At 34.5% G+C, this 112,270-nt stretch overlaps 11 protein-coding genes across 11 annotated transcripts; 9 read left to right on the top strand and 2 right to left on the bottom strand.

The window, feature by feature from the left end:
* Nucleotides 1-8,045: 8,045 nt before the first annotated feature.
* On the top strand, nucleotides 8,046-8,984 carry LOC105861330 (olfactory receptor 5J3). Its single transcript, XM_012746723.3, has one exon. It carries the CDS (start codon nucleotides 8,046-8,048, stop codon nucleotides 8,982-8,984), a length of 939 nt encoding a protein of 312 aa, XP_012602177.3.
* An 11,519-nt stretch (nucleotides 8,985-20,503) lies between these two features.
* On the top strand, nucleotides 20,504-21,439 carry LOC105861332 (olfactory receptor 5J2-like). Its single transcript, XM_012746725.2, has one exon. The coding sequence runs from the start codon at nucleotides 20,504-20,506 to the stop codon at nucleotides 21,437-21,439; it is 936 nt and encodes a 311-aa protein (XP_012602179.1).
* Nucleotides 21,440-29,085: 7,646 nt separating this feature from the next.
* LOC105861262 (olfactory receptor 8J3-like) lies at nucleotides 29,086-30,033 on the bottom strand. The gene has a single exon (XM_012746654.1). The coding sequence runs from the start codon at nucleotides 30,031-30,033 to the stop codon at nucleotides 29,086-29,088; it is 948 nt and encodes a 315-aa protein (XP_012602108.1).
* Nucleotides 30,034-39,977: 9,944 nt separating this feature from the next.
* LOC105861260 (olfactory receptor 8J3-like) lies at nucleotides 39,978-40,925 on the bottom strand. The gene has a single exon (XM_012746651.1). The coding sequence runs from the start codon at nucleotides 40,923-40,925 to the stop codon at nucleotides 39,978-39,980; it is 948 nt and encodes a 315-aa protein (XP_012602105.1).
* A 13,318-nt stretch (nucleotides 40,926-54,243) lies between these two features.
* Nucleotides 54,244-55,203, top strand: LOC105861302 (olfactory receptor 8K1). Its single transcript, XM_012746691.3, has one exon. It carries the CDS (start codon nucleotides 54,244-54,246, stop codon nucleotides 55,201-55,203), a length of 960 nt encoding a protein of 319 aa, XP_012602145.1.
* Nucleotides 55,204-70,538: 15,335 nt separating this feature from the next.
* LOC105861259 (olfactory receptor 8J3-like) lies at nucleotides 70,539-71,486 on the top strand. The gene has a single exon (XM_012746650.2). The coding sequence runs from the start codon at nucleotides 70,539-70,541 to the stop codon at nucleotides 71,484-71,486; it is 948 nt and encodes a 315-aa protein (XP_012602104.1).
* A 10,100-nt stretch (nucleotides 71,487-81,586) lies between these two features.
* Nucleotides 81,587-82,546, top strand: LOC105861313 (olfactory receptor 8U8-like). Its single transcript, XM_012746704.1, has one exon. It carries the CDS (start codon nucleotides 81,587-81,589, stop codon nucleotides 82,544-82,546), a length of 960 nt encoding a protein of 319 aa, XP_012602158.1.
* A 4,932-nt stretch (nucleotides 82,547-87,478) lies between these two features.
* Nucleotides 87,479-88,438, top strand: LOC105861293 (olfactory receptor 8U9). Its single transcript, XM_012746681.2, has one exon. The coding sequence runs from the start codon at nucleotides 87,479-87,481 to the stop codon at nucleotides 88,436-88,438; it is 960 nt and encodes a 319-aa protein (XP_012602135.1).
* A 4,627-nt stretch (nucleotides 88,439-93,065) lies between these two features.
* LOC105861321 (olfactory receptor 5AL1-like) lies at nucleotides 93,066-94,016 on the top strand. The gene has a single exon (XM_012746713.1). The coding sequence runs from the start codon at nucleotides 93,066-93,068 to the stop codon at nucleotides 94,014-94,016; it is 951 nt and encodes a 316-aa protein (XP_012602167.1).
* Nucleotides 94,017-102,380: 8,364 nt separating this feature from the next.
* On the top strand, nucleotides 102,381-103,358 carry LOC105861258 (olfactory receptor 5AL1-like). Its single transcript, XM_012746649.2, has one exon. It carries the CDS (start codon nucleotides 102,417-102,419, stop codon nucleotides 103,356-103,358), a length of 942 nt encoding a protein of 313 aa, XP_012602103.1. The 5' UTR covers nucleotides 102,381-102,416.
* Nucleotides 103,359-110,126: 6,768 nt separating this feature from the next.
* On the top strand, nucleotides 110,127-111,101 carry LOC105861322 (olfactory receptor 5AL1). The gene has a single exon (XM_012746714.3). The coding sequence runs from the start codon at nucleotides 110,160-110,162 to the stop codon at nucleotides 111,099-111,101; it is 942 nt and encodes a 313-aa protein (XP_012602168.1). The 5' UTR covers nucleotides 110,127-110,159.
* The last annotated feature ends 1,169 nt before the right edge of the window (nucleotides 111,102-112,270 follow it).

Raw genomic sequence — 112,270 nt, 5'->3', positions numbered from 1 at the left:
GATTTCAATCCTTAGGGATATTGAGTATTTAATTCCATATACTTTATCTCTTCTAATATGATACTCCAGAGATAATAAGTTCTACAATTCATTTAAAACTATTTATCTGGGTATTTGTTACATTTTATATCACTAAATGTCAGTTTATTTCTGGAATTGTACTATAGAGTATTTATAGAATATAAGACAGTGATTTTCAAATATTTTAGTGATTAGTACCTCACCATTCATTTAAACATTTGCATGAGAAGTTAATAAAACAAAGTGTAACTTTTCTGATTAAAGGTAGTAAAGCTGATTTAGCCAAGTCCATTGGATTCTCTTTGTATTACATTTACTGTCTCATCAAAGAATATCTGGAACTCTGTAAGCATGATTGCCAATCAGTGGAGAAATTGAAGTTCAAGCTCTTCAGACAGATGAAATTTTGGACAGAATTATTATAATGTAATGGAATATCAACTTTATCCTGCACAGCTTATCAGGTAGAAACTTCCAGGAAATCTCTACAAGGTCCAGAACCACCCTTTAGAGTAGGTGCAGCCCATGGCCACCTTGTGGCAGCTGATGCCAATTCTAGGAATCGGTGCATTATTGGCAGACATTGTGTTTTGATTCAGAGAATGAGGACTGTGGTAGGGGCAATACTGGAGATTAGTGAGCCTCTTCCATCCTGTCTTCCTAGACCAAGCTGTCTGCTCTTTGTTCTGTTGATTCTCACTCCACTTTCAGGTCCCTTCCTCAACCACAAATAAGAACTATGAACCTATCCCCTTTGAAAACTTTACTTCAAGTTTTAAGTGTTGCAGGGTCTGTTCTCATAGGGTTTTATGCTAGAACGTGAGATGCACTAGATTGAGAAAGAAATTCAGAATTCCAGTGTCAATCACACCACTTCGAAGTCGTCAAGGCTTTGCTAAAATTATTTTAATGTTTATTGGGTCTATTTCCATTTTCATCATCAATTATTATCTCCCTCTGAAGATGTCTGGATTATTTTACTATACCTATTCTTCTTGTATGGAAAACCACTGATTTTAAATATTTAGAAATGGTGAAATTGGTTAGGGAATATCTGATGCTCAAGCTTTTTTCTGTTACTACATAACACTTAAAAGTCATTTTATTATTTGCTAGTCTACTCAATCAGTGTGTAATGCCTGTTCTTCAAAACAAAGACACAGTAGTGAACATCTCAATAAGAAAAACAAATAAGCACCTAAAAATATGCAAGATTTTGCATGCAATATAGCCACATAAAAATTATTGAAGTGTATTATGTGGGAGATACTTAAAAATATTATTTTTCAAATATTGCGTTGAATATATCCATCCTAAAATAATGTGTTATTTATTAAAGATTTGATAGGGCTTATATTCAAATGTATTAATTGTTGATGTAAAAATTAATTATAATTAGGAATCCTGTATTTTATCTTGAAACCCTAACTTTAATAGAGTCTAATATATGAGATTGGTGATTAATTTTGAAGTACTTCTAATTTCTTCTTCATTTGCAACGTCCAAACACCACCATCAATTCTAACAAATCTAATATGTCTAGGGGATCTGTTCATTTGACAGGACTCTATGCTCTAGAAATACCATACTACTCTAGGCAACCACAATTAACAAAAGAGAAAATGTATTTTTTGTGGTGTATTTGAAAGATTTAGCTGTACTTTACCATAAGAGTGTCTATAGTCAGAAAGCAGAAGTAATGAGAAATTACCACCCTCCAAGTTATCATTAAAATCAATGATAGTTATTATCTACTCACCTTTAATGAAAAATCAAATTTTCTTATCCCAAATCCCTCTTATATTTTCTTTGGGTAGAAAGAATTTATATTATTCTTCTCTCTTTGTGGTGCTTTCTGAGGAAGTAGCATGTAATTCATACAGATTATTATGCCCAAATAATATGAGGGACTTAAGAAAATTGCCTGGAAGAAGTGCCTGCTAATTACCAGGACAGCCTGCATATTCTCCTAGGAGAAAAATGTAAGGGAAAATTTAAGGAAAGAAACAAAACAACATAAGTGATCTGTACAGTTCCATGGAGACCTATAAGAACTTATGGTATTTACTCACTCACTCACTTACAAAGCCAACAATTAAAGTAACATGGGGAAATGATTTGATATCAGCTTTATCCCAGTAAAACTGGAATACTTCCAATGCCATTATTAGATTATAAGTGACATTATCATTATTACATAGAAATTTTATTTGAATTTATTATTCAAATACAAATGTGTAGTAGGAACTGGATTAAAAACATTAATTCTTACATGTGAGATAGATATTACTATTCCCATATTCAGAATACACCAAGCTCCTATAAACTATATAACGTACCCAAAGTCATATAATTGATAACTGGAATGTTTAAAATTAGAGTCTCATCTCAACATATATGCTTTGTCCTTTCATATGGAAAATCCAGACAATTATTATAATATGCTAATGAAATGACTACCCAATTATAGTATACTCTTGGATAATGTTCTGTGCAGCATTATTGAAAACAAAATCTACTATAATATAACACACAGTGTCTCATAACAATCTTTCCATCTCCTTTTTCTTTATGACTTCAATATTTAACAAGAATTGATAAAAAAAAATACAGTGAAACATCGATTTAAATTGCAGAAGTTGATAAGTCAAAAATTATGTTTCATTTCTACCTATTGTCTAATACCTAAATCAAGATCTGTCATTTCCATCATTAGGAAGTATCCCTCCTATCTTAATGTCCAAACAACACCTTCTCACCCCTAGGCAACTGAGCTCTGTCTCTAGACATTTTTTTTCTGTTCTTGAATTTCATATAACAGAGATTCACACATCAATATCTTACTCTCGCTTCTTTTACTTAGCATATTGCTTTTGAGATGCATCCACATTGTGTATGCTTTGCTGCATGATAATCCATTGCATGTATACACACGATTCTTTAACCGTTCTTCTGTTTGATGTATATTTGAATTTGGGGTGATTATTAAAAGTTCGATATAAACATTCATATACAAGTATATTTGTTGAAATATGCATTAATATTTTTCTTAGGTGGGTTCTCTGTACCTGGAGCTTGGATCTAAGGGCAAAATGACTGGATCTTAGAAAATACAAATATTTAATTTCGAAGACACTGTCAGCTTTTCAAATTTATTGTAGCATTTTTAATTATCTAAAGCTATACACAAAGTTCTAATTTTCTTCTCACTCTTGCCAATATTGGATGCAGAAAGGTTTTTTTTTCTGTTTATTTTCAAAATAAAATTGAGAACTGGCACTAAATGACATCTCACTGTAACTTTAACTTTTGTTGACCTGATGAGCAATGATAATGAACAGTTTTCCATGCATTTGTTGGTCATTTGTTTATCTTCTTTTATGTGTTATAAATAAAACTACTTTTTCAGATTTTCTTCTATAAGCTTTTCTGTTTTGACGTTTATATTGATTCTTTGTCCCAATATCCTGCATAATACAAAGGGGTACTGTTTTACCACTAGGGGTGACAGAAAGCTATCTCCCACCCAAGACTTCTCATATAGCAAATAGACTAGATACAGGGGATAGAGTGAGTAGGAGAAGCCAGAAAGCTAATGAAGAGGTAATCCAAGGTTCAGGTACACAGAAACCTCCTAACACTGAGAAGGGATCAAAAGAACCAAAAAACAATCTTTGTTCCCAATTCAAACTTTACTCTTAATTTTATTGTACATTTGTGTATCGAGAAGTTATGGATTCTATTTTGGACATTATGATACTATATTATGAAAATGTCTGAAGTTTGTTATATTCTTCTAACAGTGTTATTTTATTTGTTTTTGTTTTTACATTAGGAGGAAATTAACATATTTTGACTCAGAAGCAAACTCTGTCTTATGGGTGGTAATAGAAATATTAGTTCATATTATTACCTTTCCTAGGATATTGGATCTGCCCCACCTATGTGGTTCATGATAGTGAATTGGACAGAGTTTCACATAAGATAAGGATTTCCCTTACTCTGGATATGTATTTTCTGGGATTTATCCAAATGTCTCTGTGACTATGGACTGGGGTTGTCGTGAACTCTGCTTCTTATGTTTCATTTCAGAAAAACTGTGTGGGCTTTTGAATAGATTTTTATGTAATGGTCTAGACTGGGGTGTTCTCTCAAAACAAGAGTTACAAAAATGGGAAAATCAATCATCCATTAAGTGTCAAGTGTCTTTTGGAGTTTGCATTATTTTGGTATCTCTCAAATCCAGTTTTTTTTCTAAGATATTAGTTGTTAACTGTGGGGTGATTTATCTTATCATAATCTAATTCATAATTACCAGAAACAGGTCATGAAGTCATATATTTATATTCAATTTTAAATTATATGTTTGCATGATATAGAATTATACTTTGGGATATTTCCAATGTTTTAAAATAGGTATTTCAGTTATGGGGGTCAGCAACAGCCCACAGAAATGCATAAGTCCAATTTTCCATATCAAAAAACAAAATTTTTGAATGCCTTATTTTCCTCATTATGATTATTATGATTATTACTTTTTCCATGTGATTTATGCTACAAAGTTTAATGTATGTTTCTTATTTTTAGACCATATATCTAAATATTCCATTACATGTTTTGGGGGGAGTATGCTAATTCTGCAATGTATCTAACGGTGAATACCCTGTCATTTTTGAAAGTTCCTTTATGTCTAGTGTACAGCATAATTCCTAGTGTAGATCATTCATCAGTAATATTAGTTTGATGGATGTAAACATTGAATGTAAGCCAAATTCCCATCAGGATTCCTCTAAACTCATTCTGCATGTTAAAGTGAAGATGGAGACAGACAATCCAAACAAAAGAAACTTGCTTAAGTTCTCAGTCTGTATGTTTGCATGTGGATGTGTGTATGTTGTTTTTAAAGTCTCCTTTACTTATAGTAGCATTTGTCAGGTTCTTTATCTTACATATCTGTATAAGAACATAGTTTGTAACTAATGTATTAACATCTAATCATTTGTGATTTAGGTAATTCATAATCCTATTGATCCAATTATTTTCAACTATTGCTTTCATTATATTTTACTAAATTCAAGAATCCTCATACTTTGCTTGACACTTTTTAAAACTGTTTATAGCATCTTAGTTGACTAAGCACTTTAGGGAGCTATATGAGTCATGGGAAATTTCAAAGTCCCTTAAGAAAAAGTGTGCATCCTATGGTTTCATTTGCTATTCTGTAATGCCTAAGCTATGATAGGGCTCATTACTGGTTGATGTAATATGTGTGTGTGTGTGTGTGTGTGTGTGTGTACATATACACCGTGTATATATACACATCTCCATTCTCCCCCAAATTTATCCTCTAAGAGGAAAAAAATAAGTATGTTAAAGTTTTATTTATTTGTTGTATATTAATGGCTAGCATTTACCTTCAAGTATTTTACCTGGAGTTATCTTCAGCTATATTCTATGAAAATATTTACTAATTCTGCATATCATATAATCATTAACTGAAATTGTTTTTGAGTAAAGAATGAGAAACCATGGAAAAGGGTATGATGTTTCTTAACCAGAAATTTTAAAATACTTTCTCTTAGTAAGTTAAATTTATTCTGTAAAAATGTGTTCCTCTTCATTTCAATTTTCTCATGTTTACTAGATTAGCTAAAAAATTTAAGTTCTAAATATGATATAATTATTTGCATGTCATCACTATTGGAGATCAATTAATCCAACTCCACAATCTATCATTCAATTCTGTTTACAAAATCACCTTATATTTTCAAGAGATGGACATCTCCTAAACTAGTGTATGAGTGAATTTTTAAATTTTAATTGGAAACATCATTTTCTTAACTATACTAAGAATTAAAACTATTTGTAATAGATAATCCTTCCTTGAGAAAATGTTAATTGATACTCCACAAAGATGAGGCAGAGGGTTAGAAGAAAGCTCTAACTAATATATGTTTCTACTGTGATGGAAAGATTCTATAATTTGTGCTGTTCAAGACAGTGGCCACTAGTCACATATACCTATTAAGTACTTGAATTGGAAATAGTTAAAAAATTGAAATGTTCATTTTAGTTAATTTCATTTTCTGTTTAAATATTCATATGAAGTGTGAATAGCTTCTGTACTAGACATTTAAGATGTGGTTGAATAATATATGGTTTTGATTGTCAATTTTAACATTATTTGTTGAAATTTTTTTTAAAAGCAGTCCTGCAATTTAGAAAATAATTTGGTAATTTCAAAGCAGTATATGAGAAATCATAAAAAGTTTCAGACTAATAACTAATGATAAAAATTATAAACTATCCATTTGCATTTTCATTTAATTATAATTTCAAATAAAATCAAAGAAATATAATTGGTTGACTAGTAGACTTTTTGCATATTTATCTACAGTTCCCCCAAAAATCTCATGTAGAAATTGTTCATCAATGTATCGGTTATCTACCTACTTAGCTATAAATCTATTTTATTATCTACCTATAATATGAGTCCATAAAGCAATTTTGCACCTAGAGCAACCCTTAGCATTTTGCATACAGTATTTCCTACTATTTTGCAATCCTGTGATATAGATGTAATTATGCCAAAACTGAGAGAAAATAAATGCATTTCCCAAATTAGCACACTCAGTAAGTGACAGCAATACAGCTTCATCCTCGGTCAGGTTAATGCCAACCATTTATCCCTTGCAGCAATGGAAATATATTAATGGAAATATATAATATATATATTTAATAATAAAATATATATTTAATATATGTTAAATATATCAAATAAAATGAATGACTAGAACTGACATAAATGATCCATATTTTATTATTTTTATCTCTATTTTTAAGAATATACATTTGTTTTCTTAGCTATATATAGAACATGGTGGATTGTTAAAAAAGAGAGAGCTCTATTGTATTATGAGCATATTGGTTTTTATAAAAATATAATACATTTGAACTAAAAGTGTAAGAAACCTAACTTTGTAATAAACATTGAAATTAGAAAATGATAATGGTCATATATATTCATAACCAAATGAATATATATATTTATAACTAACATATATATTTATAACATATATATTTATATATAACATATAACATATATATTTATAACTAAATGAATGACATAAAAATGTATTTAAGACCATAAGGTGATTGTAGTTATCCACATTTAAAACTTATCTTTCATATGTGTATGGAAACGTTATATATACATATGCATCTTTATTGAAAATAATAAAATATATCCTATATATAGTCTATGCAAGCATTTATATAACAAAAATAAGCACCAAAAATAAATATACAATTTATTTATTCAAAGCATCGTAGAACCTATGAAAATTTCTAAAACTTAGAAGTTTTTGCAAGTTTTGTCATTTAGGCAAGACATAGATATTTGTGCTCTGAGTCTCAGAGCTGAGTGATTCCTCTGTCTCTTTCCATGATGCTTGTGAGGAGACTTCAGAAAAGGCCTGAGATTTATGCCCTTTAAAGAGTATCACACGATTATCCTTGAAGCCCAGGCCCCTGCCTCATAATCTTTGTCAATTTCCTGGTTATATCATAATTCATCCGTGCATTAACTATATAGTTAATAGTACAGCTGACTTTAGAACTTTTTGTTATTCGATCCTTTTATAATATAAAGATTCAGAGAAAACTTAATGTCAATTTTGCAACCTTCTTTCAATCGCTGTCAGTGTCCCTCAGGTGAGTATCTTCTTTCTACAGAAGTAGACATTTTAGAGAAAGACTGAAATTTTTGACCACCAAAATGTTTTCCATATATTTCCTCAAGCAGTTGAATCATAACTAACATGGAAAAGAAATTAAGAGACAATATAGTGAAGCTCCTAAAATTTTAAGTTCAGAGATGTATGGACAGAAAAATAATGTTTACTTATCAAAGAACACATGTCTATTAAAGCTTCTATTTGATAGTAATGTATACCAGATTATTATGTATGCATTCTAATTCTCTTATGTTTCTTACCTCAGACTTCAAGAAAAGGAATTTGCCAATGGCTGAAGATAATTTTACGGTTGTCACTGAGTTTATTCTTTTGGGATTGACAGATCGCGCTGAACTGAAAGTTTTGCTTTTTGTGTTATTCCTGGTTATATATGCCACTACCTTGGTGGGGAATCTTGGCATGATCTTCTTAATCCAAATCACCCCAAAGCTCCACACGCCTATGTACTTTTTCCTCAGTTGCCTTTCATTTGTGGATGCCTGCTATTCATCAGTTATTGCACCGAAAATGCTCACCAGCTTCTTAGTTGTGAGAGAAACCATATCCTTCTCTGCCTGCATAGTACAGCATTTGTTTTTCGGGGTGTTCATTACCACAGAAGGCTTCTTGCTGTCGGTGATGGCATATGACCGTTACGTGGCCATCGCTAACCCTTTGCTTTACTCTACAGCTATGTCTAAGAGAAAGTGCATAGGGCTGGTCACTGGGTCTTGCATAGGTGGAATGATTAACTCATTGACACACACAATAAGCTTAGGGAGACTGTCCTTCTGTGGGCCCAATGTTGTGAGCCACTTCTTCTGTGATGTCCCCCCTCTGCTAAAGCTGTCCTGTTCTGATACCTCCATGAATGAGTTGTTGCTTTTAACTTTCTCTGGAGTCATTGCCATGGCCACCTTCTTGATTGTGATCATTTCGTACATGTTCATTGCTGTTGCTATTCTGAGAATCCGCTCAGCATCAGGCAGAAGGAAAGCCTTCTCCACCTGTGCCTCTCACCTGACTGCTGTGATCATCTTCTATGGTACCTTAAGTTTTAATTATATTCAGCCCAGCTCTCAATACTCTGTGGAGCAGGAGAAGGTGGTTTCTGTGTTCTACACACTAGTTATTCCCATGTTAAACCCACTGATTTACAGTCTGAGAAACAATGAGGTAAAAGATGCTGTGAAAAGAGTCATAGAAAAAAAACATTTCTCATGTTAATTTAAAGTCACCATTACTCCTATAACACTCTTCCAGGCAGCCTTCCCTTACTAACATTCATATAAATTCAATGCATTCTAGAGTTTAGATGTTTTCATAAATCATTATATTCTAAATATTTACTGTTCACATGAGAAAATTGATTAGAAAGTTGAAGTGACTTCATGTATAACTTCATTTTAGAAATGGTGACTTAAAATTCAGCCCTCCTGTGATATTGGGACATTAATATTTAATTCAACCAATCAATCTAAGAATGGCATGTACCTTTTATTTTTTGAGACAGGGTCTCACTAAGTTGCCCAGGCTGGTCTTGAACTCCTAGGTGCAAGGGATCCTTCTGCATCAGCCTCCTGAGTAGCTGGGACTACAGGTGTGCACCACCACACCCAGCTGGCACGGATCTTTTTAGTATTTGTATAACCGCATATATATGAGTTTGTATGTACTTTTAGACATTTAAAGAATTAAGTCTTTTTCTAAGAATTTTGAAAATTTAGTTACTCAGAAGACTGAGATAATTGTATACCTGATAATTGCTTTTATTATTATTATTATTATTTCAGGGTATTATGAGGGTACAAGCATTTCGGTTACATGTTACATCTTTGCCTCTTCCTAGCGAGGGTTAGACGCATGCTCTTCCCCTCTACAATGCTCACTGCATTGTTTAGTTGTGAGTTTACTCCCTAACCCACTAATCCCTGAAGAATATTACTATCATATGAGCACTCTTGTTATACACCCATGACCTAACAACAAAAGAGGAGTTATATATAACCCTATTACAATTCTAGGTTTGTGTTAATGTACTTTCTCCAAAATATCCACTTAAAAAGATAGATACATGTATGCAATGACTGCATTTTGGAGTAGGTAAAATTGAGCATCCTTGCTGTCCATTTATCCTTTCAAGAATATCCTTTGCATTCTTTCAAAATTAAAAAAAATAGCAGTCTTCAATTCATAAGATGAATGTTTATGTCTGCCTTTGGGTTCAGGTCTGTAATAATGGATTACGTGGTTGTATAACATCACAATTTCACATCACTTTTGGAATGCTAATTCGTTACCAAAAAGTCCCATGAATAACATTACAATAAATTTGCAAATTCAAATGAATTATATACTGTTTTCTGTATTTTGGAGCCTTTACTAACTACTGATATCATAGAAAATCTCGGGTGTTTAAAATTAACGTGAAGTTTTTTCAAATAGCTAAACAACTTTACATTTGCTAGTTTATACTTGGCAAAGCAAACATAATCAATGTGTTAGCAAGAATGGCGCCACTTTAAAAAGCAAAAGTAATTTATATATTTCCTGTGAAAGAAACAGGTAAAATAAACTATTGTAAAAATAGTTACTATTGCATATATGTTTTACAATACTTGGGGTGTGGAAGTAAGCACATTTAAAGTAAATACTATGTTCATTTATGTGTGATATAAGTTAATTGCATAAAATGTACTTCCCAATAGAATAACAACCATTATCATTGTAATGTTAATAATAGCTTATAGCAATAATCTGTTCAATGTAACTAAAATTCTTTTATTTCTATCACATTCTTTTTATACATATGTATTTCTACATATATTCACATACAGATTAATTAACTAAAAACTTATGATCAATGAAAGAAGTCAACTTGTTCCAGCTCTCTTTAGGTAACCTTGATTATATTTCTGGTTATGACACTGTTTTCTACATAGATAATGATTTAGTGAGAAAACAACACTTGTAAGTTTGGCTATATTTAAACAATGATTGAACATGATTGAGCACTTTTATACACACATAAATACATTTGCAAATAATTATATTTAACAAACTCACATCACAGTTAATAAGTACATACTTTATCTTTTCCTTAGAAATGGAAAGCATTGAAAATATAAGTTTAGAAGATGAGACTTCAGGAAAATGTGTAAGAATTCTACTTGGCAAGTATAATTTGCCTTATTCTGAGACTTGTTGAAGTTTCATTAAATGAATCGCAAATGAATCACAATCTAAAGGGAAAATTAACAATGGGAATCATAGTGACACTCAAAGGAACCATACGTATAGGTAAATTATTATTATCAATATGGTATCTATGTGCTGTTCCTTTCATTTATTTATAGAATTTAAAATATATTCTTGATAGAAAAGTCCATTGTTGTAAGTGTTATAAATTCTTGATGTGGGATTTTTATTGGTTGTATATATTGGAAACATATTCTTCTACATAATGATTTGTTTTGTCTTTTAACCATTTATTTATCCCTTGATAAAAACATTTTGTCATTTCAGCATATTTAAATTCTTTCTTTTTTTTCTTTTTGTTATTTCTAACTTGAGTCTAATATAAGATATATTATCACCTACAAAGATCATGTACTCCCCCCTACTTGTCTATACAAACACTCAAATATATAAGTGCTATTTATTATTGTAAAAAGATCAGCTGCTTTTTTTTTTTTTTTTTTTTTTTTTTTAGATGTATTCTCACTCTGTTGTCTGGCTTAGAGTGCCTTGGTGGCAGCCTAGCTCAGAGCAACCTCAAACTCCTGGGCTCAGGTGATCCTCCTGCCTCAGCCTCCCGAGTAGCTGGGACTACAGACATGTGCTACCATGCCTGGCTAATTTTTTCTATATATTTTTAGTTGGACAATTAATTTCTTTCTATCTTTGGTAGAGACAGGGTCTCGCTCTTGCTCATGAGGGTTTCGAACTCCTGACCTTGAGCCATCCGCCCACCTCAGCCTCCCAGAGTGCTAGGATTACAGGCGTGAGACACCACGCCCAGCCCCTGTTTTTCATCAATTCCTCATAAATCAAGAATTCTCAGAAAGCAAAGGTTTAGATTCAATGCCATCTCTGCTATCCCATTGATTTATTTTTGACTCCTGTGTCAATATTTCGTGAGATCAAGTACTCTACTTCATATACCTTGGAATGTAGAGAAGCCAGTACATTGCCTTTGTTCTTTTTTGTTTTCTCAGAAAGATTTAGCTATTCTTGATCCCTTATATTTTCATCTAATTTTCCTAATCAGTGCTGTGCATCTTACTGGAAGGTTTCCCTTTGTAATATACTGATGTGGCTGAAGCACACGTCTCTCTCTAACACTATGTAGAGTACCACACATTTAAGCCTTTTCGAACTTCAAATTTGTCATACAGGCATTGGTCACTAAAGCTTTGCAGATTTTTTCTCCCCGTTGGGGATTCCCTATATGGGCAAGCTTAATCCAAGGGCCTTTTCCAGAATAAGGAAACACTCGATGGGAAAAACAATTGAATGTTCTCTATTGTTTTGAAATTAGTATGTTCATTTGGAATTTAGTTCATGTAAAAATAATTGTTTTACACCTCGCCCTTGATTTACTATAGGATTTTTAAAAATTATGTAGCTTTTTGTAGGACCATTGCTTCACAGCAACTTACATTTACCGAAATGGATATGGAATACTGATTTAAAATTCTTTATAGCTTCCAATTCTCTCCTAAAATTCTCTGTCTTATTTCTACATTTTAACAAATTATTTATATTTTAAAGTCCATGCATAAATGTTTCACAACATAATTTTTAGGGCATTTTTTAATCTTTGGATTTTCAGTTATATCCTGTCTTCTCATATATCTAGTTATTTATTATTGTGTACCAGGCATATCTAAGAAAATGTAGCAGTTATAGCTTTATATTAATTGCTATCTTCTTCAGGAAGTGTTTACTATTACTTTTAGTGGACTATCACTCTTTGTATATTTTGATGCTATCATTTATTGATTTTATTATTTGAATAAAAATTCTTCTGTGTTTTTTAATGCTTTATTTTAATTAAAAATAGTTCTTAATTATAATAAAATGAAATCAATCAATATTTTCATCAATCAGTTTAGTTGTTCTGATTAAGGATGCTATGCAACAAACTAACCCAATGTTTATTTGGGTTGAAAAGCATACACTTAACTTTGCTCACAGCTTCTGTGTGTCAGGAATTTAGGGAGGGCTCAGATAAACCATTCTCTCTTGGCATTACTTACTTGAGGTCAGCAATACTGTTTCAACAATCACTTAATCAAAGCAGTGATCTCTTGTTTACAACTAAGATTTCTAAATAGCTTAATCCTTGCTACAGGGTAGGGCCTGGATAATTTCAAAGGTTCTCATTTTGAATGTCCAATTAAAAATATAATTAGTGTGCTTGGTCAAAATTCTTTTTTGGAATGGTAGAGGCAGACTCTGATGGCAATCCCACTTACACACTGAGGTAATAGTAATACAACCACAGTCTATTTTCTCCAGATGCAAATGGAAAATGCAAATTTTCCAATTTGCAGTTTAAGCACGACATTAGTATCCTTTGCTATAACATCTCCATATCCTACCAGTGTCATCATTGGGCATTTTAGAATGCACTGTTGCCTATGGGGTTCACTTTAAAATCAGCACCGTTTTCTAATAATTTCAAATATTTTTATAGTAACCATGGAACATTCCAACAAAACACTGCATAAAGCTGTGGATTCTCCTAAAGGATGGGAGAGCACATCCAGGCCATTTAGTCAATATCTACATACAGAGTTAATTTGGAGGTCATTACGAGAAATATGGGTCATGTTTGGAGTTGGGGCCAATTATTTTTACCCCCTAAATATCAAAAATGCTCTTCTAAATCTCTAGTAGCAATCCCTCAAATTATTCTTTTTAATTGCATTTTTAACATTCTTCTCAAATTCCATTCTCCCTTTTATTTTTTCTCCTTAGTTTCACTTTCCTTTTGAGTGATATGAATCTTTTTTGCCACATTCAGCCTCTTCCATTGTATCCCAAACTAGTAGATCAGTTACTGCCTCTTGAATATTTTTCAACCCCCTTCAAAAGTAAAGTTACATAAGCTGTCAAAATTTGCAACCTATGTCAATGACCTTAAATTGGATATGTCTGTCTGATATCAACCAACATTCTAGAGTTACATGCAACCGTATCATGCCTATGCTTCAGAAGTATTCCGTTTCTTAGTCAAGAAGAGGGTAGGTCAATTTTATTTCCTCCAGGTAAATTTGTTGAAATCTTTCCTTTATCCATTACAACAAAGTTAGTCGTCACCCCTTTCAGAATGGTCAACTCGTAGAAGTTTGCCACTAGTTGGAGATCGGTATCAGCCCAAGCAATCTCTTTCACCCAGTTATATATAGAATTAGGAGTGTTCCATCCCGATGTATTCAGAGAATGATGCTGGCCTAGGGTCATTGGACTTCTGCTGATACTTCTCTGTGAAGTGTGTCATTCATTACCTATATATCCTTAAGATCCAAGGTTTACTGGCTGTGACCCAGGCTATCTTTGTAGGCTTCCAGGTAACCAATCAATGGTGAGTGCCTTGCCTATAAATATAATAGCATCCACAGAGAAGATCGTGGAAGTATGGTGAAGTATTTTTTTTATCTTCCTCTCTTTTAATTTCTTTCTTTCTTTTTAGGTTTCATATTCAAAATGATGCTATTAACAGCAAGGGGTGATATTATTTCTAACTTTCCCCGTGCCTGGCATTTTTTATCTATCAACCTAGTCAGTTTCCCTGGGTTTAGGTTTAGGGTTTCTTAGTTTTAACACTTGGTTAGTAATGTAGTATAGTAAGTATGGTAAGAACAAATTTTCATATTCCAGCTACTTAGACAACATCAGCCCATAAATGCCAAGATTATTGATGAAAGACAAAACATATTTTGAGAAAAATTAATGGTTATCTTTCTGCTGATAAAACATCAATAGTATATTTACAGGGAAATCTGGTAGAATTAATATTTTTTCATTTAAAATTTCTTTAATTTATTTTGCTATATTTTGTGATTTTCAGTTTATGGGACATTCAATTTTTCTCAGATTTATCATTAGGCATTTCATACTGATATTGTTGTAAATTGTATTTTTTTTTATTTTAAAATTTGTGGTTTTCCACTGCTAATGTAGAAAATACAATTCCTTCCTGCAGGGTGGTGTCATAGCCCAAATGCCAGATGGAGGCTCTCAGACCAGAAGCATCTGTGTGTACCTCCTGGCCCCTGAGCTGAGTGTGTGGCTGGAATCAATATTTTTAATGCATCCATGAGAAAGGAGGAAAAATTACATATCCACTAATATATTTACATAAAATTTTAACAATTTACAATTGTAATATTTGCTAAATTATTTAAAACTGCAATTATTATATCTTGACTGACTTTATCCCTTCTCAATTTTTCTTAGAATCTCTCCGCCTTATATTAACATATGTATTCTACTTTACTTTATTTAATATTACTGAATAGGTATTTTCCATTTCTTATCTTTCAAATTTTTGTAATTAAATTTTAATTTTTATATTTATTCAGATTTATTTTATAATATATATGTGATGATTCACATATCTAAAATTATCATTAACTTAAATCTATATTTCTTTTTTCTTCAGACACAAGTATTGCTTTCATATATACTTATATATATGAGTATATTTTTTGTAAAAATTCTGGGAATGCTGGCTTTTCCTGATAACCAGCTTAATTGGAGATAATCTGTTTTAGAGAATACGTAAGTTTGCTTCTGTTGAGTACCAGGTGCACTAAGCTGTGTTTATACTAGCATCCCCAATTTAGTTCCGTGAGATATATCATCCATTCCAATACTGATCCTGCTTTTACTGCCATGGATTAAGAATCACACCTGATTATTTCAGCTCAAAATGTTTTATGCCTGCTTTTTTCTGTTTGTTTTATTGGCTTTCAATGTTCTCCCCTCTTCATTCAACTATGCAATATTTTGAAATCTATAGATTCCCCCTGGTTAAATTTTCTCACAGGTATTCATTCATTCATTACTTAGAATGTTGCCGATTCATCAGCCTGTCACCCTGTTCTTCTTGGAAAAGTTGCTATTCCTTTTGTTTCTTATCCTGGAATTTTGACAACCTCTATTTCTTTCTGAACATTTTAAATATAATTATTGCGTTCTGGACTCTCAGTTTTGGAGATGTGCTTTCTCATGTGTGTCACAATTAGATGGTGAGTGTACAGTCAACAGGAACCACTCTGTGATGATCCTGGAAGACTGTCTGGAGAAGAAATGTGTGCCTAGATTTCAATCTGCGTCTCGTTAGCACTCTCAGTGCTAACAACTCAGACATTTCATGTTCATTTCCTAGCTCGAAGTTGCCTCCGTTGCACAGGCAGCAAAATCTGATTATCAACCAGGCAGGGTTACTGATTCTCACATGAGAATTTTTTTCCTTTCAAAATGCCAGATCATGATGGACACGTTTATTCATATGTTTTGCTGATAACCAGGTTTACTTAATGTTTACAATGAAAATTCAGGTGTTTCAAAAGTATTGGATTTGTATTTGGGCTTTAATGGGATTTCATGTTGTTCATGGGTCCATGGGCTTAGCATTGCTTTTGAACAAATAGAATCTCACATATAAAATTATAACATTTTGAAAATACTCCAAAGCCTGTCATAGTGTCACTGTTCATTTTTACTTCTAGTTTTCTGCTTTTTCTTCCTTTGTGCTCATTAAAAATTTTAATTATCTTGATGAGTCAATCTATGAATGTTTTAGTATATTTTTATATTCAGTTTTCAAATGTTCAAATTATTTAAAAATATATATACGTATATGTTATATGTGTATATGTGTGTGTTGGGCACATGTATATGTGTACATAGATTTGTGTGTATATGTGTGTGTGTGTTTGTGTGTATATATACATATATTTAGAGACAGCATCTCACTCTGTCACCCAGGCTGGGGTGCTAGAGTGCAGTGGTGCAATCAGCTCACTGTCTTCTAGAACTCCTGGGCTCAAACAATCCTCCCACCTCAGCCTGGAACTACAGGCATGTGCTGCCACACAAGGCTAATTTTTAAAAATTATTTGTAGTGGCAAGGTCTTGCTATGTTGCCCAGGCTGGTCTCAAACTCCTAGCCTCCTGTGATCCTCATGCCTCAGCCTCCCAAAGTGCTGAGATTATAGGTGTGAGCTACCATGCAAGCCTAAGATATTTTTTGAGGGGAGGGAAGTTAAATCTAGTCTTTCCCTTGCTGGAACTGAAAGTGCAAACATATTTGTTTCCTCATTTGTTTGTTTTTGATAATCCATATTCTTCTAGCACTTTGTCACCCAAGATGTATTTGTTAAATAAATGAGAATACTGAAGCTAAATATAATATCTGATAAGAGTAACACATGGCCATTCTATTCTATTTGCTATGTAGGATGTAGATTTAGAGTTTGACAGAGGTTTGTGGACATGGGAAGTGAAATGCTACTTCCTACTAAGTTGTCAGAAAAGCTGGCAGTTATCAAGCTGGATTCATTTTTGCCTTACACAGGGTAGGTGCAGGACACAGTATATCTTAATAAAATGTTATCCAATTTATGCTGATTACTTATAATCAATATTTCTACTATTTTTTTTTCACCTAGGGTTTATGTTTCCTTCCACTCTTTATAACTTTTTTTACATTGCCCACCTTGGGGAAAGCTAGTTCCATTGAGATACCTAAAGAAAGTCTCTTGAGAAACCATACTGCAAACAAATGCATGGTTTTGTCATGACTGTTGTTGTGTTAGTTTCTTCAGAGTTTGAACTACAGGGATTTGATCACCCAAAAAATACATAAATGCTTACATACACACTTGCTCATTCTTATAAATTGGTCCTCTTGAGGAAAGATTTAAAGATGTAAAACCATTGTTTCTTTGTTTCTGTTATGTTTGTTTTGTATCAAAGCCTAAATTTTATATGAATTATTTTTACCCAGAATTATTTTGAGTTATCCACCATTATAATATCAATTATTCTGCATTTCAGAAATATATATTAACTGATTGCATTTCTAAGTAAAGAGTAAGAAGTAAAGGAAAATAACATGATAATTCTAAAGAAACTCATGTCTTAAACATCTTTTCATCTTTGGTAAGTTAAATTCATTATTTTGAATATCTTTCTGTTTCTTGAACTTTTTTCATATTTAGCATTTGTTCCATAGATAACTGAAAATTTCTAATATGATAGAAGCCTATCAGTATTTGATTCTTAAAGTTCATGTAGTTAAATCTGTATCTTATTATATAATTTCATTTATAATATTTCCATGAAATTGTACTGGCAAAGTTATGTGTTTGAATAGTTAATTTAATTCCTACTTCATTTAAATATGATATTTCCTAAATCTGACCATTGGGAAAATTGTCCAGTTAATGCTCTATGAGTAGCAGAAAACAATAGATAAAAGAAAAAATCTATAAAAGTGCAGTTTTGAAATAATCAGATTTATTATTTGTTGACAGTACTCTTCCATATTGTCAAATCTGTTGATAATCTCTATGAACAACATGTGGATGATCATGAAAATATAGAAATTTAGTTTGTTTATCTTCCATTTAATAAGGCAGCTTAGTGAATAATAGCTTGAGATGTGTATTTCATTACTGAAGTAAGTAAAATGGTGCTTAAACATTGCAGGTATGTTGTAAGAAACAATTTGATTAAAATGTTTTCAAAGTTCTATACTCATTACCATGAATTGAAACATATCACACACACAGTGTATATCACTATTCTAGCTATCTAGTTATATACCTCACATAGCTATGTAACCATGTAATTTTTTTAATCACTTAATTTGTACTCAGAGAAACACTAAATACTTTATTGTAATTGCCTCCTTCAATGCTCTCGGTAGCATTTGAAAAAAAATTATATATTTGATAAAAAAATAACTTATCCAGTGAAATAAAGCTGGTTGTGATCTGCAATAATATTTGAAGTGGCTCTAATGGATTCCCATATCTTCCTGATTGTGATAACTGAAATGGTTTAATTAAAGTAAGGGGTGTAAATTATATGCAGGCCAAATTGATCATTATTTATTTCTCATCATTTCAAAAATAACTCATTTAATAGAGAATAAGGGAGAGAGACAGTTGATTCAGAAACAAATGTGAACAGCTTTGAATATAGGTACATGTCCAACCATCTAATTGAAATTTCATTTTTAAAAACTCTTAAATTGTGTAACCTACCTATTGTAAGATGAAGACTATGAAAAAGTACCATGTTTCCCTGAAAATAAGACAGAATCTTATATTTATTTTTCCTCAAGAAGACACCCTAGGGCTTATTTTCATGGGATGTGTTATTCTTTTTAAGTATGGTACAACAATCTACATTTATTCAAATATAGTTATGCTGTCTTCTTCTGGAACATCATCATAACTCTCCAAACCCCAAATTCCATCCTGAATTTCTTGCAACTCTATTTCCTTTAGAACCATTAGCCCCAATCTCTCATGTCAGGCAAAAGAGCTCTCATGGGCCAGATGAGAAGGGCTGCTCCTCTTCTTTACCGCTCTGTGATAAAATGCATGGGTTGTGCAGATACACTGTGTAGCCATGCCCATCACTAGGTCTTATTTTCGGGGTAAGGCTTATATTGTCCAAATGCTTAGAAATTCTGCTAGGGCTTATTTTATGGGTAGGTCTTATTTTCGGGGAAACACAGTATCACAAAATATTTGGTGAACATATTTATTTATATTCTGAATTATTGTTTGTTTAGTTGTCTAACATTAAGTCTTAGAAAAAACAGGAAGCCTCCAAATTGCTCAGATATACAAGGTATGGGAGTCTTTCATCCCAGTCTTAGATTAAGGGATCTTCTAGGGTTACTCTCCTGCCATGGTTGCAGGAAAAATTACACAGAAGAACACTGACTACCTGCCTACTCACCATGTATCTTGCAAGAGAAAGGCTGTCATTTCATGAGTTTCACAGTTAGGTGTTGCCACATGATGCCTCCCATAGTCATCAGCGCCAGAGTCTTTGGCATTTTCAAATGTCATCATTGTAGGTACCTGAGACATCTTACTTCATGAATGTGGCCACTTTGCTGGCTAAAATAATGAAACTGCACATTAATTCCCTATATAACTGCAAAATAAAGCTAATATCAGAAACCCTTCTTATTCAATGATTTGAAATTCAAAAACAAACCAAAAAACAAACAAACAAACAAAAAAACACCAGAGACAGTTTCACTGAATCACTGAATGGTAATTTAATTATCCAGCAATATGTATTTTTCATGCTATTAGTTTATATTGTAATTGTTTTCTCGGTGCTAATTTCACTTTGTTATTGAGGTAGACATTTTAGAGATATGCTGCAACTGTTAGAGAAAATGTCTTTCACGTGTTAGTTTCTATGAAATATAATCATATGAAACAACATCATTGGAAAAAATATCAGAGATCATCTAGTTTACTTGCTAAATTTATTGTTAAAAACACTTAGAATTCAAGAAAGGATATTATTTGCCCCAAGAGCAACATCAGTAGTTGTCTATATTTTATCATAATGTGTATATATATATATAACATTTATATTTTTAAACATTTTACATATATGTGTATGATTTTCCTTATAAATTATAATTCTTTATCTTTTTTTTCTCAACAGATTTTTTTAAAAGAAACAAACAAATGGCTGAAAATCTTACAGTTGTTACAGAGTTTATTCTTTTGGGATTGACAGATCGTGCTGAACTGAAAGTTGTGTTTTTTGTATTATTCCTGGTGATTTATGCCATTACCTTGGTGGGGAATCTGGGCATGATCTGTTTAATCCATATCACCCCAAAACTCCACACCCCCATGTACTTTTTCCTGGGCTGTCTTTCACTTGTAGATGCCTGCTATTCATCTGCAATTGCACCCAAAATGCTGGTGAACCTCCTGGCTGTGGTGGGAACTATTTCTTTCTCTGGTTGCATGGTACAGCATTTGTGTTTCGGAGTGTTCGTCACCACAGAAGGCTTCTTGCTGTCTGTGATGGCATATGACCGTTATGTGGCCATTGTGAATCCCTTGCTTTACACTGTAGCTATGTCTAAGAGAAAGTGTGTAGGGCTTGTCACTGGGTCATGGACTTGTGGAATAATTAACTCATTAATACACACCATAAGCTTGGGGAGACTGTCCTTCTGTGGGGTGAATATTGTCAGACACTTCTTCTGTGATATTCCCTCACTGCTAAAGTTGTCCTGTTCTGACACCTCCATGAATGAGCTGTTGCTTCTAACCTTCTCTGGAGTCATTGCCATGGCCACCTTCTTGATTGTGATCATTTCCTACGTCTTCATTGTTTTTGCTATCCTAAGGATTGGCTCGGCAGCAGGTAGACAGAAAGCCTTCTCCACCTGTGCCTCTCACCTGACTGCTGTGACCATTTTCTATGGTACCTTAAGCTTTAGTTATATTCAGCCAAGTTCCCAGTACTCTGTGGAACAGGAGAAGGTGGTTTCCGTGTTCTATACACTAGTGATTCCCATGTTAAACCCATTGATTTACAGTCTGAGAAATAAGGATGTCAAGGATGCCATGAAAAGGGCCATGGAAATGAAAAGTTTTCTGTGTTAATTTCAAGTCACTGTTAATCCTACCACATTCTATAAGTCACTCTGAGAATTCTATGAATGTTAAAAATTCTAAGGATTGTACAGATACTCTCATTCTATACACTTTTGTTTCATATGAAGAGGTAGCCAGAAAGGGAAAACAGTTTAATTCATCTATCTGTATCACAAAACAAGAGACTATCACTTAGCTATGCTGATGTTCTAGGTTTTTAAAATATTAATATATAATAGAGTACTATGTTTATCTCTTTCTCTTATTATAGAAATAAAAGTATAATAATTCTTGCATTTAAAGATATAAAAATAGAGTATTTTCTAGGAAAAAATAAGAATTAGTCCTTGGATTTCTAAGAAAATTGATATGATTATATAACTTAAACCTACTTTCATTGATTTATATTTTAAATATTCTAAACAGTGGTAGGCAGCCCCCTCAAAAAAACAAATAAAATGAAGAGCTTTTTTCCTGTTGTTGCTCTTCCCAAAACATAAATTTTAGTCAGTTTATCTCCTTCTCTATGCCTTAAACTCTGGAGAGGGAAGGTGGCTGCACCTATAATTACTTCTGAAATGATAACAGAAGGCTCATGAAATTTCAACTTCAGATTCTTAAATTTTCATTGCATGCATAGAATGACACAAAGAGTAATTTTGGAGGATTTAAAATTCAATACCCATTCCATCTCTCCTTTTAAGCATCCTCTTTCTATTCATGAAAGATTTAAAACAAAAATTCACCAAGAAGCTATTGAAAATTTTGAAAATGTATCCTTTACAGAAATTCCACTTAATGTACTTAAAATCAGGGTGTATAAATTAATACCTCCCCCTTGATTCACTTCTGGTTTTTATTCATTCTATGCTTTCTAACATTCTACAATGTCAATCTATAATGTCAATCTATTAACCAAAAAAAAAAAAAAAAAGTTTAAAGGAGTATATTTCCATTAACAGTACCTTAATTTGAATTAAATATATTTTCTCTATTTTTGAGCTTTATGTGCTAATAAATAGAGCTGTGTGAGGTTAATAAAATTGTTTAAGATTGGATGTGCAAGTCAACGTGATTGTTTTAAAGAATGGAGGAGCTTCAGGCTTGGGCCAGGTGTGGTGTTTGTGAGAGAGACTTGTGCTGTCAAAGTAGGGTTCCTGAGATGCCTGTGATAAAAGAGAAATCAGAAAATTGTGGTGCATGGGACTGTCAATTACATTTAGTTACACGGTTTTTAAACAGCACTTTGACTAGTATTCTGATTTTGTGGAGATAACTCAAGATTTTGTTGAGTAACTTGGAAGGAGGATGTCTGGAAAAATGTTAAAAAAGAACATCTGAGCAAAGCTCTGTGCTACCATTTCATCCTACCAGAGTAGCTTTACTTGCTGCTGTTGTTGTTGTTAAGAATTCGTTTGTGTACAAAAGAATACTACAAAAGAAAATATTAAAACCATATATCTAGCACACCTCACTGTTTTACCAATGAAAACACTCAGACCTAAAGAAGGAAATAGTGGATCTCCTAAAGTCATTCAGCTAGTGATTCTGTCAGGAGTAAGATGTATGCCTCACCATACCCGTATCTATTCATTTGTCTTCCTTCTGCCAGGAGAAAGAGGACCCAGGATTTTGGTATTAGAAATAAACCAGGCCCGACTATATATCCTAAAGGATTCTTCAGGCTTTTATTTTTAAAACTTTTATTTCAAACTTCTGAGCCTGTTTTGTGAGAGGCAAAGGTGCTGGAGGTACTCAGGTAAGACTCAGCAGGCTGAGAAAGTTTGATGACTGTCAAACAACTTTAATGTTTCAGAATACATTAATCCCTAAAAGACATTTTTTGAAAAATTATACAAAAATATAGCATAGAGAAATTATAATACTGTCTTAAGTTGGTTTCCACAAGAAGGAGTCAATGATTTCTGTAAAAGTGGTTTATTAGGAATTATTCCCAAGAACAGTCATCAGGGAAGTGGACCCAGAAAAGTAAGTTGGCCAAAACATGATGTAGTATCAAAATCCCACAGTGGAAAGTTGGTTACATTCCAGGGGAAGGTTCTGAAGACAAGGTAGGCCAAACCTCTGAATTATTATAATGAGCAGGCAAAGGAGCTTGTGCATTTATATCCCTTATACAAACAGCAGTTATTGGTTAAGGGCTATCTTCCATTGGGGAGTAAATTCCTAGTTAACTTCTGGTTCATTTGGAATTTAGGCAGAACAGCTTCAGGAAGCTGGAAGCAGTTTCCAACAAAGAAATGCAGATACTAGCTCCTGAGAGGGAAAGCACACCAGGAGTTGCTGTACAAGTATGGAGAAGGGATCATATGGGACTGTGGCTATAAAAATATGGTCCTGTGCAGGCACCACCGAAATAACTTAAGAATTTGTTAAAAATGCAAATTATTTGTTGCCACACTATACCTCACACATCAGAATCTTGGACATTTCACCCATCAATATGTGTTTCAAGAAGCCCCGCAAGTGACACTGATGCATACTCTAGTTGAAGAATAAACCAAAGATGGTTGGCTCATGGAAGGAGTGCTGATTATATCTCTTCCAACTGCCACCTTACGAAAGAGCTAATTTTAAAACAAACATAATTGTGCTATTTAAACTCTAAATTTCAAATGCCTTAAACTAAGTACATGTTTTTCAATGGAAGGTCCGTGTGTGTGCTGATGACTTTGGTGGATTAGGTACATAAATTTGAGAGGAGGATACTGAGTGAGTTCATCTGTCATGCATAAATTTAAGAAAAAAAATTAGCTGCTTGGTTCAATCTGGAAAAAGAGTGATAGAAAAGGATGCAGTGCAGAGGTGGAAGATTTACATTTGTTATACAATAATTTCAGTAAGTTTCTAAGTTAATTCTACTGAATAAAACATGCTTTGTTTGTGATAAATAGATTTCCTAAATAGAAATTAGGTTGACATGGGATTAAAAGAGACAGTACTCAGAGAAACTGGAGCTAGAATAAAACTGGAAATAAATACAAAAGTCTAGGAGACTGCTGGCATCATGGGGAGGGTTTTGAATTTTTATGTGACATTTATTTTATAGTGGAGTGCATAAGTTTTACCATTATAATGTCTACTGCTGGATCAATGAAAATTGTAGAGCCCAAAAGGCTTTTTCTAGGAGAGTTGCATGAGGACAGATACAAATTAAAAATAAGAGGACCAAGTCTTCCTTTTGAAAATAAAGGAATACATTTTTCACCTTCTCAAGTCTGCACCCACACCCGCTCTAAGACCACTTACTTTAGAAAACTTGTAATTGTAAATTCCTTTAGTTCTTTCTCTATTTCTTTTAAATGCACATAAATCTTTTTAAATGCCAAACAGAATAATGTCTTGACAGCTTAAGACGCAGGGATGCCTTTCTCAAATAATTAGGAAGCATCTCTTTAAAATGTAGTTATCAAGGGAGATAGTGCCTGTACTCCCAGTTTATGTGGGAATAGGTGCCTGATTTAGGCAGCATGCTTTGCTCCATGTTGCAAAACTACATCAGCCATGAAGATAGGTGTTTATTTTTCATGTTGATAAAGCCAATTATCTAACACAGATGGTTACAGAGTTAGTTACTAAATGAATTTAGGGTGAACTATGTGCAAAAAGGGGTGTTTTCAAGTCTTCTTATTTGAGGATTGTTGTTTATTTTGGGATCATATATGTACAAGTTGTATCTGCTCCACTATATTGAAAGCATGGAATTATGTCTGAAATATTTTTAGCAGATTGCTGCGATGCACACCACATTTTGGTTTATTGCTTAGTCAATAATAAGACGATTTTCCTTCCCTTCTATCTTTGTGGGGAAATTTCCTGAACTGAGAAGAGATTTTGTTTTTAATTATGTTTCCCCAACAGTTATCACTAAATTAATGGTAAAATATTATCATTTTGGGATTCTTTTATTTGTTGCTGTATTTCAAAATTAAGAAATAAATTATTAAAAATGAAGCTTACTGACAGAGGATTCCCAGCTAATCAAAAGTGAAGAGTTTGACAAATTGTACCTCAACTTGTGTGTGTGTGTGTGTGCACGTGTGTGTGTGTGTATATATATATATATATATATATCTCCAAACTGCTAAAAACAATAAATCAATAATTGTGAGTCTCTTGAAATATACTAAAAACAAACAAAAAATAAGAGTAAATTTATTTAAAACTGGTAAATTTCAGGTAAGAACAGGGATTCTGTGGCATTCTTGCCAGGGACTGTCCTTAACATACACTCAAGATGGGCCAGGGCGGGCCTGGCTTGAAAACAAGCAACTTCATTACCAAAGCACGAGGGGTGTTGATTCCATTTGAAGTAAAAAGCAGAAATCCATGCCCAGTGAAGAAAGTGGCACTCCTATGCTGAAATCATGGTTCCTGTTAGAACAAGTGTCAGCCTAAAGGACAGCCCAGAAATTTAATAGATAGATCCTGGATAAGAGATGGCCATAGTGGTATTTGATACAAATCCCAACATAGCACACATCAGTAGCTGTCTTATAACATATAGGTATATAAATAGAGACTTGAGGGTACTCAGCTGAAAGAAAATGCTGGGACATAATTAAACACTAATAAAATTTTGGGTGTGAACCCCAAAACAGACAGAGATCATCAGCAGCAGAGGGTGGAAGCCATAAGGGCTCACAGAGTTTTAGGACAATTTCTCATCAATCATTGACTGAGCACTCATCTGGCAGACAAAGAGGCAACCCTTAGGAAGTCATGCTAAAAGATACAAATAAAAAAGAAATACTGAACAGTACGGTGAAAAGATGCTCTTTCCTAATTCTAAATTCTCATTTTCTTTAAGAAATAATCATTTTCACACAGCTACCTTTTTCTATTTATAATAGTAATAGTGGCATCTAAACATTCAAAGATACCATGGTAAATTCACACTGTGCCATGCAATTACTGTAGGCATTGTCTTTTTATTTAACATGTGAGATGTTTGTTTGAAGGGTGAGTAATAAATAAAAGTAATATATGAAACCCAAGTGTCCTGAACCACAGGAGAGAATCATTATAAATATACAGGATAGGGGAATATTTACTCAACACTTTTATGAAGAAATAAATGGAAGATTAAGAAGTATCACATTTATCAATTTTGCTATAATTTTCTGTGTTATTGAGGCATATCCAGAAAATCTGCTCAGACCACTATCATGGACCTTTATTTTCTTCTGCTATTTTCATAGTTTGGGGTCTTAATTTAAAGTCTTCAATCTATTTTGATTTGATTTTTTTTTTTTTGTATATGGTGAGAGATAAGGGTTTAAATTCATTTTTCTGCATGTGGATATTCAGTTTCTCCACACTATTAATTGAAGAGAATGTCCTATTTTGATTGTGTGTTCCTGGCAATTTGTGGAAAATCAGTTAGTTATAAATGGGTGGATTCAATTTTGGGATCTCTATTCTATTACATTGGTCTATGTGTCTGTTTTTACAACAATACCATGCTGTTTTGGTTACTGGGCTTTAACTACGATTTGAAGTCACATCATGAGATATCTACAGCTTTGTTCTTTTTGATCAAGATTACTTTGGCTATGCAGGGTCTGTAGTGGTCCTGAGGATAAATTTTACAATCTTTAAAAAAATTTCTGTGAGCAAAAAATTCTACTACTTTAACAGGGATTACATTGTATCTATAGATCTATTTAAATAGTATAGATATTTTACCAATATTGATTCCTTCAATCTATGCACATAGGATATATAGCCATATATATTGTCTTTTTCAAATTCTTTATTAAAATTTAAAAGTTATCAGCATGGAAATTCTTGAATTCATGGATAAATTTAATTATATTAATTTTTATAGCTATAAAAAATGGGATTGTTTTCTTGACTCTTCTCACTGTTAGTATATAGAATCACTACTGATTTTGTCAGTGAGGTATGCCCAGAACTCAAGTCAATGTAGTTACCCAGTGGTCATATGGGACAGAGATCGAGTCCATTTTGCAGAGGTTACAGGTTCATAACTGGCACCAGTACAGGTCAGGTGGCTGCATCTCTAAGAAGCTCAGACATCAGTCAAGAGTTACATGGATATGCCTCATTCAGAGGCAATGAGGGTCTACCAGGTGCTAAATTTCATTGAGGGAAACACTGTCTTGTGGACCAAAACAACATCCTATGTTCATTTTCCTCTCTTTTTCCCAAGTGAATGGTATATCTTTCCATAATGCGCTTCCTGGGGTCGGGGAGAAGTGATGTGGGTGATTTCAAATTGTCCTAATTTCTTCAGTGTCTCTTTTCTTCTGTTACAATCATGCAACATATAATTATGCTACAATCATGCACTGTGAATACTCACTTCATTTCCCTAGCTCTTGTGAAGCTATTTTTATGCACAAATATTGTTTAAATTGCTGTTTCTTTGGGGAACAATCAAAAGAGAGTCCTATTCCAAGATCTTTTTCCATCCTCCTACATTTCTTTTCATGTATCATAATTATTATGACTGAAGATTTCCTCCTATACTAGAAGAAACTTTTCTACACTGAAACACACTTATAAGTAGGGTGAACATACACGAGAATGTTAATATATCTTTTCCAGTCTAGTTTGATTTTTTGTCAAGATTCTTTCCTAAAGTTCAATGTCAGAATCCCCCATGAAGCTTAATGCCCCCTATTACTCAGAGTTTTATAATAGACTTAGTTGTACACACACTGATTGAGAAACATCAGAAAACTCAATTAAATTTTATAAAACAAACAAAATTGCTTCTCTAATGATGTAAGCAACCTTCATGAACTTGGATTGTTAAATATTTAATAATACCACAATAAAAATGATTTATTTTATACATTAAAGAAAAATACTTACAGTCACAAGAAAATAAAATACCTTTACAAAATCCACTAGGTTTATAACTCAATTCCAGCATGACAGTTCTTCAAATATGGTGCTCTGTTTCTCTCATTCTAAAATTAAATAAATTATATTAAGTGGAATAAAATTACTTAAATCTTATTCTAGTTAGTATTGAGAGTATAAGTTAATTGATGGTATACATTTTATCATCAAAATATTAATAAACAAGGAGTTTCATTTTTAATATAATGTTCATTTCAATTTTAGTGACTAAGCTGTAAAAAGGAATTATAATCATGTATAAAAACATATTTTCAAGATGCATTGATCCACTATACCCAACCATACCAAGGAAGAAACAAAAAAGGATATCAAAGTGTATAAAATATCATCTATACTTCTCTTGTCACATTGCTTCATTCAAACATATTTAACTTTTTGAAACCGATTTTTTGACTTATGTAGATATTTTTTTCTTTTCCAACTTGTTTACCTCCTTACTCCCTGTCAAAGTTGGTGATAATTTTTTATCCCCCACATTAACCTTACAACTCAAAGAACTTCAGTTTATTTTTCAATTCGAAAAATTAAAAGACTTTTCAAATCCCCAAATCCTACCTCTTTTTAATTTTCAGGATTTGTTGCAAACCTGTTAGTCAGCCATTCTGTTATAAAAAGCAGTTTATCCTTTCTTTCCTTTTTTGACCTTTGTACCCCCATAATATGATAAAATAAAAGGAAAAAACAAAAACAAAAAGCAGTTTATCCTAATGAATTCTTTGTTTACCTATTACATTATAAAATTACATTGGTTTGCAGGAAGAATCTGGATTTGCCATGAATTTCTTTAAGGCATCCTTCACATCCTTATTACGCAGGCTGTAGATCATGGGATTCAGCATAGGGATCACCAGTGTGTAAAACACAGAAGCCATTTTATCAGTATCTAAAGAGTGGTTAGTTCGAGGCTGTAAATACATGAATAACAGTGTCCCATAGAACACTGTGACAGCCATCATATGTGAACCACAGGTGGAAAAGGCTTTTTTCCTTCCTTCTGATGAATGGATCCTTAGAATGGACAAAACTATGTTGAAATAAGATACTAGGACTGTAATCATGGAAGAAAACAAATTTGTAGCTCCAGATATAAAGACTAATGTTTCTGGAAGGTAAGTATCAGAGCAGGACAATGCTAACAGAGGCACATTATCACAGTAGAAATGATTGATTACATTGGAAGAACAATAAGACACGGAGAATACACAAGATGAAACCACAACAGCTGTAGAAAAGCCATAGAGGTATGTGAGGGACACCAGCAGAAGGCAGATCTTGCGAGATACCACCACCATGTAGAGCAGGGGATTGCAGATGGCCACATAGCGGTCATAGGCCATCACAGCCAGCATGATCACCTCTGATACAATGAAAAGCAGGAACCCTCCCAGTTGGGTGGCACATTCATAATATGAGATAGTTTTTTTCTTTACTAAAAAATTGACCAACATTTTAGGGGCAATGACGGTAGAGTTGCCAAGGTTGATGATAGCTAAATGTCTGAGGAAAAAATACATGGGGGTTTGAAGTCGAGGGTCAACACTGGTGAGGGTGATGATGCCCAGGTTTCCTGACACAGTCAGCCCATAGATCAGCAGGAAGACCAGGAAGAGGGGAATCTGGAGCTCTGGACGGTCTGAGACACCTGTGAGAATAAATTCTGTGACCTGGGTAACATTTCTAGGAGCCATGTAGGAGTTCGGGAATTTACCTATTTGGGCAAAAAAAAGAAGTGTTTACAAACTTTAAAGAATTATTTTCTAGGACTTCCATTAGATGGCAAGAGCATTTCCCAAGATATATTTCTTTAAATTATGTATTAATCTAGCACAGTTATTAAACTCAAGTTTCTAGGTCTAATAAGTTTAATTTGTAAACATTTAGGAGTGAGAAAATGCAAACTTGGAAAATTAAGTGTGATAGCTCAGGTAGATGTTCCAGAATCATGCAACATTTTCATGATTTAGCTTTTGCAATCTTATTGAATTACGAATATGTTATTAGCTTGTAAATATTTGAAGCCATGGTTTAGAGTTTATGTCTTTTGCATTGAGTGTGAGAAAAGCTTGAATCATTTTATGTCTGCAAGTAATCTAGTGGCTCCTGTGATTTCTTAATCCGAGACTTCCAGTTTTTCTTAAGACTAGAATTTTGGGTACTACCCTGCCACATTTTTAAAATTCTATCCTTCTATAACATGTATTAGATATACATCAAATTCATTCAGTTTAAAATCCATGTCTGCTAACTACTTTTTGTCATTTTTATTTTATCAACTCAGATAAAAAATATATGAAGATATATCCTCAGGATTATTTTTCAGGTTACTGATTCTGTTTTTAATTTTCAATAAATAATATAATTTAAAATGTTATCATTTTTGCAATTCCTTGACATTATGCTTTACTGGATTCTACTTCCTATGCCTTCCTGCTTTGTGGTATTTAGCTTCTCAACCCACAAAATTGTACAATTGTTCATAGTTTTTCATTGTGTTTTATTTTAATTATATTTTAGTTATACAATTTTATGTTATTTTATAACTTTCAAAATCTATCTTCTCTCAATTTTAGTTGACCTTTATATTGATCTTTTTCACATTTTTATATTTTCATTATTGTAATACAAATAAACATTCTTATCATTTAGAATTTCTGTGATAATTACAGTGCACATATTTTGCATGAAATTAAATAACATTTTAATATGGCTGAATATTTTCTTATATATTTGTACTTAAAGGATGGTTACTATCCCCAAGTAAGCCAATTAAAGTTTCTTTGCCCTAATAATTGATAATTCCAGTGCTGGGTATCTGGCCAAAAAATCATGTCCCTTATCTAAAAATTCAGAGTTAAATTCTGAGGAGTGAAGAGTATCATTATAAATTTCCCATCAATTTCCAAAGGTATAAACATTTTCACTTATTCTATATACGATAATATAGAAAGAAGTTTACAAAAATATACTTCTGTGAGAAAAAGTGAAGTGACAGTGTAAACAGAATCACATAAACAAGACAAAATAATTCCTAAAATTGTTAGTATCTTATATAAGTTTCTTTCTGACACTACGCATCATTATCTTTCTTGGTTTCTTTAAATAATCTTCTGGTGTATTTATTTACCACATAGTTAATTAATTTCTATGTTGTGCTAAGCAATATTCAGGCCTCAGATAAATTACTTATCTCTCAGGTCTTGAACCTGAGAGATATCTTTCCTCAAATAAAACCCCTGTTTTTGATATCTCATGGAAATAGTTTTTTCTGATATTTTCTTAATTAAAATGTTGGCAGATTATTTACTATTAGATAGCTTAAACATGTTCCATTATTACATATTATGCCTACATGCACATACACATGTGTATATATGTCTCATGCACACATCTGTATATGCATATGTGCATATCTTCCAATGATAGGGAAGAATCAAAAATCTGGTCAAGAAACATGTAAACATGATAATTTCAAATAACAATAAGTATGATAAGCAAACTAACCAGGAAGACACAGTAGGATAACCTGGGAGAATAAGTTCACATGGGATGTTAAGGGTTGGACTTTCTGAGAAGTTGACATTTGAATTCAAACCTGAAGTTTTCAGAAGGAACAAGCTATTTAACGAATGACAGGAAGAACATTACAGATTCCAGGCAAGGGTGAATATGTTGAAAATGCTACTCTGGAAAGAAAAATACGCCGTGCCTTTTTCTTACCTGTCTTCTTTGAGTTTGCAGGCTTTTATAGTCTGTCGGCAACCTTCAGTCTCCTTATTCTCCCTTGGCAGACGTATCAACTATCAGCCCGTGTTAATGTTTCCAAATTGTATCAGCTACTCTGATTCTGCTGAAACCTAGTATGATACTAGCTTTATCTTTTATTTGAAAATGCAGCCTTAAAACCTTAAAAGCAATCATTTTAAATCATTAACATCATATTCATACTCTAATATTCTCTTTCAAAGTTCCATATTGGGTTATTTGCTAATTTCTATGAATAATTTCTTATCCTATACATCTTTCTCTTCTACTTCTATCTTGGGTCAAGTCTTCATTAACTCTGCCATTGACTCTTGTATCCTTCCTGGTCACTGCATGATGGTTCTCTCAGATAATCAGGTGGAAATGCCAGTTATTAAGGCTTTTTGAGTTATTAAGAGGTACAATCTGAGCAATTATTAGAATAATGAAAATAAGCTTTTGTCTCATTTTTAATATGTTTCACAATCAGTCCATATTACTTTTACAAACATGCTACCCTACCAGGTATGCTTTGAAAGTATGTTTTTATCTCTGACCCTCTGTGTCCTTAAGCATATTGATTCTTCTGAAATTACTCCATTTTTTGTGAAAGATTTCTGAAAGAAATTTGTCCACCATTTGTAGCAGTCACATACAATCACAAAATGGAAATGAATGTAATGTGAAGTGGAACAAACAAACTTGAGTTTTGTATTATTGAAGAATGTTGTTTCTCATCATTCTCTAGTCATTTTCAATATTTTTAACAATACTGTTGATTAACTTGATAGAAAGATGGTTGAATTAGCTTTAAATTATAAATAGCACATTGCTTTGCCACCAATGGGTAACAATATTAGTCTTTAAAAAGTGTACTTCAGAAACAGTTTCCATGTAATTTGCATTCTCTTTTATTATAAAGTTTATACTACAAGAAAAAGAAAGAAAACTAATTTTTGAACATTCTCCATTAGGTCAGTTGAAAGAAGGGAAACTCAGAAAATGAATACTTTCTTTCTGGATTCATTTTTTTTCTTGATAACATAGTAGGTAGAAGTTGTGTCCTATCATACCAGAGCTATAAGGTTCTGAGTTTCTTGTAATTTTACTCCTGCATATGCAAGAATCTTTCCTCAAATAAAACCCCTGTTTTTGATATCTCATGGAAATAGTTTTTTCTGATATTTTCTTAATTAAAATGTTGGCAGATTATTTACCATTAGATAGCTTAAACATATTCCATTATTACATATTATGCCTACATGCACATACACATGTGTATATATGTCTCATGCACACATCTGTATATGCATATGTACATATGTGTGTACATATTTGCTGGTAGTTTATCAGATTTAATGAATAATTAATTTCATCATTATGCAGCATTATTTAGACTTTTGTTAGTTGTTTATCCAATTATCTTTCACAAAATATCCAAGGAAATAGACAATTTTCATTTTAGATAATATTGCAAAATTAAAACTATGCTATATGAAGTCTCAGTGATGAATAAAAAAATGTAAACACATGAGACATAATGATGCCAATTCTAATTTGGAAATATAAAGAGCTGGGTATTATTTGATATCCTATATTCCTAGAAAGAGTTATGAATCTTTAAAACAAAGCTTAGTTTAAGCATTGTATTATTAGTTATACATAATTTCTAAAATGAAAATGAAGTGGCTCATTTTAATATATGGTTCTATCCAAAGTAGAAAAAAAGACATTGTATAATAAACATACCTGCACTCCAGTGTTTGTAGCAGCACAATTCACAATTGCAAATATGTAGAAACAATCCAAGTGCCCATCACTACATGAGTGGATTAATAAAATGTGGTATATATACATACCATGGAGTTCTACTCAGCCACAGAAAACAATGATGATCTAGCACCTCTTGTATTATCTTGGATAGAGCTGGAACCCATTCTAATAAGGAAATATCACAAGAATGGAAAAACAAGCACTACATGTACTCACCATCAAGTTGGTACTGATTAATCAACACTTACGTGCATGTATGGGAGTAATATTTATCAGGTATTGGGCAGGTGGGATGGCGGAGGAGGGATGGCTATATTCGCACCTAATGGGTGTGGTGTGCCCTCTCTCAGAGATGGGCACGCTTGTAGCTCTGACTCAGGTGGGGCAAAGGAAATACCTGTAACCTAAACGTTTGTACCCCTGTATTATTTTGAAATAAAAAAAATTGTACAAAAATAAACATTTTCTACCCACCTCTATTGGAGAATCTGCTTCAAGTTCTTAGAGAGAGTATCTACATGGAGGTGGTACTAGGAGTCAATGAGGCTCTATAAATCTTTGAAACGCTACTCTGAGCATAGGTAATCTAGGGTACCCACACTGCCTTTTACATCCTTGGGAAAGCTGTCACCTGGGATTGGTTCCCTAACAAGGTCTCCCTCTAGGAATTCAATTCAGTGAGAAACCCTGTGAGTCAGTCCTCTTTGTGGGACTCTGAGCCTATATTATTGAAGTGATTCAATTCCAGGACACCTGAGGGAAACAGTGGTCAAAGTGTTTCTGTCAAAGTAACTTATTTCCCTTCAGAGATTCATTGTACCACAAATGGAATATGTGAGATCTAGGAACTGATGATGGTCTAGCAGCCAAATTAAGACACATTTTATGTGTAAATAATATTCTTACTGTGCCACTATCTTTCTTGGCTTCCCCACTACCAGTTTACCTCAAAGTATAAAACTGCCTAAGTCATTACTTAAGGAAATTTGGTGACATGGATGTTAAAAGAAGGATGTGTTCTCCAAGGAACAATTCTCTTGTACTAAAAGTATTTTCTTACTCTTGTCTTTATGCTTGCATTTCAGGAGGGAAAACATAGAAGACAACCACCGGAGAAGAGTCAGAGTGTTTAGCTTATTATTTAATGTGTCTATAACTTTCCTGATGGATAAATGCAATTTTTTTAAACACTGGAGATGTTAGGTATATATTTTTATGCATGTGATGATGAATACAATTATTTAGAAAGGAATACGCCTTGGCTAAATTCTCTTCTTTATGGATTATGTCCTCTTTGCGGATCACATGCTCTACCTGGTGATGGTATCTCCAAGATCTGCCTACTGCAGGGTCCTTTGCATACCTGTATGGCTTTTCTACAGCTGTTCTGGTTTCACCTTGTGTATTATCTGTGTCTTATTGCTCTTCCAATGTAATCAATCATTTTTACTGTGATAATGTGCCTCTTTTAGCATTGCCCTGCTCTGATACTTACCTTCCAGAAACATTAGTCTTTATATCTGGAGCTACGAATTTGCTTTCTTCCATGATTACAGTTCTAGTATCTTATTTCAACATAATTTTGTCCATTCTAAGGATCCTTTCATCAGAAGGAAGGAAAAAAGCCTTTTCTACCTGTGGTTCACATATGATGGCTGTCACAGTGTTCTATGGGACACTGTTATTCATGTATTTACAGCCTAAAACCAAACACTCCTTAGATACTGATGAAATGGCTTCTATGTTTTACACACTGGTGATCCCTACGCTGAATCCCATGATCTACAGCCTGCGGAATAAGGATGTGAAGGATGCCTTAAAGAAAATCATGGCAAATCCTGGTTCTTCCTGTAAGCTAATGTAATTTTAGATGTTATAGAAAACAAAGAATTAGTTAAGATAAACCGCTTTTATATAACAGAAAAGAAAGGTCAGGGGGATGACTTACAAGCTTTACAAGAAATCCTAAAAGTTAAGAAAGCTAGAATTTTGAGATTTTAGGATTTCTTTTTAAATTTTGGAATTGAAAAATAAACTTAAGCTCTTTGAGTTATGAAGTTAGTATAGGGGAAAGAAGTTATCACTAACTTCCCCAGGAGTAAATAGGTAAATAGTTTGAAAAAAATACTTCCAGAAGTTAAGAAAAATGATTTTAAAAATGATTTAAAAAAAAAACGATTTTAAAAAGTTAAAAAAAGTTTGAATGAATAAAAAAAGTAACAGGAGAAATATAGTTGATATTTTTTATTCTTTGATATCCTTTTTTGTTTATTCCTGGATATTGTTAGGTATAGTGGATCAATACATCTGGAAAAAATATCATTATATATGGTTATAGTCTCTTTTTACAACCACAGTCACTAAAATTAAAATGATAATAATATTAAAAATAAAACTCCCTATTTCTCAACATTGTTTTAATGATAAAATGTGTACTACCAGTTAATTTATACTCTGAATGCTCTGAATGCTAGAAGAAGATTTAAATTATTTTTCCTCTTATTATAATTTATTCAATTTATTAATCAGAGACACAGAGTACCATTTTGGACATACATTGACACTGGATTTGATTTATTAAACTAGTGGATTTTGTAAATTTTTTATTTCTCCTTATGCTAAGTATTATTCTTCTTTAGTGTATAAAATAAATGATCTGTACTGTGATATTATTAGATATTTGGATAACAATTGGATAACAATTATATATTGGATAACAATACACATTCATGAAAGTTGCTTATATCATTAGAGAAAAATATAGTTTGTTTTATAAAATTTAATTGAGTTTTCTAATAGCTCTCAATCAGTGAATGTGCAACTAAATCTGTTGTACAACTCTATTAGGAGACACTAAGCTTCATGAGGGATTCTGACATTGAACCATAGGAATGAATCTTAACAAATAAACAACTATACTAGAAAAGATATATTAACATTCTCTGTGTATGTTTACCTTATTTATAAGTGTGTTTCAGTGTAGAAAAGTTTCTTTAAGTATAGGAAAAAATCTTGTCATAATAATTATGAAATATGAAAAGAAATATGGAAGGATGGACAAAGATTTTGGAATAGGACTCTCCTTTAATTGTTCCCCACAGAATCAGCAATTTAAATCAATATTCATACACAAAATTACCTTCACAAGAGCTAAGGAAATAAAGTCAGAATAAATAGCACCTGTTATAGCATAATAAGAAGAGAAGACACATTTGATAATAGCCATGCTGAATAAGTGAGGGGATACATCCTCATGGCTTTCATTTGCATTTCTCTGATGATTAGCAATGCAAATTTTTTAATATACATGGTGGCCATTTGTATGTGTTCTTTGGATAAATATCTATTAAGGTCCCCTGCCCATTTTTAAATTGAGCTATTTCTTTTTTTTTAATATTGAATTTTATTGAGTTCCTTATTTATTAACCAATTAACCCCTAATTGCACATATAGTTTGCAAACATGTTCTCCCATTTTGCAGGTTCTCTTTTCACTTTGATGATTGGACTCTATGCTGTGAAAAACTTTATTAATAGTTTGATGTAACCACATTTATGTACATTTGCTCTTATTTTCTGTGCTTTTGTGGTCATGTCTGGAAAAATCATTGCTCAGACCATTATCATGAAGCTTACCCCTATGTTTTCTTCTAATATTATCATAGTTTGGGTTCTTAAATTTAAGTCTTCAATCTATTTTGATTTTTGTACCATGGCAAGACATAAGGGTTTAATTTAAGTTTTCTGCATGTGAATATTGACTTTCCCTATGTCATTTATTGAAGAGAATGTCCTTTATCCATTGTGTGTTCTTGGCACCTTTGTTAAAAATCAGTTGGTTGTAAATGGGTAGACTCAATTTAGGATCTCTATTCTATTACATTGGTTTATGTGTCTGCTTTAACCCCGATACCATGCTGTTTTGGTTACTATAGACTTGAACTATATTTTGAAGTCATGTCATGTGATGTCTACAGCTTTGTTCTTTTTGCTTAAGATGACATTCTCTATCCAGGGTCTGTTGTGGTTTTAAGTGTAAATTTTACTAGTTTTTGTTTGTTTGTTTGTTTCTGTGAACAATGCCCCTGCTACTTTAACAGTACTACTTTACATCAGATCTATAGATCTCTTTAAGTAGTATGGAGATTTTTCCAATATTAATTCCTTTAATTCATGAACATTTGATATATGTCCACATATTTTTGTCTTCTTCAATTTCTTTGATCAATGTTTTAAAGATTTCAGTATAGAGATACTTGAATTTCTAGATAAATTTATTTCTAAGTATATTAAATTTTGTAGCTATTAATGATAAGGTTGTATTCTTGATTTTTTTTTCAGATGTTTTGTTGTTAAAATATAGAACCTCTACTGATTTTGTCAGTGAGGTTTGTCCAAAACTCAGGGTCAATGTAGTCAGCCAATTGTCATATAGGCCAGAGATTGAGTCCATTTTGCAGGGGTTATGGGTTCATGAAGCTCAGACCTCAATCAGGAGGAACTGGCCTGTATTCATGGGCCATGAGGTTCAACCAGGTGCTAAATTTCATTGAGGTAATTGTATTGTGGACCAAAACAATATCCCATGTTCACTTCCCTCTCTTTTTCCTAAGGAAATGGTATTTCTTTCCATAATGTGCTTCCTGGTATTAGGGGAGAAGTGATGTGGGTGACATCAAATTGTTCTTCCCACTATCTTCAATGTGTCTTTTCTTATTTTTATGCTATAACCAAGTGCTGTGAACATTCACTTGGTTTCTTTAGCTCTTGTGAAGGTATTTTTTATAGGAATATTTGTTTAAATTGACAATTTTGTAGAGGACAATCAAAGGACAGTTGTACAATAGATTTAGTTGTATGCTGACTGATGGAGAACTATTGGAAAACTCAATTCAATTTTATAAAACAGGGCCGGGCGCTGTGGCTCACGCCTGTAATCCTAGCTCTTGGGAGGCCGAGGCGGGCGGATTGCTCAAGGTCAGGAGTTCAAAACCAGCCTGAGCAAGAGCGAGACCCCGTCTCTACTATAAATAGAAAGAAATTAATTGGCCAACTGATATATATATAAAAAAAAAAATTAGCCGGGCATGGTGGCGCATGCCTGTAGTCCCAGCTACTCGGGAGGCTGAGGCAGAAGGATCGCTCGAGCCCAGGAGTTTGAGGTTGCTGTGAGCTAGGCTGACGCCACGGCACTCACTCTAGCCTGGACAACAAAGCAAGACTCTGTCTCAAAAAAAAAAAAAAAAAAAAAAAAAAAATTTTATAAAACAAACTAAATTTATTCTCTGATATAAGAAACTTTTATGAACTTGGATTAGTAAATATCTAACAATATCACAAAGCAGAATATTCATTTTGCGAACTAAAGAATAATACTTAAGAGTAAGGAGAAATAAAACACCTTTACAAAATGCTCTAGGTTTACAAATCAAATCCACCATGAATGTGTATTCAATATGGTATTCTGTGTATGTCATTAAAAATTGTATAAATTATATTAAGTTGAATAAAATAGTTTAAATTTTATACTGGTTAGCATTCAGAATATAAATTAATTGGTAGTATATATTTTATCATTAAGATAATGTTAAGAAACAGGTAGTTTTATTTTCAATATAATTGTGATTTTAATTTTAGTAACTCAGTTGTAAAAAGGTAGCTTAACCATGTATAATAACATTTCTTCAAGACGCATTTATCTACTCTACCCAGCCATACCAAGGAAGAAGCAAAAAAGGATATTAAATAATAAAAAATATCATCTATACTTTTATTTTTCCATTTTTTTCCTTCATGCAAACTTGCAATCTTTATTAAAAGTTTTAACTTTTTAAAAATATTTTTTCTTGACTTCTAGAAATACTTCTTTTCAAATTGTTTACCTACTTACTCCTGGACAAAGTTACTGATATTTGTCCCCTTATACAAATCTCTGAACTCAAAGAGCTTAAATTTAGTTTTCAATTCAAATATTAAAAAAAAAATCTAAAATCCCCAATTCCTAGCTTAATTTTCAGTATTTCTTGTAGACCTCTAAGTCAGCCACCTAAGCTTTCCTTTCTGTTTTATAAAGGCAGTATTTCTTAACTAATTCTTTGTTTACTTATAACATTCTAAAATTACATTGGTTTACAGGAAGAACCAGGATTTGCCATGAATTTCTTTAAGGCATCCTTCACATCCTTATTCCGCAGGCTGTAGATCATGGGATTCAGCATAGGGATCACCAGTGTGTAAAACACAGAAGCCATTTTATCAGTATCTAAGGAGTGGTTGGTTTTAGGCTGTAAATACATGAATAACAGTGTCCCATAGAACACTGTGACAGCCATCATATGTGAACCACAGGTGGAAAAGGCTTTTTTCCTTCCTTCTGCTGAACGGATCCTTAGAATGGACAAAACTATGTTGAAATAAGATACTAGAACTGTAATCATGGAAGAAAACAAGTTTGTAGCTGCGGATATAAAGACTACTGTTTGTGGAAGGTAAGTATCAGAGCAGGACAATGCTAACAAAGGCACATTATCACAGTAGAAATGATTGATTACATTGGAAGAACAATAAGACACGGAGAATACACAAGATGAAACCACAACAGCTGTAGAAAAGCCATAGAGGTATGTGAGGGACACCAGCAGAAGGCAGATCTTGCGAGATACCACCACCATGTAGAGCAGGGGATTGCAGATGGCCACATAGCGGTCATAGGCCATCACAGCTAGCATGATAATCTCAGATACGATGAAAAGCAAGAACCCTCCCAATTGAGTGGCACATTCATAGTATGAAGTAGTTTTTTTCTTTACTAAAAAATTGATCAGCATTTTAGGAGCAATGACAGTAGAGTTGCCAAGGTTGATGATAGCCAAATGTCTGAGGAAAAAATACATGGGGGTTTGAAGTCGAGGGTCAACACTGGTGAGGATGATGATGCCCAGGTTCCCTGACACAGTCAGCCCATAGATCAGCAGGAAGACCAGGAAGAGGGGAATCTGGAGCTCTGGATGGTCTGAGACACCTGTGAGAATAAACTCAGTGACCCGGCTGAAATTTTCAGGACCCATGTAGGATTTAGGGAATTCATCTGTTTAGGAAAGAATAGAAATGTTTACAGACTTTAAGAAATTATTTTCTAGCACTCCCATTAGATTGCAAGAGCATTTCCTAAGAAATATTTGCTTGAATTATGAATGAATCTAGCTCAGTTATTAAACTCAAGGTTCTAGGTTAATCAGTAAAATTTGTAATCATTTGGGAGAGAGAAAGAGTAAATATAGAAAATTAAGTGTGATAGCTCAAATAGATGGTCTTGCATCATTCAACATTTTCAGGATGTAGCTTTTACAATCTTATTGAATTATGAATATATTCTTAGCTTGTAAACATTTGAAGCCATTATTTATACTTTATGTCCTTTGCATTGAGAATTAGAAAGAGTTGAGGTTTCTATATGTGCAAGAAATCTAATGTCTCCTTGAGATTTTCTAATCTGAGACTTCTTAGTTTTTCTTAAGAATAGATTATTCTGGTACTATCCTACCACATTTTTTTATTCTGTCCTTCTATAATGTGCATTAGATGTATGCCAAATTCATTCAGTCTAACATCCATGTTTGCTCACCACTTTTTGTCATTTTTATTTCATTAACTCAGAGAAAAATATATGAAGATATACTCTCAGGATTATTTTTCAGATTATGGAGTCTCTTTTTTGCTTTTAATAAATAATATCACTGAAAACTGTACCATTTTTGCAATTCCTTGACATTGTGCTTTACCGGATTCTCGTACAAGTTTCTACAATTGTTCATAGTTTCTCCATTGTATTTTATTTTGATTATATTTTTATTTAAAAATTTTATATTACTTTTATAACTTACAAAATCTATCTTGTCTTAGCTTTAGTTTTTATTGATATTTTTGATGTTTTTCATTATTATAATAAAAATAAACATTCCTATTGTTTAGAGTTTCTCTGATAATTATAATGCACATATTTCCATAAATTTACATAGTATTTTCAAATAGCTGAATATTTTCTGAGATTTTTTTTTAAAGGATGATCACTTGACCCTAATTAAGCTTGTTAGAGTCCCTTTGTTGTAATAATTGATAATTCCAGTGTTCAGCATCTGTCCCAAAGAAATCCAGTCATAGTGCCTTATCTAAAAATTCAGAGTTAAATGCCAAACAGTCAAGACTGTATCATTGTAAATGTCTGACTGGTAAATATCTAAAGCTGTGGACATTTTCCCTCATTCCAAATAGGCTAATATAGAAAGAACAATGCCGAATTATTTTTCTGTGAGAAAAAATGAAGCAAGTGACGGTGGAAATAGATTCAAAGACATAGGACGAAATAAATACTTAAAATTGTTAGTATGTCATATCAGTTTCTTCCTGACACCACACGTCATCCCCTTTCTTGGTTTCTGTAAGTCGTCTCCTGATTTATTTATTTACCACATAATTATTGAATTTCTACTCTGGGCTAAGCAATATTCAGGCTTCAGTTAAATTGCTTAACCTTCGACTCCTGAACCTGCTCTTCCAATGACAGAGAAGAAGCAAGGATCTGGTCAAGAAACATGTAAACATGATAATTGCAGATAACAATAAGTATAATAAGTAATTTAAACAAGAAAATACATTAAGATAACCTGGGAGAATAATTTCATGTGGGATGCTAAGGAAGGACTTTCTGAGAAGTTGACATTTGAATTCAAACCTAAAGTTTCCAGAAGGAACTAGCCATTTAATGAATAACATGAAGAACATTCTAGGATTACAGGCAAAGGTAAATATGTTGAAAATGCTCCTCTGACATATAAAATACACCATGACTTTTTATTACCTTACCTTCTCTGGTTTTGAAGTTTTTCATTTTCTGTCTGCAGCCTTCAGTCTCTCCACGTCTCCCTTGGCATCAACTATCAGCCAGTGTTAATGCTTCCAAATTGTATCCGCTACTCTGATTCTACTGAAACCTAGTATGTTACTGGCTTTATGCTTTACTTTTAAATGCAGTATTTAAACTTTAAAAGCAATGATTTTAAATCATGGACATCATATTCATTCTCTAATATTCTCTTTCAAAGCTACAGATTGTGTTATTTGCTAATTTTTATGTATAATTCCCCATCCTATGTATATTCCTCTTCTACTTCGTTAAGTCTTTGTTAACTCTGTCGTTGACTCTTGTATCCTTCCTGGTCACTATGTGATGGTTCTCTCAGGTAGACAGGTGGAAATGCCAATTAATAAGGTTTTTTGATTTATTAAAGTGTGTAAATATAAGCAATTTCTAGAATAATGGGAATAAGCTTTTGTGTCACTTTTAATACATTTCACAATCAGGTCCAAATTACTTTTGTAATCAGGCTACCCTAGCAGGTACACATTATAAGTGTGTTTTTATCACTGACTCTCTGTGTCCTTACACATATTGATTCTTCTGATATTACTCCGTTTTTTGTGTGTGAAAGATAATATCTCTGAAAGAAGTTTGCCCACTATTTTTAGCAGTGGCTCCATGAAACACAAAGTGGAAATAAACATATCGTCAAGTGGAGCCAATATACTTGAGTTTTGCAGTATTCGAGAATGTTGTTACTCATTATTCTCTAGGCATTTTCAATCTTTTTAATAATACTAATGATCAAATTGGTACAAAGACAGTTGAGTTATCTTTAAATTATTAATAACTCTAGTGTTTTGCAATCAATGGGTAACAATATTAGCCTTTAAAAGGTGTACTTTAGAAACAGTTTCCATGTGCTTTGCATTCTTTTTTATTATAAAATTTATGGTACAAGAAAAAGAAAGAACACTTATTTTTGAACATTTCCCTTTAGGTCAGTTGAATGAAGGGAAACCCAGAAAATGAATATTTTCCTTGTGAGTTTTGTTTTTTCCTTGCTAACACAGTAGATAGAAGTTGTGTCCTATCATCCCAGGGCTATAAGGTTCTAAGTTTCTTAAAGTCGTACTCGTGCTTATACAAGTATCTTTCTTCAAATAGAAGACTTCTTTCTGATATCCCATGGAAATGTTTCTGATATTTTCTTAATTAAAATGTTGGCAGATTTATTTATTGTAAGATATACAGTTTAAACATGTTCTATTAATACATTGATGATATATGCATATGTTTGTATATGTATATATACAAATGCACACACATGTATATATCAGATTTAATGAATAATTTATTTTCTGGATATGGGGCATCATTTAAACTTTGGGTAGTTGTGTATCCGGTTATATTTTATAAAATATCCTAGGAAATATACAATTTTCATTGTAGATAATGGTGCAAAATTAAAACTATGCTATAAAAAGTCTCAGTGAGGACTAAAAAAACTTAGATAGTTGAGATATAATGATGTCAGTACTAATTTGGGAACATAAATAGCAGGTCTTACTTTATATCCTATATTTCTAAAAACAGTTATGAATCTTTAAAACAAGCTTTAGTTTAAGCATTCTATTATTGGTTATATGTAATTTCTAGTGACTTCAAAATAAAAATGAAGTGGCTGATATTAATGTTTGGTTCTACCCAAAGGAAAAAAAGACATTCTATAATAAATACATTTACACTAGAGGGTTTATAGCAGCACAATTCACAATTGCAACGATGTGGAAACAACCCAAGTGCCCATCAATGCATGAGTTCATTTATAAAATGTGGTACGTGTATACCATGGAGTACTACTCAGCCACAAAAACAATGGTGAACTAGCACTACTTGTGTTATCATTGATGGACCTGGAGCCCATTCTACTAAGTGAAGTATCACAAGAATGGAGAAACATGTACGCACCATGAATTTATCACTAATTAATCAACACTTATGTGAACATATATTAGTAACATTCATTGGGTGTTGGGCAAGAAGGAGGGTGGTGGAGGGGATGGGTATATTCACATCTAATGGGTGCCATGTGCACTGTACGGGGAATGGGCATGCTCGTAGCTCTGACGTGGGTGGTGCAAAGGCAATATGTGTAACCTAAATATACTTGTAGCCCTGTAATATTCTGAAATAAAAAAAAATTATATAAAAATAAATACCCACCTGTAATGGAGCATCTGCTTCAGATTCTTATTGAGAGTCTCTACATGGATGTGGCAGTAGAAGTTGACAAGATTCTATAAACCTTTTGAGACCCTAACTCTGAGCATAGGTAATCTAGGGTATTCACATTGCCCTTTTTGTCTTTGGGAAAGATGTCATCTGGGATTGGTTCCTTAACAAGCTTTCCCTCTAGGAATTCAGTGAGAACCCCTGAGAGTCTTCTTTGTGGGAGTCTGAGCCTGTATCATTGAAGAGATTCAATTCCATGACACCTGAGGGACACAGTGGTTAAAGTGTTTTTGTCAAAATAATTTATTTCCCTTCAGAGATTCCTTATAGCACAAATGGAATATGTGAGAGCTGGGAACTGATGGTCTATCAGTCAAGTTAGGACAAACTGTATCTGTAAATAATATGTTTATTGTGCCACTATGTTTGTTGGCTTCCACACTGCACTGCCTCTTTCCTTCAAAGTACTAAATTTGCCAAGTCATTATTTAAAGAAATTGAGTGATGTGGATGGTAAAAGAAAGATGAGTTCTCCAAGGAACAATCTTCATATATTAAAGTTGTTATTTTACTCTTGTCTTTATGCTTTCATTTCAGGTGTAAAGGCTCTATTTCCAAATACATTCTTAGGGACTGGGGGTTAGGGCTTCAGTATATGAATTTGGAAGTGGACATAATTCAGCCCATAACAAAAGAGACTGAAAAATAAATAAGAAAGCCAACTCAATAATGGTAATGTGACGTGAACTGAGAAACATGTTTACTCCAAACCTCTCACTAGAGACCCCTAAACAGTTAAAAAAATGAAAATCTAGATTCTGGAAATCTGTTCAGAAGAAGTAATGCAAGTTATTAAAACATATAAATATAATCTTCATAAGATTATTATTCAGTGTAGTGAAATACTGGAAGCTGAATGAACAGGTTGGACATTTGTTGAGTAAATTATAGACATATATTTAGTATATTATTGTGTATTCTTTCAAAATTTTATTTATAGGAATTGTATAGAAATATAAGGGAAGTTTCTGAGAGACAATCTGCAAACATTATTAAAAGAGTCATATGTTACTACATGGTCACTTGTTTATGTAGAATCTAAAACATTCAAACTCATAGAAACAGAGAGTAGAATGGTGGTTGTGAGGTGGGGACAATTGGAAGATTTTGGAAAAAAACCTACAATGTTTAAGTCATGCAAGATGATTAAGGACTGGAGATCTAATATCTAGTTTGATTATTAAAGTTAATATACTGTAGTGTGTACTTGAAATGAGCTGACAAGGTAGATTTTAAATGTTCTCACCACATATACACAGAGTAGTGAACTATGTGAGATGATAAATGTATAAATTAGCTTGATGATGGTAATCATGTTGCAGTGTACACATGAAAAAAAAGTCACGTTGAACACCTGAAACATATACAGTTTTTATTTTACAGTTATAACTCAATAGACTGAAAAAATAAACTTAACATATTATATTGATTTTTGCTCAAGCCCCAACTATTTACACACAATAAAATGCCATGTGCATATGGATGCCATTTGAAGACTGTTATTTCTTTTTTTAATTAAGAGAGTATTTTCATCATCCCAAAATATTTCTCAATGTCACTTCAGAGTGAATTTACCCATTACATTAATATTTCCCAAGCTATAATTGATGTGATTTCCATTACCATATTTTAGTTTAAATGTTCTAGAGCTTCATGGAAAAGGAATAATACTATGTTTTTCTCTCATTAATTCCCTTCAAATTCATCTATGATGCTGCATGGACCAGTAGTTCATGTCATTTTGTTGTTGGCTAGCATTCTATTTTAAGAAAACATCAGAATTTATCTTTTTATTTGTTGATGAACAGTAGAAATATTTCCATTTTATATTCTTTTGAATAAAGCCTTTAGTAAAATAAATATACACATATTTTTTCTGTTCCTTATCATTAGCCATTAGATAAATGAACATTAAAATCACAATAAGATACCAGTTTATGCCAGTTCCCATTTCTAAATTAAATATTTAAAAAAAACCTTTCTATAACAAATATTGGCAAAGATGTAGAGAAAATGGTATTGCATTGCTATTGGTAATGTAAAATGCTAAAGTTTGTAAAGGTAGTTTCTTCTAAATTTAAATACATATTTGCACTATGATCTAGTTATCTACTCTTAGATCTCTAATCAAGATAAATTGATGTGTATGTTCACAAATATTCAGGTACAGGAGTGTTTATACTAGATTTTTTATAAAAGCAAAACTCAAATATACATCAATAGAAGAATGGTTTAAAAAATTTGGTAGATTAATGCAATGCAGTAGTATGCAGCAATATAAATATGACATGGATGAAGTTCAAAAGCAATATGCTGTTAAATTAATACCTCCCAATTTGTTATTTTTGCTTAAGATTTCTTTGCTATATGGGGTCTTCTCTGGTTCCATATGAGGCATAGAATTATTTTTTTCTAGATATGCAAAAATTAATGTTGGTATTTTAATAGGGATTGCATTGAATCTGTAGATCACTTTGAGTACTATAGACATTTAACAATGTTGATTCTGCTGATGAATGAGCATGGCATGGCTTTCCTCCCGTTTACGTCCTCTGCTATTTCCTTCTTCAGTGTTTTGTAGTTTTTCTTTAGAGTTCTTTTACTTCCTTAGTAAAATATATTCCTAGGTATTTTATTTTCTTTGTTGCTGTTCTGACAGGTATTGAGTCTTTGATTTGCTTCTCAGTTTGACTGTTGTTGGTGTATAGGAATGCTACTGATTTCTGTACGATGATTTTATAACCTGAGATTGCTGAATTTGTTTGCCAATTCTAGTAATCTCATGGAAGAATCTTGGGGTTTTTAATATCATTAGCAAAGAGCAATAGGTGGACCTCTTCTGCCCCCATTTGGATGCCCTTGATTTCCCCCTCTGGTCTGATTCCTCTGGCTAGGACTTCCAGCATTATGTTGAATGGAAGTAGTGATAGAGGGCAACCTTGTTCCAGTTCTAAGCAGGAATGCTTTCAATTTTTCCCCATTCAATATGATATTGTCTGTGGGTTTGTCATATATGGCTTGTATTATTTAAGGTAAGTCCTATTTATACCTATTTAGTTATCATAAAAGGATGTTGAATTTTGTTGAATGCTCTTTTTTGCATCTATTGAGAAGATCATATGGTCTTTGTTTTTGCTTCTATTTATGTGCAGAATTACATTTATAGATTTGCTTATGTTGAACCAACCCTGCATCTCTGGGATGAAGCCCACTTGGTGATAGATTATTAGTGATAGATTATTTTTTTGATAAACACCTGAATTTGGTTTGTTAGGATTTTGCTGAGAATTTTTGCATCTGTATTCATAAGGGATATTGGTCTGTAGTTTACTTTTTTTGTTGTTTGATCAATTCCTGGTTTTGATATCAGAGTGATGTTGGCTTCATAAAATGTGTTGGGAAAGATTCCTTCCTTCTGGATGTTGTGAAATAGTTTCTGCAGGATAGGCACAAACTGGGATGCATCAATTTACCAGAATTCAAACTATTCTACCAAGCCATAGTAACTATTACGGCATGATACTATCACAAGAACAGAGACATAGATAAATGGAATAGAACTGAGAACTGAGATATAAAACCATCCTCATATAGCCAACTAATCTTTGACAAAACAGACAAAAACATACACTGGGGAAATGAATCCTTATTTAATAAACAGTGCTGGGAAAATTGGATAGCCACATGTAGAAGACTGAAACAGGATCCAAACCTATCACTTCCTACAAAAATCAACTGATGGTGAATAATAGACTTAAACCTAAGGCATGAAATTGTAAGAATTCTAGAAGAAAATGTTGGAAAAATTCTTATAGACATTGGCCTTGAGAAAGAATTTATGAAAAAGACCCGAAATGCAATCACAGCAAGAGCAAAAATAAATAAATGGGACCTAATCAAATTAAAAAGCTTCTGCACAGACAAGGAAACTACTGGGAGAGGAATCAGACAACCTACAGAATGGGAGAAAATATCCATATGCTACACATCCAATAAAGGGATAATAGGAAAATCAGCAAGAAAAATCACACAACCCTATCAAAAAGTGGGCACAGGACATTAACAGAAACTTTTCAAAAGATGATAGACTAATGGCCAAGAAACATATGAAAAAATGCTCAACATCTCTAATCATCAGGGAAATGCAAATCAAAACCACAATGAGATATCACTTACCTTCAGTGAGAATGGCCTTTATCAAAAAGTTCCAAAACAATAAATGTTGCAAAGGCAATAACATATGTAACCTAAACATTTGTTCCCCCATAATATGCTAAAATAATACACACACACACACACACACACACACACACATACATATATGCAATATACTGAATGAAAGAAGCAAGATCAGTAGAACCAATTAGGCAATTCAATGAATATGAAACCCAGTAACCAAAAAAACAGATCTAAGGATAGGAATCAGAGCAGTAGTCTCCTAGGTATGGAGAATATTTTTTTTTTTTTTGTGGGTTAAAGTATTGGCAAAATTTCTCTATGATGAGAGTAGTTTAAGGTGTGGGCAAGGGGCATAAAACATAATGGAGTTTTTATGTTTGTTTGTTTGTTTGTTTTTGTTTTTCATTTCTTGGGGTTTTTTGGTGTTCAAAATGCTCTATGTATTGAATTAGGTGTTAAATACAAATGAAAAAATGTTTTTTCAAAACTCATTACTTTGGTTGGAAGAGTGCATGCTTAAAATACGATGAGAATAGGGGTTTACTATCTTTGTGTAAAATTTACTTTCAATAAGGTTGAATTAATACTTACAGCCATCACATTGTTGTGGGTCTCACTCAGGAAACACTACCACTGATGAAATCATAGTCATACACACTACATTACAATAATTTTTGTAAGTTTATCATATGAAAGGATAAGGCATATATATCATTCATTTAAGGATAAGACTTTAATTTCAAATATTTCAGTTATTAGTTATGTGATTTTAGGAAAATTGAATAGTTTAAGCTTGGTGCCATCTCAGTATGAGAATACTAATGTCTTACATATATGTGCTAAATAATATATGTTAAACTAATGCCTAGCACATATTTTATTTGAATAATAATTTTGAAGGGAAAAAATCCTATGTGATAATGATAATGTAATTTGCAATTTCAACATTAGTTTACAACTGTTCCACATTTACCTAATTTAAAACCTTTAACCGATGTCAAAATATTTTCATTTGTTATTTTAATAGTTGACTCTGTGTAAGGGAATGGGTGAGTTTCTTTTCTTTTCCTTTCTTTTTTCTTTTTATTTCAGCATATTAGGGGGTGGGGTACAAATGGTTAGGGTACATATATTGCCTTTGCCCCACCCAAGTCAGAGCTTCAAGCATGTACATCCCCCAGACATTGCATAGTGTCCATTTGGGTGTACACTGTACCCACTAAGTGTGTATATACCTATCCCCTCCTCCCCTCTCACCTGTCTGACACCCAGTGAATGCTACTACTATATGTGTACTTAAGTGTTAGTCAGTTAAATCAGTTAATATCAATTAGATGGTGAGTACATATGGTGCTTGTTTTTCCATTCTTGTGATACTTAGTAGAATGGGCTCCAGCTCCACCCAGGATGATATAAGAGGTGCTAGATCACCATTGTTTTGGGGATCTGAGTAGAACTCCATGGTATACATATACCACATTTTATTAATCCACTCATGTATAGATAGGCACTTGGGTTGTTTCCACATCTTTGCAATTGTGAATTGTGCTGCTATAAACATTCGAGTGCAGATGTCTTGATTATAGAATGTCTTTTGTTCCTTTGGGTAGATGCCCAGTAATGGGATCACTGGATCAAATGGTAGTTCTAATTGTAGCTCTTTGAGCTATCTCCATATTACTTTCCACAGAGGTTGAACTAGTTTGTAGTCCCACCAGCATTATATGAGTGTTCCTATCTATCCACATCCATGCTATCTTTTATTGTTTTGGAACACACACACACACACACACACACACAATACATATATTTTATTCTCGATATTATGGAGGTATAAACATTTTGGTTATATGTAATGCTGTTTGTCTCATCCAAGCCAGGGCTACAAATGTACAAGTGTGAACCTCCCCTATACAGTGCATTCTGCTTCCATTAGTTGTGGGTTTACCCCCACCCCAACCAGCACCCAGTGAGCATTACTATCATGTGAACACCTTAGTGTTGGTCAGTTGGTCCAATTTCGTCTGTTGGACACTTTTTGATAAAGGCCATTCTCACTGGAGATAAGTGATATCTCACTGTGGTTTTGATTTGTATTTCCCTGATGATTAGAGATGATGAGCATTTTTTCATATGTTTCTTGGCTATTAGTCTATCTTCTTTTGAAAAGTTTCTGTTTATGTCCTTTGCCCACTATAGGGTTATTTGAAATTTTCTTGCTGATTTTCCTGAATTCTATATACAGCTTCTTTACAACATGTAGTTCTCCATAGAACTCTACAGATTATTTATGTTGTTCTGTATCTTTCCTTGAGATGCCTCTTACATTTTCTCACTGGAGAATATATAGAGTGTCTTAAATTCGTGGGCACATTGAGACAATTTCTTAAGTCTCTCAGATGATTTGGGCATAACAATCTGAAAGAATTACATACTAATTTTTCATAGGGCATCACAAAGAGTGATAAAAACCATATATTTTCTACCCCCCAAAATAGTAATTTTTTTGGAGATGAAAATTTTATTCTGCATTAAAGCCATGAAGATGAATATAGTTTATTGTTGAACAATAAAGAATCAGCTAACACATGTTTAATTATAAGTTGTAGGGAAGTGAAGATACTTGTTCTTATAGGGCAGAAAAAACATGGGAAAATTGTGGCCCAGAATTATTTTTCTAAATTCATTTTTACAAAACATAATGCCAAATATTTTTTTAAAAAGGCTAAATAACTCCAAGGCAAAAAAAGGAAATTATGCCAAAGCACATCACAATGAAATTTCTCAAAACTGATGATAGAAAAATTCTTAAACATAGCCAGAGATAAAAGACATGTTATAAAGAAATGAATAAATGACTTGCCACTAATTTCTTGGCAGAAACAATACATGTCATAAGACATTAATTATGTAAGCCTATATTTATAGAGTCAACACAGATATCCTTGGTCTGGGCAATGGATACATTATCAAATATTATGTAAAATTTTTTGAGAAAGTTATTCTTCCATTTACTTGTGAATTGTGTGTGTTGAGAGGGTGGGTATGAAATCTTTGCATGATATTGTGTGACCGTGATGCTGACAATGGCAGTAATAGTGATTTCCATTGTTTAGTGGTATTGCATAATTTGTTTATTCAGTCAGACATGATGCATGAAATACTTTTAACTTTTCCTAATGAAACATTCTGACAATAATTAACGGATATCTAAGAGACTCTCCCTTAGGCAATTTGTGCAATTTGTGTATGCTTGAATCAGATTAAAACTTACACACAATGAGTCTCAGGGGGTAGAAAAAAACCCTTAAATTTGTCTGTAATAACCTGTGAGGACTACAGCAGTAAGAAGCCAAGGCAAATTCTCCGTTGAGGTAAGTAGAAATACCAGTCTTTGAAAATTTCTAAGGACATAACTTGAGGTTATCACCAAAGATCTTGAAAGTCCCTATGCTCTGCAAAACTATTTCTTTCCTTGCAATATACAGTTATGTCCTCAATTGGATTAATGTTCAGGACAAACCAGTTATACAGTCTTCAATATTTGGTGTTCATTAATTTTTCTACCTTAGTTTTCAAATTAACTTCATGCTTCAGTCATCTATTTTAACAAGTATATATATATAAGTATATATATATATATATATATATAACAAGTATATATATATTTAACAAGTATATATATATGTATATACATGTATATACATATATATATATATATATATATATATATATGTATTTACATATACTTTAGCCTGGTGCCCTTCCTGTCACAGCCTTTATTTCATATCTGTGCAGAGTGTCCTTCATGGATAGGTGGCATGCTCTAGTGTTTATGAGGATATTTTCTGAAGGTAGGAATGCTATACTGTTTATGAGAACATTTTATGAAGGTAGGATGACTTTATTTGAATCCTAACTCCATCACTTATAATTTGAGATACATTTATTAAGTTATTAAATTCTCTGTGCCTCAGTCTCCTTGTCTTTTTAATGGGTATGGTATTACAAACTACATGATTTAATATCTGTAAAGTGCTTAGAAAATCCGCTGGCACAGAATGAGTTCCTTCTTATTTTTGATACTAATTTATATTCTTGTTTCTGCCGGGTCTATTTTTCATAACTCTCCATTAAGTGTTCACGAACAGACAAAACGTGCAGGTCCTTTTCATGCAGATGAGAGATGTATGATTCAGAGATCATCAGAGGCAGTTACTCAACAGCCAAAAAGGACAACTGTGGCAAAAGCAGACTACGATATTATTTAAAAAGTTCTAAATATTACATAGTATGGCATAAAATTTGTATTAGATAAACAAATTGAATTTATAGTTGGACGTATTAAACATATATTTATTTGACGAGCAGAGGTTTCTTTTTTAAATTTGATTTTACTTCAGAGTATCACAGGGGGTATAAATGTTTTGGTTTCATACATTGCTTTTACACAGTTTAAGTCAAAGTTATAAGTGTTTCTGTCACCCAGATACTGAGCAATGTATGCATTAGGTGTGTATTTACTCATTCCCTCCTACTCCCCCCCACACCTACTTGATTTCCGATGAGTTTTATTTCCATATGGGCAAGAGGCTTCTTAACTGCTGACTGATTCATTACCTCATCAATAGTTTGGAAAATCTGTTATTCTATTGCTTCTTTAAACATTTTGTGATGATTGGCAATAAGGTAAAGTTTGTGGTTTAGGTATAGATGTTTGCTTTACAAATTGCTTAAAAATGTTAAAAGCTGAAATAAAATTCATGGCTAATTTCATGTCCTTAAAGTGGCTTGGAGGTCAAAAAAACTAGCTCATAGTAGCTGCATCACAACACTCACTTCAAGATATCTTGCCCTTCTAAAGCAACTTTAATAAAGCTTCAGTGAATGTGAGTGTAGATATGGGTTTTGACCTGATGGGAGGAGGAGTCTCTACTGAGAATTTGGGATAAAGAAATTTTCTTTATAGCTAACACATCATCTTTTCAATTCACTTAGGAGATAGTGCTTCAAATATAATTAGTATTGATTTTATACCTTAACAGGTTACCAAGATGAACCGTATGGAGAGACGCAATCATACTGCAGTGACCAAGGTGACAGAATTTATTCTCATGGGGATCACAGACAACCCTAGGCTGCAGGCACCACTCTTTGGAATCTTCCTCATCATATACTTAGTCACAGTGGTGGGCAATCTGGGCATTGTTATCTTGACCCATTTGGACTCCAAGCTACACACCCCCATGTACTTTTTCCTTAGGCACTTGTCAATTACTGACCTTGGTTACTCCACTGTCATTGGCCCAAAAATGATGGTAAACTTCGTTGTCCACAAAAATACCATTTCCTACAATTGGTGTGCCACTCAGCTAGCATTCTTTGAGATTTTCATCATTACTGAACTGTTTATTCTATCAGCAATGGCCTATGATCGCTACGTAGCCATCTGTAAACCCCTTCTCTATGTGGTCATCATGGCAGAGAAAGTACGTTGGGTGCTGGTATTTATTCCCTATCTCTACAGCACCTTTGTGTCACTACTCCTTACAATTAAGTTATTTATGCTGTCCTTCTGTGGCTCCAATATCATCCATTACTTTTACTGTGACTGTCTCCCTCTGATATCCATGCTTTGTTCTGACACACGTGAATTAGAACTGATCATTTTGATCTTCGCTGGATGTAATTTGCTCTCCTCCCTCTTGATTGTTCTCATATCCTATATGTTTATTCTTGTGGCCATTCTCGGAATGAACTCAGTGGAGGGGAGGTACAAAGCCTTCTCCACCTGTAGCTCCCATCTGACAGTGGTGGTCGTGTTCTATGGGACATTATTGTTTATTTACCTGCAACCCAAATCCAGCCATACTTTCGATATTGACAAAATGGCCTCTGTGTTTTACACCTTGGTGATCCCTATGCTGAATCCATTGATCTACAGCCTAAGGAACAGAGAAGTAAAAGATGCTTTAAAGAGAATATTAACTAATCAATTGAAAAGTTCTGCTTAGTATCTTAATATTCAGTTGTATAGTAGGGGTCAACAATCTTAGTTTAATACTCTGTCAAACAAATTAAAGCATCAAAAAGTAGAAATATTTTACCTCCTTAAGTTTTCCTCCCTTTCTGGACAAAACACTTTTATATCTTCTCCACCTCTATGAAAAAAATACTGCAGCCAGGTGATATAAGCCCCAAGTGACTTTCAAAATAATATCAGAATCTATATTATTTATAAGTAAGACAAATCATCTCAAATTTTTGGTTGAACTTAGACTTGTAGAGCTACGGGGGGAAAAAAGGCTTAAATAGTTAAAATGGAGCAAAATGAACCAGAATATTAATAATAGATATTTTATAACAGTCACTGGGTATTAAAGACAAATTAGAATGGACCATGGAGAATATGTAGTCTAGGCAGGTGGCATGAAATAAGTAAATATGTATTTATAACTAACATGCAAAGACTGTTTTAAAAATCTGGGCTAAGTAGAAAATAAAGCATGCTACCTCGGAAAGGGCTTAACAACCACATTATATCATGGTCCCTGCAACTTTTTCCTACTTGAGAAGTCATCAGCAGCATTTTTCTTAGGCAATAAACCTTAAATTTTTGTTTCATTTTAATATCAGCATACAACTCTGGGGATTAGAACAATCACTTTGTATTTATCCATTCCTCAATTGATAGACATTTGGTTGTTTCAAGTTTTTTTTTTTTTTTTTTTTTTGGACAACACAAAGAAACATTGGAATAAATAGCCTTATGCTTATAAAATGATGTACTGGTGCTTTTCATTTCTAAAATGAATGTGTTTGTATTTCCCCACAATTTAATAATGTGCTGTGGGGAAAATGTTTTGCATACATACATAATAATTTGAAATATTGAAGAAAGCACAGAGGAAAAATGCTATGCATTGTGATATTTTCCCAAGGAGTATTTAATTTTTCATTTTCCATGAGAAGAGACAAACATTTATTTCTGTATCATTTTTATGGTGTGAGGGTAAAATTTGCAAAATGCAATAATATGAGCTATTTGATGCTATAGAAAAAATATGAATGGTTCTTAAACATTCTCTTCTTTTCTACAGAAAGCTTATAATATTCCAGACCTCACTGGACACTGCCATTGTCACTAACAGCCATGAAATACATATTCTCATCATAATTATAATGATGAGTAGTTGAAAAATAAGGATGTCAACCTACGTGAAAATCTTTCTAGTATGTATACTTCCTCAACTTCTTCCCAGAGTTAGAACCTTTAGCTTTCTTTGGTTTGTTTTCATTCTATGTCTAATTAATGGCTTGTTGCACCAAAAGGGTTTACATAGGAAATTGAAATATATCTGTATTAACATTTAAATGTCAAAAGTTGCAAAGCCCCAATAATAGGATTGCATAAACTCAGCCTCCAGTTATTTCTAAAAGTCCTCGAGGCTGATTTCCTACATGGGCTCTGCAATGGATTTCTTCAATTCTTACCCCATGGCTTCTTTATTCTTAACACAAAGACACATTCTTTCCTGAAGGAATTTTCTCACAGACACAAATATATTTGCATGGAAGAGGCGGTCTTAAGACTGGAAAGAGTTAACAGAAGAGGCACTATCTGTTTTATCATTTTATCCTAAGAATCCAAGTGTTTCATTTTAAATTTAACACCATGGGTTGAACCCAAGGCACAACTTTTAATAAAGCTCAATTTTAAGTAAGGCATCAAATTTTAATATGAATTTTAATATCTGCTGCCAAAAGAGACTTGTCAGAGTGGACAGGTCTAAACCTAGCCTAAACATAGCCTAAACCTAGTGCACAGTCAAGGTGCCCCATGTCTAGCTTCTGGTCTACTTCTATATAGCACAAAAAAGATTCAGAATAGCCAAGACAATCTTGTAAAAGAACAAAGTATAACACAATACAGATTTCAAGACTGACTGTAAAACCACAGTACTCAAGATAATGAAGCATTTTATAAAGATAGGTAAATAGATTAGTGGAACAGAATAAAGAGTCCAAAATACATGTACATATGCATATTCAATTGACTAGTCATTAAGAAGCCTAAGTGATATAATGAGATTCAGGTCATATATAAATATCCCTACAAGTGAATAAAGGCAAACCTAATAAAAACAAGAAAAAAGATGTAAAAAGATTCTTCACAGAATAAATATTAATGGTCAATAAGTACATGACACAGAGAACATCTTTAATTATCAGGCAAATGAAATTATAATAACAATGAGATATTACTTCCTGCCCACCTGTTTTGGTAAAAGTAAAAACATCCCATTACCAAGAACCAAGTATCAAGTTGTTAACAAGTATCAGTTTATATTTTCATGTCCTAAAATGATCATATATTGCTGATTGGCATGTGCAATGGTACCTTACTTTGAAAAATATTTTGGAAAATATTAACTTCAATAAAGTTAATGTATGATTACCATATATTTCAGGAATTTGCCTTCTGAATGTTTACCCAGGAGGAATGAACACATGTCCAGAGAAATATGTGTATACTTATTTTACTAATAGCTTTATTCAAAAGAGTACACAATGGAAATATTTCTACTGTTTATCAAAATTAAAAAAGATAAATTTTGATATGTCCTTAAAATAGACTGCTAGCCAGCAATAAAAGGACATGAACTACAGATCCATGTGGCATCATGGGTGGATTTCAGGAGCATTAACCAGACACACACAAAGTATTATTCTTTTTCCATGAAGCCCTAGAACAGGTAAACTAAAATATGGTGATGGAAATCACATCAATTGTAGCGTGGGGAGATAGAATGGGGACATTTACTCCAAGAGGACATCAAGTAATATTTTGGAGTGATGAAGATAGACTCTTCATTAGGAGATGAAATAGCAGTTTTCAAATATCTTCCATGCACATTGTTAGGGACCGACCTTCCACAGCCCCACCAGACAGAAAAGCAGAGACATCGAGGATGCAATCACACAAGAGGAGGTTTATTTTCTGGCTAGCCAGGGTCCAAGCCCCAGAGCACCAACGCAGTGGCCACTCTCACAGGCAAGGACCCCGACCGGAACAACGGCATGCCTTTTATCCCCATGGTGCACAAGCTGCGCACAAGCCGACTACGCATGGATCATGCGTTGACCTTTAAAATGATTGGTTGCCCACTATTGCCTTTTGAAATAATTGGCGGGTTGGTTGCCCTCTATTGCCTGATAGGCCAGTCGCCTGTGCTTCAGTGACCTCATCCCATAATTCCCCTTACAGCGGTGTAGCAAGCAAGCAATGACCAGAAGCAAAGGTTTGCCGTTAGCTCATTGCCCCACCCAAGTGAATTCCCGACAAGTAGAAGAATTCCTCTGCCCTTCCTCTGTCCTACAAATTCCTCTGCCCTACATTCCCTCCTTTCTCTAGGTAGCAGACGAGCACTCCTGCTCGTCCTCAAGGTCTCTTAGGTGCTCTAGTTCTATAGCACTTGACCATAGCTGCTGATATTGTTGTTGCAATACTAGTAGCTGGACAGTGTTTATCCGTTCTTTTACAAAAGCTACTAGTCTATTAATTACACATGGCGCAAAAGTAAGGACTAAGATTAGCATAATGAGTGGGCCTAGTAGGGTGGATAGTAGCGTTGTTAACCAGGGGGAACTGTTAACCCAAGACTCAAACCAACCTGCTCCTATCGCTCCTAAGCCAAAAAGAGTAGCCAGGGTTATGGCTGTGATGGGCTCTCTTTTTCTTTTAAAAATTAGGTTGGTGACTCTTCACCCTACTATGCCCTCATACATTGTCTCCTCAGTGTGGTATATTATTTTTGGGAACACTAACACCATTATACAGTAATCTTTAGACCCATGTAAGGTTATGGGGTTGGTGGGGGTTCGGGGCGGTAAGTACAGCTGTAGGTCTCTATCCCAAAAACATTGGACCAAAAACACAACATCCCCAAAACACAATAACCAACCCCCCACCGCGACCCGTCCATGTTTGTCACCCAGTCAATCTTTAGATGCCACAACCCCGGTCCAAGTCTGTGTCAGTGGTCCTGGGCTGTTGGCGCCACTCGGGTCAGTCTGGTCTTCAGAGGATTCTTCGGGTCTGCAGTTGCTTTCCACTGGTCCTGGCACTGCTCCTGGTCTTTTTTATTAGCAGGTCTCACGTGGGAGTGGTGTAGCCAGGTTGCTACTATTCTATCGGCCTTAAGAGCAGTGGGGGTAACAAGAATAATTTGATAGGGGCCCTTCCACCTCGGCTCGAGGGTTCTGTTGTTATGCCGTTTCACCCACACCCAATCCCCTGCTGGTGTGGGTGAAACGGTGTCCGGCACCCTCCTCCTCAGGCCGGTAGATAGCACGGAGGGCCGGCCATACCTGACTGTGGACACGTTGCAGAGCCTGCACCGCTTGCAACACTTCTTTGGGATGTCCCAGAAGAGCCTCAGAGCTCATCCTAGGAACTACAGGAGGGGGTATGCCATACATGATTTCAAAAGGGGTTAAACCCAAGTGATAAGGGGTGTTCCGAGCTCGGAACAGGGCGAAGGGAAGGAGGGTAACCCAGTCTCCGCCAGTCTCCAGGGCCAATTTAGCCAGGGTCTCCTTTATTGTTCTATTCATTAGCTCTACCTGCCCAGAGCTCTGGGGATTATATGCACAATGTAATTTCCAATCTATCCCCATAGCCTGGGCCAGCCCTTGACTAACCTGACAGATAAACACAGGTCTATTATTTGATCTTATCCCTTCCGGCAGTCCATACCTGGGGACTATTTCTTCTAATATTTTCTTAGCTACTGTCAAAGCTGTTTCTCCTTTCGTAGGGAAGGCCTCTACCCATCTGGAAAACGTATCTATTATGACCAGTAAATATTGGTACCCGTATTTTCTAGGCTTGACCTCTGTGAAATCCACTTCCCAAAATAGTCCTGGCTGCCTCCCCCTTTCCCTCGTACCTGCATGGGTCCCTCTGGTCCTCCCCGGCTGCATGACCTGACAGGCTCGGCAACTTTTGACGATGTCATCTGGAACCCGTCCTTGTGACTTGAACCTTAGTTGAGCAGTGTCCAGCATTTGCAGCATCTTTCTCTTCCCTAGATGTGTGGTCTGATGCAGATGTTCTAACAGGTGGCGTCCTAAGAGTTCTGGCACTATTAGGCAATGCCCTTCGTCCCGCAACCAGCCATCTTCACGTAGCTGCTCTGAGGCCCAGACCTCATCTACAGTTCGGCGGAGGAGGCAACCGTCCTATGCCTGGGGGTGGCAGGCTAAGGTGCAGGATGTCTGGCTGCGGAGTGTCTTCTGCAGCCTTCTTAGCTTCAGCGTCTGCTCTCCGATTGCCCCGTGCTTCAACGGAATCCCCGCTCTGGTGTCTGGGGGTATGGACTACCGCCACTGCCTTTGGCAGCAAAACAGCCTCTAGTAGGTGGAGTATTTCAGGCATGTGCTTAATTTCCTTTCCCTCTGCCGCGATGAAGCCCTTTTCCCTGTAGAGGGCCCCATGTATGTGCACAGTCCCAAAGGCATAGTGGCTGTCAGTGTACACCGTCAGCCTTTTTCCTCGGGCCTGGCTAAGAGCCTTTGTCAGCGCTATTAGTTCTGCCTTCTGAGCAGATGTCCCTTGCGGAAGGCGTGCCGCCCAGACAAGTTTACCTTGGTCATCTACTATGGCCGCCCCTGCGTACCTGCGTCCGTCCCGGATGAAACTGCTTCCGTCCGTGGACCAGGTCAGGTCGCTACCTGGAAGGGGGCGATCCTTCAAGTCTCTACGGGTCGTCTGGGTCTCGGCTAGGATCTCAAGGCAATCACGTTCAGGTGCAGCTGCAGCGGAGGTTGGCAGAAGCGTAGCTGGATTCGAGGTGGCAGGGGTCTGGAACTCGATGCGGGGTGCGTCTAGCAAAAGCCCTTGGTAATGAGTCAGCCTCGCATTTGTGATCCACCGTCCCGGTGGCTGCTTCAGAACCCCCTCTATGGTGTGCGGGGTGGTGATCCGCTGCCCTAGGGTGAGCTTATCAGCGTCTTTGACCAACAGGGCCGTGGCTGCGATGATTCGCAAGCACGCTGGCCACCCCACCGCCCCCGATCTAGTTTTTTTTTTTTTTTTTTTTTTTGACAAGTAGGATCAGGGAGTGCTAGGGCCGGGGCTTCCAGCATGGCTGCCCTCAGGGCCTGAAAAGCGTCTTCCATTTGCACAGTCCACTCCCATGCTCGCCCCGCCCTAAACCCTTCATACAGAGGTGGAGCCTTTTCCGCAAACCCAAGGTCATCATGGAGGGCCTTGTTGAACAGAGTAGGCGAGTTTTTCCTGAACCCAAACCCAATCTCTGCCATGTGGTCCACTGATATAGTTTGGCTCCTGTTGCCCCCTGCACCCAACTGGTCTTACTGGACAATTTTCCTGTGTCTTCCGTTAGTACCAAATGTTCTGCTCCTGTATCTATGAGGAAGCTGACTGGGTTCCCCTCCATTTGCATAGTTACCCTAGGTTTGGGGAGGGGGACCGAACTCCATCTTCCCTATTCGTCTATCACCTGTCCTGCAACCATGACTTTTTCAGGACTTCCAAGTCTTCACCCCCCTTTCTTTTGGGGCACTCTCGGGCCCAATGCCCATGCTCCTTGCAATTGGCACATTGATCCTTGCCTAGCCTCTCCCGCCAGGGCCTTTCTCTGTCCTCTGACCCTATCTGTCCCCCTCTTGTGGCAGCTAGCAGGATTTTAGCCATCTCTCTGTTTGCTTTCCGTGCTTCCCCAGCTTGGAATTTCCTGTCTTCTCTTCTGACCCTCTCTAACCTCTCTTCTAGCATCTCTCTATTGTTATAGACCTTCTCTGCCACTTCTAACAGGTCCTGTAGAGTCTTCTCGCCCAATCTATCTATTCTCTGCACCTTGCGCCTAATGTCGGGGGCTGCCTGATTGACAAACGCCATCATAACAGTTGCCTTGCTCTCTTCCATAATGGGATCTATGGGGGTGTACTGCCGGAAGGCCTCCATGATCCTCTCTAAGTATGCTGCCGGGCTCTCCTCTGGCCCCTGACGAACATCTCCTACCTTGGCCAAATTGGTCGGCTTTCGCGCCGCCATATGGAGACCGGCCATCAGAGTCTGGCGGTAGACCCGGAGACGCTCCCTACCTTCAGCCTCATTGTAGTCCCAAAGTGGCCATTCAAGGGGAAAAGTTCGGTCAATGGTTCGCGGGTTTGTAGTAGGTCTTCCGTCCTCCCCCGGAACCAGCTTCCGCGCCTCCCCCTGAATCCTTTCTCTTTCCTCCGTTGTGAAGAGCACCTTAAGCAACTGCTGGCAATCATCCCAGGTGGGCTGATGAGTGAAAAGAACAGAGTCTAAAAGATTAATTAGGTCTCTCGGATTCTCGGAGAAGTTCGAGTTTTGAGATTTCCAATTATAAAGATCACTGGTAGAGAAGGGCCAATATTGGAATGTCTGTGTTCTATCCTCCCCCAGGAGTCCCACTGCCCTTAGAGGGAGCGCCTTTACGGGCTCCGGATCTGTGGCTCGGCCAGCCCGCTGTCTGGTCCCATAGGCTGGCCCCGCTGCCGGTGGTCCCGCATCCGCCTGGGCCGGGAGAACCGCAGAGGCTGCCCCAGGGTTATAGGGCAGAGGCGTGTTCCATTCGGGACCTGTTAGGTCTGGGTAGAGATTGGAATCCGGCAACACTGGCGTCCCAACGGACCTCGGACTCCGCGCCCCCTCCTTTCTGACTTTTTCAACTGCCAGAACTTCCGCCTTTCCCCTCGGGGCAGGTAGGAGGGCCTTCAGCCAAGGTGGTGGGTCTCGAACCAAGTCTTGCCAGACCACAATATAGGGGATCTAATCAGGGTGGCCGTGGTGGCCAAATACCACCCCTTTTACCTTTTCGATCAAGGAGGCATCAAACGAGCCCTCCCTGGGCCACCCCACTCCAAACGTGGGCCACTCAGCCTCACAAAGGGTAACAAACTTTCCCTTCTTGACCTCCAGGGACAGGTTGTGTGCCCTTGCCCTGACATCCTTAAAATGGCTCACCAGGATGGACAATGGCGTTGTTAGAGCCTGTCCCATGGCTAGTCAATAATAGGCAGATGTGCAAACCGATATTCCGCAGTTGGGGCTCTGGGGACAAGGATCTGAATCCCTAGCCTTTCACTCCCTACGGAGGTAACGGCCAAGCCCCTCCCGCATAGCCACTCCTGGCATGGGCGGCAGGAGATACACTGTGCGCTGCCAGCCCATGCAGGGGAATACTCACCTGGAGGTTCTAGTCGCCCCTGTGGATCTTTCCGTGGGTCCCCTGATTCCACGGCCCCAGCCTGAAAACCCATGCAACCCTGATGGGTTCTCGGGCTGAAACCATAGAACCCAGAGACTCCAACAAGCCAATGAGAGATGTCACACACACACACACACACACACACACACACACACACACACACACAGAAAGCCGGCGACAAACAAAGCAGACAACAGACAAGTGGACAGTGAGGTAAACAGACAACCTAACCTAGTCCGGACCTACTCCCCGGTCTCCTCCTGACCGAGCCCTTGGCTACAAGGTCAGCTCCGGAGTCCAAACGGGGCCAGAGGACGTCTCCGCCTGGCTCCTACCGGCGACCCACCAGCGCGTCCGCCTAGGTCCTGTGCTGGTTTCCTGATTCGGGGTCCTGCAAGGGGATTCCACGTCCCTTGCCCAACACCACACCCGGCTAGTCCGGGGTGGATTTTCACACTCCTCCCTCAGCCCTGAATTCTATCCGGTAGTCTGTGGGGAAGGTAAATCCCGGACGAGCCCCCAAATGTTAGGGACCGACCTTCCACAGCCCCACCAGACAGAAAAGCAGAGACATCGAGGATGCAATCACACAAGAGGAGGTTTATTTTCTGGCTAGCCAGGGTCCAAGCCCCAGAGCACCAACACAGTGGCCACTCTCACAGGCAAGGACCCCGACCGGAACAACGGCATGCCTTTTATCCCCATGGTGCACAAGCTGCGCACAAGCCGACTACGCATGGATCATGCGTTGACCTTTAAAATGATTGGTTGCCCACTATTGCCTTTTGAAATAATTGGCGGATTGGTTGCCCTCTATTGCCTGATAGGCCAGTCGCCTGTGCTTCAGTGACCTCATCCCATAATTCCCCTTACAGCGGTGTAGCAAGCAAGCAATGACCAGAAGCAAAGGTTTGCCGTTAGCTCATTGCCCCACCCAAGTGAATTCCCGACAAGTAGAAGAATTCCTCTGCCCTTCCTCTGTCCTACAAATTCCTCTGCCCTACACACATATGACATTTTATTGAATGTAAATTATTGCTGTTTTAACTGAAAGCAACATAATACATCCAGTTTATTTTTTTCAGCTTATTGAGTTATAACTGGCAAATAAAAACTGTATATATTTAAGGTGTACAACATGAACTTTACTTAGATGTGTACGTTGTGAAATGCATACCACCATCAAGCTAATTTTACACATCCATCATCTCACATAGTTCACTGTTCTGTGTATATGTAGTGAGAACATTTAAAATCTACTCCATCAGCACATTTCAAGTATACAATACAGTATTATTAACTATAATCCCCAAGCTAAACATTAGATTTCCAGACCTTATTCATCTTGCATAACTTAAACATTGTAGTCTTTGATCAAAACCTCCAAATTGTCCCCGCCTTATAGCCACTGGCAACCACCATTCTACTCTGTTTCTATGAGTATGAATTTTTTAGATTCTGCATAAATGTGAACCATGTAGTAAAATATGACCCTTTGAATGATATTTTTAGTTCATCTCTCAGAAGGTTCCCTCATATTTCTATATGATTCCTATAAACAAAATTTTAAAAGAATATAGACCAGATGCAGCGGCTCACACCTGTAATTCTAGCTCTCTGGGAGGCTTAGGCAGGAGGATTGCTTGAGGGCAGGAGTTTGAGACCAACCTGAGCAAGAATGAGACCCCGTCTCTACCAAAAATAGAAAAAATTAGTCATGCATGGTGGTGTGTGCCAGTAGTCCCAGCTGCTTGGAAGACTGAGGCAGGAGGATCGCTTGAGCCCAGGAGTTTGAGATTGCTGTGAGCTAAGCTGATGCCACAGCACTGTGGCCTGGGTGACAAAACAAGATTCTATCTAAAAAAAAAAAAAATTATATATATATGTGTGTGTGTGTGTGTGTGTGTGTGTATAACAATATACTAAATAGATGTCTAAATTTACTTAATAAATATCTAAACCATGCATTTAGCTTCTAGTGTTTCACTACACTGAATAATAATCTCATGAAGATTTTATTTATGTATTTTAATAATTTGTATTATTTCTGCTGAATAGATTTCCAGAATCTGGTTTTCCACCCACTGGAGGTATTGATCTTTTCAACTGTTTTGCAGTCTCTAGTGAGAGGTTTAGAACAATTATGTTTCTCAGATCATGGTACATTACCATTACTGAGCTAGCAAAGCCCCTTTCTTATTTAGTTTTCAGTCTCTTTTGTTATGGGCTGAATTCTGTCCACCCCAAAATTCATAAGTTGAAGAGCCCTAACCCCCAGTCCCTCAGAATGTATTTGAAAATAGAGCCTTTACAGAGGCAATAAGTTAAGTTGTGGTCATTAGTTGGGTCCTTATAAGCAGAGGAGAAGAGGACAGAGGGAGATGCACCAGACCCATACACAGGCCCAGACCCTGGGCCAACCACGTGAGGACACAGTGGAAAGACAGTCATCTGACAGCCAAGGAAGAGGAGGTCTCAGAAGGAACCAAACCTGCTCACACCTTGATCTTGGACTTTTAGGCTCCAGCACTGTGAGAAAATAAATTCCCATTGTTTAAGCCATGCAGCCTATGGTATTTTTCTATGACAGTGCTTAAGTGTTAACATTCACATTTAATGTGAATCTTTTTGTTGTTTTGTACTCTTGCAAAGTATACAATACTGTTCCATGTGGGTGAATTTATACTTTATATAAATGTCATCACACTATATACCTTCACTTTCAGCTTTAATTTGAGGCCTATAGGGGAAGACCTTGAGATCTGCAAAGATGATTTAATCCCTAACAAAGAGAATTCCCCCAAGGTATGTTCCTTTGTAGATAATTGTATTAGTCATCACATGCATAAAAAGTATATACCTAAAATATTCAGTATTTAAAATAATGCATTTATCCATCAGGAAATTTATAGACACATTCAATATAACAGTAAATACTCTGTTTTAGTCTTCTCCAGTGGTTGTCTTCTCAACTGAAGTTCAAGCATAAAGACAAGGGTAAAATAATAATTTTAGTACATGAGGATTGTTCCTTGGAGAACACATCCATCTTTTAACATCCAAGTCACCCAATTTCTTTAAATAATGACTTGGCCAATTTTGATATGATATGGTTTGTTCTAATTTGACTGCTAGACCATCAGTTCCTAGATCTCACATATTTCATTTTTGCTATAGTGAATCTCTCTCTGAAGGTAAATAAGTTACTTGGAAAGAAACATTTTAACCACTGTGTCCCTCCGGTGTCATGGAACTGAATTGCTTCAATGAGTCAGGCTCAGACTCCCACAAAGAAGACTCTCAGGGGATCTCACTGAATTCCTAGAGGGAGACCTTGTTAAGGAACCAGTCCCAGGTGACAGCCTTCCCAGGGATATAAAAGGCCATGTGCATACCCTAGATTGCCTATGCTTAGAGTTACTGTCTCAAAGGTTTACAGAACCTTATCAACCACTACTGCCACATCCATGTAGAGACTCTCACTAAGAACCTGAAGCAGATGCTCCATTAGAGGTGGGCAGAATATATTTACATACAATGGTTTTTAAGGGATCCCAAAGCATACTTTAAACTTTAGAAGTTTAACTTTGGAAGACACTGAGAATTACATATAACCAAATAATACAATGCTTAAAGATTGTTTTAAAGATTCATACTGTTTTCAGGAATATAGGGTATCTAATAAGACCAAGCCACTTATGTTTCTAAATTAGAACTGGCATCATTATGTCTCAAGTATTTAAGTTTGTTTATTCCTCACTGAGGCTTTTTATAGCCTAGTTTTATTTTTGCAATGTTATCCAAAATGAAAATTTTATGTTTAAGAGGATATTTTGTGAAATATAACTGGATACACAGCTACCACAGTGTAAATGATGCCACATTTTGAGAATATAAATAGAGATTATAATTATCTCAGAAAAATTGTTAATTAAATCTGATAACTTACAGGTAAATATATCTGCATACATATATGCAGATATATAGGTATATGTACATAAAAATGCATATATGTATATATGTAAGCATAATATGTAATCAATGTAATAATGGAACATGTTTAAACTATCTATCTTGCAGTAAATAAATCTGCCAATATTTTAGTTAAGAAAATATCAGAAAGAATGATTTCTATGATATATCAAAAAGAAGGCTTCCATTTGAGGAGAGGTATTTGCATATGCAGGTATAAGCCTTTAATAAACTCAGAAAGATAGACTCCTGGTGTGATAGGATACAATTTTGACTATATTTTATCAAGGAAAAAATAAAACTGAGGAAGAAAATGTGCATATTCTAGGTTGCTCTTGGTTCAAATGACCTAAAAGAGAATGTACAAAAAAAGTTTTTCTTTCTTTTTCCTGTATGATGAATTTTATAATAAAGGAGAATGCAAAGTACATGGAAACTATTTCTAAAGTACACTATTTAAAGACTAATATTGTTACCCATTAAATCCAAAACAGTGGTGCTATTAATAACCTGAATATAATTCACTGTCCTTCTACCACCAAGTTAATCATTAGTTTAATATTATTAAAGACATTGGACATGCCTAGAGAATTATGAGGAATGACATTCTTAAATACTACAAAACTCAAGTTTGTTGGCTCCACTTTAAGTATGTTCATTTCTGTTTTGTGTTTGATGGGGCCACTGGTACACATGGTGGGTCAACTTCTTTTGGAGATGTTATCTTTCATCAAAATATAATTTCAGAAGAATCAATATGTGTAAGGACACAGAGGGCCAGAGATAAAATATACTATTTATGTACCCTTGGAAGGTGTAGCCTGATCACCTGATCATATCAAAGTAATATGGACTTGATTGTGAAATGTATTAAAAATGATGCAAAAGATTATTCCCATTCTTCTAAAAATTGCTCAGATTGCACACCTTAATTACCCCAAAAGCATTAATAACTGGTATTTCTACCTGCTGATCTGAAAGAATCATCACACAGTGACCAGGAAGGATACAACAGTCAATGGCAGAGCTAATGAAGACTTGACTTAAGGTAGAAGTAGAAGAGGAAGATGCATAGGATGGGAAATTCATAGAAATCAGCAAATAACGCAATCCGGAGCTTTGAAAGAGAGTATTAGAGGATGAATATGATGTTTTTGATTTTAAATGATTGTTTTTAAGGTTTAAATCATGAATTTTAAAATAAAGTATAAAGCCATTAATATACTAGGTTTCAGCAGAATCACAGAAGCTGATACAATTTGGAAGCATTAACATTGGTTGATAGTTGATATGGCTGCCAATGGAGACATGGATAGACTGAAGGCTACAGACATAAAATTAAAAACTGCAAAGCCAGAGAAGGAAAGGTAGGAAAAAGGCATGGCATGTTTTTTATGCCAGAGTAGTATTTTCAACATATTCACCATTGCCTGGGATCCTGGATGCTCTTCCTGTCATTCATTAAATAGCTTATTCCTTTAATTCAAATGTCAACTTCTCAGAAAGTCCTACCCTTACTTATCATACTTATTATTGTCTGCAATAATTTTGTTTACCTGATTTTTGGCCAGATTTTGTCTCTTTCCTATCATTGGAAGAGCAGGTCCATGAAGTGAAGGATAAGTAATTTATCTGAAGCCTGAATATTGCTTAGCACAGGGTAGAAATTCAATAACAATGTGCTAAAAAAATAAATCAGAAGATGGCTTTAATAAAACCAAGAAAGAGAATGATGTGTAGTGTCAGAAAGAAGCTGATTTCAGATAATAACAATTAGGAATTATTTTTGTCTTATTTCTTTGAAGTAGAATTATTTACATTGTCACTTCATTTTTTTCTTACAGAGAATAATTTTGTATTGTTCTTTCTATTTTATCCTATGTAGAATGAGTGAAAATATCCAGAGTTAGAAATTTACCAGTCAGATATTTATAATGATACAGACTTGACTCAGCATTTAACACTGAATTTTTAGATAAGTGACAAGGACAGGATTTCTTTAGGTCAGATGCCCAATGCTGGAATTATCAATTATCACTACAAAGGAACTCCAAGTGGCATCCTTTAACTAAAAATATCTAAGAAAACACTCAGCCATTTTAAAATAGTATGTAAATTTATGGAAATGTGTGTATTGTAATTATCACAGAAATTCTAAGCAATAAGAATGTTTACTTTTATTACAATATGGAAAATAACAAAAGTGTGAAAAATACCAATAAAAAGAGCAACTAAAGCTAAAACAAGATAGATTTTGTAAACTATGAAAATATGATACAATTTTATAAAAATGTAGTTAAAATAAAATATAATGGGAAGATTATGAGCAATTGTACAAACTTTCAGGGCCAGAAAAAAAAAGACCATAGAGAAAGAAGGTATAGAAAGTAGATTCCATTAAAGCACAATATGAAAGAATTGAAAAAAATGATAAAATTTTCATTGATATTATTTGAAAGGAAAAATGAGAATCACTAACCTAAGAAAAAACAAAAAATCACAAAAACCTAAGGGTATATCTCCATGTATATTTTCTGAGTTGATAAAATAAAAATAAAAAATGTTGTTAACACACATTGATGTTAGAATGTATGAGTTTAATGTACATCTAATACACATTATATTAGATAAGAAAAATAAAGCAGGGTGGTACCAGAATCATCTATTCTTAAGAAAAACTAAGAAGTCTTAGATTAGGAAATCACAAGGAGCCTTTGGATTATTGCAGACATAAAATAACTCAAGCTTTCCTCACAGTCAATGCAAAAGACTTAAATTATAAATCATGGCATCAAGTGTTTATAAGCTAAGAACATATCCATAATTCAATAAGACTGTGAAAGCTAAATCCTATAACCAGGACCATCTATTTGAGCTATCACACCTAATTGTCCACAATTGCTCTTTCTGTCTCCCAAAGGATTATAAGTTTTACTTACTAGATAGACCTGGAAGCTTGAGTTTAATAACTGAGCTAGATTAATATATAATTCAAGGAAATATTTCTTAGGAAATGCTCTTGCCATCTAAGGGCAGTACTAGAAAATAATTCCTTAAATTCTGTAAAAACCTCTTCCTTTCTTGCCCAAACAGATGAATTCCCAAACTCCTACATGACTCCTGAAAATTTCACCCGGGTCACTGAGTTTATTCTCACAGGTGTCTCAGACCGTCCAGAGCTCCAGATTCCTCTCTTCCTGGTCTTCCTACTGATCTATGGGCTGACTGTGTCAGGAAACCTGGGCATCATCACCCTCACCAGTGTTGACCCTCGACTTCAAACCCCCATGTATTTTTTCCTCAGACATTTGGCTATCATCAACCTTGGCAACTCTACCGTCATTGCTCCTAAAATGCTGATCAATTTTTTAGTAAAGAAAAAAACTACCTCATACTATGAATGTGCCACCCAACTGGGAGGTTTCCTGCTTTTCATTGTATCAGAGGTGATCATGCTAGCTGTGATGGCCTATGACCGCTATGTGGCCATCTGCAATCCCCTGCTCTACATGGTGGTGGTATCTCGCAAGATCTGCCTTCTGCTGGTGTCCCTCACATACCTCTATGGCTTTTCTACAGCTGTTGTGGTTTCATCTTGTGTATTCTCCGTGTCTTATTGCTCTTCCAATGTAATCAATCATTTCTACTGTGATAATGTGCCTTTGTTAGCATTGTCCTGCTCTGATACTTACTTTCCACAAACCGTAGTCTTTATATCTACAGCTACAAACTTGTTTTTTTCCATGATTACAGTTCTAGCGTCTTATTTCAACATAGTTTTGTCCATTCTAAAGATCCGTTCATCAGAAGGAAGGAAAAAAGCCTTTTCCACCTGTGGTTCACATATGATGGCTGTCACAGTTTTCTATGGGACACTGTTATTCATGTATTTACAACCTAAAACCAACCACTCCTTAGATACTGATAAAATGGCTTCTGTGTTTTACACACTGGTGATCCCTATGCTGAATCCCATGATCTACAGCCTGCGGAATAAGGATGTGAAAGTGGCCTTAAAGAAATTCATAGCAAATCTATGTTCTTCCTGTAAGTTAATATAATTTTGGATGTTACAGCTCAACAAAGAATTAGTTATGATACACATGTTTCATGTAACAAAAAGCAAAGGTCAGATGGCATACTTATAGGTTTATAAGAACTCTTGAAAATTAAGAGTTAGAATTTGGAGATTTGAGATTCGTTTTTAGATTTTTGAATTGAAAAATAAACTTAAACTCTTTGAGTTACGGTTAGTATCGGGAAAAATAATTGTCACTCACTTAGACCAGGAGTAAATAAGTAAACAGTTTGAAAAATAAAATATTTCCAGAGGCAAAGAAAAATGTTTTTAAAATGTTAAATAAGTTAAATGAATAAAAAATAGTGACTAGAGAATTATAGTTGATATTTTTTATTCTTTGATAGTCTTCTTTGTTTCTTCCTTGATATGGTTTGGTACAGTGGATCAATGCATCTGGAAAAAAATGTCATTATACATGGTTATAATCCCTTTTTACAACTGAGTCACTAAAATTGAAATGATAATTATATTTAAAATAAAACTCCCTATTTTAATGATAAAATGTATACTACCAATTAATTTATGCCCTGAATGCTAACAAGAAGATGATTTAAATTATTTTATTCCACTTAATATAATTTATTCAGTTTTTTGATGAGAGACACAGATTACTATAGTGGACATACTTTTGTGATGGATTTGATTCATAAACCTGGTGTATTTTGTAAAAAAAAATTATTTCTCCTTGCTATAAGTGTCTTCTTTAGTGTGTAAAATAAATGATCTGTGCTGTGATATTATTAGATGGTTATCAATCCAAAGCCATGAAAGTTTCCTACATCATTAGAGAAAGTCTTTAGTTTGTTTTATAAAATTTAATTGAGTTTTATAATAGTTCTCAATCAGTGAGTGTCCAGCTTAGTCTCTTATACAACTCTGACTATAAGCACTCTCCTGTTTTTTCCAGCACTATTTACAATTGTCAAGTTATGAAATCAACCTAAATATCCTTCAACAGATGAATGGATAAATAAAATGTGGTATATGCACACAGTGGAATACTATCCAGTTATAAAAATTCTTGAAAAATGCTAAGAAAGTGGATGTTAAGCATTGTCTCTACAAAAATGCTAACTATATGTTGTAATTCATCTGATAATTAACTATATTTCAACATTCCAAAATGTATACATACTTTAAAACATCATGTTGTATATAACCAATGCATGTAATTTTATATGACTGCTGAAAAATTAAATATAAAAAAAAAATGTAATCCTACAAGACAAAAATGAATTCAAAGATGTGGAAAAGTTGTAATTGGGGTATCCTCAGCTTTACCTTAGAGTGGACATAGTCAATACAATTTTTATGTCAATCGTTCTTTCCCTTGGTGAGAGAATATAAAGCAGAACTCTATCGTGTATATTGAGATATTAAATTAATATTACTATAACTCAGTCACACATTCACTCCCATTTTCTTTTTTGTGTTATACTGTGATTTAATACACGTTATCATAAACACACACACAAACACACACACACATTCTTTTAACTTACCAAGATATAAAATATCTGTCCAATATGTTTTTGTTGTTTTTGTTGTTGTTGGTATAAAGAGACAACTTCAGTCTCTGGGATTATTTTCTAGTTATATTTTCTATTGAAATGTGAAATATATATGACCACATGCTACGAACAAAATTTGTTCTATCAAATTAACTATATTAAGCTATTAAGATGGTTATAAATGGCAGTTTTTGAATTGAGAAAGATGAGCTAGAAGATCATAAAATTGTAGGTAAGTCTAGAGTGACCCAAGTAATAATGATTAGTGTTGAAGAAGGAATGAACTCATTTTCTGCTTAATATAGATGTGGAGGGTGATAAATAGAAATAGTTGTAGTTATGCATACGTACTATATATACCTGAATTAGTATATACTTGTCTGTCTCCTTGATCCGTCAGCTGAGAAGGCCTAGAACATGTGAGCAAGGCAATAGCAATAAGTGGGCTTAGAAACCAAACAATAGTTTCTAATCATGTTATTCCATAAAAGGAAACAGGGCTCTTTTGAGAGTTGACTAGGACAGTCGGGAAATTTGTATGATATGTCCATAATATATTACAGTGTAAGAAATTAAGGCAGTGCTAAAACAAAGCACTCTCTCAAAGATGAGAGAGAAAGAAAAAAAGGAAAGAAAGTTGGAAGAAAGAAAGAGAGAGAGAAACACAATGGTGGTTGTATGTCAAAATAACAGGAGTCGAGGGAAAGTGCTTCCAATAAATAAAGAAGGAAAAATGTGAGCAACAAAATGAGTAATGTACAATAATCAAATTCACTTACTATCCCAATTATAAAATAAATTTCCATATCATACTGGTGAAAAAGAATGAATATCTTATAAATAAGGGAAACAAATGTCCCATACAGAAGAATTCTCAATAATTTAGGTAGATAGTCTGCATTCCAGGAGGTAGAACACAACTTCCCACTCCCTATCTGTCGGTTGCACATACTGATTTCAGTAACTTTTCAGTGGAGAAACCTGACAAACATACTTCATCCAGGCAATCAAGTTGGACATTAGCAGTGTCAGTCAAACTGACAAGTATCCAGATTATCATGTGATTAGAATGTACATTCACTTTTATGATTTTTCTCCCCTAAACCCATTACCCCAGTGTAATCATGAGGAAAATATCAGAAAAAAAGCCCAATTGAGGGACATTTTAGAAAACACTTGACCAGTACTCTTCAAACCTATCAAAGCCATAAAAATTAAGAAAATTCTTTCATCATCAAGATGAACTTCAGCAACATAATGACCAAATGTGATATTCTATCCTGAGTTGGATCCTGAAACATAAAACAAACATTGGGCAAACAAGAAGACAATCTAAATAAAGGATTAAGAACAACAACAAGAATATTGTTCTTTTTTTTTTTTTTTTTTTTTTTTGAGACAGTGTCTCGCTTTGTTGCCCAGGCTAGAGTGAGTGCCGTGGCGTCAGCCTAGCTCACAGCAACCTCAAACTCCTGGGCTCGAGTGATCCTTCTGCCTCAGCCCCCCGGGTAGCTGGGACTACAGGCATGCGCCACCATGCCCGGCTAATTTTTTATATATATATCAGTTGGCCAATTAATTTCTTTCTATTTATAGTAGAGACGGGGTCTCACTCTTGCTCAGGCTGGTTTTGAACTCCTGACCTTGAGCAATCCGCCCGCCTCGGCCTCCCAAGAGCTAGGATTACAGGCAAGAATATTGTTCTTTATTAAGAACAACAACAAAAATATTTGACATTCACCAGCATCACTCAAGCTGCTGAGACTTACTGTGGCCCTCCCTTTCTCTTCACTATGAATAAATGGAGTTTCATTTTAAAAATAAAAATGTAAAGAACACGCTTTGTATAGCCAAGTCTAGTATTTTCTTACCCAAGAAAACCTGGAGCCTTTTTTATTCTGAGAAAAGAAAGACAGATGAGCATCCTGGGGCACCAGGAAGCATGGATTTGTTCCTGATAGAACCACTAACTGAGCATTTAGAAACTAAGATCTGGGTATTAGGTGTGCTGGTTGCTACCAAGGTATCACTGTTTCTAACCACTTTTAGCCAACATAAATAGGAATTCTATGCATGTATAATAACCCAAATAAATACAGAAATCTATATTTTTCTGCCCACTTATCTACCTACATACCTACCTACCTATTTAACTATCTTTCTAGATAAGCTTGAGTACATATTGATAAAATGACCCTAATCCAATAGCACAGTGTTCATTTTAGCCTTCTCTGTTCATTGTTTTCAACTTCTATCTCTGACAGTGGAAAACTGGACTCTCTTATCTATAATCTAATCACTTATTTGGTCAAGCTTCCTATCAATAGTTTAACAAATGCCACTGATCACCTCTATATAATTTAAATATATCTCAACATTTTTAACACACTGTCTGAAGCTGTTACAATGTATTCTACAGTTCCACATAGTTTAGTAATTTTCTAACTTTAGTTGTCCAAGACACATCCAGAAATTGTCTTTTGCCAATAAACTCTTTGTTAATACCACCCCTAGTTTATGATTGACACTCCCCTTAAAATATTCAGACCCACTTACATTTCAAATTTAGGACCATTGTGTTAAATACACTATCACTTGTGAGACCCTAAGTTTCACCAGGTTCCATCTGTCAACTGTACATATGTAATTGAAAAATAAATTATATTGATTGACAAAGTTTTAGAGGTAGATAGAGAGCTTATATTTCTTAGAAGAATATATATTCTTCTTAATGTTAGCAAGATATATTCAATCTTTAATAATTTTCCTAGAGGAAAATTAGAGAGTGATAATCATTTTGTCTCTCATCTAAATGTGATTTATTCAATTATTGAAATAACATTTATTTCACTGATAGACTTGGGATTCTAGGAATTGCATCTTTATTAGTGGTTTAATAGTTTTCCCTAACTATGAAGTCCTAAACTCTTGAACACATTTGTTCTGTTTAAATAGATGCCACTCCAAATTTCTCAAATAATAATCCTCTCTCACAATGCATGAGGAAAGCTGAGATTAATAACAATGTCCCACTGGAGACTTCTTTAAGGACATGGGATCAAGAGTATGCCTTGTGTCAAATTCTCAAGGGTTTAAAAATGAGTATTCAAACAAACAATTAAACCTCACAATTTCCACCTAAGCAATCAAAGTGGAAAAAAATGCCGAGGAAATATAGATTCTCCATTAGAGAACTGGAGATAACACCACACTCTGCTTATAAGGATTAACAAGAACTCCTCTGCGGTGACAAAGGGCACTGACTTCCGTACATCAGACAGAGCCATCTTCCACTTTGCCAACCCATGGATCACATGTAGGACCAGGTACCTCTATTTGAATGTTTACTTTTGTTTGTTCATTACAGGAGTCAAATCTGTATTATACTCTGAAACACCCTCCGAATACTGTAACAAGACTTCTGAAAATTTTGCATTTTGATGAAAAGAACCGAGGGCTTCACATTCTCAAAAATAAAACTTCTTCTATGAAACATTGCCAACAATAGAAACTAGAAAAAAGGTACTCTGTATAAATTTGATTAAAAAACAGGAACTTGGTACTTTTGATAGCAAGGACTAAAATGCCTGGCACACTGTATAATTATTAAATGATTATTCATGTTACTGAATAATTATAATAATAATAAAAATGCGGTTTAGTGTCTTATTAAATTTAACCATCAACGTTCATATACATATGTAGATTATTAAAATTTCCAAGTGTGATTTTTTAATATCTCCATCATTATCAAGCCTATGAGTAGACATTGCTCATGGATTTAATATTTTTCTTTTTTCCATGAATCAGTCAAAAGTAAAGCACATGATATTATCTATTTCAACAAAATGACTTCAGGCTACAGATAATTTATATATTAAACTCTTTTAGAAATATTTATTGAGTTCTTAATTTGTGCAAGATAATGTTTTAGGTCCCAAAGATACATTGATTAATAAAACAAAATTTCTTCCCATGTGGAGTTTATTTTCTACTGGGAAAATTTATAATAAGCAATATATAATATAAGATCAAGGAACAAGCAGGGCTTGTGAAAATGTAAATTAGTGTTCCAAACAGGGTCAATAGCAAGTACAAAAACCTTGGAACTAGAAACCATGACCATGGTTCAGAAACTGCTGTGATGTTAACATAGCTAATGTGTAGTGACCCTGCCAGGGAAGTATAGGGGATAGATAATATTGCAGTGAAAAACAAGGTCCTTTGAAAGGACAAAACAAAGAACCATCATACTAGAGTCTTGATCCACTCCTAATCAGGTGAGTGCACCTAGGCAAGTCATTAAAATTCAGTCAGTTCCCCATGGCCACCAAGTGTTCTTATTAGGGTGAAGTAATTCTACTGGAATCCAACACACTAGTCAGCAATGTTGATTCCTTCACCATGTAGGAGGAGTATGGTTTCCATAAAATATTCTCTTAATCCTTTCTTTCAATGGGAATGTCTACCCATTGGACAGATAGTCAGAACAGATAAAACTGCTAAAAGAAATTGTTATCTAATAAATTATCTCTATCAACTGATAAATTATTGAAAGAGATTTCTTCTAAACTTTCCAACTAAGGAAGAAGAAATATGAAGCATCCCAGACAAGAAGTTTTATTTCAGCAGTTTAATTAACACTGTGGCAAATACTTCAGTTGATACTGGGCATTATTTCTTTTATTTTATCACACAATTTTTGACAAATGACAGCTGCAGCAGTTGTTTCTGTAGGCAAGGAGGACTGATAGTCTTTCAGTATCTCTTTCATTTCTCTGAATTTTAGAAAAGCTACTTAGGTAAGAGAACTCACAGATGCACTAAAGGTAAGAAAGAATTGAATTAAATAGTGTCTTTTAGCACATATCCATTCATTGATCAATGTTAAACATTGATATATCAATCTATTCTAACTTTACATAATAAAAATGATTGTACTACATTAACTATGTCTGAGAAGCCAAGTTCTGTTCACCGGGCATGATTTTATTACATGTTTATTCAAGGACACTATGTCTATTAATTTTTTTTTGTAATGAGCTGTAAGAGTGAGGAAGTGAATGTTGCAGGATGGACTACACCATAAGTTACCTATGACACTGACACTTGTTACAGCTCTGAATAAGCAATATGGAATCTTATATTAAATATGGCCGTCTGGTGAAATATTTGTAGGATTCACATCAATAAACCTTCAACCTGCCTTGGGATCCCAGTGGAGTGTGAAATGTAATTTTTCTGATACTTGTATTTGCAGCATGCTCTGAGATAAATTCCTTTGGCACAGAGACACTAACAAAATCATGGACTCAGAAGCAATCTATACTTTGAAGACAGGTAGAAGCATACTCTACCTGGGTAGGTTAAAAGAGTATAATTCAACATAGTGGACTTTAACTTATTGATGGGTATTAAAATTACTATAGTAGCTAAAGATAAGAATTTTAAAACTAAGTAAAGTACAATACAATTATCAGAATGAAAAAGTTTGTAGTATATTTTGTCAAATAAATAGTGCTGTCCTTAATTTTATTTTAGTTTTGTATGTATTATTTGTTGTGAATTTAAAATATTTCTTATTAGATATAACCAAATACAAATTCCAGTTTAGAACCTACAGAGAAGTTTGAAAAAATCAGGCCCATTATTGACCAGATTATAATCTGTGTCAGAACTGTGCTTTCTCCTCTTCTAGTATCTAGAGATTTTACCAAGGATTAGTGGGAATACATTAGACAAATGTCACCAATATATCTCCAGAGATGTTTTCCAAAGCAAAAAATATAACTTAAGAGTAAAGGGAAGAAAATATTCATATGTCATTATCAAAATTAATCTTTAATTCCCTACTACCTAATATATAGAAGAGATTACATTAGGAAATGAATGAAAATAGCATGGCTTTCAACCATAAATTGTCAAAAGTCTATCAAAGAAAGAAGTAGGAAAACAGGTGGTTGTGATAAATGAGAGAAGAAATACAACTAAGCATGTAAAAACTCTTTATAGAATACAAATGTAAATGATATTAACTCAACATAGGAATGAAAAATCAAGTAGCTTTTTATAGAAAAGGTAATAGTTCAGAAGACCTTGAAAGATAAAAATGAGTTTCCTCCCCTTCTACTGTCCATTTTTCTCTAGAAAAGGAAACCAGAAATGGTGAGGACAAAAGTAAAGAAGCATGAAAGAGTATGTCGTTATTGATAAATGGACCAATCATATTAATTAAATCAGTGGGTGTCCACGATGAATGGAGAGTTGAATGGAACTGGGATTATAAAAATATTAAGGGATGGAAGCTTCTGTATAGCCAAGGAAATACTCAACAGGGCAAATAGACAACCCACACAATGAGAGAAAATATTTGCAAGCTATGCATCCAATAAAGGACTAATAACCAGAATCTACAAGGACCTCAAGCAAATCAGAAAGAAAAGGAAACCACACAATCACATTAAAAAGTGGGCAAAATACACAAGCAGATATTTTTCTAAAGAAAATAGTAAAAGGGCCAATAAACATATGAAAAAATGATCCGATATCACCAATTATCAGGGAAATGAAAATTAAAACTGCAATGCGATATCATATTACCCCAGTTAGAATGACTTTAATTAAAAAGTTAAAAACAATAGATGCTGGTGTTGATGCAGAGAGATAGGAACATTTATACGCTGTAGGTGGCACTGCATATTAGTACAACTCTATGGAAAACAGTATTGAGATTCCCCAAACGACTAAAAGTAGACCTACCATTCAATCTAGCAATCCCACTAATGAGTATTTATCCAATAGAAAAGAAGTCGTTTTATAAAAAAGAGTCCTGTACTTGAATGTTTATAGCAGCACAGTTCACAATTGTAAAGATGTGAAATCAACTTAAGTGCCCATCAATTCATGAGTGGATTAATAAAATATGCTATGTGTATACCACAGAATACTACTCAACCATGAAGAAGGATGACAAAATACCGTTTGCAAGAATATGGATGGACCTGGAAGATTATTACCCTGAGTGAAATAACTAAAGAATGGAAAAACAAACACCTAGTGTAATCACTATTAAATTGGAACTGACTGATGAGCACCCATGTGCATAGAGGAAAGTAAAACTCAGTGGAAATCAAGCAAGGTGGGAAGGGGCTGGGCACAAACCTAAAAGGCACAATGAACATTATCTGGGTGACAGGCACACTTATAACCCTGACTCAGATATTATAAAAGTGATCCTTGTAACCAAAAACATGTGCACCCCTGCAACACTTTGAAATAAGAAAAAATAAATAAATAAAAATAAAGGCTCCTCAGCTGTCACAAATAAAAAAAAAATTAAGTGATGATATTGTGAAAAGCTGCATACTTTTTAAATGATGCATGCTCCCCTTTGAATATGAGGTAAAGTGGTTTATATGCACATGTTCCAACATTTTGTGTTCTAGAAGTAGAGTGAGACAATTGACAGAATAAAAGATCAGAAAAACTAAAGGAAAAGTTTTCCTTACTTCCAGTCTGATTGACTGCCTGTTCTTTCGCTGCTCTATCTGTAAATTCTATGTACTATCTGGAAATTAATAGTTCTCACATATATTACTGAATGATTGAATTGAAATATGCTCCTAAGAAAGGAACTGCTCAATATAATCCAAGGAAATAAACATTAAGGACAGAAGGTGAAAAGTCTTGCTTATAGTTGAGAGTGGGAGGTTTATCTAGTGGGAGGCTGTTTATGGGTAAATTGCTTATCTACTTATGTCAGTGCGAATGGTGTGATGTGTGGGGGACTAGCATGTAGTTTTTGAAACTGTGCTTGTAGACCATGTGTTCAATTTTTAGGATCTGACCAGAATTATTTGGATTAAAATAGCATAGTACAGATTTCAGTAGAACGCAAAAGAACATATAAGTATATGCCAGTCAATGACAGTAGTATTTTGAATATATTTATTAGTTCCATGCCATTTTGTAACAAGTATTTATTTCTGTAGTTTGTGGTCAAAACAGTTTGAGTCTGGAAGATAGTGTTCTAGGGAAGGATCTCAGCCTGAGCAGCCCAATAAACAAACATCCTAGTTTTAATTTACTTCCCTTTCCCTCTTTCCTTTTTCCTTTCCTTCATTTTTTGGAGGGGGACCTGAAAATTGAATCATCTTTTAATATGCAAATTAAAGTTTGGGAATTTATGGGTTCCTAGGTCCTTATTTCCCTCAATTTCCATGTTGCCATGATTAGATATTAAAATTCCATCTGTGTTAGGGCTTAAAGATAAATATTATGTACTTACATATTCTATTTATGATACAGCATATATTAATATGTTATATAATAAATATATATTAATGTTATATAGAGAAAATATACTTTATTTAGGAAATAATTAAGATGAATAAGCGTTCCTTTTAAACTTTTGAAACAGTGTTGCTCAATAAAAATGTTTATTAAAATAAAATTAAACAAACTCCTTTACAATATATTACATATATAAGCACTCCATATAGGAGGTAGAGTATAAAATGCCATTTGGAATTAACTTATCTAATTTCTCATCCAGATGCACTGAAGACATATGGCTCAGATGAACTGCACTCAGGTGACAGAGTTTATTCTCGTGGGCCTCACGGATCGTCAGGAGTTGAAGATGCCTCTCTTTGCAATATTCTTATCCATCTACCTTTTCACAGTAATAGGCAACCTGGGTTTGATCCTAGTCATTAGAGCAGATGCAAAGCTCAACACACCAATGTATTTCTTCCTTAGCAACCTGGCTTTTGTTGATTTCTGTTACTCTTCTGTCATTACACCCAAAATGCTTGGGAATTTCTTATATAAGCAAAATTCTATAACTTTCAGTGCATGTGCTACTCAATTGGCCTTCTTTCTTACCTTCATGGTATCAGAGTGCCTGCTACTGGCTTCCATGGCCTATGATCGATATGTGGCCATTTGTAACCCTCTGTTGTATATGGTCACAATGTCCCCGGCAATCTGCATTCAGCTTGTTGTTGTCCCCTATAGCTATAGCTTCTTGATGGCACTATTTCATACTACCCTGACCTTCCGCCTCTGCTATTGTGGCCCCAATGTCATCAATCACTTCTACTGTGATGACATGCCTCTCCTCAGGCTAACTTGCTCGGATACTAACTCCAAACAGCTATCGATTTTTGCCTGTGCGGGCATCACATTCATTTCCTCTGTTCTGATTGTCTTTATCTCCTACATGTTCATTATTTCTACCATCCTGAGGATGCACTCAGCTGAGGGAAGACGGAAAGCCTTCTCCACATGTAGCTCTCACATGCTGGCAGTCACCATATTCTACGGGACCCTGATTTTTATGTACCTACAACCCAGCTCTAACCACTCTCTTGACACGGATAAAATGGCCTCTGTCTTCTACACAGTGATCATTCCCATGTTGAACCCCTTAATCTACAGCCTCCGGAACAAGGATGTGAAAGAAGCTCTGAAGAAAGTCGTCATTAATAGAAACCAGGCTTTCTTCTTCCTAAAATTAAGAAAATGACTTTAAAAAGCAAAACTGGACTTTCCCTCATGATCAATTTTTTTTTCCAGAATTAATAAAACCATTGGAGTGTCTTAATCTCGGATGATAATCAATATGGGTCCTTTTACTTGGTGACTGATGAGAGCTATGTTTCCTGTTTCATTCTTCTGCATGTGGCAATCCAATTTTCCCAGCACCGTTTATTGAATAGAGATTCTTTTCCCCAGTGTATATTGCTGCCTGATTTGTCAAAGATCAGTTTGCTGTATTTATATGATTTTATATCTGGGTTTTCTGCTCTGTTCCCTCAGTCTATGTCTATATTTTGGTGCCAATACCATGTTGTTTTGGTTACTGTCTCCTGTATAGTTTGAAGTCTGGTAATGTTATGTCTCATGATTTGTTCCTTTTGCTTAAGATTGCTTTGAGATTTGCTATTCGGGCTCTTTTCTCATTCCAAACAAAGCATAGAATTATTTTTTTTTCACATGCGAAATATGATGTTGGTATTTTGATGGGGATTGCACTGAATCTGTGAATCTCTTTGGGTAGTATGAACATTTTAACAATGTTGAGGATGTTATTCTAAGGATGTTATTTCATCAATCCATGAGCATGATATGTTTTTCCACTTTTTTGTGTCATTTGTGATTTCTTTCCTTAGTGTTTTGTAGTTCTCATCATAAAGATCTTTCACCTACTTGGTTAAGTATATTCCTAGGTATTTTATTTTCTTTGTAGAAGTTGGGAATTCATAAATAAATGGGACCTGACCAAATTAAAAATCTTCTGCACAGCCAAGGAAATAATTAATAGAGTGAACAAACAGCCTATAAAGTGGGAGAAAATATTTGTCTGTTATACATCTGACAAAGGACTAATAAGCAGAATCTATAAAGAACTCAAGCAAAACAGCAAGAAAAAAATCAAATGAGCCCATTAAAAAGTGGCCAAAAACATGTATAGAAGCTTTTCAAAAGAATAAAGACTAATAGCCAATAAACACATAAAAAAAAAAAAATACTCAACATCTCTAATCATCAGGAAAATGCAAATCAAAACCACAATGAGATATCACCTAACTCCAGTGAGAATGGCTTTTATCAAAAATTTCCAAAACAGCATATGCTGGCATGGATGCAGAGAGAAAGGAACACTGATACATGGTTGGTGCAACAGCAAGCTAATAAATACAACCTTTATGGAAAGTTCTATAGATTTTTGACAAATGCATAGAGTCAAACAACCCCACCATCCCAGTAACATGCAGTATAATTTTTTCACCCTAACAGTTTCCCTATGCATTACCTGGTTGAATACTCTCTCTTCCCCTGAAAGTTTTTCAAATTTGATGAATACTTTTCCCTAAAAATTAAGATATTAGAAGATAAAACATTCTCTGGAAGGAGTCTTTGGTAACCTATATAAAACTGACATTGAAAAAATATTGTAAAAAAAAAAAACAAAAACAAAATATCTTAACAAATCGTGGTTAACAACTTCTCTTCATTGCCACTTGAATTCATTCAAATGTATTTAAATACATGAATTTACATAGAAAATCTCTTTCTAATTATCATTCCACTGTCCTACTATCGGACACCACGTCATGGCATTTTATAGTAAGACATAACCGATAATAGGGCATTTTGCCATCTATATGAAGTATGATTGCAAGTTTAAGACAAAATTAGATACTATATATTCATAATTATTTAATATCTAAAACAGTTATTTCATAGAAAACTATGTGATAAATTAATATTCAAAACCAGTATATGAAACAAACAAGTATATCCCTGCTTCCCCACAGATCACATATACAATAAGTTATCCATCATAAAATTTAGAGTCCCTGGAGAGCTTCTCCTTGCTTTGGATCCCAGAATTTGTACCAAATGCCTTACTGGCCCTTTCACTTATGTTTTTAAAATTCAATTTTGTGTAAATTCATTAATGATTTTTACCTCCTCTCTACTTTATATCTATGGAAGGTATATTTGGGTTATCTGGTTCATCTTCATCCTCAGACAGAAAAAACACACTAATCTGGGGGATAAAAAAAGGAATTCCATAATTGCTTTCCTTCTCCCCTGCCACACTTCTCCCCAAAAAAACCTTTTGTTTCTTCAGAGATGTTCTTATTCAGCTCATGCTGCCATTACAAAATATCATAGATTCAGTGGCTTAAACAACTGCCAGAAATTTATTCTCTGACAGTTCCAGAGGCCAGAAGTCCAAGATCAAGGTTCTGTCTGATGCAACTCCTAGTTAGGGCTCTATTCCCAGCTTGTAGGTAGCCACCACCTTGCTGTGTGCTCACATGACTCATGACCTCTTCTTTGTGATCTAAGAGTTTGAGAGAGAGAAAAAGTGTGCATCTCTCAGGGGTTCCATCTTACAAGGGGGTTAACATTGGGGTTAAGGCTTCAATATTTGAATTTTGGGGGTGCAATTCAGTCTCCTAAATGCAGATGCATTGTTCTCTAATAAATATTAAAATCATGTTCTTCTCTTGCCATGGCTACAGAGCGTCTAAGAAAATAATCTGGAAGAGAACTCTTTGGACTACACAATTTAGGAAATTAAGTAATAAGAGTTAATGACAACCTTAAAGAGGAAATGAATACTTCATGAGCATTTCAAAGACTAAGCTAAAGAGAGAGCATTATGTTTAAACTATTCTGGAATATTCTTGGGAGTTGGAATATTAGTTCTTTGAAAGATAGGTTTTAAGAATTTTCACAAGGTAATTCTTATCTTCCTTTCAAAAATAAATTCAAACCGTGTCTCTAAGCAACAGCAGCAGAAATATGAGCAATTAAAACAATAATAAATGACACTATAAATTACATATAAGAATAACATTATTAATAAATAAAATTATTAATAAATAGATAGCATTCCAAAAATGAGAACTTAGGGCAATAATGTCATGCTAAAGGCAGAGCTATAGATCTGTGTGGTTCCTTAAAACCAGAGAATAAAGTTAATTGATCTCCAGTCTGCTTTGGGATCCCTATAGGGCCTGAGCTGTAATTTTTCTGATGCATCCTCCTCCTAAATAACATCCTTTGGGACAGAGTCACTGACAAAACTCTGTAGTTTATTGCTACCCAAACCATTTGGAGAAGAAATAGGAACACCCTCCGTCCAAGTAAGTTCAAAGAATATTTTTCAAAATTAGGGTCAAGATAAGCATTTGAAAAATGAAGTAGAATAGAATGGACTTTAGAATATAACATGCTAGGTGGAATTATCTGAAATAAGACTCAAGAGTGGTCCCTAAAATTATATTTTAATTATATATGCTTGTGTTATTATAGAAAATACAGTTCTTATTAGTTTTAGATAAAAAGAAGGCTTGAGAACTCCGAGATAAAATCTATCAGATGGCTCAGAAAGGTTAGGTGCTAGACTAGATTGTAACTTATGTCAAAACTGTCCTTCCCATTTTTGCAAAAGCTAGTCATTTTACCTGGGTTAAGATGTGACTATATCAAAACCAAATCATCAATATGGCATTTCATAAATTTGATATAGGTAAAGGACATTAATTATGAAAAAGAGGAATAAATATTGAGATGTTATTGCAAAGAAAATATTTAATTTCCCATTACAAAGTACCTAGAAGGGGCTACATTAAGCACTGAATGAAACTTAAGACTTCCCCCCATGGAGTGTGCAATCTATCAAGAGAGAAAATATGGAAGCAGATAGCTGCCAACTCATTTACATGAGATAAGTAAATGAGTTACATGTAAAATATTTTCATAACATAAAGATGATGAAGATGGTTACACAGCATGAGAATAAGAAATCAGTGAGGCCTTAAAGGATAAATAGGAGTTTTCCTCCAACTCTTTATTCATCATTCACCTGGTAGAGAGGAGGGCAGGTAAAAACACATACAAAGGCAGAGAGGCTCATAAGAACATGTTCTACTTGAAGAATAGAAAACAACTATTCTAATTCTATTACAGTGTGTTTTCTGCAAAAGGAAAGGAGAGATGTAGTTATAATTGGGATATAAAATAGCATAGGCTATATTATAAAAGGTCATATATAATATCTTTTGAAATAGAATGCATACTTTGCCATTGAGGTAAGATGAGGTGGCATACTGAACTTCTTATAGTGGCCAAACATAACCTTCCCTGGTATCTCCAGATATGGAAACAAAATTCCAGTTGAATAGTTTCTTAATTATTTCAAAATGGAATTTATATGTTGGTAGGAACACCAGAAAGGCTTCTAAAAACTTTGATGATGTAGCGGCAATGATGAATATTAGCAGTGGTTGTTCTCTTCACAGAAAGTGGTAGCAATATATACACATATATTTTTGATGTCCATGCCCATAATTTATGAAGAATCTCTAACTTCTTCTATTATATTCCTATTAATAATATTCTAATTATGAATAAAGTCCAAAAGAATAGGTAAAACCTATGAAGATATTCCACTTAATACAGTAATGAAATAAAATTAATATACGTGTAATTCAAATATACAGTTGTCCCTTGGTATCCATGGGGAATTGATTCCAGGACACATATGGATACCAAAATCCATTATGTTCTAGACTTTTATATAAAATGGCATATCATTTACATATTACCTACACACCATAAAATATTTGAAAAATTAATGTTAAATTTAAATAATGTAATGAATGCAAAGAGCTTTGAACAAAGACTGAGCCAATATGAACTGACTTCTATTTTAAAGCTCCTAACTTTACAAATGCAGTCATTCTGGGGAGAGAGAAATATGTATTTGCTGCAAAATGTGCCCTTTTGTGAGATGAAATGATAATTTTAATATTTAGCTGGCACTTTCATATAAAAATAAAATTGCTTTTTAGGATATTAATGTATAAAAAAACATTTATATAAATATTAACTTTGACTAAACTCTCCTGTCTTCATTCAGACTCATTGAGGAGATATGACTCACATCAATTGCACCCAGGTGACAGAGTTTATTCTCGTGGGCCTCACGGATCGTCAGGAGTTGAAGATGCCTCTCTTTGCAATATTCTTATCCATCTACCTTTTCACAGTAATAGGCAACCTAGGTTTGATCCTAGTCATTAGAGCAGATGCAAAGCTCAACACACCAATGTATTTCTTCCTTAGCAACCTGGCTTTTGTTGATTTCTGTTACTCTTCTGTCATTACACCCAAAATGCTTGGGAATTTCTTGTATAGGCAAAATTCTATAACCTTTAATGCATGTGCTACTCAATTAGGCTGTTTTCTGGCTTTCATGACAGCTGAGTGCTTGCTACTGGCTTCCATGGCCTATGATCGATATGTGGCCATTTGTAACCCTCTGTTGTATATGGTCACAATGTCCCCAGCAATCTGCATTCAGCTTGTAGCTGCCCCCTATAGCTATAGCTTTTTGGTTGCTCTATTTCACACCATCCTCACCTTCCGCCTCTGCTATTGCCACTCCAATGTCATCAATCACTTCTACTGTGATGACATGCCTCTCCTCAGGCTAACTTGCTCGGATACTCACTCCAAACAGCTATGGATCTTCGCCTGTGCGGGCATCATGTTCATGTCCTCCCTTCTGATTGTCTTTGTGTCCTACATGTTCATTATTTCTGCCATCCTGAGGATGCGCTCAGCTGAAGGAAGACGGAAAGCCTTCTCCACATGTGGCTCCCACATGGTGGCAGTCACCATATTCTACGGGACCCTCATCTTCATGTACCTGCAACCCAGCTCTAACCATTCTCTTGACACGGATAAGATGGCCTCTGTCTTCTACACAGTGATCATTCCCATGCTGAACCCTTTAATCTACAGCCTCCGGAACAAGGAGGTAAAAGAAGCTCTGAAGAAAGTCGTCATCAATAGAAACCAGACATTGGTGTTTATGAAATTAAAAAAGTGACGTGAGTGAATAATAATGGACTTTTTCTTTATGGCCTGATTTTTTCCCACTAAACATTATCAGCATGTCTATTTCTTAATATATGTTCTATACATATCTCTTCACTATATAATAAAATTTCAAGAGATTTTTACTTAGCATGTGATTTCATCTATAAAAATAACTATAAGATTCTATATCCCTTCTCTCATTTTTAAAACAGAAATGCATAACAATAATTAGTTTTCTTGTCCATAAGATTTTACACCAATTTTCCCATTTCTCAAGTGAAGAATGTATAAAAAGTTATCAGGATATGTAACTAGTTACAGGTGGATAAAAGTTCAGCTTTCCATTTCCCCTGTTTCAATCCCTAGGTCAGGTTTCTGAAAAGCTCTATTGATAAGATCTCACTTGAAAAATAAAGACATATAGTTTAAATGTTTTTTCTGCATTCCTAATTTCTTGATAAAAAGTTTGACAATATAAAAGTGTTCCATATTTATACATTTAATAAATTCTCTTTATTAATAAGGATAAAGCTACACTCTGACCTCACCTATGTCAATAATTGAATATGGCCTTCTACTGTCCTGGAAGTCTTGTTTGATCTCTAAACACGAACAGTTTAAGTGAACTGCTTTTCTTACACTTATGAGATCTCGCTATATTTTTCTCAGATTATCTGTAAAAAAATGTAATTCAGAGATTGAATCCTGGGTGGGTCATCATATTCTAAACATATGTATTCATGAAAGTTGAAATGTCGTTTCAATTTACTCATTTTGCCAGTAGCAAGGATTATGTGCAGTTATGCAGAGTAAAACCTAACGTGAGTTGATCATTATTAAGGTAAAGTCTGTAACACAATGAACCCAGTAGGCAATGTGGTCTAGTGACTACATGCGGTGCAGTCAAAGAATGTGTTTAGATCCCACACACAGTGTTGTGCTCTATGAGTGATCTCATTAGTTAAATGACAATAATGTTATTCAGTTAAGGACTTATCTAGAACTAAACAATATAAAAAGGAATGATAGTTCATGACAGGCACTCACATTTCATCTTATTTCATCATGAGCCTAGAGACCTGAATGTTATTCCCAATTCTGCTAACTACAAATGACATGAACTTAAGGGAACAATATATAAATGAGAATTACCACACCCATAACACATATGTTGATAACTGATATAGATAGAGGTAAGTAGATAGATGTGGTTATATTATGTATGTATATTATTCAAAAATGGAATAATAATTTAACAACATTTAATTACGCAGAAAAGATTTTGAGTTTGTATCTCATGCCTATCATTTATTTTCTCCCCCTTTTCTCCCCATCTATGAACCATTTGAATGCTTAATGGCAAAAGACTAGAAAGATACTACTAATGCTCAGAGAGAGGAAATTATGTTAAAATGAAAATATCTCTTAAAAATTCTGCCTTAGATCAGTGTCTATTTTTGATGATTTTACTATTTAGTTTGTGAGATTGTGGAGACACACAGATAGATAGTGTGATCCATAGTTCTCAAAAGTTTATTTTCTCGTATTTTTCTTTAAGCACATGTGTCTGCTACTTGAATATTTTGGGGACTTCTGCTTTCTCACATAGCCAGACAAAGCTCCTTTAGCAGGTTTTGAGTCTGCAATCTATATGTTGACAGGTTATAATCAATTTCTTGAATTGATGAGCTTCTTTCTTAGCAGGCTGGTGAATTCACTGCTCATCAGTTTGTCTATTTAAGAGCATAGATTCTTTGAAGACTAACAGCCTGAAGGTAAATTGTGAGTCTAACATTTGCTGAATTGAAAGACCTTAGACAATTTATTCCACTTATGCATGCCTCAGTTTCCTGAGCTTATGAGAAAGTATGAAGTATGAAAATGAAAAATGATGAAAAAATCAGCTGTAAAATCAGTATGATGAAGCATTAAGAGGTATGAAAGTGAAAAAATATCAACTGTTAAATAAATTTGTCAGAAGGATCAAAAAAGACAATGGTTAAAAAACTTTTCTTTCAGTAAAATATTTTTTAATTATAATTTTTAGGTTTCTTATTCATAATGTGAAAATACTAAACATTTAGAAAACTATCCAACCACTTTAAAAATTTTTAAATTTCAAGTTAAAACTAATGATTTACTACATAACTATTATTAACAATATAGGAGAGAAATATTTGACATCATTTCTGCTTAAAATTTGCTGATGATTCTGTAAGTTGGTTTTGTCCCATTCAAGGGGAGTCATTTTTTATTAGACAAATGTTTCAAACTGATTAACAAATTAGTCCACCTGTGGACCATATCACAATGAAATACTTCCAAAAAATGTCGGATTATGCATGCATTTGGTGGTAAATGTTTGGCAAACAATCTTTAGTGGCAGATAAATTCACACATCCATACGGGCACGAGATAAACCCAAATTATAAGAATGTCAATATGAAAAATTAACTCATCAATATGTATAAACATAGAATACATTGCAAGTTTTAACTATGCATGTGGAATTGAAATAAAGTTTGTTGAAATAGAGCACAGCATAAAATGTAGAGAATGATTACAATTGAACAGAAAGAAAAGAAAGAAGGAAAAAAACAAGGAAGGTAGAAAGGAAGAAAGGAAGGAAGGATCAACCATAATTTCACCACATAGTTATAACTACTGCTAATATTTTGGCATGCCTAATTTGAGGTTTTTACACATTAATACCTATATATTTGTGTGTATTTATATATACATATATGTAATATATACAGGTGATAACATGTTAAGATATGGAAATTAGTTATTAACATACAATTCAATAAGTATGCTGTTCTTTTTATTGTGAACATTTTCCCCACATCAATAAATATAAACCTATATCAACTTTTTAATAATTATTTAGCATTTTATGAAGAGCTTGTAATAACTGCACAGCTATTATAATACATTTAGAAAAATTCCATCTTTTAGAATTTAAAAATTACAAAATACATATACTTGCATACTTTAATTATTTCCCTGGGAGCCTAGCATTATAACCATTGTGTTAAGTGGCAGGAATGCTTTAAACAATTTGTATGTTTACTGTTACATTGCCTTCCAGAAAATTTAAGACAAATTACATCTTTTGGGGGTGTTTATATGAGTATATCCCATTCTACCCACACCTTTACCAACATGAGCATTATCATCCTTTTAATCTGATCAATCTGTTGGACACCTTATTGTTAGCTAGTCCTCTGATATTTAATGGGATGAACTATTTCCCTTTGTAATTTATATTATATATGTATATATATTATATATATATATATACACATATATATACTGTTGGGAAATAGAGACTCATCACTGAGTTTGAGTGCTGCTTTTAGCATATTCCATAGTCATATAAATATGTGTGTCATTTACTATATATTATATTATTTATTTATAATATCAGCCCATTTTTATATAACTACTACCAGTGCTGTGCTGGATGCAGCTCATACCAGCTTCCAAGAGCCATATCTACAAATCTCTTTCCAACTCCATGTTCGTGACTTCAAGTCAGTGGCTTGAAATCTGCTATAGTGGGTGTATTTACACCACGGAAATAAGAAAATCAACAGATAATACAAATCACATCTTCTTTTATTTTTATTTGAAAGACAGTTGATAAACATCCTCTAAGATGCCTCTCATCTTCACCCTGTTCTGCATATTGTAGTTTATAGTATATTTTACTGTTTGTAAGGATAAATAACTCATTACTTTAAGAAATGTCCTGATTATTGTTAAAAATTTATTTAATTTAAATTTAGGGTTACCTATCATAGATTACCTGTTTGAATTTACATGCAAAAAATTTTCTTTTTTCCTAAATGTCATACCACAAAAAAATAAGGTGAATGTGTGAATTTATTTGTTAAGCATAAAAATATGAATATACAAGATTAATATTTTGCTACACTTAATAGTCAATTAAAACCTAAATTAAAGCCTAGGTTTTAATTTTTGTTTATTATTTTAAAGGTAATCTTTAAAACTATATTTTCATATTTTATGGAAGTTATATTTTTATTATGGTGTTTTTATTATGTAGCTTTGTAACCACTTTATCACAAGTATAACAAATCTAATAATATTTTTCCACTGAAATTATTGATTCAGGTACAATATAATGTACTTTATAAATAATGATATTTTTACCCCTTTCTTTCCTACATTGGCTGGTACACTGAGGGTAATGATTCTTTTGATGATGAGTTGAGTTGACCTTAATATATTACTCTGATATATGCTATTATCCCTTTATTATTGAAGTATGAATTCTGCTATTTCACTAACACTGGGTTTTTATTATATATATATATATATATATATACGAATATATATATATATAATTTCACATTTTAATTCAAGATAATCTGTCTTCTATAACAATCCTCCAGAGTACCAAGCATGTTGGAACTTCTGCCTCGAGCAAATCCCTTCTGATCAAAAGCAGGTAGAATTAAAACCTGAAAACAACACATAGAATCAGAGAGGATTATTTTTCCAATATGGTCACCTTGAAATAAGTGTGAATCAAGTTCTTAATCCAAGAAGTAGAATATTATCCAAAATGAATATTCTGGGAATAATGGTATGATACACTCTTCTACACCATGGCCAAAAGCAATAACTCAGAAGTGACTGAATTCATTCTCTTGGGACTCACAGACAGTCCAGATCTTCAAGCCCTTCTTTTTGGAATCTTTCTAGTGATTTACTTAATTAGTGTCATGGGTAACCTTGGGTTAATTATGCTAATTTCTATTAGTCCTCAGCTTCATACACCCATGTATTTTTTCCTCAGCCACCTAGCTTTCATTGATCTTTGCTATACTTCCTCTGTTACCCCTAACACCCTGGTGAACTTCCTCCAAGAATTTAAAAGAATATCCTTACCTGCTTGTGCCACTCAGTTGTTTTGCTTTGTCATGTTTGTGGTCTGCGAAGTATATATGCTCTCAGTTATGGCGTGCGACAGATATGCGGCCATCTGCAACCCCTTACTCTATACCATTGTCATGAACAGAAGGGTCTGTACTCAAATGGTGGTTGGCACATATTTGTATGGCTTTTCTGTGGGACTGCTCCAGGCAACTCTTACATTCCACTTGTCTTTCTGTGATTCCAATGTAATAAACCACTTCTATTGTGATGATGTTCCCCTGGTAGGTCTGGCCTGCCGTAAAACACATTACAAACATATAAAGGAACTGATGTTGTTCATATTTGCTGGTTTCAATATACTTTTCTCTCTTCTTATTATCCTTGTCTCCTACATATTAATTCTGTTGGCCATTCTGAGGATTAATTCTGCTGAAGGGAGACAAAAGGCATTTTCTACTTGTGCCTCCCACCTGACTTCCATCACCATATTTTATGGTACAGTTATCTTCATGTACATGCAGCCAAAAACAAATCATTCTCTAGATACAGACAAAATAGCTTCTGTGTTCTATATTATAGTAATTCCCATGCTAAATCCTTTAATATACAGCCTGAGAAACCAGGAAGTCAAAAATGCTTTGAAGAGAATTATGGAAAAGGTATGTTCTACTATAAAATAAATGACTTATAGTCTAACTAACAGTCCTTTGAGTTGGGAGAGAAAACAAAAACAAAACAAAACCAAACTGCAAGTTCTTGTCTTTCTCTCTCTGTCTTTTTTTTTTTTTTTTTTGCATTAACATACCAGTAGTAAGCTGCTTTATAATGTTATAATATTGGAAGTTAATATTGATACAAAACATGCATTAATTTTCAGATTTTACTTTTAATTATCATGAAAATTCTCTCTGTGATATTGTGAGAATGGTATATACATTCAGTTGCAAATGGTAGGTTAAACTTTGTTTCATAGATCATTCAAAATCAATCCTTTTATTTTTCCAATGATGAATTTTGACTTGAGCACTCCAATTTAACAACCTTAAATTGCTAAATATCTTGTCCACTTGATATCACTAAAGCAGTTCTGAGTCATTAACAGTGTCTATAAAATATGCACGTGTACACAAAGGACTTGTCAGTGGAATCTGAAGAGACTTGTTGGTTCTGATGACTTGACAGGGACACTGGCATCAGCCCTGATAGAAAGCCTAACTTAAAAAACTGAAAGAGCAACTGAAATTTTAATGAATGAGACAAATAAGTCCTTCAGGGTCAAATAAGGTCTATAGTTTAAATATGACATATCATTGTTAATTTGCTGATATTTGCAATCGCACCACGGTCATTTACAAGAGTATCCTTGTTGTTAGTAAATACACACTTAAGTATATGAGAATAAAGAGGTATCAATTATTATCAATCAGTGTGTGAAAAACATGTAGTAAAATGTTAACATTTGCGAAAACTGGGTGAAAGGCATACAGGAATTCTTCCTAAATTGTTACCATCTTATCTGTAATTTTAAAATTATGCCAAAATAAAAAGTTAAAATAAAAAGTCATTCAGCATGCATTATTTAATTTTAACTCAATGTTTTAATCTACCAATAACTTTTATCACAGTTCTTTTCTCAGTGCCCCAGTACCAAATTCATTATAACTTTTTAAAAAGAATTTTTTTACAAGTGATACCTATTATAAGAAGCAAATATTTCTTTAAGAAAGTAAAAAGATGTTACCATCATCCATCTTCAAGAATACTTAGTTTTAATAAATTGACTTTTGTTTTATAGGGGCTTATTTGTATTTTCATCTGTTATAAACTATAACAAGACATCAAACTTTTAAGTCATAATTTTATATAACAGATCTAAAATAGGCTAAATTTCTGTTAATAGCTTTATGATGGACCATAAAATTAAAGCCAAGGTATTGAAACATATCAATGTGGCCCCCTAAGGATTCAACACTTCATTCAGTCAGAAATCTGGATCTTTTGGATACAATGTAATAGTTTCATATCTGGAAGTGGGTACGTTACAGGCACGTTAGAGAAAACTTTCCATCTGTATTTGTTGTGCTGATTTTCATCCTTCCTGGGTATCCTGGTCCTATCTGAGAATGATCTGAGAATCTTGAATCATAACCAACATCATCAGGTTTCTGGTCACCCTGTTTTTAAATACAGCCAAATTCTAGTGTGTTAGTGCCACCAGTGTTTCATGCTCCCAGAATAGATTTCTCAAGATCGTTACATGAAATATTAAGGCCATGACGAAGATACATAGAAAATAGATAAAAATTCAAATATATTTACACTATAGCCCTTTCCTTTAAGATAGAATTGATATTAATGTAAAAAAGGAAATGACAAGTCTTTTAATTCATTTAACCCTTATTTTGTAAACAGTTTTGACAGCATAAACTTTTCCAGAAATTTTCCTGTCAACATTCTGAGGTCTTGGACCCCAAGGGCTATATGTGATCTAAATCCTCTGAGTTTTTTTTTTTTTAAAAAAAAGCTCTTAACTCCTTAAAATGAGTGTTAATCCAATGATTTCCCTGAGCTTTCCCTTCATTGCTTGTCTGATTTAACCAAAAATTGGTAAAATTATCACTTCACCAATAAATTATAATCTTTTCTTAAAAAAGTCAAATCTGTAAGTAGAGGGAGAATAGAATCTGGCTAATACTCTCTTTCGACTGAAAAATAAAACACCAAGAACCAGACACGGTGGCTCCCACTTGTAATCCCAGCACTTTGGAAGGGTGAGACAAGAGGATCATCTGAGGCCAGGCGTTCAAGTACAGCCTGGGGTTTTAGACTGGCTGAACATAGTGACACCTAATCTTTACAAAAATAAACAAACAAACAAATAAATAAATAAAACACCGAGATATCATTTCTTGTGTATAAGGATTTCAAACTGCAAAAATTTAAGGAGGCTAAAGGTAAATAGAGACCATCCTATGCTGATGGTGAAAATAAAGAATAAAATAACTCCTATGGAGGAATATTTGGCAATATTTGCAGGTAGCCAACAATCCCACTTCTAAGAAATTATCCCAAAGAAATATTGACACAAGTACAGACTAACACATGCGCAAGGTAAGTTACTGGGATCCTATTTAATTAGCAACAGATTGACACCTGAATATCCATTGATAGGGGCAGCCTTTCCAGGTGTGAGGATGATTTCTAGGTATGATAGAGAGTAATCACCAGAATATAGTATTGACAAGGAAAAAAATGCAGAAAATAATTAATAGTACATGTCACACTGTGAAAGAAAAGGGGAAGAATACAGATTTGCATGTGTATTTTCCAATATTTGATTAAAACCCCAAAATAACCCATAATAATTAAAAATAAAAATTTAAAAAGACAATAATATTGGGAGGAGAAGTCAACGTGAGCAAAAATGATTACCTATAGGGAAGAATGGAAATGGAGCAGGTACAGATAGGGACAGAAGATAACCTTTTTCTTTTGTTTTAAACAAATCTTGCTATGAAGTTTTGATTTTGGAAACATAGCAAAGTTTTTAAAAAATAAAGAAATTAGACACAAGTTAAACTAATCTTTAATTAAGCAAATCTTGTAATATATCCCATTTTCTTCAAAGCATAAGCCAAAGGACTTACAGTGATCCACAAAACTCGAAATGATCTAGCCCCATGCTAAATTTCAGACCTTGTCTCCTACTCCTCTTCTCCTTCCTCTACTCTGGCTTCTATGTCCCTTAAAACAGTGGCCATGTACCCTCCATAGGGTCTTTGCATAGGCTGTTCCTTGTCCCGGTATTCTCTTCCTCAGGCATCTTCTTTCTCCTACATCTCTGTGTCACAGCGAGTTCAGCACAGAAACAAAGAGCACTCTGGTGAGGGAAAGGGGCATATTATAAGAATTGGGCTAACACAAATGTTTGATCATCTCAGGGAATAAAGAAGAAGTATCAAATACCAGGGAAAGCTATAGCCCCAAAGTGAGCGGAACTAATAGTGGAGACCTCAGCCCTGCACACTGAAACAAGCTCTTTATGAAACTCTGCATCATTAAGAATCTTCGAGAAAGCTCCTGTCAACTTCCGGAGCTTCAGAAAGCAGGTGCTTCTCAAGTGCACACTGAGGAGATGTCCCCCAGTGTCCACAGGCTTCAGTGACCAAAGTGTTAGATCAATACTCAATTCCCTTTGAATACCTGGAAAACCTTCTCAAGAGGGATGGGTACAAACAAGCCCAGACTGCAAAGGTTAGAATAAATACCTAGTATTTCAATGCCCAGACATCAACAAACATCCATTCACATCGAGGAAAACATAACCTCACCAAATGAAGTAAATAAGTCACCAGAGACCAATCACAGAAGGATAGAGATATTCATATATCTTTTGGACAGAGAATTCAAAATAGTTGTTTTTGAGGAAGTTCAACAAACTTCAAGAAAACACAGAAAAGGAATTCAGCATCCTATCAAATAAATTTAACAAACGAATTGAAATCATGACAAAAAAAAAATCAAGTAGAAATTCTGGGCCTGAAGAATTCAATTGACCAACTTAAAAATGCATCAGAGTCTCTCAACAGCATAATTGATCAAGCTCAAGAAAGAATTAGTGAGTTTTAATAAGAGCTATATAAAAATACATAGTCAGAAGAGAAAAAATAGTAAAGAATAAAAAAGAGTGAAGCACACCTACAAGATACAGAAAACAGTCTCAAATCTAAAAGTTATTGACATTAGAGAGGAAGTAGAGAGAGAGATTGGGGTAGAAAGTTTATTCAAAGACATAATAACGGACTTTCCAAACCTAGATAAAAATATCAATATTCAGGGACAAAAAGATCATGGAACACCAAACAGATTTATTTAAAACAAGACTATGTCAAGGCATTTAATAATCAAACTCCCAAATGTCATGGATAAAGAAAGGCTCCTTTAAACTGGGGCATAGATCTTCTTGTTCTACTGTCACAAAAATACTTCTACCATCTTAGAGGAGAATGAGCTATATTGCCTGAGCAAAGAAACTGACTACTGTGACCTTCTAAAACTTTAGTCAGATAGTGCTTTTTCTTTCTCCATAATACTTTACTTATCATACTCATACACTTCTCACTCTTCTTCCCATTTCTTGGTTATTATGCAAAAGAATTTCTAGCATATCTAACAGATTTAGCATCAAGCAACTTTGAGTATAGGCTTCAAGGTGCCATCCCAGAAAACTGTTTGGACAAGCTTCAGATATTATTGGCAAACATTTCTTTGGAAGGAGTTCATCTATTTCTGTGCAGTGACTATAGTTGAGTGTCAATTAACCTGTGATTTGCATACATTCCTCTCCTAGAAAGATAATGAACATTTTTAAAAATTAATTTTTACTGTTGAATTCAAATGTCAATCAAAACAACACTTTGAGACATTAATCTCAGAAGGAAGGTTTGGATGCTACTGACTGGGAAATTTATTTGTATCTAGAGCTTTCCAGGAACAGCTGTGAAATACGAGGTAGGTGAACTGAGCACTTATTTTAAATAAATTCATAATTGCAATATGAAGCCACTGTAACAAAAATTAAAGAAAATGTAGCAAATAATCAAAGCATATATAGCAATTAATTAAATTGTTTTCTCAAAAGAGATCATTAAATTGTTTCTCTACTCCAAATTCTTTAATTGACTAATAGCAAAAATAGTGACCTACCATTTCAAGGGAAACAGTTTGGTCCCCAAACACTAAACATCAAATAACTGCCTGTTCTTCAATAGATCATTATATTGTTTTTCAATGTTTGTTAAAAAAATAAAACAACAAAAACGTTTCCAGAGGGACCAGAAAAAAAAATACACAGATGTCTCATAATATCTAGGTAATTTTAAATGTCATCGGTTTCACAAAGATTCCTTTTAGGTGCACTGCACTATTTAGAAGATTGTCATTGAACTTAAGACAGTTTATTGAATATAGAAAGACAATAGTAGAAAAAAAAAACCTTAAGCTGTGTTGATGTGAAAGTTACTGAGTCCAAATAACTAACTATAAATTCTATTCATGCAATCGTTTAAGAGATAATTATTAATTATCTCCACATACCAGATACTACAGAGGTAAGTGATTAAACTGGGTATAAAATAGTTTAAAAATTAAAAATTGCTCACAAAATAAGAGTTTCAAGTTTATGTTGTGTTGCAAACATGTTAACAGTTGGTTGCAATATAATGTAGCAAGTACTATCATGAGGCAATCAGTGAATGCAAAATAGTACACCTGAGGAGCCCCTAATCTGGCCTGGAATGCATGAAAGCATCCAAGAGGAAAAGATTCCACAGAGTATAGAAAGTTAAGTGGAAGAAAATTAAGCAAAGAAAATAATGACAGAGGAAAATTGCTCTGGGCACAGAATGAAGTATGCATAAAATTCTGGCTCACATTTGAATGACTATAGTAGTTGGTACTATCTGGAACCTAAAAGCTATATAAAAAATGTTGCAAGAGATGAGCCTGGTCTGAGATGCAGGGACTAGGTTTTCAAGAGCTATGCCAGCCATGTTACAGAACTTGGAACTTACAGTAATGGCAATGGGAAAGGCACTGAAGGATTTACTCAGGAGAATATTTGAATAAAGTTGTAAAATTTTATTAAACTGCAGTGTGAGAAACAGAAATAAGAAAGATTGGAAGAAAGAAAATAAGTGTCATTTACAATAAACTAAGTCTTTGTGGTAGTATCAAGAGAACAATATAAGTGAACAGATTTTAAAAGTATTAGATATGAAATTGTTAGGAATTGGGGACAAATTAAATACTGGCATGAGGAATAAGAATGCATAGTAAAAGATAATTTGTCTCTGATTTGGAAAACTGATTGGATAGGGGCACAGTTCATTTAAAGAAAATATATACTCCAGGTTTTGAATATTAGGTCCAGTGTAAAGAGATGACATGTTTATTTTCTGTAGATGATACGTTTTGTGAACATCTAGAATATATAATTGGAAATTTTCAGTAGCAGGGAAAATAAATCTGGAACAGAAATATATATTTGTGCATAATAAGCCTATAGATACCTATTAAGGACCTAGGATTGGATAAGATCACTGAATAACAAGATGTAAAGACGTGTAGGGGACCTTAGAGAGAACATGAAGAATGTTACTATCTAAAGCCGAGATAATAGAAGCAGAGTCTCCTAGGTAGAGAATCAAAGTGAAGAAAGAATGCTAAATGCAGAAACTGCTTTGTTCTGGAAACCAAAGTTGTATTTCACAAAGTCCAGTGCTACAGAGCTACCAAAGAGCAGGAGCCTGGATTGGATTTGGGAAGAGCAAGGTTGATAGCGAACTTGGTGAGGAGATTTCTTGATTTAATGGGAAAGGAAGAGAGATTATACTTGGTTAAGCTATAAGTATAATTTGAAAAGTGGGGTAGAGGCCTGCTCTAAGATGCTTGGTTGAGAAGTGAAGGGAAGAAAAAAGATAAAGGGCAAACCAAGATAGAGTTTACAAGAAGATGGCAATTAAAGATTAACAAAAGACGTGCTTCTTTTATTTTATTTTGCGTGCCTTGAACATCTGTACAGCATATGGAAAAGAACCTGAAACAATGTAGCGACAGAGGAAAATCAAGTTAATTTATCCTCTGTCTGCTTAAGAAAGGAGAGTGATTTCAATTCTGAGAGTTTTCAAGTATTCAGAACCCAGTTCAGATTTGTGGAAATGTTCTGTAGAATTTCGTTCTGCTAAACATTCCTCAAATGCTAATTTCAACCATTTTAGATACTTGAGAACAGGGTTAAATGCTTCTTAATAATCTAAAGATGTTAATAATCTATAAAATTCTTTTCTGGCGTGTATTCTTCCAAAAAGGAAGAGCTAGAAAATTCACAATCACATTTTTTCCTCGATTCAATGTGGTATGCTCACTAAAGGAAAAAAAGAAAGAAAGAAAGAAAGAAAGAAAGAAAGAAAGAAAGAAAGAAAGAAAGAAAGAGAGAAAGAGAGAAAGAAAGAGAGAAAAAGAATAAAATGGAAATAAGCAAAAAGAGAAAATTTAAAAATTATACCAAATTAGATGCTCAAAGATAGTGTTAATATTTTGATTTTGACTGTTCATGTTGCATTTTCCTCATTTGATTTTGGTAATTTGAAATATCCATATAAACTGATATATCCAATTTATAATTTTATGAGATCAACTTACCACTTGAGATGTCATTTTGAGGTATACTGTCAAAACATATTCTGAACACTGTAGAATTTTTTATTCTATTTTTCCAAAAAAGTGTAACATAGATTTTGTATTGTATTAATTATATTATTTTAACAAAAATACTTTCTCAATATACAACTCTTTAGTGGATTTTGTATCTCTGAACCAAATCCTTTTACACTGAAAGCATAAGTAAAATCCATGCCTATGTTATTTTAGGACTTTTTGGACTTTTTGATAAAAGCCATTCTCACTGCAGTTAAATGATACCTCATTGTGGTTTTGATTTGCCTTGCCCTGATGATTAGAGACTCTGAGCATTTTTTCATAAGTTTATTGGCCATTAGTCTAGAGTACTACTCAGCCATTAAAAAATGGTGAACTAATACCTTTTCGTAACAACCTAGAATGAACTGGAGAACATTCTTCTAAGTGAAGTATTGCAAGAATGGAAAAACAAATGCCAGATGTATACCCTATTAAATTGGAACTAATCCATCAACACCCATGTGTATATATAGTAGTAAAACTCAATGGAAACCAAGCAAGTGGAGGGAGAAGGAGGGGACAGGTAAATATACACCTAACAGGTACAGTGCACACTACCTTGGTGATGGACACACTTATAACTTTGATTCAAACTGCACAAAACCAAATTACGTAACCAAAACATTTGTATCACCATAATATCCTGAAAAAAAAAATCCACACAAAGAATACTTATCAGAATTGTCATTTGATTAAATTTAATATAATGTCCTGGTGAGCCATGGCTATCTTCTCATATTTAATTGGCCATTTTTACAGAGAGAAGATTATTCAGAACGTGTGCACTGGAGCTCATTTTAGAAGAATCCCATACCTATTACATGGCAAAAGGCAATCATTCAGCAGTGACTGAGTTCATCCTTTTGGGGCTCACAGATAACCCGGCACTTCAAGCCATACTCTTCGGTGTATTCCTACTCATTTACTTAGTTACTGTGATGGGGAATCTTGGATTGATTGTGCTAATCCACATCAGTCCTCAGCTTCACACACCTATGTATTTTTTCCTCAGCCACCTGGCTTTTGTTGATTTTTATGGAACTTCCACTGTCACCCCAAACACCCTTGTGAACTCTTTGCGTGAAATTAAAAGCATGCCATTTTATGCGTGTGCCACTCAAGTGTGTTCCTTTATCACATTTTCAGTTTGGGAATTATTAATGCTCTCAATCATGGCATATGATCGGTATGTTGCCATCTGCAACCCTTTACTCTATGTAGTTCTCATGCCTAGGAGACTCTGCATTCAGATGGTCACCAGCTCATATATTTATGGATTCACCGTTGGACTCATACAAGCAATGGCCACATTTCACATGTCTTTCTGTGACTCTAATGTGGTCAACCAGTTCTACTGTGATGATGTCCCCTTGATTGCTCTGGCTTGTTCTGATACACGTGTGAAGGAATTGATGTTGTTCATCATTGCTGGGTTCAATGTTTTTTGTTCTCTTATTGTTGTTCTCCTCTCCTATATATTCATCATCTTTGCTATACTGAGGATCCACTCTGCTGCAGGAAGACAGAAAGCTTTTTCTACCTGTGCTTCTCATGTGTTTTCTATTACTACATATTATGGGACCCTCAGTTTTATGTACCTACAGCCGAAGTCAAGCCATTCACTAGATAAAGACAAATTTGCCTCAGTATTCTATGCAGTGGTAATTCCCATGCTAAACCCATTGATCTACAGCTTAAGGAATCAAGAGGTAAAAAATGCTATGAAAAAAATTGTTGAAAAAATGCATTGTCATGATCAGTAGTAAATTTTGTTGTCACTAAAGAAATACTGGATATAGGGTTAGGAAATTTTGACTTAAGGCTTGTACAATTAACTGTACAGTGCTAGTATGTGTAGGAGTCTCTGGCTTTGGGGACTCATTTTTGTGATATCTATTTCCTTTAAAATAGCTACTAACATTTTTATTGCTTTGGCTTACACATGGTAGGCATTTTATAAATGTCTCTTTGTTTAAATGTTGAATTCTCAAAGAAAGATAATAATTATCTGTTCAATTTAACCATGAGTTCCTTCAACAATAGATATGCATAAAGCAACTTGAAATCATGATTTCATCTTATTTCACTGCAATATTAATAATATTAGTTTATATTAAGATACATAAATAATTATTATTGCATATAATATTGAAAATACCCTTTAAGATTTGCTTCTACAGCTGAGGTAGGAAAAAATAGCATGGGGCTTGGTTGAAAAGTTTTTTTTTTTTTTTTTTTTTTTTTTTTTTGAGACAGAGTCTCACTTTCTTGCCTAGGCTAGAGTGAGTGCCGTGGCGTCAGCCTAGCTCACAGCAACCTCAAACTCCTGGGCTCAAGCGATCCTCCTGCCTCAGCCTCCCGAGTAGCTGGGACTACAGGCATGTGCCACCATGCCCGGCTGATTTTTATATTATATATATTAGTTGGCCAATTAATTTCTTTCTATTTTTATGGTAGAGACGGGGTCTCACTCAGGCTGGTTTTGAACTCCTGACCTTGAGCAATCCGCCCGCCTCGGCCTCCCAGAGTGCTAGGATTACAGGCGTGAGCCACCACGCCCAGCCTGGTTGAAAAGTTTTGGTTTGAAAACACCATATAAGTTAGGTTACTCCTTCACTTTTATTTTTCTTTTTTGAACAAAAGAAACATTTTTTAATTATTTTTATAATCAGAAAATCTAAGATAATCAACTAAAATGGCTAGAAAAGATAGGTTATCTAGTTACTAAATTAATAAACATAAGTCAAGCCTTTCTTTTACAAATAACCACACATAAAAAAAGGGGGAAAATTCATAAGACACCAAAGACAAAATAAAACTTAAAAATATTTTTTTTTTTATTTTGGCATATTATGGGGGTACAGATTTTAAGGTTTCAATAAATGCCCTTTCTCCCCTCCCCCCACAAGTCTGATTTTCCAGCACTCCTTCACTTTTAAATGCCTCTATTGATTTGACTGAATATTTTAACATGACCATTCAAGCATTATCTCTTCCAGATGGCCCTCACATTCAGCCAGCACTTTTGCTGGACTGATTGATTCTGGGTAGGGACACAAACGTTATTCCACAAGGTGACTGATGAGCTAATTGTCTTGTCCTTATTAATATACAGGTTTTACAGTTGCCCATTAATAGGTATCACTTGATGTAGATGTTCTTAACAAATCACCAGAGTTCCTGTGTTTCATTGATACTTTTCCTGGCCCCATTGTGTATTGGGACCCCTAACTTCCCCTAACAGTGATGCTAGGGTAAAAACATTCACATTCACTACAACTGAATTTTTTTCCCTACATTTTCTCTTTATTTTTGTAAAAAATAAATGGTTGCCTATAATTCTTCTATCTGTTTATCTTTCTACTTATCATTCGAGTGTGTGAAATACAAATGAACAGAGATTATTAGGGTGCTTGAAGAGATGGTGTGTTAATTTCTCTGTGATTTTCATATGTTTAAATAAGAGCATTTAGGAAACAAAATAACATTCATTTTAAATCATTGTCTTCTTTGTACAGAACTTTCAGACAACCATCTTCTGAGATTTAACTAAATGTACCTCCAGACTGCTAAGGAATCCATGGCTTAATTATTGTTTTCTTACTGCTCAACAGATTATTGAGTTTCAGATGTAGAGTTGGGTCTTTGGTACAATCCAAATCATCACTTGGTGGTTTTTGAAGTTCAATAACAAGTTAATTTACTTTGGTCTAATGCATATCATGACCTCTTACTAAAATTTATAAATATAATAAAATCTATGCTAAAGTATAAAAAGTAAATCAAAATTAGCTAAATATTTTGAGTTGTTTCCTATATTTTAAAACAATCCTTTTTATTAGTTATAAATTCTCTTTTATACTTTATGCCAGCAAAGTGATCTGCCATTCAAGTGTTTATTATGCTTTTGCATGTTAAGCAAATTATGTCCCAAAAGATCATCTATAGCATAATTGCTCATGCTTGTGAAGCATCGACATATTTTTGTTTTATAATTGTCTAAATTACTACAATTCAATTAAAATATTCTAAAGGGACCAACACATCATACAAAATAAACTCATAATATTTAAATAATGTTAAGAATTATTGGCATTCACAGAGTGTGCCTCAAGATTTATTTTGTTCTTTTTGGTTTTATTGTGGATTACTCAAAAGTGATATACAATAAGAAAAAAAATCAAGGTAATCAAGGTAGTAAAATAGGGTTTGGAGTAGCACAGATTGTATTCATTTATTTAATTATTCTACTAGTCTATTTGGAGTGTCTAAATTTCTGAGTCCTGCTAATATTGGGGAAAAAATAGAACCATGTTTGCTTACCAAGAACTTGAAATTTAAAGTAGCTTACAGACACATTAACAAGTGACTAAATTGTTGGATGAAACTGGGAGGTAAAATTGAGAGAAACACCCCTAGAAGAAAGTGAAATGACACCTCATATCTGAAGGATAATTAGAAAGATAGTCGCCAACCAGAGGGGTGAAGATAAAGGGAGCAGTATTTTGTCCAAACTGTGTACAAAACCCATGGTCACATCTGAGTGACTGGTAGTGTTCAGCATGACTGGTGAATAGAGATTACATGAAGGATAGTGAAAGGAACTAGATTAGTCTAGAAATAAGGGCTTGTTTATTAAGGTTTGACTAACCAAATTTAGAAATTAAGCACAGTAAGAAATTTGGACTCTATCTCAAAACTAATGGGAAGCCACAAGCTGAGATTTGCATGTTAGAAAGTATACTCAAAATGCCACATGCACGAAGTGAGTGGCAAACAGATGGGACAGCACTTAGAGTGCAATGATGCAGAGAGCTGTAAATGGAAACCTAAATAAATAAAATATAGAGGGTGGGAGAAGTATGGTAGAAGTGAAAAAAAATAGCTTAAATAATTTGTAGTGTTCAGTTACATAATAGTAGAAGTTAGGGAGATATATGAAATATGTTTCTCTTTTACTTTTTCACCTTGATAGCTGCAAAGAAGATTGCACCATTCACTGAGTTATAAAATATTTACTCTAAGGCATATGGGTGGGGTAGGATAATTTCTGAATAATGAATTTTCTTTGAATTTGTTACATTGGGGTATCTCTGGAATATATAATTGAAGTTGCCTGGGTAGCAACTAGATATGTATACCTGGAAAGGAGAAATTTGGTCTAGAATTTAGACTTTCGCATCACCAGCATATAAGTGACAATGATACTGCTAGCATTAGATGATAGCCCCCAACATGAATGTGCAAAAAATAGCATGAGTTGCCTTAGGAAAGCATTCTAAAGCAATAATTTTATTTAAAGCATAAACAAAAGCAGAACCATCAAGGAGAGTAAAAGTGGACAGAAAGACAGGAAAACCCAGAGATTCTGATGCCTTATAAACCAATAACATAATGGTTCTCATGGTAAAAGTCAATATCAATGGTGTCCAGTGCTATAGAGAAGTCAAATAAAAAAACTCTTCATTTGATTTTGGACAAAAGAAAATGTTGGTGAACTTTGAGAAAGTAGTTTCATTACAATGCTGAGAAAAATATCAGAATATTAAAGTTTAAAATATAAAGGTGAAGGATGAAGTTAGCATAGGTCACTTTACCCAGAGGTCTGGTATTCAAAGAATGAAGAGTGGAAGAATAAAGGGATCAAGGTAGAGGAATAGATAGAAGGTCGATGGGAGAGATTTAATAAACTAGCAAAGAAAGAAGATTGGGAGAAAAGAAAGAATGGGAGCCAAAATATAAGTCTAGGTGTTAGAAATAGGACACTTCCCCAACTTCCCACCCACAAAAGTGGAAAAGATAGATGTGGAAGCAGGAAGTTTTGTAAAACTAATGACAAGAAATTGAGAAATTTTCTATTTTATTACTTTGATGTCTCCTCTATTGTCAGAAACTATAGCATCCACTTAGAATAAGTGGTGGAGGTTGTATGAGGGACTATGAAGGAATCTAAAGGTTCCAAAATAACTGTAGAAAGACTGGCAGACAGAACCTTGGCTCAGGAAAAAGCAGATCAAGTAAATGACTGGTTGATTTTGAATGTGGTAAGTTTATAACAGCTCATTTTCACCTATATGTTGTTCTTGGTAGTTCAGATTCAATTGCAAAGAGAACATTTCAGAATACCCACATTTTGTTATATCTAGAAGGAAATAAGACAAGGAAATTTTGGATGTTGCAAAGAGAAGTCACAGTAATAGATGATGGAGACTAACGTGCATAGGGGAGAAGTGATTAAAGAAGGTGAAAAGTAATTAGTGGGGTTTAAGGAATAGTGAAATGGGTGAATAAATGAAAAGTTGTAGTGTCATAACTGAAGAGAAAGAAAAGTGCAGAAGGTTGTGATCATAAGATTATGTTTCAATTTTGGACACTTAGCCTTTGATCAACTTCCAGACCAAAGGATATTCCACATGGAGCCATGGGAGTGGGAAGCTCAGGTGGAATGGTGCTGGTTTCAAATATCAAGAATATGAGAAGCCATATATTGAATGTGTGGGGTGCATGGGAACTGATGCCATATTTGTGCAAGAAGGGTAGAGTGATCGTGACATCAGAGTTTTAAATGAATAAGAAGGAATGACCTGGAAATATACAAGTTACAAAGTATTTAAGTTTATAAGCCTCAAAGCATCAGGGAAGCATACACAAATGAAAGATGTAATAATGAATATGGAACAAGGCTCCAAGCATCAGCAATATCTTATCTCACCTGCCATATTTGAAATGCGTGAGGAATTTCAGATTTAGCATAGAAGTGGTCTAGAGAGAAGCAGATTTTCAAGTAGGAGTCAATTTTCATTTTAAGAAGAAAAAAAAAAAGAATAGAATGATTGAGGATTTGGGAGAGTTTGATAATATCAGAGCGAATACATATTCCATTTCAGCACAGCAATGTAAATACTAAAAAGAATAAGAGCCAAGAAGGTAAAGATTAGCAGTGGTCTTCAACCTTGTTGGCTCCAGGGACCAGTTTCATGTATGACAATTTTTCCACAAGCGTGTTTAGGGTGTGGGGCGGGAGGCAGAGCTCCGGTGGTGATGAGAGAGATGAGGAGGGGCTGTAAATACTGTAAACACCACTCCTTTACCCACTGCTCACCTCCTATTGTATCCCCCCTCCCTTCCTAACTTCCATGGAAGATAATTTTTCCAAGGATAGGACTGGAGGGGTGGCGTTGAAGGGGACTGGGGGAGTGTAGTAGAGCTTTGCAGCCCGGGGGTTGGGGAGCACAGGATTAGAGATTACAAGCTAGTGAGGCACTGGAAAGATATTTCAAGATATTGCAAAAAAAAAAACCCACAAAAGATTAAGATTCTACAGCCATCTGTACGATGGGAGGACACACAAGCTTCTTCAGAGGAAGCCTCAATCTGAATTATGTTGATAGTATCAAGAGCTAAAATTGACTTATCTGGCGCATAGTATGAGATGGGCACTGCTCTAGGCTTTGGCATGAACGGACTCATAGACTCCCTTTTCAAAGTTGCCTTGGTTGCTGGTTGATGGGGAAATGCTTGTTTTTCTGAAGCATCATTTGCATCAACTATGAACTGAGGTTAGGTAATCAGGGACTAGTCAGCAAGGTATCCTGCTTCACCCCATGCTAGTCATGAAGCATAAAGAGGGCTTAAGCTCTCAGCCTCAGTTTCCCTATGTGAAAATGAAGAAGAGAGTCATACCAACAATCTATAGGCTGATGTATAGTCTGAAACAGAATAGGGAAAAAAGAAAACCAAATTTACATCTCCTCTGTTTATGTGAAGATCATTAAATGCTGCCACCTTTCATTTAGCTAGCAACCAATTTGTACTTCTTTATAGGCATCTTAAAATCTTTTTCTTCTCCTAATTTGCATCTGGATGTTTGAAGATATAAGACAGATGTGTTTTCTGAATCATTTAATGTTCTTTTAACCCAGTTGCGCATATTTCAAAAAAAAAGAAATGCTATTCACATTTCTAAGCATATTGTTTTCTCTTTAATTCACAAATACTACATAACAATTGAAGGAAAACTAGAAATCATTTCTATAGAAAAGAAAAAAAATATTAAAACAAAAATCATTCTGAAAACTTGGCATAGAAATTACCAGTATCCAAAATTTTGTTTAAGACCTTTCACATGACTATTTCTGAAATCATTTTTTTTAATTTCTTATTTTCTGTTAATTAAATATTTCAAGAAGTAGTTGTATCATTTTGTTTAAAGCAATCCAATAATTTTAAAAATCGTTTTATGTGTGTTCAAATAACTCTCAATCTTTATTGATCTTATTTAAATAGATATGACATAGATCGTTCAATTATATAAAACTTTATAATATTATCGTTTTGTCTTCACAAATCCCCACAGAGTTGCATGTTTTGGAATTTTTACCTGGGACAAATCACTTTATTCTGAAAATACAACTTATGTATGATGCCCCTTTGAATGCGTTCGACATGAGATCATGGTGGGTCACAACCATCTCCTAACATCTTGATCATTGTCAGCAGGAACGAGATTACTCAGAAAGTGTACTCTGGAGGGTTTTATTGTAGAGAACTTTTATACCTACTCCATGCCCAGAGGCAATCATTCAGCAGTGTCTGAGTTTATCCTTTTGGGGCTCACAGAAAATGCAGAGCTTCAAGCCATTCTCTTTGGCATATTTCTGTCAGTTTACTTGGCCAGTGTCATGGGTAATCTTGGTTTGATTGTGCTAATCCAAGTTAGTCCTCAGCTTCACACACCCATGTATTTTTTCCTCAGCAATCTGGCTTTTGTTGATTTTTCATTTACTTCCTCTGTCACCCCAAACACCTTGGTGAATTTTCTGCGTGAAGTTAAAAATGTAACATTTTATGCATGTGCCATTCAGTTATGCTGCTTCATCACATTTGTAGTTTGTGAGTTATATTTGCTGTCAATCATGGCATATGATCGGTATGTTGCCATCTGCAACCCTTTACTTTATGTCATTCTAATGCCCAGGAAAGTCTGTATTCGAATGATTGCTAGCACATACCTTTATGGATTCACTGTGGGTCTTGTACAGACAGTGGCGACATTCCGCTTGTCTTTTTGTAATTCCAATGTGGTCAACCACTTCTACTGTGATGATGTTCCTTTACTTGAGCTGGCCTGTTCCGACACTCACGTCAAAGAGCTGATGCTGGTAATCATCGCTGGGTTCAATACTCTTTGCTCTCTGGTGATCGTGCTAATTTCTTATGTCTTCATCTTCTTTGCCATCCTGAGGATTCATTCTGCTGAAGGAAGACAGAAAGCATTTTCTACCTGTGCTTCCCACCTGACCTCCATCACAATATTTTATGGAACGGTCATTTTTATGTACCTGCAGCCCAAGTCAAGCCATTCTCTGAATTTAGATAAATTTGCTTCTGTGTTTTATGTGGTGGTGATTCCCATGTTAAACCCAATGATCTATAGCTTGAGAAATCAGGAGGTAAAAAATGCACTAAAGAGAATTATAGAAAAGTTGTGTTTGGTTATCAAATAACCTAAAAATCACTGGGCAGAGATCAGAAGCTTTAAGTTGTGTCTTATTTAGAGTCACAATGCTGGTAAATGACAGAGCCAATTCCTCACTTTCAGTGCTCAAACTCACTCAGTGTGTGTCTCATCTTCTATTTCTTTCTCAGCGGTTTCCATATAAAAGGCATTTGGTAAATTTTGAGTCAATGAATAAGAGTATAAAAGAGAGAATAAGAGTACAAAAAGCGAGAAAGAGATCTTAATCCTCTTTAGCATGACGTCATCATCAATAATTGATGAAATAGTATTGGGAAATAGCGGTTTTATAGGAACTCTGTGTGACATTGAGAAATTTAGGTTACACTGAAATTGTTCAGTATCACTATATATATATATGCATATATAATATTTTAAATTAGCTGCATTGGCCATTTGGAGAACATGTCAAAGTTTAAGAACAAGGATTTTCTTGTTTTATGACTCTGGATAATTTCCCTAGTACTTCACTTTCTGTGTATTCTGCTGGGAAGGATAGTATTAGCAGAGTTACCTTGACATTGAATATTTAGCAGCATGGATACTGTATCAGTATAGATCACTAGAGCCACTTCACACCCTTGTGATGCCCTGCCTCTTCTATATAAGTGCAAGGTTAGGAAATGAACTCTTCTAAAAGCTTGGCTAGTAATTTTAGCTTTTTCCAATGAACAGCTATTATCATGAGTAAATTTCTATATCTCAGTTTCCTCATCTACAATAGGCAGCAATAGTTTCCATCTCCTGGACTGATTGTGAGGATTAATAAAATTATTTATATAGGGCATTGCACAGTTTCTAGCACACAGTTGGTACCTCACAAATGGTGGGTTTTGCACTTAATTATTAACATTGTTATTGTATAAATGATTTCTTTCATTTGGTCTCAGGTAATGGGGTAATAGCTTCTTTTAAAATAGTTAGCAACATGATAGTCTTCATTTTAAAATCAACAAAATGAAAGTATAAAAATTGAGTTATTTTATTACAATCTTTTAAGCAATTTATTTCTTTTAAATTTCGTTGTGTTATATATTGATGAACATATTCTAAATCCATACCTGTTACTTAAAATGTGCATATGTTTTCTTTAAAATAAATGGAGCCACTTATATTTAATTTAGCAAAGATTATGTTAATAAATTATTAATTTATACA

This window comes from Microcebus murinus, chromosome 4 (genome assembly GCF_040939455.1).
Source record: "Microcebus murinus isolate Inina chromosome 4, M.murinus_Inina_mat1.0, whole genome shotgun sequence".
Classification (NCBI taxonomy): domain Eukaryota; kingdom Metazoa; phylum Chordata; class Mammalia; order Primates; family Cheirogaleidae; genus Microcebus; species Microcebus murinus.
The sequence above is the reverse complement of the archived record's forward strand: the minus strand, read 5'-3'. Positions and strand labels throughout refer to the sequence as shown.

What these genes read in the sequence shown, in the direction of transcription:
- LOC105861330 (XM_012746723.3), top strand. Translation starts at nt 8,046, where the DNA reads ATGGCTGAAGATAATTTTACGGTTGTCACTGAGTTTATTCTTTTGGGA.
- LOC105861332 (XM_012746725.2), top strand. Translation starts at nt 20,504, where the DNA reads ATGGCTGAAAATCTTACAGTTGTTACAGAGTTTATTCTTTTGGGATTG.
- LOC105861262 (XM_012746654.1), bottom strand. Translation starts at nt 30,033, where the DNA reads ATGGCTCCTAGAAATGTTACCCAGGTCACAGAATTTATTCTCACAGGT.
- LOC105861260 (XM_012746651.1), bottom strand. Translation starts at nt 40,925, where the DNA reads ATGGGTCCTGAAAATTTCAGCCGGGTCACTGAGTTTATTCTCACAGGT.
- LOC105861302 (XM_012746691.3), top strand. Translation starts at nt 54,244, where the DNA reads ATGAACCGTATGGAGAGACGCAATCATACTGCAGTGACCAAGGTGACA.
- LOC105861259 (XM_012746650.2), top strand. Translation starts at nt 70,539, where the DNA reads ATGACTCCTGAAAATTTCACCCGGGTCACTGAGTTTATTCTCACAGGT.
- LOC105861313 (XM_012746704.1), top strand. Translation starts at nt 81,587, where the DNA reads ATGGCTCAGATGAACTGCACTCAGGTGACAGAGTTTATTCTCGTGGGC.
- LOC105861293 (XM_012746681.2), top strand. Translation starts at nt 87,479, where the DNA reads ATGACTCACATCAATTGCACCCAGGTGACAGAGTTTATTCTCGTGGGC.
- LOC105861321 (XM_012746713.1), top strand. Translation starts at nt 93,066, where the DNA reads ATGGCCAAAAGCAATAACTCAGAAGTGACTGAATTCATTCTCTTGGGA.
- LOC105861258 (XM_012746649.2), top strand. Translation starts at nt 102,417, where the DNA reads ATGGCAAAAGGCAATCATTCAGCAGTGACTGAGTTCATCCTTTTGGGG.
- LOC105861322 (XM_012746714.3), top strand. Translation starts at nt 110,160, where the DNA reads ATGCCCAGAGGCAATCATTCAGCAGTGTCTGAGTTTATCCTTTTGGGG.